The sequence below is a fragment of the Camelus bactrianus genome, chromosome 2 (genome assembly GCF_048773025.1).
Source record: "Camelus bactrianus isolate YW-2024 breed Bactrian camel chromosome 2, ASM4877302v1, whole genome shotgun sequence".
Classification (NCBI taxonomy): Eukaryota; Metazoa; Chordata; class Mammalia; order Artiodactyla; family Camelidae; genus Camelus; species Camelus bactrianus.
The window spans coordinates 530,992-675,170 of NC_133540.1; the positions used below are offsets into that span (position 1 = coordinate 530,992).

The window sequence follows — 144,179 nt, forward strand, 5'->3', positions numbered from 1 at the left end:
TTTATATTCCTCTAAATGCCTGTCAGAAATTTTCAACTGGATGTTTTATAGGCACCTCTTCATGTAAATCGTTACTCTCCCCTGGGGCTCTTAGTGTGACCTACAAACTGTTTGCAGGCACATTGGTGTATTTCTCTCCTGTCGCCTTACTGTCCTACGTAGTTCTCTCCCACCCATTCTGGGATGGTTTCCTAGCTTTTGAGTGTCTCCTTCCTTCAACTTGGCCTGGCTAGTCAGACATCAGCTTTCAGAGCCTGATCTCTGGGAAATGTTTTTGAACTCCTCTTTGACCTCCTTAAGACTGGGTCAAGTGCTTCAATGTACCCTCTGATACCTTTTTCCACCATAGCATTTGTCACTTCATATAGTATTATTGTCGCCTGTTTACTAGACATAAACTTCTTATGTACAACTTCCTAACACCTAGTTTGGGGCCTGGCACTTAGTAGGGACGTAATAAAAATTGGTTGGATAAGTGAGCAGTATTATGAAATGTCCCCAGTCTAATTAGCTGTAATTAGTCTTCTACAAAATTATTTTTAATATCTTTGATGGTATTGGCATTTAATAGCATAAAGGTTCACCCAGTGTTTGGGCATTTTCCTTTCTTTTTTTCTTTTGAGTACAGCACGAATGGGTTTTCATAGTTCAGTGTTCAGAAGAAGCCCCCCCTTTACTTTCTCATGGGAGACTCAGCTGAGCTTAACATGCCTGGGTGGTGCACCTGATTAGGATAACAGAACCAGAGCTATTACCCAGCTCTGCTGTGTCTGGCTTTATTGCCCTATTCAGCTGCTTATATGGCTCTTATGAGAACTTCATAGAGGCTTCTGATTATTTTTTAACTTACCTACCCTCAGACTCAATGGAGGTTAATTTAACAGTCTCATCCTCTCCCTAAACGGTGCTGTTAGCTAATAATATGTTTGAAAAGAATTCTCTAACCTAACAACCTCCCCATATCTGTTTAAATTTTGTTGTTGAGACATTTGTGGAGCTGGCTCTTATTTATGATTTCCTCTTAGTATTTTGCTATTACCATGGTAAGGAATTGGCCCTTGTGTACAGAATGAGGTACTTTTCTTTTGGTGGTTTCTGACCGGCTGGCAGTATGTGGCCCATAAAAAGCGGCCCTTACCCCCACTCCACACTTCTCTAGCCATTCCTTTCTTGGTTCTCTTGTTTCCTGAATATGTATCTCCCAGGTGCTCTTTTGGGCCTTGTCTTCTCTTCATCTTCATCTTAAAACAATTGCAAAAATTACTGACAAATTTTACTTCTTGGTTATCATCTCAGATTGCAGTTGCTTCTTGCATATCCGATAAACCTGAGAGTGAGGCTTAGATAACTCAGGTACCTTATACGTCAACTGATTAAGCGGGGCTCTTCCCCCTTCCTTCACTGAAGTTCTGAGTTGCTCCTGTATTTGTAGTTTTTGAAGACTGTGACTATCACTGCTGTCATCTGGGCTCTGAACCCGGCCAGATCATGCCAGTTTTATTTCCCATAACATCTCCTGAATACCTCTATGAGGCACACCCTACCACCGTCAGTTCAGGAATGAATTGTCTCTGACCTGCTCACCACTCTTCCATCTGGCCTCATCCTCCAATGCCTTGTGAAGGTGCACATTCACAGGGACCCTCGGGGGCTTGACTTTCCTAGCTCTGCAATGCTAACCACCTGTTGCAAATTGCATAGCCCTTAACATTCCTACCAGTTCTGCCCCTCTTTATCAGGGCCTGGCAGTGCCTTTTCATGTAAATTCTCTGATTGTAAAACTTAAACACCAGATGAAGATCTTTTGTAACTTTCTTTCAAAATTGTTCCAAGTTTAAATAGACCCTTGGCTTTTAGCTATTATCTGCTGTTAAAAAACAGTGCAGTGTTTTTTGACTGGAGACCGTGGGCTCTTAAATACTGGTGCACCTCTAGAAAGATCCAAGAATCATTTGGAATTGTCGTGACCTTGTCGACAGTCTTAAGTGAGTAAGCCATGGGACCGAGGTCAAAGTTCACAATAACTTGCATGTGTGTGAGGTGGGAAGTAAATGTATGCATGTGCCAATAGCATGAGAAAGTATTATGAACAATACGCATGCGCGGGCATATTAAAAAGACAAGCGCATATGCCCGAGGACGTGCTTCACCCGCTTGTACTGCAATACTGCTGTTCTGCTCCATGTGAGCTCCTCACGCATCATGTCAGCTCCTTGTGCATTTTTTCCAGTTGGGCAGCTCACCTCCTCGCATCCCTCTCCAGCCTCCCGCGGCTGACAGACCTAACCCAGTATTTCTCAAATTATTTCTAAGGCTGTAGTTTTGCTAATGCTACTTCCCGGTACCCCAAAACTATTTGGATTCCCGCTGCTTTCAGAATGTTTACATAAGTTCCAGATAGCCTGGCATTCTGAGTGTATTACATATTGGCTTAGAACTATGTTTCCAACCTCATAACCTGCCATTTTACACCATATTCCTGGTATACCTCCTGTCACAGCCAGATAGGTGTATCTGAGGCCCGCTGGTCTGGGGTGCCCTGTTCATTCCCTCTCCCACACCCTTCATCCTCTACGTCATAAACTCTTCAGTTCCAGCTCCATCATAAGCCTTCTCTGGCATGCCCAGATGAAAATAATACCACACTTATCACCTCTAACACCTAAAACTTTGTAAATTGGATGATAGTTTTTTCTATGCACTGCTCCTACTCACTGGATGTTCTCACAGCAGGACTTTATATCCCTACAGCACCCAGCACATAATAGGCACTTGCTATTTTTTTGATGAAGAAATTGTCACTTAATCAGTTTCCACCTGTGATCCACCTGTTTGTAAGTTGAGAGTACTGTGGATTCATTAGTTTAGCTCCACACTATGAAAGTCTTCTTTGTGGAAAAACTTGTTCATAAAGGTTTAATTTCCCTTAGCTCACCATGATTCTGTTCCACTAAACTTCTAACTCATTTTGAAGTTTACAGATAGGGCATGTGAGTCAAAGTGAGCCTGTGGGCATATATATTTTTGCTTGATAAGTTGTAGAAATTTACCGGTATATTGAGAAAAGATGATCAGACTAGGACTCAGAATACAGACCTAAATTTGAGTTCTACATTTCCACCTAAACTTAGATAAGTCATTTAAAATCTCTTGGTCTTAGTTTCCTCTATAAGGGAAAAGTTGCATAAGATAGTTTCAACTGTCAGTTTGGAACGAAAAAGCCTATATAAATGCAACTTTTTTCTTTAAAAGACCAGATAGTATTTTAGGCTTTGCTAGCAATGGAGTGTTTCATCTTCTCGACTCTGCTATTAGTAGCTTGAAAGTGGCCATAAACAATATGTAAACTAGCATTTCAGTATTTTATTTATGAGAACATTACTATATAGTTTCATTTTTATGAAATTATAAAACAAGCAATACTTATCTGTGCTTGAAAAAAAGCTCAAAATTATGTCTGCCTCTAGGATGGTGGGTGTGGGGATTGACTGGATAGGGACATGAGAGAGATTTATAGGTGATGGTAATGTTCTCTATCTTGATAGTGGCTTGGATCATATAGGCTGAACTCAAGTAATGGTACATTGGAGGTTTGTGTATTTCACTGAATATAATTTGCTTTCTCAATTTTAGTTAATATGCATGGAGTGTTTAGGGGTAAATTGTATGGACATCTGCAACATGAAATGCATTAAAAACAGATGGTGAATAGATATAAAATAAATATAATAGATACTGTACAATCTAGGTGGGTTTATGGATGTTCACTTACATTTCTCCTAACCTTTCTATGTATTTGCAAATATTTCTAATTAAATGTTGCAGAGAAAATAATAAACAAATACATTGATATTTTCCTTGACTGCCTTCTACCAGTCACGGATTATTTCCTGCAGGTAATGATTGCTTGTCAGTTTTCCTACCAGTGATTTTCCAACACATTTATGTACGTCTGTCTGTATGTCTGTATGTGTGTGTGTATAGATGGGTCTATGTGGAATATGTAGGAATCTTTTTCTTTTCCACTTTTACATGAGTAATAGGAAGAATGTATGTTCTTGAACTTATTTTTCCCCAATTAATGTCTTGATTGTGTTTCCTTGTCTTTCTCTATATATATTATGCATGTATATCTCCTTTGAATCATTGCAAAATATTCCACAGTGGAGGGATATATATCCAAGACTATATATATATTTGTTGGTGATATATATTTAGATTTTTCAATTTTTCTCTTACAAATTGCTGCAGTGCAATTTGTAAAAGAACAAATTATTTCTCTAGGGTAGACACTGAGAAATGGAATCACCAGTTTGTAGTATTTTATTTTTATATTAATAGATTGTCCTCCTGTAAAGCTGTACCAGTAGTCCCTCCAGCAGAGATTAAATTACCTGTTTCTTTTCAACTTTCTGAGCATTGATTATCACTTTATTTATTTATTTATTTATTTATTTACTTACTTACTTACTAATTTGATAGGATGCTGGTATCTGGTTGGGTTAATTTGCAGTGTCTCTGGTGACTGCAACTGAGCATATTTTTATGCTTGCACCATTTCCATTTCTTTACAGTCTTGTGCTCATCTTCTTGCTCTCTTTTGTCTTGTAATTCCTTTATTTTAGAAATCGTACTTGTTTTAAATTAATATTTTCATTTTTATGGGCTATTCCTAATCATTTATCTCAAAATATATTGCATAATCTGCCATTCCTCACTATTTCAATTGCCAATTGTGTTGCATGCAAAACTCCATTTTATATGGATCCTTTCCTAGACACTGTTCTGTTTTGTTAATTTCTACCTCTGTTCTGTGCCATTATCACACTGTAGTATGTAAGCTCTATGTAAGTGTTTGTAAAATAAAAGTAATGTGTGAAGTTTGTGTGAGTACCGTCTCTCCAATTTTGGCATCTGTGTAGTATTAGCTTTATAAAAATCATTTAAGTAAACTTGCAGAAAAGGAAAATATGTGTAGAAAAATAATGTATTTCTTGAAAATTGGGAGAACCAACTAAAGACATATGGACATTAGAGATAGAGCTCTATTTATTTTTTTCTAAGAACTACTGATTTGAAAATGTTAACCAGCTCTTACATAGATGGTACCAGTAGGTCTCACTGCTTTCTCTTCTCACCGTTGCTTTATATAGTATCTTGTCTCAGATTTTTTAAAAGAAAACATTAAAAAATGAAAAATATACAATTACATTAAATTTCTGGAATTTAGTCTATGAGATTTGTCCTTTTTCTCATGTTAGACAGATAATATATAAGAAAGTTTTCTCCCCCAACCAAAAAAAAAAAATATATATATATATATGCCTCTAGAGGGCAGCATTCCTCATACATCAGATATGACAAATAAAAAAAGAATTCCACTGTCCAAGAAGTTTAAGAAACAAAACATAAACAAGCTTTTACAAGTTTCTTTCTTGTAAAATGTCTCAGAATCTTTAACATACTATTGTGCATTATGACTCATCAATAGGCCACTATTATGGTACTCAGTGTTTCTTCAAACTTAATCACAGAAAACTTTCTTCAAGGACCATATCTAGTGACTACTCCTACAGAATGCATTTGGAAACAATCTGGTAGAGAAATTCTCTAGTTGACAGTTTCAATTCCTTTTTTTATTCATAGACTTGCTCATATGATTTTTAAAACAGGTCTTTAGACATCCCCCTCTATTCACAGATCATGACTGAGAATGGAATTACTATTTACATTTATTTTGGGGAAATCAGAAACATGGAGAACTTACTGCTTGACTTGCTCAAAGGACAACAACGAAAGAAAGAAAAGAAGATAAAAGAAAAAACAGGAAAGAAAGAGAGAGAGAGAGAAAGGCTGGTGCTATAACTAGTTGAGAGACCCCTAGCTTTAAAAACCACAAAGCAGTTGAGGTATGCATAATAAAACATGTTCATACATACCCAAACTCAGAATATTAAATACTTGAACTCCATTAACCTCTTTCCACAGTCCATGTCAACTGAAATTAAATTTCCTAATTTAAAGATATGTTGTAAGCCTGATTAGACCTCTATAGACTTCTATAGATGAAATGTTCTTAAATTTTAACTTGTGAGAGAGTGCTTAAACAAAATTACTCCCCTCTTTTGTTGTCATTTGGTCTTTCACTGAAATGATGAAAGCAGGTTTAAAATATAGACATGCCCCCACTCCCCAAGTACTCCTGCAGAATACTTGGAGAATAATGGGGGATGAGCCATGACTTCAAATATAATACATGTGTCCAAATGTTTGATTACTAAATAGTATTTATCCATAAACAATGTTTGAAATGTTTTTTCTCTTTTTAATTTTGCATGACTATGAGGTACGCCACAAAGAAAATGCAAGTACAGGCATACCTTGGAAACACTACAGGCTAAATTCCAGACTATTGCTATGAAGCCAATGTCACAACAAAGCAAGTCACAGGAGTTTTGGGGTTTCCTAGTACATATAAATTTATAGTTGCAATTTACTATAGCCTGATAAGTACACAATAGCATTATGTCTAAAAAATATACATACCTTAATCAAAAAATACTTTATTGTTAAAAAATGCTAATCATCCACTGAGCTGACAGTGAGCTGTAATCTTTCTGCTGGTGGAGGGTCTTGCCTCCATGTTGGTGGCTGCTGACTGACCAGGGCGGTGGTTGCTGGAAGCTGGGGTGGCTGTGGTAATTTCTAAAAATTAAGCAGTGAAGTTTGCTGCATCAATTGGCTCTTGCGTTTACAAGTGATTTCCCTCTAATGTGTAATGCTGTTTGATAGCACTCTATCCACAGTAAAACTGCTTTCAAATCTGGACTCAATTCTCTCAAACCCTACTGTCACTTTATCAAGTTTGTGTAATATTCTAAATGCTTTTTGGTCATTTCAACAATCTTCATAACATCTTCACCAGGAGTAGATTTCATCTCAATAATCACCTTCTTTGTTCATCCATAAGGAGCAACTCTTCACCCATTCACATTTTATTCTGAGATTGCAGCTAATTCAGTCACATCTCCTTGCTCCACTTCTGATTCTCATTCTCTTGCTATTTCCACCACATCTGTAATTCATTCCTCCACTGAAGGTTTGAACTCCTCAAAAAGTCATCCAGGAGGATTGGAATCAATGTCTTTCAAACTCTTGTTAATGTTGATACTTTGACCTCTTCCCACAAGTCACAAATTTTCTTAATGGCATCTAGAATGGGGAACCCTGTCCAGAAGGTTTTCACTGTACTTGGCACAGATTCATCAGAGGAATCTCTACCTATGGCAGCTGTAGCCTTGCAAAATATATCTTAAATAATAAGACTTGAGAGTTGTAGTCACTCTGTCCATGGGCTGCAGAACATGTTTTGTTAGCAGGCACATAACATTAATCTCCATCAGAGCTCTTGGGTGATCAGTTACCTTGCCAATGAGCAAAAATATTTTGAAAGGAATCTTTTTTTTTTTCTGAGGTCTCAAATGTGAGCTTAAAATATTCAATAAACCATGTTGTCAATACATGTGCTCTCATCTAGGCTTTGTTGTTCCATTCATAGAGCACAGGAGAGCAGACTGAACATAATTCTTCAGGGCCTGATGGTTTTCAGAATGCTGGATAAGTACTCGCTTCAACTTAAAGTCACCAGCAATGTTAGACCCGAATGAAAGACCTAGATGGCATCTTCCAATATAATGCTGTTCCATCTACACTGAAAATATGTCATTTAGTATAGACACCGAAATGAATTCTCTTATTGAGATATTGAGGCTGACTTGCTGCACTTTCTCCATCAGCCTTTATTGTTTCCCCTTGTACTTTTGTGTTATGGAGATTGTGTCTTTCCTTAAACCTCATCAGCCAACCTCTGATAACTTCAGCCTTCTCTTCTGCAGTTTCCTCACCTCTCTCAGCCTTCAGAGAATTAAAGAGAATTAGGGCCTTTCTCTAGATTAGGTTTTGGATTAAGGGAATGCTGTGGCTGATTAGATTTTTATCTAGAACAATAAAGCTTTCTCCGTATCAGCAATTAGCCTGTTTCACTTTCTTATTATTTGTGTATTCACTGGAGTAGCACTGTTAATTTCCTTCAAGAGCTTTCCTTTGCTCACAATTTGGCTCATTTGCACAAGAGGCCTAGTTTTCAGCCTATCTCAGCTTTAGTATGTCTTCCTTACTGCACTTGTTTCTAGTTTTTGATTTAAAGTGAGAGACATGCAACTCTTACTTTCACTTGAACACTGGGACCACTGTAGGGATATTAATCACCCTGATTACAATATTTTTGTGTATTAAGTAATAGGCAGGCCTGAAGAGAGGGAGAGAGATGAGGGAATGACCAGTTGGTGGAGCAGCCAGAACACACAACCTTTACCGATTGTGTTCGCCATCTTAAATGGGTGTGGTTTTTGGCACCCCGAAACAATTGCCATAGTAACATCAAGGATTACTGATCACAGATTACCACACCAAGTATAATAATAATGAAAAATTATGAAATATTGCAAGAATTACTAAAATGTAACACAAAGACATGAAGTGAGCAGATGCTGTGATAGCACTGCCACCGGCACAGTGAAGTGAGACTGGAAGAAAACAATGCACCAATTTTAACATGAATAGTAATCACAAGTATCTCTGGTAAAGCAAAATTTAAAAGCTATTACTTATATAAAAATATTTTAAACAAAAAAGTAGACAATATTAAGAGACATTTTCAGGAAACACATAGTAAATTTTCATAAGAATTTTCCTAAGTCAAAAGAGAAGCAAAAAACTTATTCACCTGAGATCAGAAGTAAATGTCCAAAAAACATTTTTAAAAGATTTTTAAAGAATCTGGGCTTATTACTCTAGTAAGCTATAAAATGACATGGATTCTTGCAAAAAGAAAGGGAGGGAGGGAGAGAGAGATGTAAGAAAGAAAGGAAGGATGGTAGGAAGGAAGGATGGAAGGAAGGAAAGAGGGAAGAAACCACATTTAAGTAGAGAGATGGTAAATAAATTATTTCAATTATAGATATCTTATTAGAAAATTATGAGGAATACTAAAACAGATATTATAGAAAAAGTAGAAGGCCTTCAATTAAGCCACCAAACAACTGTCCATCATATGGAAGACCTGTATCAAAAATCAGTAGATTCAAAATATGAGAAATTAGTTTTCTTTTAGCTTTAGATAAGCCATGTGATACAAGAGACACTACCAAAGTACAACTTTAGACACATTTTGTTTGAAAGAACTTCCAAACTTAAGAAGAAATGTCAATATGTACCTTAAAAAAATCAAAATTTTAGCATGGATTATTTTTCATCTTTTACACAGCCAAAGAATTTCAGCTATATATTAAAATATTAGTCTCTGTCTCAATAGACAGCTCCAGCCATGTTAGGTTAAAAAGCTACACTTATTGGATTTTTAAAAGAAGAAACTGATACTCCTTTTATTGCTCTGCTCCATTATATGACATACATAGAGTAGATTTGTGAGGGGCGAGTATAGCTCAGCGATAGAGTGTGTGCCTAGCATGCACAAGGTCCTGGGTTCAATCCCCAGTGCCATCATCAAAAATAAACATACAACTAAACCTAATTACCTCCCTCTCAAAAAATAGAATAAGAAAATGTTTGTGCTCAGCATTCTAAAGCTATGAAACGTAGCATGTATTAAATTGTTAAAACTGATAAGTATGTGCTTGAAAATAATAAGAATCCTAGACAGCTTGCAAAACTTTTGAAAAAATAGAAAACAATACATTTAAGAATCTTGTGTTCCTTGCTCAATGGTTGAGTAGAGGAAGAATTTCACAAAGATTTACTGTATTATTGACGCTGATTAAGAAAGTATTTTTTTCAATATTCAATAATCAAAGACAAAAATGGCAGTGCTCATGTTTTCTCAATGGTATCTCAGTACAGGTAAACAACCATGGCCTGAAGTACCAAAGAAAGAGAAATTGTACCTATGACCTAGTTACACAGGTACAGACATTTATGTTGAAATTGAAAGTTCTTATAATTGTGGGAGCCCATGATTGGGTTAACAAATTGTAACAGATCCCAGCCGCTTATCTCCTTAAAGAAGACTTGCTTAGTAACTGCCTTGAAGTTTTAGCAATGACCCAGGTCCATGGCTATAAAAGCTGGGCGTGCCTGCTGTTAGTCTTCTATCCCCAAAACAGCCTTGGGCTGGAATGGTAAAAATCTGCAGAATCTGAGGTGAGAAGGCTGGGTAGCCAATGACAAGTAAGATCCCCTGAGGGGGGCAACCTAAGACAGGCACAGCCGACTGAGTCCAAGTTGTTAAGCAGCTGATTCTCATACGTTCCGCCCTGATGAGCTGAAAGTCTCAACACCCACAAACATGATTCACCAAAATGGGTCTTCTGACCTTGAGCCAAACACCAACAATAAACAAAGCCTTTGTACTCATTGTGATCCCACCCTATCCTTCCCTAAATCCCTGCATTCCTCCTTTGACTGTACTCAATAAATGTGGGAGATTGGAGAGGCTCGAGGCTCCCAACTCCCTCTCGCTCTCTTGAATATTCCAGAGTCTTGAATAGTTATTCCATCTCGGTGGGACTTCTGCTGGCCAGAACCCACAACTGGTGATGAATCTACAATAATATGATTTGATAATAAAGATTTTACACTTTTCCCTAACATGAATCAATGTACAGAATATTTTATTTACAATACAGAATGTTGTAAAAATTGGCTGCAAAAATAATCAGAAATAGTTGAACACTTTGTTGTTTTGATCGAGTTTAAACTTGTTGTTCAACTTATGCAATATCCTTAGGAAATGATGTTAATAACACTAAGTTGACACAAGAATTAGTGAATTTGCTTAATTAGCACAGATTTGAAACTGTTAAACTTTTGCTTCAAATTCAAAAAAAGCATGAACAAGTTTTATCATTATAAATAAAATTAGTAAAAGAAAAATTTTTGGCACTTAATTCAGATATTGAAAAGTATAAGTTTCTTTGGAACAACTTAGTCATGTGAATCTACATTTTCAACCATAAATTGTTTGAAGTCTCAACTAAGATCAAATATTTTTGATGAAAATTTGGTGATCCAATCAATATGTAAAAGACCTACTAGGTTTCAAGGGATTGGTTTAAAAAAGTAAAATAGATAAAGAAGTTTATACTGTATAGCACAGGGAAATACACTCAATTACTTATAGTAGCTCATGGTAAAAAAGAATAAGAAAATGAATATATATATATATATATATTCATGTATGACTGAAGAATTGTGCCGTACACCAGAGATCGACATAACATTGTAAACTGACTATACCTCAATTTAAAAAAAAATTACAAAATTTATTTAATAAATATAAAGTGAACACATAGTTCCAAAAACTTGAAAAAGTTTTTAAAAAAAGTAAAATATCTCAATCTTGTCATATTATTTAAATGTTAGAATGATAATATCCTGGATATGTCAGATTAATTAAAATACATTAAAATTATATCTAGCCCTTTTTAACTCTTTTAAATGAGGGTACTAGAAATATTTAAATAACATATGTGGCTCAAATTATATTTCTATCACACAGTGCTATTCTAGGCAAGAGTAACTAAAGATAAACATAATTAAGTTCTTGCAAGAGGAACGCATGCTTGAGAACATTGCTATCAACTACTAGAAATTTACCCTGGAAGTTCACATTACAATAGCCCATCTCACTATCTGCACAAAACACAGTGAACAAGTCTCAGAACCAGAATATAAATTTGCCCAAGACAGATTCCGTGTTTGCAGATGGATGGGTAAAAACATACAGAAGGAGGCAAACTTCAGTAGTATATTGGCTTAAAGTGTCTTTCATAAAAAACTAAAACATGAAAGACCCATACTCTAGGAAACTAGTTGCAGAATATAACAGAAATGAATTATAAAAACATAACAAGAGTAATAAAATTAGGTGCTTAACGTAAAGATACAAACTATACAACAGCAAAAAAAAAAAAACTATATCTAAATTTTGCATCTTTGCTGCAACAGGGATAAGCATCTCTTATACTATACTAACGACATCATAAGGGTGGACTCACATGAAAACATAGAATGGCAAAGCAAAAGTATAGTACTTTTAAAGTAAATGAATGGAGTTGCAAGTTGTTAGAGAACAGAAACAAGTCTTGTGCATTTTCATGCTTCCCTCAGAAGCCCAGGAGTGTACATATCAAATAATACTAAAGTTACTTCTTTATAATTTACTAAGTGCAATATTTTAAATGTTTAAAGTTATTCATAATTTTACTCTTATCAAGAACAGAAAGTTAAAATAACACTTAAAGTGCCTAAAGAAGTTTTTTAAAAGTATATAAAACAGCATGAGAAATGTATCTTCAAAACAACATAGTACATAAGAATAGACATATACACCAATGAAACAGTACTGAAAGTCCAGACTTTAAGCCATAAATCTATTTTCAAGTGATTTTGATTAGGGTGCCAAGTTCATTCAATGGAGAAAGAAAGGTCTCCTCAACCAATTGTGCTGGAGCAACTGGATTTCCACACATAAAACAATGAAGATGACCCCTGTGTCACACCATATACAAAAGTTAACTCAACATGGATCAACAATCTACATATAAAAGCTAAAATCACAAAACTGTTATGCAAAAACACAGGGGTAAATCTTCATGATCGTGGATTGCCATTATCACGGCAGTAGCTCTTAGATATGACACCAAAGTACAAGCAACAAAAGAAAAAATAGATAAATTGGACTTCATCAAATGTAAAACTTTAAAATAAATAAATAAATAAAACTTTTGTACATCAAGATATTATCAATAAATAAAAAGATAACCTACCTAATGGGTGAAAATATTTGTAAGCCATATATCTGATAAGGGTTTAATATCTAAAATATATAAAGAATTTCTATAACACAACAACAAAAAGACAAACAAATTAATTTTAAAATGGGCAAAGGTCTGGAATAGACATTTCTTCAAAGGAGATATATAAATGACCAGAAAGCACATGAAAAAATGCTTAACATCATCAGCCATTAGAGAAATGCAAATGAAAATCACACTGAAACACCATTTTGCACCTACTGGGATAGCCATAATTATTTTAAAAATTTAATACTTTTTTTAAAACAAAATATAAGCACTGGCAAGGATATGAAGAAACTGTAGATTGTTGGTGGTAATAAAAACAATACATACACTGTGGAAAATAGTTTGGTATTTTCTAAAAAAGTTAAAAACAGAATTACCATATGACCCTCAAATTCCATTCCTAGATATATACACAAGATTTGAAAAAAATCTCTAAAAAATATTTATACACCAACATTCATTGCAAGCCTTATTCACAATAGCCAAAAAGTGAAAATAACCTGTGTTCATTAACAAATGAATCGATAAACAAAATATGATATATACATGCAATGGACTGTTATTCAACTATGAAAAGGAATGAAATTCTGACACACATTCTACAACATGGATGGACCTGGAAAACTTTATGTTAAGTGAAATAAACAAGGCAAAAGGGACAAATATTGTATGAGTCTCCACTTGTATGAAATACCTAAAATGAACAAATTCATAGAGACAGAAAGTAAATTTGAGGCTACCAGATTCAAGGGGAGGAGAGAACAGAGAGTTAATCTTCAAAATAACTCACTACCCCTACAAGCTAAGTAAAACAGATAATATAAAACAGCAAACGGATAAACTGGCACTCTGTACCTCCACCAGTAATTGGAAACAATTTACAGGAAATGGACACAGCAATGTTTCTCCTGCATCAGGATCACCTGAGGGCTTGATAACCCACACTACCTCCTCTGGGTGTTACCCGAGAAGGCTACACTTCTAACTAGTTCCCACAGGAGGCTGGCACTACTAGTGGTAGGGGACCACACTTTGAGAACCACTAGTAAAGTTAATTTACAGATGTATACAAGATAAATTAATGAAGAGTATGAATGAAATCTGTGGTGCCAAAACAACTCATTCTAAGAACATGGGGTACTAATGCCTCCCTTAGTTTTAAGTTCAAGTGTCTAGGAATGAATGGCTTGTAAATAATAAATCTTCAATCATGTTTCCATGAAATAACATATTTGACACAGTGGAACCTGTGCAGAAATCCTCCCACTTTAATAAGTGCAAGATGAATCTGCTGGGAACTATACAGAATCTATTACAAAGGGAATTACTGGATACAAACTAACTTCTCTACAGCAGAGTTACATACCCATAACCTCCAAAGTAGTTTTATATTGGAAAGATTTTTAAAAGATGCTGAGATACAATTATCAGGGAAAGAGTATGGAAGAATTCCAATCTTCAATAAAGACAGCTAATCTTCCTTGGTGAAATTGTTAATTCCAGGGCTAGAGCAGAGAATGCACAAGATGAGCCTGGGACATCCTGTGGTACTAGAAAGACAGTCAATCCTCAAAAAATGATGAGCCAGAAGCCTTCTTGAAGGGGTTCCCTAGAGCCAAAACTAGAGTAATTACAGCACAAAAAGTAATGATGCTAATAGATTGAATCCATAGACTAAGAATCTGTTAGTATATTTGATATAAGTAAAATAAAAATCCTCAAGGCTATTCTGATATAGATTTAATAATTGAACACATAACTAAGAAAGGAAAGCTTTTCTTTTTTTTCCTTTTTTTTCTTTTTTTGATTGAAAGTAGATTTATCCAGAGAGATACATTGAAAGGCAAGAGAAAGGCCACGAGGTGTGGGGGTTGGGTGCTCAGATTAAAAGTAGGTACATACTCCATGGACAGAATTCGGGCTGTCTCCAAAAGGGGGGGTGGCCTCAAAGGCCCCGTGTTGCTGGTTTTTATGGGCTTGGTGGTGAAAGCTTTTCTTTGTAGGAGATCCAACCAATAAATGCAGAAGGAATGATGGAAACAGAAAATCACCATTTGGCAAACACCACAGTAATAATATCATTTCAGGTAAGAATCACCAATGAAAATAAAAATTAGAGAGTATGATGAAAAATAAGATAATTACCTGGTCACAAAGTGTTTGCCTACAGAACACTTATTAATTACAAAGGAAAAGCACAACTACAGCAGACAACCCCAATTGTATCACCTAAACCAAGTGAACAAATTAGCATCACTGGTAATTGTACAAGTCAGTAGCACGTGCCTCCTAGTAAGCTTAATAACGTCACTTGTAGAGTTCTCTTAACCAAAAATGTTTAACATTCATTGAATCATGGGGAAACCACACAAATCCAAATTGTTGGGCATTCTACAAAATTACTGACCAGTACTCTTCAAAGTATAAGAGTCTTGAAAGACAAAGAAAGATTTTGGAATTGTTTCAGATTACAGAAAACTAAGAGGGGACATGACAATTAAAATGCAATTGCATCAGATCCTGGACAGAGGGAGGACATTACTGAGACAACCGGTGAAAACTGAATACAGGCTGGAGACTAGGTAACAGTACTATATCAGTGTAAGTTTCCTGATTTTGATAACTACACTGTCACTGTGTAAGTTGTTAACATTTGGGGAACCTCAATGAAGACTACATGGGAAATCTTTGCAATATTTTGGTAGTTTTTCCTGAGTTTGACAAAAAAAAAAGTAAAACCACCAAAGAAAAAACAAAGCTAATAAATCAGAATAAAGTCTTGCTTTTATATCATATCAAGTTATTTCTGTACCTGTGAAGAAACTGTTACTGTTGACCCAGACGTTCATGGGGATAATAAAAAAATGACATGTGCTAGGGCAGATATTCAAGTTAAGTAACTTAAACTACCATTGCTTCTTGCTAAAGGAATGAGAAGATAAAGAGAAGCCAAGAAAATCAGAAAAAAATCTTATATAATTTCTGCCAACATTTTAATAATAGTTTTCAACTGGCTGCAGTATTACCCCCTTAATGACAGTTGAAGAGGCTTTGTGAGTCAGTAACTAAACACGACTGTAGCACAATGGCATCACAGTGGGGTAGGGGACCAGAAAAGCACGGGGCTCTCTCATCAATGGGTTGTCTTGTCCAAAACAATTACTAATGGCACCCTGACTGACACACACCCCTAGAGGAAGGTGGAGAAGTTGATCGCGGGCAACAGTGAAGAGTGATTTGTTACCACTGTCCCAGGTCAGTCTGAGAGGCCCAGATCTGCAGAAACTCCTGCTCAGGAAGGGCCAAGGGCTTGTCATCAGTCACACACCCCTGCAGGCAATCAGCTGTGACTTTAAACTGAGCTCTCCTGTGCTCCTTGAAGTACGAGGAGGGAAAATGTAAAGCAGAAGACTTTCCTAGCTACAGCAGGTAAGACACTTTTTCAGCACTCATGGGTGTGTAGCATGTACACCAAGATACTCACTGCAGCATTTTTTATACTAAAAAGCACTGGGAACAAGTTAAACATCCAGTAAGTAGGCTATAACATACCTCACCACTGTGCCAGGAGAGCTGGGGTAGGTTTAGCAGCTCTCTTGTTAGTAAACACTAAGTCACAGGCTGCAGATGTGCTGAATTTCTATCAGAACAAAGAATTTTCATCTCTAAAGGACTCACCTTTCAGATAAGGTTGTATGAGCATATCTGTAGCGCTCAGCTCCTGGAGGTACAGCTCCTGAGTCACAGGGCATCGGCACCTTATTTCAACAGATAATCCAAAAAAGGCTGCATAAATGTACAACTCCCAGCAATGGGGAGAGGGGAGTGAAGGAGCACAGAGAAAGACAGGTCCCTCCTGTCACTGGTCACGCCCAATAAGGGACGAGAGCACAACTACAGCTTTTGTAACTAAAACACATCAGGAAAGCTGTGAGCCTGCCCCAAGTTGGTGTTAAGGAGCAATTACAGAAAATACAAAACTGTGGGAGCACAAACTTGGGTTAACAAACTTTGATATTGTAATGATTGTTTAACGAAATCATATTCTCACCTTTATGTAAACACATAAGAAATGTATAATCAAAACCCATGCTTTCTGTGTTTGTCATTATACTGCTCCTTCAAAGCAAAATGTCCAAAAGCACAAAAGACTGAACTCTCAGTGCCAGTCACCGCCTTAACTGAGGGATTTCGCTCAGCTGCCTTGAAGCTGCTGTGCTAGCAGGGACCCGCTAACTGTCTCCTCGCCGTGAAAAGCAGAGACATGCTTTGCTCACTTTGCTTAGTTCAAGGTCACAGACTCAGGGCTGCTTCTGCTTATGGAAAACCATAGCTCATCCCTCGCCCTAACCGGCAGGACGTGCTTGGCTTACCAGGCGCAGGTGGATAGTGTAGGTCACTCCTGCTCACAGAAAACTGACCTAGCCCTCAGCTGGGGGCAGCTGGGCTGCTTCGCGTGCTTAGATGATTTCTGTTCATAGTATGGAGACTCTGTGGTGGCCTGGGGTTTCATTATCAATTATTCAGAAAACTGCAGCCTTGCTCATGATTGTTTGAGGCTTAAAATAACCATTTGTATTATCAATATTGTAACCTTCTAAGTATAAATTAAGATTATAATGTTTTTGTTTTTCATGAACTGAAACTGCTGACCGGCATCCCTGCACATACACCATACCCCTTACACATTCCTATGATGTATTTCACTGTGATTTATTTTTTGACTATTCTCAATAAATATGAGTTTTGGAACAGCTTGGGAGTTGGTCTCTGGCTCCCTCTCACTCTCTTTACCTGATAAAGTCTTGAGAAAATTCACTCTTCTACAGTGGGACTTTTGCTGGAGAAAACCCATGACAAACAGAACTCACACAAAAATATAGTGATCAAGAAAAAAATGAAATTTTCATGGCTGTACTCACTCAGTTCAGTCTAGTAAGAAATCTAACCTCACAAAGTCCTTTTATATTATCTTTTGTTTAATTTGTAAATTATTTTTATGTAAAGACTGAAGCAATGAACAGGTGTTGTTGTTGTTGTTTTGACAAATTAGAAATTTGTTGCAACGTAAGTCACCAAATCACTGGGGAGGGTACAGCTCAAGTAGTAGAGTGCAACCCCCAGTGCCGCCTCTAAAAATGAGGAAACCTAGTTACCTCTTCCCACCAAAATAAAAAATACTTCTGTAAACCAATAATAAATAAATAAATTTTTAAAAAATCATCATATCATCCATCTTCTCCCTCACCAATCTGAAATGCTGCCTGCGATAAATACCTATGTATATTGGGGTCTCTTTTTCAGCACTTTACTCAATTCATCCTAAAGTGTTGTTGTTGTTGTTGTTGTTGTTGTTGTTGTTGTTGTTGTTGTTTTGACAGGAAAGTAGGATTTATTGGTCGTTGTGTGGAAGGAGGGGACAGCACCAAGTCTCTCATGAGTGCAGGGCCTGCCATTTGTCCAGGGGGCCACGATTTGGGATGTAGTTGACCCCGCAGCCATCCGGGATGAGCCACTTTTCTGCCACCATGTTTTCAAATTCATTTGTGTTAAACTTGGTAAATCCCTACTTCTTTGAGATGTGGATCTTCTGGTGACCAGGGAACTTGAACTTGGCCCTGTGCACGGCCTCAATCACATGCTCCTTGTTCTGCAGCTTGGTGCCAATGGACATGATGACTTGGCCAATGTGGACCCTGGCCACCATGCCCTGGGGCTTTCCAAAGTCACCCCGCATACCTGTCTGGAGCATTCAGAGGAAAGCTGTTCATATTCATCTGACACCATTTGGCCACAGAGTGGAGCTCATCCACTTTTGCCTTCTTCCGCCCCAGGTCAAAGATGCGGATCTTAGCATCAGGGACACCTCGGCAGAAGCATGGCTTTGGGTGTGGCTTGTTCTTACAGCACTGGTAACACCAGGCGGGGTGGCGGCCCATGGTGACACCAGGATCTTCAGTGGCGCACAGAAGGGAAAGAGCTAAAGTGTTTTATTTACTATCATTTCATGATACTTTTTTATATCAGAAATAGTCCTTTTGAAGATTGAAAAGCACACCTAGAGGCTTCAGAATGCAAAGCTTCTTAAAGGGCTAATCCAGAAAATAAAGTCTGGAATTCTATTATTTCTGTTGAAAAAGAAGTTGGCATGATTTCTCTCTCCTTTTTTACATCAAATGCAACATGGATACAGCAGGGAGGCCAGGAGCTTGGAAACACCTAGATTAGCATCAGGACCCTGCTCTGGTTGCATGATCCTGGGCAATTACTTAAATTTTCTTATCTTCCATTGTTTTCACCTATAAACAAAGTCCAAACATCTGCACATTGTTTCCTTTTTCCCATTTATATCCCCTTCTCTCTTTTTCTAAGTATAGGTAATCACATTTCAAGTGGATACACATCTTAGAGAAATTATCCTGCAGGAAAAAAAAATGAGAATGTTCTCAATGTACTATTATGAAAAGATTTCTAAGATATACTGTAATTTTTTAAGTCTATATACTGTGTTCTATTTTTTCATATAATGGGAGAAAAATGCCACTGTACATTTATATCTGTGTGTGTGTATGCAAAAAATAGTCGGGAAATAATTTTTAAGTTTATATAAAAATATTTCCTTTTTAACAATTTCAGACATGTCAAAAGGGGAAAAAGATTGACTCTATCTGGATTTAAAAAAAAAACAAACAGAAAAACTGTGGCCCCAGAAAAAAATAACCGTGCTAACCAGAAAATGAATGGTTTGAATGAGTTCCACATATCAAAGGCTGACTCAAATGAGGTGCTTTTTCACATTATATGAAAATGAATGTCTCTGTTTGACATTATGGTCAAATCCAGAAAAGTTTTTTCTTTGTTTTTCTATAATGTTTCACTTTATTCTTTTCTAATTCTACAGACTAAATATCTACCTTCAATCTACTCTTTGGTTTGTAAATAAAGTCTTTATTCTTAAAATTTTAGATCATTTAAAAATGAATTAAATTGATGAAATTATATATATCATTTACATAATCTATATTCATATGTAGCACATATTTTAGAAATAACAAACTACAACACAATGGAAAAGAAGGGTGGAAAGGAAAGTAGCAAAGACTTTTAATGCGAACTAGGCATCTTCTATTTTGTTGTACAAGCAATAGGGAGCCCCTGAAAGTTTTGACAAGAATGGGACATAATATGAAGAAAGAAATGTTTTTGAAGAATGAATGTAATCACAAAAACTAGATTATTCATAATAGCCAAAAATTGGAGAAAATAAAAATGACCATCAACTGAAGAATGAATAAACAAAATGTGGTATCAGCATACAATGGAATATTACTCAGACCTAAAAGAATGAAGTACTGATACACAATACAACATAGAAGAATCTTGAACATTATGCTAAGTGAAAAAGGCCAAATATAAAAGGCCATATATTGTATGATTCCACTTATATGAAACGTCCAAAATAGGCAAATTCATAGAAATAGGAAGTAGATTTGTGGTTGCCATGGAACTGGGAAGAGGGGCGATGGGAAGGGACTGTTAATGGGCTTGGGGTTTCTTCCTGAGGTGATGAGAATGATAAAGCATTCAATAGTAGTGATGGGTGCAAAACTTCATGGATAAACTAAACCCCACTAAAATGTATACTCTGAAAGGGTAAATTTTCTGGCATGTGAATTATATCTCAACAACACAAAAAAGGTGTGTGCGTGTGTGTGTGTGTGTAAAATACTACAGGTAAGAAAAATAGAAAGCAACCATATTGGTTTAGCAATGAATACGTAAAGGCCATCAGGGCTTCTATTGTTAAGCCCATCTAGGGAGCACCATTCAGATAACCAGACTCCACAGAGGACCTCTCACAGGGTCCCCATGGTGGAATATAGCCTGGGACTCTGAATAAGTGTAAGCAAAGGGGCAAGAGGACTGTCAATAACAATAAATATATGAATATGAGGAGCAAGGAAATAAGACAAAATAAATCTCTTTTCTCTTTAATTGAAAATGAAACATTCACAAAGAGGAAATTCAACAGAATTCAATACTTGCCATCTTTGGATTAAGAAATAAAGGCAATCTGTAATCTCTTACCCAGACTTTTTCAAATTTTCAACACTAAGCTTACCTGTATAAGGAGGAAAATGTATAAAAATGAATTTGTCTTTATTAACAAAGTATTTTATATCTCAACCATAGAAACCATTCTGAAATACGCAAGACCTAACCTATTAGAGAGTCAAGCATTGTTAAAGCCAATTTCTTGTGGAATCCATACACTACTGTCTTAATGGGAAAGGTAAAGTTCATAACCTACATCTTCACTGTCCAATATACCAGCCAAAAGCTAGTAAGCACTTGACATGTGGCTAAGTCTACACTGAGACGTGGTGTAAGTATAAAATATACTCCAGATCTCGCAGTTAGTACTAGAAAAAGAATCTAAAATATCTCCTTAATAAGTTTTCATAGTTTCATATTGATTACATGTTGAAATAATAATATTGTGATATATTAAATAAAATATATTAAAAATTAATGTCACCTGTTTCTCTTTAGTTTTTTTCATATGGCTACTAGATATCCGGCTTGTATTATACTTCTATTGGACAATGTTGTGTTAAGTGGCAGCTAAAAGAGCTTTCTGAGAGCTTCATGAGTCCTCCCTTGGTTCCCTTTTTCTTGTGCTCCAGGAAGTAAGACTTTTCCCAGAGTGTTTCCTGCACTGGAAACCGCTGCACACAGCAAGCAACATGAAACAAGCAATAACCCTAAGATGTGACTAGGAGGGAAATCTCTTACAGTTCCTAAGATTCACACTGTACTATGAATCTGAACAAGAAAAATGGAGATTCTCTTGGGGGGTAAGACTGTCTTAAGTAACAGTAGAACAGCCTCAGACAGCAATGATGTGAAATGTTTTAGGAGCTTGAAACTCCCAGCTGAAAGCCGCCACCGTTGCTGGGCCTCACACAGACAGCAAACAGAGCAGTGGGCCAGGGAGCCACGCACGCACATGTGTGGGGCAGGACAGCCAACTCCGAGAGGTGGTGAACAATGCCCAGGCAAAGTAGAAGCCAGCGGTAACCCACGGTAGTGGCCAGAAAGCTTCACGGAGAATCATTTTACCCCCACGCTGAAGGAATAAGCCTAAGACCTAAAAAGGAAATTATTTCTCTAAGAATGAGGAGGTCTGGAGAAAACCCCAAAATTAAGAATACTGTCCCCATAACCATTTATTCTCACTTAAATACCAGAAAATGCTAACTAATCTACAATGACAACAACAACAACAACAACAACATCTATAATTGCCCGGGGTGAAGGAACTGACTCTTTTGAGGCTGATGGAAATGTCTTCATTGTGGTAGCGTTTCCATGAATACAGTTGTCAAAACTTATCAAATGAAACCCTACATGGGTGCAGTTTACTGTATATATTATATCTCAATAAAGCTGATTGCAAATAAGTAGGAAACAAACAAAAGCAATCACCATTTGCCCTGTGGTGGTCACAATGTAGCTGTCATTCCCTGGGCATGTGCAAATTTGGTCACTGACAGTTTATATCATTGTAAGCTTTGCTGAATTATGTGTACTTTGTGTACACACATGTCACATTTATGACCCAATTTTTAATATCCTCTAAAAGATTACACTATGATTCAGCATTAAAAAAAAATTGATGCTTGCAAAAAAGCACAGAAAGGCAGCGGTGGGGACTAAGTTTGATATTCATGAAGCAAATATTTGTGATTAGATGAATGACCACAATTCTATTTTTGTTTTTTTTTTTTATTTTTGGGGGGTTTTTTTGGACAAAGCAATATCCAGTACTTATAATGCACTCTATCATACTTTAAGCCAGCATTTTTCTTCCTTACTGACAAATAAAATAACAATTTGTCTTATAATTGATCATGTGGTGGGCAGAATTCTAAGATGGCTCCCAAGATTTTAACACCCTGTTTTACACACCTTCTCAAAGTTATTCAACCAAATAGTAATCTAAATTCTGCTGTGAAAGGATTCTATCAATGTAATTAAAATCTCTAATAAGCTGACTTTAAATTACTGAGATTACTGTAGGTTGGCCTGACCTGAAAAAATCAGTTCTTATGAGAACACTGTCCTTAAATAGCAAACAGCCATGCTGTGAACTGTGCATACAGAAGGCCATGTGGGAACCTAAGCGTGGCCTCCAGGAGCCTCTAGGGGAGTGTCTGTTACTCCCAGCCAGCAAGCAAACAGGAATGCCATTCCTACAAAGGCAAAGAATTGAATTCTGTGAACTACCAAGTGAGCCTGGGAGAGGACTGTGAGCCTCAGATTAGCTCGCAGCACTGGCTGACACTTTGATTTCTGTCTGCTAAGACTCAGAGGACAGGACCCTGCTAACCACGCCCAGACTCCTGATGGACAGTGACTGTGAGGTGAGCTGCTAAAGCAGCAATGCAAAACTAACACAGAAGGCTTCTTAGATTTGAGGAAATATGGTTTATATTATTTCTCTTAAAGGCTGCTGATATGCTCCATCATCAGTACAATTTCTCACACTTCACATTATTATGAGTGATGTGATTCAATTTCACAAGGCAGCAGGATGAGGTAATACTACTCTCAAAATTTTACAGGTAAAAAACTTTAGAACACATAATAATTTGTTTCCTCCAGCAACTGGGCATTCGATTTAGCATATTTGCCTCTGTCTTTCTAAACCAGTATCATTCCAAAAATAAATAAATAAGTAAAAATCTTAGTCCTTATCCATTTCAAAAGGAATGAAAATAAAGTTGAATGTGTGGTAAGAAAAGCTAATTTTGAGATCTAGCAAGGCCATATAATTTGAGGCAATCATCTAGTTTCTAAGAACTTCAGGGAACTCAGCTATTAAAAGAAGGACTAGTGGAAATTTAAATCAAGACTGGAGCCTAATTCATAGCAGAAAAATATACAGACATATATACAGACACAAATGGATAATGACATGCTCTGCCAACCTTATAGAGTGTATAATTAAATGCCATTGCAAATGGCCTGCACTTCAATAGCCCTTGTGTGCCAGACACTCATCTATAAATGATATATGAAGTGTACAGACAAGGACTACCATATAGAATAGTGGTGAGGGTTTCCAGCCACAGCCCCAGAATTCCTGGCTGCAGCCCCGGGCCCACCGCTGACTGAAGGCGAGGTCTTTGGCATGTCTAGCACCCCCTGTGCCAAACCTTCAGCTGTAAGACAGGGACATGGACAATATTTATCTCCGAGGGCTATGGTGAGGATTGAATGAGTTAATACATACAAAGCACACAGAAGAGCACATATTAAGCACTCAAATGCTGACATCAATATTGTTTACATAATAGTGCCATATTAATATTCACTTCTAAGAAAGGCAAACTGTGCATCTATGGAGGATACTAACGGACTGTCCCCCTGGGATGGCTTTTAATTTTATTGTATGAATTTGCCAGGGCACTGTTAAAATTTGTTACTGTGTTTTTTACCTTAGTGAAATGTTTATAGGTTCAAGTAATGTATCTATTTCTGTGTTAAAAATCTAATTGAAACATATGTGGAAACATTAGACACTGACATTCTAGGGCTTTGCTATGCAAAATAGAATTTTGAGGACCACCAATTCAGCATCCCCCAGCTGCTTGTTAAAAATGAACAATCCCAGAATACACAGTACATTTGGCCAATATACTTTATGTTTCTTTTCCATGGGAGGGATAGTTTCTCAGGCTTTTCTCTTCTTCTTTTAATACTCAGTACTTCCTTTTCTGTGCCTGTAAGGCTCCTGGATGCTATTCAGTCTATTTATAGAAGGTGCAACACTAGTTTTCAAAATTTTTCAAAAATCAAATAACATTATCTAGGCCATAGAAGCCTTTTACAAATGTACTTTTATGCAAATCAGATACTAGGAGACAATACTCAAATCCAAATAAATGTTGCTTTAAAGCTCATGTTGTTGCTTTATAGCACAAAACAGTGCAAGCCAAGAGGGAGGAGTAGGTAACCAATGCAACATGAAAAACTGATATCTAAGATTGGGTATTGCTAATTAAGGTTACAAGTTCAAAGCCTTAATCTTTATACACAAGTACTTGAATTTCTGAAATAAGTGGTTTGCGTCACCTCATTACTACAGTACATTGGTTCTCAAATTCTCGTCCCCTAATCATCAGTATCACTTGTGAACATGTAAGACTTATACTCCTGGGTTTCTCTCCAGACCTGCTGAATCAAATACCAGGTTTGGGGACCAGCATCTATGGTCCTACAAGCCCCCAGATGATCCTGATGATTGCTAAATTGTGGGAACTACTGGAATAGTGGTTTAGGCACAGTACATTTATGCCGAGTTTTTCATCACTAGTTTGAATTTAATTCTGCCTGGTCAAGTGTGAAAATGTATGAATGTTGGAATAGGACACAAAAATAAGGAAACCCAACATGTATGCCTGCAAATAAGTGCATCTATGACAAATTATAAAGAATTATGTGAATTAAAGCTGATGTAATTCAAAGTCACTGCACATTTACTTGATTGTCTACTATGTATGTTTGCAGAATTATTTATAAATTTTCTATAACCTTAAACTTTTTACAAAAATATAAGTATGCAAGCTTACAAGGTAGAAATAAAACCTGATTCGTTGACGGGGGTGGGGGGGAGAAAATAAAGATAGATAATGTGAAAAAACAGTAAGTTCCCAAAGACAGGATCCTTAGGTCTTGACAGGATTATCTGTCTCCCTCTACACCAACCATAAATTCCTATTTACCACAATTTATTTCATTCAGGCATTTTCTTCTTTTTTTTTTTTTAATTGAGTTATAGTTAGTTTACAATGTTGTGTCAATTTCCAATGTAGAGCACAATTTTTCAGTTATACATGAACATACATATATTCATTGTTGCATTCTTTTTCATTGTGAGTTATTCAAGTACTTTTAATCTTTAATAGACCATCATTCAGCACACTGCTTTTAGTGTCTGCATGTAACTTTTGATAAAATTTTACAAAGGCTTTGAATTATAATTCTGGAAGGAGCAAAGTTCAAGTGTATATAACTACAGTTAGAAATACAGTATTTAAAACACAACCAAGAAGAAAGAGAAAATCTTCTATAAGACATTTTTAAAGACCAATATCCAGGTTTAGCTCTTTTTAAGGTAACAAAATAAAATTCAAAACTATTTAAATCTCCTAATGAACAAATAAAAATAACAGGGCACAGACGTCAAAACTATGTTCTCACTATATTTATTAAATGTGAAACAACTATAAATAAACTAATTAAGGAATAGTCCCATACAAAGTATGGGGAAGAAGGAAAAATGAATTTTATTCTAATGACAAACACTATCTCAGCAAACAAAAATAGTTTAAAAAACCACATAATAAAAACACTCTGCTTGTACCCACTGACTTACTGTATATCTTAGAGACTAACAAGTGCTCCTTCCCAAATTTTCTGCTACCCCTTCCCAGCATGACAAACCGTACATTTCCAAATCTAAATAATATATTTCTGAGGCTTGTCCCGTAAATAAGAATCTCTTTCAAAAGATTTACCTCTAATGACAAAACACATTTTACACATAGAAAATAATTATTTATAAACATCACTTTGCTCCCTAAGCCTTTAGATTTGACCTAGACAGGCTTCTTCTACTGCTAAAGATGTATCTGGGATGCCTGTCCTGTTGATGATACCAAGGGCAAGACTGAATTTAATTTAACAAATGCAAATTACTGCAAGTTGGTTAAATTACAGGTTTAATTTCATAATTATTTCGTATAAGAAAATAAACGTGGAAAATGCTTTTCAAGAGTCTGTTTATCTTCTAATATCTGTATAGGATTAAATCTGATTATTTTCCCCTCCTATTTCCGTACTGCAATTTTCAATATAAAACTTTTCACTGAACGGGGAGGGCATAGCTCAGTGATAGAGTGTGTGCCTAGCATGCACATGTTCCTGGGTTCAATCCCCAGTACCTCCTTAAATAAATGAATAAATGAATAAATAAATAAATTTAATTATCTCCCCCAAAATAAATAAATACAAACACAAATTAAAAAAAAAACCCTCCTCCACTGAAACAAGAGGCAGCAGCACGGTGACTAAAAGCATAAACCACAGTCAGATGATCTGGATTTGAATCCTAGTTCTGTGAATTCAAATTCCTAGCTATACATTCTTAGAAAATTCTCTGAATCAGCTCTTCTCCCATAAAAAAGGCTTGTTAGTATCTATTTCATAGGGACTGCTGTGAGAAATAAATAACGTATGTATATATCCTTAGCAGAGGGTCTGATATATTGCAAACATTCAATAAGTGGTAACAATGATAATCAAAACAAATAAGGATCAAATTATTAATTTATCAAATGATCAAATCTACACTTTTATCCTGTAGATTCTCAGCCCTCTCCTAGTTAATTCTTTATAAATAACTAGGGGCAGCTCTGAGGTATAAAATCAATCATCAAAAGAAAGAGACGTAGCAGGCACCTTCCTCACCCTTGTTCTCTCCCATGTTTCAACAGCCTTAGTCATTATCCAAACTTGAGAATAAAGACCTGCTCACACTGGGCAGAGGAGATCAGAGGCCATATTTAACACCTGTACTTAATGATAGCTCACCCACGGTGTAAGGCTGATACCATATACTCATTTTTCCAACACATTCAACATGAGAATGGGGACTTAGGTGGAAAAGAAATCAACCAAAAGCATCTTTCAGGAAGTACCTGTTGGATCAAAAGTCTCATTGCTGAGTCAAGAAGAAGGTCACCTTAATGCATCACATGTACCAAAAGAATAGGCTGTTTTATACTTTCTAGAAATGAAGGGAAACGTTCACATGAAATCTCTATCAACTTTTGTGACTGTCTTCTAATTCATTTAATAAATATTTTTTGAACACCTTTGGACTGACACTACACTAAGCACTTGGATACAAAAGTGACAAGGTAATAATATTCTCCTCTTGCAGAGCCTATTAGAAAATCGTTCCCTTTTTTTTTCTCTCTCATTCATTGATTGACTTACTATATGCCACTATGTGGCAGCAAATGTTAGGCATTTAGGGGAGGAGAGATTCACTAAAAAGATAAATAAGATAGAACCACTGTCGTCAAAGAACTGACAGGCTAGTAGAAGAGAAAAATACAAATACCTATGTTAAGTGCTATGAAGCCACATAGATACTGTGCATAATCAGGAGGAAAAACAACTAACTCTACTCACATTAACCAGGAAAGTCTTTCTAAAGAAGATGGTATTTAAATAGAGTCTTAAGGGATAAATGTTTCACAGAAGAAAGGAAAACAGTACTCCAGACAGAGGAAATAGCCAGGTGCAGATACATACATGAAACTATATACATGCACACACACATACACACACACAAACTGCATTAAATATATACATGTTACATACAAATGGAGATACAGTCAGTTTTTAGATGGAAGCAGTCATTTGAATTACAACACAGAAAATGATGCAATTGCCTACTTTTCCAATTCTCCCAAAGATGGTACACAGCTAATAATATATATATAAGGGAAAAGTTAGTTCCTTCCAATTCCAGCCTTAGAGCATTAGCACTTAATTCTCTCCCTGAAATAAAGGGAGGTTTGAATGCTAGGTTAAATCTGGACTAGAAAAGGCTCTCCCTTAAGCAAAGCATCAATTCAGGTTGGAAAATAAAGGAAAATAGCAAGGGTATCAAATTAGAAGCTCCTTAAATGGACAGGGTTCAATTTTAAACAGTAGGAAAAAAATTAATTCCTCAGAGAGTAATAAAATTTGAAGGAAGAAAGGGAAATCAGACATGATGCAAGGTTTCTCCCAATGATCATTCTATTAACATTGATACTTGCTTTTTCCATTAGTGTGTACTTGACTTTACACATATTTACATATCATGGTACTCACATTCTGTAAGCCCCCTAACTCTTGCTATACATTCACGTGAATAGTTTGCCATTTAAAAAAATTAAATTCAGGCAGATGGGGTGAATAAATTTTTTTTAATTGTATAAAAATTAGTAAAATCTTCCTGGAAACCCTTCCTAGCTTCTGAATATTAAGTATAAATACTTTTACTTTTTGAGTAATTGCCTTATCATCTTAAAAAAAAATCATGAAATCTGTTAATTTTCCTTTATGTCTATGTTTTAAAATGTGGGTTAGAGGCTTATCCATGTCTATGCTTTATCTTTATCAATAATCAGTATTTACACACAATATAACTGGTAAAGTACCTTATACTACAAAGGAAGTAATCAAATGAGAAACGGAGAATTTAATGATGGAGCAAGGTTTCCCAAACTTGGTATATTTGACCTTTTGGACCAGATCATCCTTCATCATGGGGTGCTGTCCTGTACAAGTTTTACACCTGGCCCCTACCAACTAGACACCAGCAGCACCCTCACACACAACTCTCCCCTACTTGCGACCATCAGAAACATCTGCAGATGTTGCCAAATTCCCCCCTGCGGCCACTGCTGCATGCGGGCAGCGTGCTGCGCTTCTCAGTGGTTATCTCACTTCACCTAACATAGTGTCCATGAAATAGTTGTTATTTCCCCAGCTTAACAAATAAAGAAACTAAAGCCAAGAAAATTAAACAACTTGCCAAGAGTCACGTAACCAACAAGTGTGGCAGCCCGTACCGAACCCACACAACGGGGCTTCAGTCCCTGCTCTAGTCACCGTTCTGTTGTCTCTTAATACCTCAGCATTTTTCATGTGACACTTGAAAAATAATATTTTGAATCTTATCTGAAAATAAAAAAGTAAAATTATCCACACAAGAGGAATTTAAATTAAAAGACTCCCAACCTAAATTCAGGATAAACTAACAAGTATTTTTTAAGCACTGACTGTATGTATGCCCAGTACCAACTTTAGGAACTAGAGTGATTCAAAGAAAAAAAAACTACATTTATTAAGGATTTGGCTCAAGACCTTTTCCACACATTACCTCTCTGAAGTCTCACAACATCTCTGTGAGGTTGGTATTAATATCGTCGGTGGATGTAGACAGTGTACCAGGTTCTTGTCCCATCCCAGAAAGAATTCTGAGATAAGATGTAGTGTTTAAAAAAGGTAAAGTGAGAACTTATTAAGGGATGGATTGTATACTCTCAAGGGGAGAGCTAGCAGGCTCAGATGAGCAGCTGCCTTGTGTTTCTCTGGCAAGTTAGTTACATAGGTTGTAAAAGTGAATGGGTGGGTTATTCATTAGGGAAGGAAGGGTTTGGGGTCAGATTCCCTGATTGTCATCCCAAATCCACATTCCAAAAGAGAAAAGAGATTTTTGTCCTTATTTAGTCTGGATCAGAAGTGTCATGGCATCAGTGCATGATGGATACTTCTAATCTGCAAGGCTAATATTAATGAAATGAAGGCATAATGAGAAAAAGTTTCATTCAGACACTGGAAGTTCCTGCCTTTTCTCGCCTTTCTTTATTGGTCTCCAGGCCACTGATCACCCCTAAATGTGTGACCACTTATGAGCTTAAAGATTCCTGCTTTTCTTTCTCTGCCCATGGACCCCTGGTTCTTACATGATATGTGGTTTCCTGCATTTGGCCTGTGCCCCTCATTTCTGCCCAATTGCTGCCATTTGGTCTGTGTTCCCCTTTCTCTGCTTATATCTAGCTATCTGCCTGCTCTAACATTACTTTTTTCAAATGAGGAAGCTAAGGCTCAGAATAGAAAGGTAGTCCCTGACCTAAGAAGGCTTACAATTCAATTGAAGAGACACAAACACACAAAAAAATGTTTTTTTAAAGACAGAGAATAAGTTAAGTATCTCAGTTAACAACACAGAGGGTGAGAAATAAAAATGAGCTGAAGGAAAGTATGAAGGAGGATTAATAAAATGGCTCACTTAGGCTAACAGATTACTTATTCTTATGCTCACCCTTAAAATGGTCAACTGACCTGACTGACCGGTTGCTACTCATGGTTACAGGCCCATTGTTGAAACTGAAGCTGTTGATCTTACTGTTTCTAACTTATTCCAGTCATTGAAAGTCATCATCATGCTGGGTCTCTGAGTCCTTCTCCAAGAAGAAGGTCCAGTCACAGGACTGTCACCTTATAAAATACCCTGAATTACCAAGAAGACCACACCTTGAGATAAAGCAATCTAACCACTACCCTCCATAGAACTGATCACCTGAAGGCATCATAACACCATTCTGAGTTTTCTGATGAGAAAATGATTGTGTTGATGGTTGTCAATGCTTTATTGTTTGAGCTATGGCTCTAGAACCACCCTACCCACTCCATCCCCAAGGTGGGTACACAGTTTGGAAGGCACTAGCCTGCTGTGAATCCCCTTTGCCTGACAAAGCTATAAAGCTGCCTCTTTTATTCTAAGCTCCAAGACCCAGTCTCTGAATTCTTTGGCTTGTCAGGGAGCGGGGGCCAATATTTTGGCAACAAGCATACAGTTAGATTAGTCAGGGAATACTTCTTAAAAAGGGTTTCTAGTATCCTCTCTTAAGAAAGGAAATGCATGAGCAAAGTGTAAGAAACTGAGGAGGAGAAACACATCTGAAAACAACAAGAAACAGAAGCGTGGGGACTGAAATGTAAGCTTTGTGATAGCCAATGCAAGCAGCAACTCAGGGAAATGATGAGGAGTGATACGTGCCTTAAAATTCAGATGGAGCAGTAGCTGGAGATGAGACTAGCTCTGTGCTTTTAGGGCGCTCCTGCCACAAACACTCTAAGGCATAACTACAGGAATGAACAAAAAAGGGCTGAAGGTGAAGACTAATGGTTGGTAGTGGAAGCTTAGACATATGGAGTCAAACACCAAAATTCATAAGATGGGTGATGGGTCATCTACTTTGCTTTATGCATTTTGTCTCCCCAAGCAGAATGTAAGTTTCCAGAGGGCAGGGGGCTTTATGTCCTGTTCACTTAGATCAATGTCTGTCATAGTAGGCGCTCAGTAAATGTCTGCTGCTGAATAAAGGCAGTTTTCAAAACAGTTCACCTATTCAGAAACTAAGGCCACAAATGTATTCAGCGTTCAAAAAACAAAAAACAAACAAACAACAACAACAAAAAACCCAGCAAGCACACACACAGAAATAAGAAGACTATTGTCCTATTCAACTTTATTGCAACAACTAACATTTACTGGGCACTAACTCTGAGAAGACACTGTGATCCATTATCTCAATCCTCTTAGCTGCCCTGTGACAGAAGTAGGTAGTATTATTATGATCCCAGGTTTACAGGTTCACACAGAGAATAAATAACCTGGCCAAGGTCACAAAGCAGTGCAGCTGGAGGAAGCTGGGTCTGTCAACTCCAAGGCTTGCCTCTCAACTACTACATCACATACACAGAACTACAAGTATTCTTCTTAGGCAAAGCTATGGAAAAGTGGCCAATGAGGAATGAAAACAGCAAAACAAAACAAAACAAAATAGAAACTCCAATGTAGTCAAAAACCGTTGGTCCGCCCCTCTCCTATAGCGGCTACTGTGGAATCTCCCCACCTGGGTACCCTGACTACGCCATGCCCAGCACAACTTCAGTGGTTTAAACAATCCAGATACTGAAAAGCAGGAACTAGAGTCAAGCATCTAATCAACATTTCAAAGAGCGGTAGATAACAAGTGGTAATGCCCCAGGGCCACAGACCAAAGAAATGACGGCTGTGACCTCAGACTAAGGCTGACCTCAGACCTTCCCAAGCCCTTCTCCCCATGTCTGCCTCTTCCCTCCCTCCTATGCCCTGCGTGTCTCTCCCCACCTCTGCACCTCCTCTCTCCCACTATATGGCCTTCACAAACACTCTGAAAATTTTTGTTTCCTGCTCTAAATTTCTCATCTAGTAAGTTAAATTTGTAATATTTCTCTAATGAAAAGAAGTCTACCTGTAGACAGGTAGAAAAATGTTCTCTGCATGTTGCAGCATCAGTCCAAAGGGCACATTATCAAATTCACACAGTAGTCACTAAAGAGACCACCAATCAAACAAATTAAAACTGACATCCCACATATTTATTTATGTAGCCTTCTGGTGTTACCCAAATAGTAACTACACAGGAGGACATTAAACCCACTAGACAGACTCTGCTCTTCTCCCATCAGTCCAGTAACACATCCATGACTGCAAAGTTCTGAAAATCTCTAAAATGGAAAGAAGTGTAACTCCAGAAGCATGATTGCAATCGTTACCAACAAACAAAAATATTTAAAATATTGAATTTCCTTAAAAAACTAGAATATTCATTAAATTAACTACTTAGAGATGCACTAAAACATAAGCTAATTTAACTTCTGCACTTACACCAAAATCTAAAGCAAATGTGCCTTAAAAGCAGACAGACAGTAAGCCAGAAAGAGAAAGAAAAATACCATATGTGCTCTCTCATATGTGGAATCTTAAAAAACAAACAAAGTATAAATACAGAACAGAAATAGACTCATAGACATAGAATACAAACTTGTGGTTGTCAAAGGCGTGGGGGGTGGGAAGGGATAGATGGGATTTCAAAATTGTAGAATAGATAAACAAGACTATACTGTGTAACACAGGGAAATATATACAAGATCTTATGGTAGCTCACAGAGAAAAAATGTGACAATGAACGTATGTATGTTCAGGTCTAACTGAAAAAGTGTGCCCTACACTGGAATTTGACACAACATTGTAAAATTATTATAAATCAATAAAAAATGAAAAATGTTAAAAAAAAAAAAGCAGTCAGAGAATGAGGACAAGAGTTGGCAAGATAAACAATACTAAGAAACATATCTCAGTCTTTTCTTTCTGCCTTTGGATATTTTTCATACACTTATCTTAAATATAGAACCCTATTAAATAAACAGACTATGAAAGCAAAGTCATATTGCTCTCAAAATAGAAATACTTCCCAAATACAAAAAAAAAAAAAAAAAATCAAGAAGCATTTATTTCTTGAATTGGTCAGCTGAAAACTGATTATGCCAAACCTAAGGAAGGAAAGGAAAGTTATTTCTGAAAACGGATCCTGTATTTAATAAATATTAAGCATGAAAAGGGAATGTCCATGTCACCTTCACATCATTTTAGGAAAAGGAGAAAAATCAAAATTCAGTTACAACAAAATCACCTGAATAAAATTTCATCAATCATAGTTTGAGATGTAATGATACAAAATAAACTTATTAAACTTCATTTTTTGAAAGCTTTTCATTTCCAAGCATTAAACCAAAGGATGTTAAAAAACTTGATAACCCAATTACAGCCTGATATTTCCAAACGGACAATTTAAATCAAAGTCACTTTCAGAGCTAATCAATGAATTCATCAAAAAGCCTCCTTTCTGATCTAAGCATACTGAGGTCTTTGGAGATGAATTCAAACTCTAGTTATGTTCAAATCAGTCTTTCTTTTCTGTAAATAATAAGCACAGTAGTTCTGTCATTTCTCCACTTTTTAAGATTTTTAAATAATATGTTAATGAATCACACACTAGCACAGATGCTTTTGAAAACACTGCAGAATTACTTCAGTTTAATTTATCAAGCTCCAGGGCTGAGTTTAAGTGTTGGGCAACATAAAGCCTGACTTTAGCCTTCTGTCTGCGTCGCACTGTAAAAGACTTTTAACTCACATTAATAGTGCGGGGCCACGCTGTCCTATGCGCGGCGCTGGGAGAGCTCTGCATGTGCTTTATATTATCTCATTTAGTCCTAACAACCCTGGGAAGGACATGGTTTTTACATCCACATGTGATGAGGCCCATAGTGAAAAAGGGTAAGTAACTCATTTCAGGCCACATGGCTAAAAATGACACTGCCTTACTAATGAATCTTCTGCCTCCACAGTGTGAATATATTTTATGAGGGAAATGAGAAGTGAACTAGCAACACGGTGCTGGCTCCAGGTACGCATAGTGCTTCCAACCACGAGATTGTTGCAAATTACCCACTACTACTAGTGAGGCAAGTCCTTCTCAGGCATACAGGATGTCATGCAAAGGTCTATTATTAGACCCTTAACTGACCTAAAAAGCATGACATTTTAAAAGTCTCATAAGATAGATATATTCTTCCAAAAATAAACCAGCAATGTGTCTTGATACTTCACATTTGGCCCAAAATATTGATGCATTCAATGTATTATCATAGGGTGATCTGCTCAGAGGAAAGGCTAAGTGACAGGAAAATATTCTGCATCATTAATATTCCCTAATTTCATAGCCGTCATGCAGAAAGGAGCATTCAGCATGACTCAGGCTCCAACAGACACAAGCTCAGAACGTGCTGCCTCCTGCCAGAAGCCACCCAGGTCTCCAGTAGCCAAACTTCAGCTGGAAAAAAAGGCGGCAGAGGCCACACAGCAAAGCAACAGACACTTCATGCTATCTGACTGATCTGGCAGCTGTCCCTTAGGTGATAGGGGAAAAGCAAAATATAAGATACTCAAGCAGTAAGGACTCTTGTGCATTTGTATTATTTTTCAAAAGCCTGCATTGCAGGATAGCACAACACAAACATAGGATCTTGTATTTACTTGTATCAACTTACAATTTTAGAGAAATCAATTGTTACTCAAAACTTTTTAAGGGAATATTTTAGAAAAACTGTCATACATTGGTTTGTCTCTCAGGATCCAGATCAAGGACAGATGTTCCCTCATGATAATTCATAAATTCTGAAGGTAATGTAGGAGGAAATTTTAAATATATTTGTGGGTAAAAGTATAATTATTAGAAAATATATATCCCATAGTGTTCAGGAAATGTCATGTTGATTTAGGAAATACACTCTGAACACATGTGAAAGGGAGCATGAGAAAGTGCCCAGGAGGGGTCAGGACAAAGCAGGGAAAACCTACAACTACATGAAGGCATAAGACGGGCTGGGTTTCTACTTAGTGGGAAAAAGTCTCAATGGTGAAAGGTTTAGCAGCAAGAGTTCATTATTTGAAAACAACTTTACTCATCTGTTTGTAATGAAAATTCATCTACACTAAAAAGAAAAAATAAACCAATGTTCCACTCTTCCCTGGTCCACTGAAAGTGTCAACAATATGGAACATTTCTATTTGGGATATTTGCAGATATGAGAGAAACACCTTGTGTCTTTTAAATTGCCACCCATCCTTAAGCCTGAGAATGACAAATTACCTAAAAAGGCAAAAAAAAAAAAAAAGAAAGAAAGCTTTTCAAAAAGAGCAAGGAAAGAATCATCTCCTAATGAATAGGAAAGTAACTTTACAGTGACCTTCTTTCTAAAAGGTATACTAAAAGTGTCAGTTTATATAAAACTGTCAGGCACCTTTCTTAAAGGAAGAAGAATTGAAGTATCTATTACATGTGTAGAAATACTATGTAAAGTAAAAGCAGGCTTGACAATAACTAACAAGTGTCACTATTGGAAGAGTAATCCTTTCCCCTGACGGAAACTTGGGAACCCAAAGATAAATAAGATTTATGAAACCAGGCAAAAATATACCATCATCCAACGTAGCTATTCGTTGACATATGAAAAAAGTGTTGTGGTGCTAGCTATGATGTAAAATTGACCAAAGTGAATTATCCTTTCTAAACAACACTTGTGAGATACAGTCACTTAGGAAATAAAGGCCCCGCGCTGCCGTCACCACAGGCTGTGGCAGGGCTCTAACGCGCACGCGCACACGCCGTGCGGGGTCGCCTAGGAAACAGCAGCCGCCGGTAGCAGGACGGCGGAGCGGGACTCCGCACGCCGCGCCGGGCGCTGCAGGAGGTCAAGGCTCTAAGACGCATAAGTATCAAACCTCAGTGTTCTTACAGTTTGATGAATAATCCCATCTGGTTCAAACAGACCATAAGCACTTCTAATTTCACATCTAAAGTAAGTGCTTTTTTACAACTTATTTTCAGAATCTTTCAAAATTATACCCAGAAGTTTCTTCAGATACTCCAAAGACACTTCTGGCCATGATGCACAGCCATTATATCACTATGTGGTACCTTTTATATTATGGTATCTTTGAACAAGCAATGCAAGTGTCCCTACTTTTTGGCTGCATCCCTTCATAGATGGCATTGCCCATGTTCCTCAGTCCATGGTTTTCATTACAACGGAGGCAAAAGTAACTTGAACAGTAGACTCTGTGCAGAATCATTTTAAGACAGCCCCCAAGGAACATATCTCACTTAGAAAACAGGCCACCTGAAATAGCCAATCTCAGCTTTGCAGTAGAGGGATGCTCAGACTGCATGCAGGTGGACTTGGCACTTGTCTACATCAGGGGTCCATAAACTATGAGCCAAACCCATACTACCTCCAGTTTTTATGCATAAGGTTTTATTAGAACACAGTCACCTTCATTCACCTACAGATTGTCTGTGGCTGCATTTGCACTACAAGAGCAGAAATGAATCATTGTGACAGGACCATGTGGTCCACAAAATCTAAAATATTTACTAACTGGTCCTTCACCAAAACAAAAAACAAAACAAAAAAAAAAACAGTTTGCCAACCCCTCCTCTACACAACGAGATGTCAGCGGCAGCACAAAACTTCTCCAAGTACCATCTCCAATCTACAAGCATTGGACTGATGCTAGCCTAGGCATGGGCTGCTAGCTCATCTGGTGTCAAACACACAAACAAAAATGCACACTTTTAAGTCTTTTTAATCATCTCATATCAATCCCAAAGTTGCCTGGGCAAAGCACATGACGTTACCATTTCGAACTACCAGAGTCCCACCATTCCCACTGCCTTTACTAGTAAACTATGTTAACCCAAAAAGACTGCCCTTTAAAGTTCATCAAACCATGATTTCACTTGCATAAAAATGTTGTGGAAGATAGCGGATGAGGAAGGAAGTTGCCCATATGGCATCTGTTCCAGAAACCACCTTAGATCTAACTCCCCATCTAAATTGATCTACCCTGGATGTTTTCCCATTGGAACAGTCACTCCTAAGAAGAGGCCAAAGAAGCTACAAAGGAATTGGTGAATTCAAACTAAGGAACACAAGACAGTGTGGCTATATAGAGTCCCTAAATCACAATCCTCAATCCTTGTTGGCATCAACAGTAAATTCCACACTTCACAACGAAAATTTTTAAATTGTTTTAAATTTTTAAAAAATCAGTCTTCCAGCATCTTATGCTTCAAAAATGTCAGGGTTTTTTGTGTCAAGTTGGTTATATTTGTTAGTTTTTTAATAAAAAGATTTTGTAAAGGCATTTTCAGCAATGCTGTGCCAGCAAAGTGCTGTCCCGTCCACTGTGTGGGACACAAAAACACACATCACCTACCAGCAGGAGAAGCAGCCTTCTTTGCCAAATATTTTAGCCCCACTTCATCATGTTGGGGACTAAACTCAGTATGATAATGAAAGGCACATTTTAAAAACATGAATTTGGTAAAACAGATCTGTCCTTTATGTATAAGTTCCTTAACAGTGAAATCCTACATATTCTTCTGAACTTAACCTCAAGAGACATACCCTACAAAAAGCTTGCCAGTAGTTTCAAAAATAATCATGTGTCCTGAGACTGGCTGTTCCTCCCTTTTCCACTTCAAGTTGTACTCACTTTAAGAACATCTATTTTAGGGAGAGTCTCATCCATCTCTGTTCTTACTATACCTTTGCTAACTTCAACAGATTCTCCTCTCCCAAGTAAAAATACCCATTTGTCAGCTCTTTGCTCTCCATCAGCACTCTTGAGAAACTTTAATACTTTGATAATGACTCCCAATTCTACATTTTCAGCATATTGCTCATAATTTTACTGTCTTGAGATTTCATCAGTATCCAACTTCAATTCGAAAATGTAATGTCCAAAACAAAGTCCACTGCCCCATTTCTGAATTACTTTGTATCAGAAACCACTAGCACCATGCTAATATATTGGGAGCACTTTTTCACTCCTCCATCTCTATCGCTTTTCAGTGACCATGGTATAAAAATGTTGGTTCCCTAGAAAAACAAAATCCGAATCCAGGTATAATGCCTTGGTTTAAAATACAATTTCTCCTCTATGGTTTAAAACTACCATCTCAGGAATATTGTTCTCAACTGATTCTTTGAGCTGTAAACACATACCCACACAAGCACAAACAGACCCTAAGCTACTCAACAACTTCCCTGTGATTTCCCATCAACCAACTTCCTAATTACTTTTGTTTCCCACATCCTCCAGTTCCAAAAGTCTTAACACTTCATCTCCACCTGCTCTTTTCTTCCACTGGCTCAGACACTCCAGTATGTTCTGTGTAGTCCAATATCAACATTTCCCCAATGAAAAATGTACACACTTACATCTATAATGTACCAATCACTTTCTGTCATATAGAGGTCACAGATTAAAAACTGGTCCATTTCCCTTTCCCTACAGTTTTGTGCAGTCTGTGTATCATTGTCTCTGCCATTCATAAGTAAAAGCATCTCAAAGGCAGGGACCCCCAATTACTTTGTTGTTTCTTTGCTCCTAAATAAATACGCAATAAAACACTGACATGAATTTTAGCCAATCTATAGTAAAAGCAATAAAAGTCTTAAATTTAGTAAGCAACTCTGATGGAGTAGAATTTACACTCAAACTATTTTGTTGGTTTGTCCTCCCTTCCTCCCTCCCAAAAGCAGCCTATGCAGGACTAGATTTCTCTTCCTATCTTTGTGAAACATGGGATACATGACTTCCTCATGGTCACAAAATAACAGATAAAGCAACAGGTGTCTTCGATCTCACATCTAATATTACAACCATTACACAATAATTTAATGTCAGTGTCTATTTAAAATAGACAGAATTTAAGGTTCATAACAAAGGCATAACAAGAACAAGGCATATAAATAAGGATAAAACAGCTGCAGAAGTTCCAGAGGAGGGCAAAGTGATTGTAAAACAGACAAAAAGAGTCAGGAAATATGATGGTAAAGAGGAACAGTGAAAATCTATAAAACCAGGAAAAGATGAACTCCAGCTCGTTCTAGCATTTCTCAAAACACACGCTCAGGATCTGTCCTGGAACTTTAAATAGACAGGTTTGGGATAAATAAATGAATTCCTAATAAAAATGAGGGCTAATAAACTTGTAGAATTTGTCACTTCAGAAGAAAAAAGTACAGGCTAAAAAGTGTTTGAGAAAGTTTTAAATAAGTTTGATCAAGGTCCTGAATGGAAAATTTAACACAGATGACCCAGGCTTACATTCACTCCACAGAGCCTCTCTCAGCAGTGGCTTCAGGACTAAGCCCACACAGCTGTCCAGGGGCCTGTGATCCTCAGTATGGTACTGTCTGCATTGTTATGTAAAATTCCACCTATGCCTAACCCTTAAAGTCTGCGTAAATATACAAAATATTCATTATCTTCCTGCACCTTAATTTGCCACTCTGAGAGGATACTTAAAATACAAATCAAAGATTCTATAGACTTCTCCTTTAAAGTAACAAAGGGGGATAAAAAATCATCCTCATTTGATAGAGAAGACAACTGAAATAAGTCACAAGTCATTCCACCAATTAAAAAATGCTGTCAATTAGGACATATGTTACCCAGGGGAAAAAAAAATTGGCTAAGGAAAAATGAAATACCTTTTTAATAAACTGGTTAAAGTACTAAATGCTCTCCCCCAAATCAGTCATGATTCCTAAGAACCCCAAGTTTCCTGAGTAACTGATCTCTGTTACCACGTCCTGCTGATACGCAGGAACTGCACCCAGGAAATGAGAAGGTAAAAAGTTCCTGTGCCGAAATGAAAACTCTCAAGGAAGAATGCAGAAAAGAAAATAAATTTTAATTTCAGGGCCTCACAGAGTCAGAGGCTTCCATTTGGGAACCCAAATAAGAGTTGCCCAGAAACAAAACCTAGAGCGCTGTTTCCCACCCGATGTACCAGGAAAAGCTACATACACAGAGATGTCCTCTGTGCGCACATATGCTCTGGCTTCCTCAGTTTCCTTTTACCAATTAATGGCCAGAAACATGCAAGTGTCCACTCTGCAGAAAGACAGAACTCCACAAAAAGAAACCTGCAGGCTTGCGTATCACACACACAGAGAACTAAAATGTTACAAAACACGGGACTGCCTGATACCTTCTGCCCACAGTGAGGACTCAGGTACCCCGCTCATCTATATGCTCCCAACACTCCAGGAAAACATCTGCAAAACACCGCAGGATGCACAGGCACCCTCGCCCTCCCCATCCCTCAACTCCCCTTCCTAGAGCCACTCACACTTTACAGAAGAGCCAGAGCTCTGTAGGTGGGCTGGTTCCCTTCCTCCTCGGGATGGAGGCGGCAGCTGCGGCAGGGCCCGCGCCTTACTGAGGAAGAAGCGGGGCAGCCACCCAGGTCTTTTCAACACCAACAGAGCAGAGGAGGCAGCGGCCCCACTTCCCTCCTCTTCTCTTTCTGGGCCTCTTCAGGCTGGGTCTTCTGCCGGGCCTGGTCCACTTGTACCTGGACAGTCAGGTTTGGGATGCTCTGTATTTTGATTTTAATAAAGTTCCCTCTGGGCGAAGGCTGCAGTCGGCCCTCCAGGTCCCCCCAAACCCGCCGCCCTCGGGGCTGGGGGGGGGTGGGGCCCTAAGACGTCCTCCCGGAGTCCTGCCGAGGAGCCAGGGTCCAGTGACTGGTTGAGGGAGAAGACCCCCAAGGGGGCAGAAGGGAGGGCGAGAGAAGGAAAGGATGGCGGCGCCGGTCCTGCTGATCCCGCTGCCCGGGCCACTACTTCATATTGAGGTCCCCGCCCACACCCCTGGCTGGGGGGTGGTGGCCGAACTTGGGGTCCCGGCTCATATACTCAGGGTGGAGATGCTATAGACGCAGAAGGGTGGCGGAGATGGCACTGAGGTGGGGGATCCAGCCAGCTCCGCTCGGCGCCACCCTGGCTTCCGGCTCCCACAGGTGTCGCTGAGGCTGGGACCCCCTCCCTCCACCATGGGGGTCCCTTGCCCCAGGCCCCAGGATGAGACAGAAGCTCCAGCCGCATCTCAGCGCCCTCTCACCGCGGAGCCGCTGACGAGCCCCGCCCGAGGTAGCCGCCTCCCGGCCCCCCCGGCCGCCGGCTCGGGCTCCGGCGTGTGCAGCTGCCGCTGCCGGCGGGGAGGGGAGTGGGGAGACGGGAGGCCGTGGCTCCCGCTGGCCCCAGGTTGGGCGCAGGTCTCGGCTGGGCCAGCGCACAGGGGCTGGGTCCCTCGGGTGCTCCCTCGCTCTCATGCTGGCGGTGGTGGCAGCAGCTCCAGAATCTCAGCTCGCAGTATTGCTCGCTCAGTGCCTGGGTCTGGCCTCACTCCAGAGAGAGGGGAGGAGGGAAAGCGGTGCAGACTGATGACAATTATAAGGACACTAATCCCATTCGGGAGGGCTCCACCTTCACGACCTCGTCTAATCCTAATCACCTTCCGAAGGCCTCACCTCTTAGTACATCTGAGCATCTCATAGGGATGAAAAGGAAGGGGGGTGGAGGGGCAGAATAGAATTTCAACGTGTGAACATTCAGTCCATAACGCCCTTAAAGATGTTTTTCTTAAGAAGCCGGTCTACCCCAGAGATGAATTGCCAGTGTTATAAACCATAGACATTTCTACCATAGTTTTTGTTTTAAATAGCAATTTAAAACAAATTTGGTATGCAAATATTGGTAACATGTAGAGTTTTCTTTTTGGCTTCTTAAAGTTTAAAACTTCTAGCTATGTAATTCCAGGATCATTTTTAATAAATTAATTTGTGATCTCTAGATGACTGGATTTTAATTTCTTACATTATCATTGCAAAACACATCATATTAGTGACATTTTAAGCTCTTTTTTTAGACCCATGTGTAAGAATGATGATTAATTTCCCTTTTACAACCACAAATTATTTTTATTTAGTTTAAAACAATCTGAAACTTACAGAAAACTGCAACTAGAATATAAAGAACTATTTTTTAATCTTGAACGCCCATTTGGGATTGAGTTAGCAACCTGACTATAGTTCCCTGAGGCAGCTCCAACACTAGCTCCCTTTCTCAGAGGTGGGAGGTGTGGAGACGTGGACTATACCTCGCCCGATCTGCACAATAACTCCTCACCCACCCCACAACCCCCATCATTTGCATTTCTGTTGTTCTGGGTGGGGGCAGTTAAGGTCTTGGCCCCAAATTCTGGGCCAAAGGCAGAACTCATGCAAACTGTCCCCTGCCCCAGAAAGTGCAGTTTCTCAATTCGGAGGGAGGAAAAAGGCACACCCACAGCAGAGCAGGGGCAGCAGACGGGAGTGACCCCAAATTTAAAGCCCTGAGGAGCGGGTCTGAGAACAGTCTTGGCCCTGCTGTCCCGAGCAAGAAGCGAGCATCCAGGCCTCACCTACATTTGCCTCTGAATTTCGTGCTTTCCCAGAAGGTCTAAGGGGTGGACTTCAGCCCCCAGGCTGTCACATGACCCACTATGGTCACATGATTCACGGACACCGGGGACAGTGGTTAGTGTCTTTTCACCTCTCTGAGCACAGGTTGGAGTGGCCGTGGTTTCCCAGGGCAACCTGGCGGGTAGGAGCAGTCGCCGCTGCCCTGGTGGAGGCTCTGTGGCCTTCTCCTCTGTGCTCCTGGGAGTAGTGCAGTGACAACAAGGTCACCAGAGCCAAAGCAGGAGTGACAGGTGTGGTGGGCCCACCCATGGCTTCCTGGGAAGTGCAGGTTAGCTCCCCTAAACCTTGTATTTCCTCACTTCTCATCTCTCCCTAACCTTCTCCTCTAATGTCCTTTCAGCTTTCTGCCTTACAAGGGGAAGCCTGGGGAAAAAAAGTAACTTATTGGATGATTTCCAATTTGCACTTTCCACGTGTAAAGCCCAGTGTGGGCTTTGTGAGAGAAACGCAAACCTGTGAGAAAGAACTCTGTTGTTAGGATAAGGGACTGTGATCCACCATCTAGTGGACAAGAAATTGAAAATACACAAGCAGGTTTTCCTTTTCCCTTGTCTAGAAAAACAAGTGTCCCAGAAGCGCACAGCCTAGGCCTAGGCTCCAGCCTTCGGCAGTGAGTAACCAAAAGCTATGACTGGAGCCCAGACTAGGTCTTTACCTCCTGGATGTGCTTCCTGGTCCTTCTGCTGCAGCTCGCTAAGGGTTCATAATACTCCCAGTCGTGGGTTTCCGTGAAGAATTCTTGGGAGAGGATCTTCCATCCGCAGGTGTCCAGGTCGTGGCCCAAGTAGACCTGAAGTCGACGATGTTAGGTAGTTAGATAGAAATGAGCACTGGGCAGGGGGAGAGGAAGGGGGAAGGAACAATCCAGTAAATAACAGTATGTATGCATTCAGGATAAGGGACTCCGAAATTTTCGCTTTCTCTAAATGAGGGCCAGCAAAAGAAGCCACTTAAAATCAAAATGCTGCAGCTGCATATAAGAGAAGGACCCGGTGTAACTTGAATCAATGCTCATTGTAACGTAATTAACATTACAGTCTGAGCCCCCTCCCATTGGTTTGTCTATGTGCTTCATGGGTAAAAACCTGCCCAAAAGGGGATGGGCATGCCAGAGCACAAGGAACCTGAGCTGCCAATCAACCAGAGCAAAAGGAACTTGAGTCGTCAATCAGCTTGTTAACTCAAAGAACCTGAGCCATTAATCAATCACACACACACACACACACACACACACACACACACACACACACACACACACACACACACACACACACACACACACACACACACACACACACACACACACACACACACACACACACACACACACACACACACACACACACACACACACACACACACACACACACACACACACACACACACACACACACACACACCCCTAAGACAGGATATAAGACAGAAAAACAAAGGAGCAGCGCCATTTTTCCTCTCTTGGATTGGCCAGCTCCCAATTCTTGGGAAAGTACTATTTTTTACTACCTTTTCATTTTACTAATAAAAATCTGACATATCACACTTTCTTTCTCTCGTTAAAAATTCTTTCTTTGAGGGATGACTAAGAAACGAGGTAATTCTTATTTCCCTTTTCCCAGTAACAGTAACAGTGGCGATCTCCTGCTCAGTCACCTCCGGGACGCCCCCAAACAGCACTGTCCACATGCCCAAGATCTCCTCGGGGAATATCAGCAAGCACGGCTCCAGCTGCGAGTTCACAGGGCTTGGCTGCTGGTGCACTGAGCGCAGATCCTGGAAGAAGCGCCCGGACCAGCTTCACGCCCTGGCGGAGACTCCAGCTCCACAGCGGGCGTCCGCTGCTCCGTGACTGTGAGTCCCGGGTATGCCGGATCCGCCTCATCCTCCCTCAACATTTCTAGCACCTCAATCTAGGTGACCACTCTGCAGGCGCTCACTATCCACACTGAGGACACCTGGGCCTCCATAGGCGCCAAGGGGGCTGCCACAGAGGCACATCTCTACCTGCAGATGTGCTCAGGATCGGGCTGGACTTGGCCCACACTGGGATCCAGAGAGGGCTTCCCACCTCTTTTCCAGACAAACTTCAGGGCAGCAGGTCCCCTCGAAGGCTGCACATGCTCCATGGAAAGCCACCCTCGGTCCAGGACGGGAGCTTCTGGGGCCCAGGGCTTCTGCCCTGGGTCACTGAGGCAGTGGCCCCAGGCCAACCCCTGCCTGCTGGGCTGCACAGCCTGCAGGTCCTGTTGGACATGGGTGTGCCAGGCTTGGCGCCCCATCCCGCACCCACCTGACCGCTGGTGCCGCTCCTCTGCCTCTGGGCCATCCGGTTTTAGCAGGTTATGGCAAACTTGCCCTCAATCTCATTCCAGGAGATGATGAAGATGAACTTGTGCTTCTTCCGCTTGTAGAACACATGCAGCCTCCAGGCCACCCAGTCCAACTGGAGTCTCTCCTTGAGCGCCAAAAACATGGTGGCTCCAGGGCCAGGCCCCGGGGAAAGGGTCACCAGCCCTGCCCGCCAACGGGCTCAGCCGCTGGCTGTGCCGTGCCCAACAGCACCCCCGCCCCCCACCGCTTACCCTCGCCAGGCGCCTTCGGCCATCCTAAAACGCTGAGGGGCTCTCCCTGCTTGCTCGCCCGCCTCTCTGCCTTCCGACCGCCCCGCTTCTTTGTGGCGCAGCTCGCGGGAAAGAGAACACGCCCCCAGGAGCATGTAGTTCACACGGTCACGTGCAAGGGGTATCTGTTTACAAGCCCCGAGCTGCCGCAGCGCCTGGCGCCAGCCCTAGCCACCCCCTGGGGCGAGGCCGCGGTGCTGCACCTGCGGGGCTCCGGAGGTGAGGCGCGGTTCCGTGGGGCCAGGCATGTGGTCGGGAACCGTGTGTGTGTCTCCACCGCTAGTACCAAGGCCGAACTCCCCGCCCCCCCCCCTCTTCCCGGCAGCCAGGAGCTGGCTTGACGGAGGGTCGCGTCTCCTAAACTTTGTGCCTCAGTATTGTCACAATGTCGCCAGTCGGCTGCTGACATAGGCTCCACTTGGACGTAAACACGGACACGTGCCGCACTCCGGTGCCGCGGTAGCGGCGGCAGCGCGCACAGCCGCCCGCGCCCGTTGGCCCCGCCCCCAGCACCCCCGCCCCGCCCCGCCCACTGGCAGCTGAGAGCCCCTCCCTTCTTCCTTCCGCGGAGCCGCCTGCGGGCTGGAGCCGCCGGTTGGCCGGCGGTGAGAGTGGCAGGTGCGCCCTGCGGTAGAGGTGGCCTCCGAACCCAGGAAAAGAGGAACAAAGACGGAGGGACTGAGAAGTTTTGAACTCCATTTATTCAAAGGGACCCTCAAGTGTAAGTTTTCCTCCATTCACCCGGGGGGATAATTTCTAAATTCAGAAAGTACTCCGTATCATATGAACTATGTGCTTTATTTTATTGAGACCCCCTAGGCTGTTGAATTCTCTCCTAACATCCTTATGATACAATTTTTAAGATATGAAAGGAAGGTGTCTGAAGACAACTCAGTAGAACTCCGAAACAAAATAAAATTAAGTGAAAGTTAAAAAAAAAAGAAACAAACAAACAAATAGTGGAAGGAAGGGAGGAAGGAAGAAAGGAAGAAAGAAAATACAGACACCCCAAGCCCTACTACCTCACAGCACCTCTATGGTTTCCCACTACCTCTCCTTTTCCTCCATTCTACAGTGGCATCTTACAATTATTTTCTTGGATTTTTATTTTATTTTTGCCATTGCTTCCTCTAAAAAAATAAGAACTTAATACACACTGGAGTTTCAGAGGACAGCATTTAGGATACTGAAAGGAAAATTGACAGCAGTTGAAATCAGTGTTGGCAGACGTAGTTAAGGACCTTATCATGTCTGTCCTGAACTTTTCATTCAGCAAGTGTTTACTGAGATACAAATATGTACATGCCAGGAACTGTGCCGTATGATAAAGATGTGAAAAATAATGGAGCTTTTTTAAACCTACTATTTACTGAACACTTAAATTGCGAGGAGCTGTACACACATTACTTCACTTAACCCTTACAATCTACAAGAGAGTTCAATGAAATTTATAAACTTTTTCCAATATGTGCTAAATGGGCTAGGACAGTCATAATCCCTGCCCCAGTAAAGTGTTTGGTCTTAGTGGAGCAGATAGATAAGTGATCTGACAATTGCAATTCTGTATGACAACAGCTACTGTAGGAGAGGTACATGTGGCTGAAAGACATTGGAGGCCACCTCAACCCCTGGGAGGACGGAGAAAGCTTCCTAGAGGAAACAAAGGCTAAATTTGACCTAAAGCACCTAAAGGATGAGGCAGCAAAGGTTGATGAAGAGAAACCGGCCACTTTCAGTGAGAAAAACCCAAAGTTGCACAATGTCTCTGTTATCCCCCCATATTACAGACAGATAAAGTGAAGCACAGAAATTAAGTAACTTGCTCAAAGACATGGTGGCTGAACCAGAATTCAAAGTTTGTTTTCACTTCCTTGCTTATCCAACTTCCATTCTCTCATCCTCCCAGTGGTCTTTTGTCAATACTCTGAACTCTTGAACAACAGGGGTTGAACTGTGAAGGTCTATATATACACAGATTTTTCCCCAGTAAATACATGGTGAGCAGATTCCTAACATCAACTGTCACAATGCAAAACCCAGGGTCTGCACCCAATTTCTGGATGTATTTAATTTGAACAGACCCAGATAACATTGGCTAAAATGGAGGGTGAGTGCCCGTGAGAAAGGACTCTTTAATGACATAAGAATAATTATAAACATTCTACCTACCCTTCTACAAAGGGCCTTATGAGAAAAGTGTACCAAACACTTATTGGACTTAAATGATGCCCAGATAAATAAAAAGGTCTTCAGGAGGCCAAGGCTGTTGTGCAAGTTTCCTGGAATCTCAGGCCATGTGAACCAGCAGATCTGATGGTAGCTAGAAATAGCTGTGCTGATTAAAGAGAAAAAAAAAAATATTGGCCTGGTTCACATGTGGGTTAAGTGGCAAACTGATGGCAGCCATAAGTGAACAGTTGTCACACTACAGCTGCACTCAGAGCTCGCCCTAAAGGAACGCATCCCTAAAGGGACATCCTCCCAGTGGGAAGAGCTCCAAACAGAACAATTCATACATTACATTATATGGAGGCAGAAGTGGCCTGAGCTATGGATATGCATAGACTACTGGGAAGTAGCAAATGACTTTTTGTCAGGGGCTTTGGTAAAGCAAGAAAAAAAAAAAAAAAGAAAACAGAGACAAGGAAATCTGGGGAAAGAGGCAAGTGGATGGATCTCTGGGGGCAGATATATAGCATGCAGACCATTGTCTCGTGTTAGTGCCCACCAAAGAGCACTCTCTGAATAGAAGACTCTCAGCAATCAACTGGACAGCTTAGTTTGCTCTGTGAGTGTGAACTATACTCCATCCTTAACCTTTAGCGGTCCCCTGTTTGGACGATTGGTGCATGAACAGATATGACACCATGGCTGGGAAGAGCCGTGGGTACAGCAGACTGGGATCCCTCTCCCTAATGCAGATCTAGACCCTGCTCCTTTCTGAGTGCCCAGCTTGTCAACAGTAGAGCCTGGTCCTGAGTCTGTGATATATTATCCTTCAAGGAGACCAGCCAGCCATTTGCTGTCAGATTAACTTTATTGGATCCCTTCCACTCTAGAGATGGCAACAGTTCATCCCTGCTAGAATTTAAACCTACAATGGTAATGCATTTTAATTCTCTGCCAGCAAAGCCTCCACCAGCACCATGAATTTGGGGCTTACAAAATGCCTTATTTATTGGCACAACATCCTCTACAACACTGTGTTTGAGGGATTAATTTATGACAAAAGTTGTGAAACCAGGGGTGCATGAGCACAGATTCCACTGGGATTACCATCTGTCTCATCACCTAGAAGGAGTTGATCTGATATAGTGGTTGGATGAGCTGTTGATGGCTCAGCTCAAGTTTCAGGTTGGGGAAAGTGTGTGCTATGTGTGCTGTATCGATGGCTGACATATGGTGCTGTCCTGTCAGGAACCAAGAGGTGAGAGTACAAATGGCCCCATTTACCATTACTCCTAGTGACTCAATTTCAAAGTTTATGCTTCCTGTGTCTGAAGCTTTAGGCTCTACTGGATTGGAGATCTTGGTTTCCAAGAAGGAAAACACTTCCACCAGAGGACAACATAAGCATTCCACAGGAACTGACTATCATCTAGCCACTTTGGGCTCCTGATTCCAGTGATTGGCCTTCTCATTCCTGGATCATCAGACAAAAGAGAATTAATATGTTAATATATTTTCAAGATTAACTTGCCCTTAGTAACGTGAAGAACCTGGGTCACTGCTGTATAGTGGAGGCAGGAAGGAATAGTCACAAACTTCACTGATGCATCACCTGGTGTTTTGTGACAAGTGATAATGGTATCTTGGCATTTACAGCAACAATGTCCTCATGGAGGTAAAGCAAATCAAACCTAGATGAAGAAGGTCTGGCTCACTCTACCAGGCAGGCAACCTTAGATCAGCTGAGACACTGGTCAAAGATGAGAGAAATTTAGAATTAGTGGTGGGGAGGAGAGATGCTGACTCTCAGCAAGGCTTTGGGAGCAGCTGTAGCCACCAGGATATTCCACAAACCCTCTTATAGAGATTGCAGCTGGCCAGCACCTGGAAGGAGACTCAGGGGCAGATTAGAGTTAAGGGAGAGAAAAGGTGGGTCTGAGGAGTCCTAAGGCTCTAGTGCACCAGCACCCACTCTGAGCATCACTTAGCACCCTCCTGGCCCCGTGTCCTACTGCAGGCACCTGTCCTACTACCAGTTCTTGGAGACTTTGACCAGCTTCCTGCAGGTGCAACTGGGGAGTCCCTTACTCTGGCTAAGGCGTGAGCCTCTCCTTTCCTTTCCTGGAAGCTTTCTGACAAGAAATGCAGGATGCGGAATGTGCAGCCTACAAGTGCTTATGTGATAGTCAAAGTCCAAGGGCCACTAAATCCATGGCAGGTGGAAGCCTGTGGGAAAAGCCTTCTCTTCATTTCCTGGCTTTCATGAGGCCTCCCAGAAAGCCTGTGGACTCCAGCACAGGTCGACCATGGTCATTGTGATAACATATCCATACTTCAGCATTTCCTTCTTCCCTGTTTTCACCGCCTTGTTCATTATTCCTACTCTATGGGTCACATTCCCAGATAAATTCCCTTTGAGGAGGCCTTTTTGGGAGGAATTCATGTCAAGACAGTAGTCTTATTAACTAAGTTGAAGTAATGAATTCAAATAATTCAGATCTTAATATACAATTTTGCTGCCTTATTCATATGTACAGGATTTAGGAAAAATGATGGTTTTGTAAATTAAAATAATTGTTTCAACTTAGCCAAACTTTATTCAATTTCCATTTGAAAGTTAGTAGTTGCAGGAGTAAGTTGTTATATCAATAAAATGTTCATTTTACTGTATGTAATGTGCACACATACACTTTGAGATTTATACACTGTGAATAAGAGGGAATTCTTATGCTTCGAAGTAGTATGAAATTGTCCAACACTCTTTCTATATTGTTGAATAATTAATACCGTTACATTCTCAAGGTAAATAAATATGAAAAGAAGGGAAATGATCTTCAGTAACAAGGTAAATGGAATTTGTGGCATTATTTCTGTTGATATTTGTAATGTCAATTTACATTTCCACCATCAGAGGTCATGAAAGAAAAATGGTGAAAAGAAAATTTGAGCTTTGTTGAAAAAGCTGAAGTTTGAAATCTGAACTGTAACATTCTTAGTTTTTTTTTGGTTTTTTTGTTTGTTTGTTTGTTTGTTTTTTACAAAGGAAGAGCCACAGTCTACTTAATTTTATATGTAAAGGAAGAAAAATAATTTTTAATAATAAACTTAACTGATAGATTACAAAAACATGAGGTTCTTATTTGACTTTGGTTCTTTCAAATTTTAGTTTAAGAATAAAATTGTAAATGCAAAATGGTGACTGATTGTCTTGGGAATATATAATATTTATTTCAGCTGGGTTTGTGGGTCTGTAATTGATGGAAATTATCCCACTTATTAAAAAAGAAAGGAAATAAATACAATTAATACTTAGAAATATTTAGGAATACACTTCTTTGTGAAAATAATATCCACTTCATAAAGCATAATAAAGTGTGTCTCAAAGTTTTCATTTGAGAAACTGACAATGCAAAGTGTATCAAATATCTTATTGATAATAAATTTTAATATAAGTGTCTAGTATTGATATATATTTTGTTATTGGTACCATGTGTTGATTTAAAACCTTTCTTGCTCTAAGTAAATGATTAGAAATTAAAAAATAACAGTGAGTTAAAATCATTATTTGAGTTTAAAAAAAGCACAGAAGTCATCACTTGTCATGACACTTTTTGGGAGATAGTAATAATTTTAAAAACCTTCTTATAAAATGAAAATAATATGTTTGCATTATCATAGTTTCATATGTTTTCAAAAACTCTGTGACACATTAAATAAGGAAGTCACAAGAAGACAACTGCTGTGTGAATTTACTTGTATGAGGTATCTGGAGTAGACAGAGTCATAGAGACAGAAAGGAAAATGGTGGGTCTGTGCATTATTTACTGGGTATTGGATTTCAGTTTTGCAAGGTTTGAAAAGAGTTCTGAAGATTCTACAACAATGTACTTGTTCTTAACATTGCTAATCTGTACACCTAAAATGGTTAAGATAGTGAATTTTATGTTATGAGTATTTTACCACTATTTTTTTAAATGGGAGATAAAAAATACTGTGCATATAAATTGACATCAGACAATCAAAATCCTGGTAGGGGGAAATTGTATTTGACTTACACAAGAAATTTAGATTAAAATGTGACACCATCTACCCAAGATTCCTCATTGATCCAACAAGTGTAACAAAAGAATCCACACCATATTGTCATGAGGAATAAATGAATTAAAACATTTAAAACTGCTCATCGGTGACTGTACATCACAATGCTCAGTGCCCGTTAGCTCTCGTGTTGTTGTTGTGAAACACTTCCTCGTATGCTGCGCCTAGTACCCAGATTTAATACCTATTATTATCATCATTATTAGTTGTTCTATTTTCCAATCTAGTGTATAAAAAGACACTTTTCGTATGTATCTTGGAAGCCCAGGGACGTCACAACCATCAAAAAGCCTTAAAAGTAATAAAAACAGAAGTCTTTATCTCAAAGAAGAATTCATTTTTGTGGGCTATTTGTTTAAACAGCCAAAACTTAGTCTTCACTAATGTCCGTACAGGTGTCCCTCCCCTTGCTTGTCCTCTTTTATTGAATCAGTTCTATCTTATTGGGTTTAAATAAAGTTCTGGCAGCACCCATACTGCTTACATGTGCAGCCTGCTTCTGTCTGAAGTTGTTCTCCGTGTTACAGGCAATGACCGTGGGGGTGCAGTGGATGAGGAGGCCGATTAGCATCTGGGACTTCAGAAATTTTCACCACAGATTTCACTTTAATTCATGCTCCTTTCTTGATAAGAGTCACTATTCTAAAGTCATTCTTTGTTGTTGTTGTTGTTGTTGTTTTAATTTTACTTTTAGATTTTTTTGTTTCTCTCACTTGTTTATTTCTTTAGTAAATTTAAGGTCCATCAATTTTAACATAAAAACAGATTCTGCTACTTCTGTGAATACTGATGTGTTCTGTTAGTTGAGAAATATTTTATCTTGGTTTGTTTTAGGTTATAAAATCAATTTCAAGAGGAAAAATATAAATTAATATTTGATATGAATTGGGAGAAAACTTTATTTTCTTGAAGTCCTTCTTTGAAGACTCCATTATCCAGAAAGTCAAAGCACACATGGCATTTTCTACTCTCCACATAAATCTCACTGATGGGAAACAAGATTTCTTTGAAAGAAGAAGACAGTATAAAGAGACTGTTTCTACAATTCCACCAAAACTTTCACCAATGCTTCCCAAAAACTTCCAAAAGTAATTTCAGCTCCCTCCCCTCCCTTGTTTGCCCTCTGCAGGATGTTTTAATGAGCAGTGAGCTGGTTCTCATGGTGAAAGACAAAGGAAGAAAAATCCTGAATAGCCTGCCATCTGCATTGTTCCACATTCGATAATTAGGGACATTAAGAGTAGCGTTAGTACTGTAACACCACTGCCTTATGGAAGGAATCCATTTACATTTGGGAAAACTACAGAAGGGACAAAAGAACATCCAATTCAACTTTATTTCATGCTCATATCCCCAAGCCTTCAGTGCCTTCTTATGCTGTAAGTTGGAAATGCCAGCTCTTCTTTGTTTCTTTTTCTAGTAGAGAATTCATTTTTTCAGTATTTATGTATTTACTTACATGCTTACTTACTTGTTGAATACCTGCTCTTTCTCTTTCTCCTACTAGATCATAAATTCTTTCAGGGTGGGTGTTGTGTTATCAGTTTTCTGTGTAAGACCCATGTTTTGCACTAGTCAGTGTTACATAGCTAGTTGTTGAAACCATTGGCTTTAATGTTTCAGTTACACTTTATTATCTCATGGTTTAAGTTATAAGTTAAAACATTTCTTAAATGATTGTTCTATGCATGGGGTAATGGTGTCCCACTCCCCCACTAACCTACCACTATGTATTGGGGAGAGAGTCCTTTGGCCTGAGCCTGGGAAGCCACATTATTTCTAGGTGGGAAGAATCACAATCACAATCTAAATGCGGTGATGATCCATTATGACTTTCTCTAACTTCAGAGAGAGCCATGAAAACCAAATGTCTAGGGGGAGCACAGTGAGACATGTGGGAACTGTAGCATCATTTCCATCAGCTCAGCAGCTACTCAGAGTCAACCCACATTTCTCCGCCATCCCAGGGTCTAGTAAATGGATGGATGAGTATCTTCTCATTATGGATAAATATCGCACCAAAGGGAAATTGTTCTCATTTTATGTCTTAATTCTCAAAGGTTCAGAATAAATTAATAATATTGACTAATTGCTTACTATTTCACAATAGGGTTCCTTCTCTAGAATCAGAAAGACCATTGGTGATGACCTATGTGATAAGGTACCTGTCCCAATATCTTTGAGAAGTCTGAAGAAGATTTGCAATTTTCACCACATTTTTTTTTATAAATTAAATTAACAAGGTAAAGAAACTGTCTTCAGGAGTTTAATTTCCTACTTCTTATAAAAAATAAACACATTTAGGCTGTTCACCCACTCTGAAAAGCTATTTTTTAAACATAAGTAAACATTCAGGATTAATGCTCCCCTCCCCGTGTCCCCACTGGGAAGAAAGGAGATAATGATTTATTTTGCTTAAAAAAAGAGAATAAAACCCATGAGATTATGACCGCCATATTTCAAGGTTGTTTCCGATCTCTTGATACTATTATAAAAGAGATATATTTGAGTTAATTTTAATTGAAATTGAGTCTTTTATCTAAAAATATGTAACATGGAGACTGCAAGAAATAAAGAAGTAAAGTCATATATTAACAAAAATGTACATTTAGTGTAAATCTAAGAAGAAACCTTAGGCTTATAAGGGGGACTTTCATGGCAGACCCAGCTATGACTTTAAGCGTGGCGGTAGACCCTATATAGAGCTTGGAAACGCCACCATCACAAATATACTTTGAACCCAAACATCAAGGAATATGGCAATTGAATGGCCAGAGATGTCTGTCATCCTGGAGGAGAAATTTGGATGGTCTGAGAACTCCCAGTCCTGTGCAGCAGAGCCACAGGTAAGTGAATCACAAGACTGGGGAGGCAGAGCTGGCAGGGTCAGCAGGCAATTGAATGGAAAGCAACTTGGGGGAAGGCTACTGAAAAGGTAGCATCTGACATTAAAAGAGAATTATATATTTTTGGCTCAGATCAGCAGTCTTTTTTTTTTTTTTTTTTTTTGGTAGAATCTTTTTTTATTCAGGAAAAATACACAAAAAAAACAAAAAAGTTATCCAACCACACAAAGGAAGGGTATGAGAAGAGGGAGGTGTCCATCCAGCCCTGGCCTCTGACCATGTGGTTTGGGCAGCAAAAAGGGGTGTGGGGTAATGGTCCCAAAAATAAAAATGGTGTATGTGGGGGGGAAGGAGAGGGGTGCAAAATCAGTGGGGAGCAGTAGGGGAAGGGACAGATGAAGTCAGTACTGGGAACACCACAGGAGGGAGCCATTTTATAACATTTCTCGTTGATCATACCACCGTGGGCACCTTCTTTGCCCATCAGCAGGACTAGCGTCTTGGCAGTCACGGTGACCATGATGTTGAAGGTGAGTGCGCCACCTGTGATCTTGGTACAAAGATCCATGGGAAATTCCCCATCCTGCAGCAGTGAGTCCCGGATCACAGAACATTTCTGGCCCCCAAGCCTTAGCCCACTCATGAAAAATCTTGACCAGTCTTTGCCAATCAGGACACCAACCTCAGCTGGTGTGATGCTAGCAAAGGTTTTCCTGGGGTGGCGGCCCAGTTGTGGGGCGAGTCCTTAGAGCCCACCATGGCCGCATCCTGACAGGTCCCGTCCACGAGCAGGTTGTGGATGTAGGTGTTCCCCGGCGCTGCTGCTGGGGCCGCAGGCGGGGCTCGGGAGGCCTCGGGCTGGCGGGCGGGGGGAGGCGGATAGCTCGGGGCACGGGCTGCCCACTGGACGGCGGCTCTGCGAACTGTCCCAACGGTCTTCTAAGGTCTGGATCATATAACCAGAATATACTGCAAAACTGGAGTTTACATTTTGAGTTCTGGCAACTCTTCAAGAACAAAAGGCTATTTTATTTTTGGTTTCTTTTCTATTTTGAAAAGCTCTCTAGTCTTTAAAGATTGAAACCTCTGGGTTATATATATATATACATATAATCCCCAAAAAACAGTCTGCAGTCTCAGGTGCACACTTTGGTCAGCGGTGGACACAGGAGGGGGTTGGGGGTTTCTCAAGGCCTGGAGGGCATCTGCATGGACTTTACTGGGGTCAGGTGGACCAGAAACACTAGGGAGTAGCTGGATAAGAGCTGGGCAGGTTCCAGGAGGTCATTTCTGGGAGAAAGAATGGGCGCCCTTCGTGGTCTTTTGATGGCCCAGCCCTGCCACCGGTCCTCTCTGGTCCATGGAAGGACAAGAAAGGAGGGGGAGAGGCTGATGTTTGGTAAGTGAGAAAGTTCCTGAAGACCGAGGCAGGTTTTGTCAGCTCAGGCCTCGGCTGCCCCATCCGGTGGTGACTGTGTCACTGGAGGGGCAGCCCAGAGCCACAAAACTGTCTTCCCCGCAGAGCCCTGAGGAGGGCTGATGTTCCCCTGCCTTCGGTGAGGGCCTAGTGGCTGGGCTTGATTACAAAGTTGCTGCAGATTGGATAATCTCTGGTTCCTTTGTGTGAATGTGCCCGACCCTCCTAATCGGGAAAAGCACGGTGCACTTCAAAAGATACTGACGGTGTTCACACCAGTATAAGAAATCTGTTGCTATTAAATGGAACCAAAAGGAACAGGCAAACTGTAGCAGAAGAAGCCTTTCCAAATACAGTTATTAGAAAGGAAGAAGGAAAGGAGGAGGGGAAGGAGGGCGGGACGAGGGCTTCTTCCTGACCTGAGCAGAAGCCCCGCTGCTGGCTCACCCACATCTCCCGGGTCCGGGTCTCCGCCTCAGGCTCTACTTCTGTGAGGCCGTGCAGTCATTGTCCTGCTGAGTTTCTTCTTAAAAGTTTTCCCACTTGACACCTTAAAATAAATGACAAATTTAATGATGAGATGGAATTTACTGTGAGTCAGTGAAGCCTTGTGGCTGCCACTGGTCAGCCCGCTGGGCTCCCCGCATGGCCCCAGGGAAGAGGGAGACACGGGCTTGTGCCCTATGTGTGTGTGATGTGTGTCTGCATGTTCATGTTTGTGTGTGGGGTGTATGTGGTGTGTGTGTGTATGTGGTGTGTGTGTTTATGTAGGGTGTGTATGTGGTGTGTGCCATGTGTGTGTTTGTGTAGCACCCAGGGGCCTGAGTCTGCAGGGTGACCCTTGCAGAAGTGAAGGGCCAAGTCCCTGCTTCCTCTGGAGGAGCACAGGCCAAACACATGCCCCCACATGTGGAGACCCCAGGGACAGCGCCTTGGACCCCCATGGGTCAGGTGGCCTTTGGCCTGTGTTACTTGAGGATTGGGCACAGACAGACCCGGGGTGGCACCTGATGTTTGGATCCCAGCTTTGGTACCCAGGACACCTCCCTATGAGGGAGCTCCCATCATTTCCAGGCTCCTGGGAAGAAGGGGCCACCCCCAAGTGAAGGCCTGTGGGACAGTCATGAGGATCCTCAGAGAGGCTGAGCCAAAGATTCCAGCCCAGTTCATGTGGATTGGGGTAAAGGGGGTCTGCCTGGGTTGTCCTGGAGGGAAAGGAGGCCATAGGGCCGCCCCCTGCAGCTTCATCTGCTCTGCCCCATCAGTCCTGCCCCTCAGTGCATCACCCCCCTTTCCTGGGCATCCTGGCCAGCCTCTAGTCCCAACCCCGTGGGCTCCAGCTCACGGAGCGCCCGCCCAGCACCAGGCCGTGCCCCAGGAGGGAGGCGGCTCCTCACTCCCGCCCTGCAGTCGGGAGACCACTGGGAGAGGTGACCCTATTTACCCAGAGTCACAGAGCTGGCAGCTGGTGGAGGCTGCATTCCCAACATCAGGGTTTTAACTCTTCTATTTCCTCTGTGATCACAGAGTCTAGTATTTACATGTACATGTGTTTGTGAGTTTCAGTTTCCACATTTTTACATCTAAAATAATTATTAAATACTGTGTAAACCCAACATGATTATAATTTTAAAAGGGGATATACAAATTATTGTATATAAAATAGATAAGCAACCAGGATTTACTGTGCATCATGGGGAATTAAACCCGATATCTTGTAATAAAGTATAATGGAGTATAATCTGCAAAAACACCAATTCATTATGCTGTACACCTGAAACTAACACAATATTGTAAATAGCTATACTTCAATAAAAATAGAATACAAAGAATACATATTACCTTGTTAATTAAGATATTAGGAAAGTTTCAAATGGGACAGCAGAAGCTAAAGTGCTTTAAAACAAAGGTGCTGTGGCAGTGGAGAGGTGGGGGCTGTATTCATTGCTCCTCTTAGTATTTTATTGTATTTACATGATTCTTTCATTGGAGGAAATGGGATTAATGAAAAGCCACAGGTCTTTGGTCTGGTGACACAGAGGGTGGCTGGTGACTGGAGACTGAGGTAACCTCCAGCCCTAGGAAAGTGAGCACCTTGGGTGGAGATGTCTGAGGGGGGCCCTCCTGGAAGGGGAGGCTGGGTGGCAAATGGGATGGTTTCCATTTTTCTGTGTCCATCATTTCAGAACGTGGGGGCAATGAAGACAGTGCCCTGATCCATGGACAGCCACAGTGCCCCTAGGGAAAGTTATTTGACAGGTGCTAAAAATGGAACACTGTATTCAGGAGGAACTCTCCAAGGGGTGACATGGCTGGGGGAACCAGGCCCAAGTCCAACTTCGGCCTAGGCCAGTGGGGGTTACAGCCCAGGAACAGGGTAGGGTCATGGATGAAGACTCACTGAGAGGAAACATCCATGGTCTGGGCTCTGGCTGGCCCTTAAGGGGTTCCTGCTGCAGGCAGGCCAGATGGTCAGATTTCTTTGGGTGGTCATATCCCAGCCCTGGCTAAGCTGACTCAGCAGGGGACTTTCCTGGGTGACATGGGCCCAGCAGGATGATTCTGAAGGTCAGATGATGGAGGTCGAGTCTGGAGGAGCCACGGTTTGGTCAGGGAAGGGTCGTGTGCCTCGTGGAGGATTTGTTTGTCCAGGGGGAAGTGCTCTCAGACTCAGACCCTGGAAGCAGGTGCTTCACACACTGCATGTATCCAGAGATGTCCAGAGGCTGTGAGTTAGAGTCTGCACTGGTGGGGGCTTTGTAAGTGGATAAGAAATCAAACTAAGTTTAGAGGCCTGGAAATTCAAGGCTCAGAGAGGGCAAGTAACTCTTCCAAGGCTTCACAGTGAATGTGTATTGCTTCTTTATACTGAAGACAAGTCTCCCATCCTCATCTCCCCTGTGAGGCGTTCCCACTACTGCTGCCCCGAAAGTCCTAGCCCAACACACTCAAAGGACTCCCCACGGTCAGCAGGTCAAAGAGCAGAACTCTTTATGTTTGCCAAGGACCTTGTTAATTTGAACAATACAGAAAACTACAAAAACGGAAAACAAGTTTCCCATAAATAGGCATGTCACTATTAGTAATATTTGTGTTGTTCCTTATGTTTAACTGCCGGAACGTGAGCTTGTATATATTCGCCATCATTATGCGTACATTATGATATGCTCACTGAGGTCATTGTAGGGTTTTAACATGAAAAATAAGATAAATAATTTAGAAGAAATCAATCATTTAATTTAAATGTAAATTACATCACATTGTGAAATTGTTGCAAATTCCCTCTCTGTTGCAATGTGTAAATTGTTTATATTTTATAGAGTAGCAAATTTCTTAAAAGTTCAAAACAGCAAATACTTTTTGAACACCTGCATACACACTAGGTATATGCTATGTATGATTTATACATAATAGAATGTCTATGTGTCAATATTCATGTATATAACTGCATAGACTTAAGTGTAGATTTCTCACACTGTTCCTTGGGCTTACTTCCTACATGTAACCAGTGTTGAAGTTTGGTGCAAATCCTATTCGGTTTGTTTTGTTGTTGTTGTTGTTTTTAAGTAGAGCTGAAATTATAATCCTGGTCAATGTGCTCCAAATTCCGTGTTCTTTCTATGAAATGAGATAATGCACATAAAATAGAAGGAATGCCTGGTATGTAGCAAGACTCAGCATTAGCTGTCATCCTGTTTCATTTCTATCAATATTGTTAAATGGAATTAGCTGCTTAGTCAGTGAATACTTGGTGCACACGTTGTTCTCAGCACCACAGTAAGTACAGAAGGTATCTGAGAGGGTTTCAGTGACAAAGGCTATGCAATGTCATTTTCATTTTAATATATGCCTACAGTTAAGCATAGCATAGAGGCCATTGTAATATATCAGGTTATAAATTAGATCCCAAAGGCCACATTGATCTTAAAGTTTACAGATTGCCTTCATTCTCCAAATATTACCATTGCCCCTCCCTTGATATTGATAAAGACAGGTTGTAGGAGTGTGGCAATTTCTGTGTGGGTCTTTGCTGCAGTGTGTGTAACCAGCAGCACACAGATACACCTGGCTTTGTGGCCCACCTTTCCAGAAATATATGATTTCAAATCTGGCTGCTCTCCTGTTCAGATCAACCTCTATACCAGCCCACTTGGGATGAGGAACTGTCTCCTGAGGTGGCTCAGATAGCTCTGATTGCTAGAAAGTTCCATGTGGTGGCCTTTAAATTTAATTTGGCCCGAGTAAAATCTCACTAATTTGAGCCTTCAGACAGAGATGGCACACTTGATCTTTGTTTACACAGACCTGACGCCAGCAAATTTTCAGGATTCTCATCCAATAAAGGTCATTCAGGTTAATGTTACTAGCTTCCTCCACAGAGGGCTCAGTACACGGAAGTTTCTTTAATCATGTGCTTCTAGATGCAGAGATGGGCTCTTAGGTGTAAGGGTTGTAATTCTGTGACACTGTGTTGTGAAAGGTGCACTTCTTATGAACTTTAATAAAAGCATGAGTTAATTTAATTAATAAAACTCATAAATGAGTGAATGACTAAGGTCACATTCCTAGAACTCCTGAAAACTGCTCAGAATTTCCGAATGCCTGAAGCTCTGGGACAGTCACCTGCCCCCACCCCTTGCATCAGGAACTGTGCTTTGTGTGGGTGGCCTTCCCTGCTGTGTTCTGGAAATAATGCGAAATGTTGTTTAAGTATTCTGGAATTTAGCTTTTTGATTTAGACAGCCTGGCCTTGTTCCAGATAAGATGGCCTGGATATGCAAGGGGTTACAGTTTAATTTACAAAGGAGATGTTCAAAGCACAGGAATGCGGACATGCAGACCTAAAAGATGCCAGTGATCTGGGCACAGGTCCCTGTGCTGTGTTTGGGAGAATCAAGGGATCCACATTATTTGTTGAAGTGTTCTGAGTTGGTTTCCCATGTTTTGTTTGTAGTGACATTGAGGGGGCTGTGTTTGGATCCTGGCTTTGTTTTGTAACCTCAACTTTATGGTTTTTGACTCATCAATGTTTGTTCTTGCAGTGGATTTATTTTGACAGTAGCCCTGTGCCCGGGGTACAGGCTCATCCTGTGTTGGCAGTACCTGCCCCAGCCATTGCCATGTGTACACTCAGGGTTTCCATTCCTGAACTCTCCCCAGCCCAAGCATATTTGACCTGCTTTGAAAAGGTGTGCATATATACATTTTTAACATTCTTCAGTATCCCGATTAAGAAGGAGGACTTTAATTTCTACTAGGTAGAATGTTCTTTTTTCTTCATATTTTTTTCTTTTGCAGTGGTCCTGCGTGCCTGCACAACGTGAGTGTGTCCTGCCACGCTGCTTCACGCAACCCCACGCCCCACTGTACCACCGGTAGAGTGCTCCTTAGTTCGTGCTCTGTGATTTTACATCTGTTTTTAATATTGATGTCAGGTGGATCCAGAGGTCCTGGTGATTGTCTGTGTTTATCTCATGACCTTATTGTTGCAGAAAGAATGGCCCCTGTCCCTGACAAGCCAAATAACACAGAGACAAGGTCTTAGAGTTTAGAAGAAAAGAGGAAGCTTTATTAATTTGCCAGGCAAAGCAGACCCACAGCAGGCTAGTGCCTTCAAAACTAAGAAGCCATCTTGGGGATGGAGCAGGGTGAATAGCCATAGCTTAAACAATGAAGCATTTATAACAACCAATAGGATCATTTTTTCATCAGAAGACTTAGAATGGCATCATAATGCCTTCAGGTGACCAATTCTATAGAAGCTAGTGGTTACATCTCTTTATCTTGTAAACACTTAAGATGTGTTCTTGGTTATTTGGGCTACTTTGTAAGGTTACAGTCCCGTGACTTTCTCCCTGGAGAAGGACTCGGAGACCAAGCATGATTATGACTTTAGATTACTGGAATAAAATAGAAACAGTAAGATCAATGGCTGTAGTTTTAACACTGGGCCTGGAACTGTGGGTAGCAACTGGTCGGTCATGTTCATTAACCATTCTAAGGGCAAGCATCAGAATAAGCAGTCTTTTTACCTAAGTGCGACCATTTGATTATTCCTCTTTCATCATGACTCATTGAGAATGGAAAGTGGGGACTTCTGGGCTTCTTGCCACACTCTTGCTTTCCACCCGACATTTAAAATTTAGCTTATCCCACCCATCTCCTTGGCTCCTCCCAGGCCCTAACCCTAACCCTGCAGCCACTGAGTCTGTCCTTGGGGCCCTTGCAGGCCTCTCCCAAAGACAAACTCAGAGTCTCTACATTTTCAAGTTTTGCTGCTAATCACTTCTGAAAAAAAAAAAAAAGAAAGTACATTTAATTTTTTTCCAGGGTAGTAAAGTTATAAAGCTCAAGAAAATATTTATAGAAGCCTAAATTTCAGAATTCTTTTTATAAAATGTATTTTTAAATTCCTCAGGTAATACATATTTTGTGTGAAAACATAAGCAATACTGAAATATATGGAGTAAAAGTTTCTCTGTAGACCTTAGTTTGCTGGTTGGAGGGTTTGCACATTAAAAATTTGATAGATAATAACAAATGGATGCTTTCCAAAGGTGTCATACCATTTAAAGCCCACCACCACCGGCAGCCTTTGAAGGCTTCCCAGCAGGTTTCCCAACACTGGGAAAGTCTTTGCAAGTGTTTACCAGTTTGATAGGTTGGAAAACAGCATTTCACGTTTGATTATATTTCTCTGATTATAATAGAGTTGAGTATCTTTTACTATGTAATTGTTTGGCTCTTTTCTGAGACAGGAAATAAAAGTACTGGGAAGGTGTGAGGTGCTGTTACTGAGTCTAAACATGTTCTGCTCACCATATGACAGACCAATAAATGGGGAGACGAGGTGTTGGAGCAAGGAATAGCGACTTTATTTGGAAAGCCGGCCAATTGACAAGATAGCAGACTAATATCCTGGAAAACCATATTCCCCAGTCAGAATTCAGGCTCCTTTTATACTAGAAAGTGTGGGTTCTATCCAGCAGTAGTCCCAATGAGATGGAATGTATTACTCAGGACTCTGTGGAAAGTCAAGAGAGTGAGAAGGAATCAGGGACGAACTCAATTGAGCCTCTCAAATGCTCTCACTTTTATTGTGTAGCATGAAAGAAAAAATCGCCGACAACTGTGTGAAGGATGCAGGAACTTTGCTCTTGAGCCTTGGGCTCCTAAGAAGGACATGTTCAAAGCTCCCGTCCCCCTTCCCTCTGCCCCCAGATGAATGAACACAGTCCCTGAACCCACCTGGGCTGAGCCCAGGCCATGCACACAGCCAACCGCCTGCTGTCCATCCCCAGGCTTGGCCGCATCCTCCCCTTGACAGGTCCATGTACCCATCACCTTGCCCTTGGGGTCTGGTTCACCATCCACACCATCAGCCTGGGACCACCCTGGCGCACAGCCAGGGACACCCTGAGCCTCTGGCTCAGAGGAGGTACAGGGCACAGGGGGAAGGGCCCCTGGGCAGGAATTTGACCTGCCTCCAACCTTGCCTGCCGAGCCCCAGAGCCTGGACACAGGGCTGTTTGTCCACACACTGCACCAGATCTCTGACTGGTGGCTGTCACCATGGTGACTGGAGAGTGGACCGCCCCAGCACACATGGGGTGAAGGGTGAGGGGGTCAGCTTGGGGTAGGGGAGAGACAGGATGGAAAGGGGCAGGCGCAGCCATTCAAGGAATGCTACAGCAATTAACATTAAGATGGTGAGTCAACCCCCAGTAGGCCTTGAGGCTCAGGATAATGAGGGATTAAACTTCAAGTAGATCTTGACCTTCATTATACTCTCGGTGTAATAAACTAACATGGTAAATAACACGCCCACAGGCACCATGGAAGTCCAAAGGCCAGCCACAAAAGGTCAAAGAGTGGGAAATGGCCAAATTCCCAGGAATCCCAGCCCCGTCCCCTGGCTACTTAGACCGGTCCTTCCACTTATCAGTATATGAAACCACCAAGCCCATAAAAAACAGCAACAGGGCATCTCACGACCGCCTCTCTCTCTCTCTTTGGAGACAGCCCACATTCTGTCTATGGAATGTGTCCCTACTTTTAATCTGAGCACCCAACCCCCACACCTCGTGACCTTTCTCTGGCCTTTCTCTTGCCTTTAAATGTATCTTTCTGAATAAACTACCTTCACTCAACTGTGGCTTTCTCTTGAATGCTTTCCTGCATGTAGCCAAGGACCCACACTTGGCGGGGCACATTCCAGGGACTCAACTGAGACCAGGGACATTGCCCTCCTCACGCCCCACATCTGTTTTCCTGCATCAGGGGTGCACTCAGAGTGAGGGGATATCCTGCAGTGGGGGAAACATGCTGAGGGTTGGGCCCCTCAGAGTGGAAGTGACCCGGCTGAGGGTTAAGTCTGCAATCCCGGGGTGAGGGGACAATCTTGGAATGGGGGGCCTGGGGTGAGGTATGACGTGTCAGCTTGGGGTGCAGGGGTCTTAGATTAGGACATAGTGGGGCAGAATGTGGCGGCGGGGACCTCAGTATAATAAGGTGTTTCACCTTGGGGGTCCTGTCAGGGACCAGGCCTGGCCTGGGGTGGGGGTTCAGTGACAGGGGTTTTGACAAGCAGGAGTGTGGTTGGGGGTGTGGCCTGGCTCAGGGCTGGTTTTGGTGGTTCTGCTTGGGCTCCAGGACCTGGTCTGTGGCAGGGTGGGGCTTTGGGAACGGGCCTCGCCCAGCCCAGCTCGCCTCGTGCTGTGCTGCAGGAGACGCTGCCCGCCCAGAGCTCGCGGAAGTTGTGCAGGAGCTGGGCTCTCCTGGACCAGCCCGCCCCCCGAGGAGGAACACGGCCTTGGATCTGGGCAGCCGCCTGCCGTCCCCTTCGCTGGCGCCTCTGGGTAGGTGAAGGGATGCTGGTGGGGGCACGCAGGTTGGGGAGCCGGCGGGGGAGGCGCACAGGTGGGAATGCAGAGGTGAGGCTGGGGCCGCGTGGCTCGTTAGGACCCCGAGGCCGGTCTGGGGCCACCGCCATGGTTCATTGTGCCCCCCCAAATTAGTAGCCACTGAACCCCGCACCTTCACCGCCACTCATAAGCGGGTTTGGGAAAGCGGTCGCAGCCCCAGGAGGTGGGAGGGCGCCGGCCGTGCCCGGAGCACCTCCGACTGACACTCAGGCCAGGGTCCCCTGGCGCAGGTGGGCCTGTCTGATGAGTGGTGGCTGCCCCCGACCCTTCAAGGTGCAGGCGACCTGGGGCGGAATAATGGGCGAGGCCCAGGTCTTTGGGAGCTTGTCAGCCTGCCTGAGATCAAAAGCCTTTGACAAGTCTACTTTTAGTCTTTTGAGGAATCTCCATACTGTTTTCCACAATGGCTGCACCAAACCACTTTCCCACCGGCAGTGTAGGAGGGTTCCTTTTCTCCACAGCCACTCCAGCATTTGTCATTTGTGGACTTTTGCATGATGGCCATTCTGACTGGTGTGAGGTGAGACCTCATTGTAGTTTTGATTTGCATTTCTTTGATAATTAATGATATTGAGCATTTTTTCATATGCCTATTGTGCATTTGCATGAATTCATTAGAGAATTGCTTGTTTAGTTCTACCCACTTTTGGATTGGATTGATTTTTTGTTATTCAGTTGTATGAGCTGTTTATATATTCTGGAAATTAAGCCCTTTTCAGTTTCATCTTTTGCAAATATTTTTTCTCATTTCATACATTGTCTTTTTGTTTTGCTTATGGTTTCCTTTGCTGTGCAAAAGCTTATAAGTTCATTTGGGTCCCATTTGTTTATTTTTGCTTTTATTTCTATTGCTTGGGTAGACTGCCCTAGGAGAATATTTATGAGGTATATGTCAAATAACATTTTGTCTATGCTTTCTTCTAAGAGGTTTATAGTGTTTTGTCTTATATTTAAGTCTTTAAGTCATTTTGAATTTATTTTTGTGTATGATGTGAGGAAGAAGTCTAACTTCATTGATTTACATGCAGCTGTCCAGTTTTTGCTACATCATTTGCTGAAGAGACTGTCTTTTCTCCATTGTATGTTCTTGCCTCCTTTGTCAAAGATTAACTGACCAAAAATTTGTGAGTTTATTTCTGAGCTCCCGATTCTGTTCCATTGATCCATATGCCTGTTTTTGTACCAATACCTTGGATGACTCTAGCTCTGTAGTATTGTGTGAAATCTGGGAGGGTTATTCCTCCAGCTTCGTTCTTTTTCTCCAGTAATCCTTTGGTAATTCTGGGTCTTTTTTGATTCCATATAAATTTTAGGATTATTTGTTGTAGTTTTGTGAAAAAAAAAATCCTGGGTGATTTGAGAGGTTTTGCATTAAATCTGTTGATTGCTTTGGGTAGTATGGCCATTTTAACAATATTAATTCTTCCAGTCCAAGAACTTGGGATATCTTTCCATTTCTTTAAGTCCTCTCTAATTTCCTTAGTCAGTGTTTTGTAGTTCTCTACATATAAGTCTTTTGCTTTCTTGGTCAGATATATTCTTAATTATTTTATTTATTGGATGCAATTTTAAAAGGTATTATTAGTTTCATGTAAAGAAATGCCACTGTTTTCTGTATGTTGATGTACCCTGCTACCTTGCTGAATTCTTTTATTAGCTCTAGTAGTTTTTGTGTGGCGTCTTTAGGGTTCTCTATATGTAGTATCATCTCATCTACATATAATGACAATTTTACCTCTTCTCTTCTAATTTGGATCCTATTTATTTCTTTTTGTTGTCTGATTGCTATGGCTAGGAATGCTAATACTATATTGAATAGAAGTGATGAGAGTGGGCATCCTTGTCGTGTTCCAGATTTTAGCAAAAAGGCTTTCAGCTCCTCGTGGCAGAGTATTATAATAATATGTGGGGGCACACTCAGGGGTTAATAGGTTGTAAGGCTGCGATGCAAAAAACTGCTGCTCTGTGTCTTGCTGAAAACAGTGAGACAAACCTTGCTTATATTCGGTGTAGCTTGTTATCAATAAGGCTGCTTCTGCTTCTTGGGAAACCATCGCATCATTCCCTTGCTGAAAACAGCAGGGCATTCTTCTCTTCTCTAGTTAGATCTTGAACTTTATGGGGTCTTTGTGCCTGCCTGGTTTCCGTTATCAGTTGTACACTCCCTGAACCTTGTAAACTTCTCCCTGAAAATGTAGATTAAGACGAGTGTTTCTATTTTTCACAAAACTGCTGACCTGCATTCTTGCACACGCCCTGCCCCTTGCACATCCCTGTGCCGTGCTTTGTCTTAATACTTTGTTTGACTATTCTCAATAAATACGAGAGTTGCAGAGGGGCCCTGGGAGTTGGAGTTGATCTCTGGCTCCCTCTTACTCTCTTGACTTGCTGAAGTGTTGAGTAATTCATTCTTCTGCGGTGGGTCTTTCCCGGACAAAGCCCACAAGCGGTGACCCCGACGTGACAGTCTTGAGCAGCAGAACCAACACGCTGAGGGAGGAGAAAGCATTTTGGGCTGAAAACTGCCTCCCGGTAAGGGACAGCAGCCCCCGCCTGGAGCAGCTGCCACAGTGGCCAGCATTCAGTGCGAGCTGTCTTTCTCTTTTCTCACTTCCTCTTTTAAGATGGACCAGCAAGTGACTAAAGAACAACTTCTTTACCTCAGGATATTACAGCAACTCTTAAAAGCGGCCCAGTGTTCCGTTCCTGAGGAACAACTAGTTAAACTACTGCAAGTCGTATGGGATTTCTGTCCTTGTTTCCTGCCCAGGGAACAATCGATTTAAAATTATGGGAGCAAGTAGGGAAAAACTTAAAAAGAAAATATGAACAAGGAGAAAGTGTGCCCGCATTTGTTCTTGTCACCTGGAGCTCAGTCCGAGCGGCATTGTGCCTTGAGGGAACAAGATGATGCCCCCCTGCCGCGTCTGCCCCCTCGGCCTGCCTTTTACAGACGGTGAGCCTGCCTTTCCGCCGCCGCCTGAGAACTCTCAGAAGTGTGTGGGCCCAGAAAAGCCCTGTCATACAGCAGTGTCTTAGAGAGGGCTTAGCCCTTGGAGAACCACATGCTGTCCCTGTCACCCCTGTGCAAGGGCCACCCCCCAGACACGATGCTCTTCTTTTTCAAGTTTTCAAAGAACTGCAGCACAGTATCGAAGGGAACGGGCTACAGTGCCCTGTACTAAGGGCATCACTGGGTTAATAGGGTGTGAACGAAATTACTGCAATGTGAGTGAAAATACTGCAACCATATCAGTAAACAAAGAATGCTGAAACCAGGTTATCAGTGGCTGCCGCCAACCCCCAATGGGGACGGGCCTGCAGCCCAGCCTCTGCAGCCACTCACAATGGTACCTTCTGAGTGGACTCAGAATAACAAAGGATTGGACACTGGCCCTGGATAGCTAGGTGCTTGTCAAAGGAATGAATTCAGTGAGCCCAAATGTTTGCTTCCTCCCATACATAGAAAAGCACTAAGTTCTTTAACTTGAGATGCCTGGCTTCCTTTAGATAACAAGTAATCTTTTATTGTTCCTACTACCTGGTCTTTCTTGTAAAGCTCCTATATATCCTAGCTCCTTCCCAACCTCTTCGGAGCAGTCCCTCAGAGCGATCTGACAGGCTGTCATCCCGGCTCGAGTCCTCCCGCCAAATAAAACATAACTCTTAACTTTTAGGCTGTGCATTTATTTCAGTCGACAGTTTTGGTGACCACAAAGGGACCCAGAGCAGACTTCTCCTTCCCCTGAGCTCTACAAGGAGCTGGAGCCTTGGTAAAAGCAGTGGCCCTTTGTGCCCACCCGTCTCCTCGGGGAGTCTAGATGAATTTGGGTGAGTCTCTCCTGGTTCTCAGATCTCCCATATTGGTTCATGATCCTGAGTTTTATTTGGTGGTGTATCCAGGTTCCTGGCCCTCCAGTTGAAAGATACTGGGGGGAAATACCTACCCAGTGGAGATGTCCCGGGTGGGGTCCGGTTGAATGATACTGGGGTCTGGACTGAGTGGTTAGGTAAGAGGCTGGTCTAATGCTTTCCTCAATTTGGCTACCTCCGTTGAATTTGTCAGGATAAAAGTAAAATCTTATGAGGAAACTTTCAACTCCAAAAATGGGACCCTCCTCCTTGCTGGCAACAGCTTTCTCAGGTGACTGAGAAACTTGCAGGAGTGGTAGAGGCAAAGACCTCATGCCGTGCAGTTGTCCCTGCGGGAAAACCTACTAGCGATTTTATTCTGACAATCAGACCTTAGAAAGGGAAATAAAACTTTCAAAACAAAAGAAAAAGAAATGACAGATTGTCAGCCTCCAACTAATACCCCAGCCAGGTTTATGTACGTACAAAACTTACAACTTTAATTGAGAATTAAAAAAAAAATCTCACTCTGAAAATAACTAGCCAGGCCTGATAAAAACATTTTTTTTTTTTTAAATTCTGACCTTATAAAAATAAAAGCCCCTTTAGAGGGAACTTGGATTTCTCTTACTGTGTCCTTGAAATGTAAATGTTTCATCTTTCTCTGGGTGTTTTATGTGTATGTATGTATATATATGTGTTTCCTTTTTTTTTTTTTTTAAGGAAAACTTGGACTCTGTCATGCAAAGTTACAAGTATTATGTAAACATGGCGGCCAAGCAAATAAATTGGGATTCTTAACAATCCTTTGATTGTACCAATTCTCAGGCATTTTGCCAACTTAACCTTTGTTGCATCAGCCTGGACCACAAAGGCCTTTACTTTTTGGGGAGTAAAATTTTGAATTTTATTTAGGCAACACCCCCTCTTATGTCGAAAAGCCTCTTCATCTTATTGGTTTAAAATCACTATATATATATATATAATATATATATTAATATATATATATAATATATATTAATATATATATTAATTGATGGCCATATGACGGATCCTTTAATTTAGAAAAACTTCTAACTTGGTGAAAGTTAAGAGAGTTCTCATTATAAACATCTGTTTTATTGGTACCTATTAAAATCAATCAAGTTTAAAGATGGGAAAATATATCTAATGGTTAACCTAAGAATTTAGTTAAAAAAAAAAACAGTTTATAAAGCTACATTTGTGTTTTCCCTTTCCCTTCAATGGGTTTTAGGGATGCTAATAAAAACATTAGAATAATTCATGTTAATTAGGTTGAGTAACTGAAAAAAGGAATGCAAAAATGTCAAAAATTTTTTTCTTAACAAGAAAAAAAAAATAAGGGACTTCTCCCAAATGAATAAATGTTTTTAAATGGTTATTTTGAATGGGATAAATAAAATGGACATTTTTGGATTTAGATACAAGGTTTTGATATTACGCTATGTAAAGTTAATTAAAGGCCAAGGGGATGACCTACTGGTCCCCAACATTAAAGTGCAAACAAGTCCGCTTTATTTACCCCAGTGTAAAATATATATACTTATAGGGGTGGAAAAAATTATATATAGACTGAGATATTAGATTAATGATTGGGGCAACACACCAATTAATCAAATTAAAAATTCATAAGGGCCTAAGTCCTTTGGCTCAAACTTGGGGTTCCCAGAGACTTTTATATAAAATTAGATAAAGTGGACAAGAAATTAAAGAAAAAGGCTTCTGGCACTCCTTCTAAAATTAAAATTATTGATTAAGCCTAATGAATATTAAAATTCAAGTTATAAGAGTTAATAAAATTAAGATAAAATTTGTAAAATTGGTATATTTAAATGGGCTTTATATAAACTTCTTTTGCTTAATTATGTTGTGGAATAGATATGTTTCAATGGAAAAATGCTTCGCCTCTTGGTATTATAAGGCTTGGCACATATCTGTCCCTCAGAAAATATTAATTAAACAAACTAAAGGAAACCAATAGTTAACCTGAGCCATCCAATATAAAGTAAAACTAAAAACTGATATTCAGGGGATAATATAAATAAATAAATGAATGAATGAATGAATGAATGAATGAATAAATGAATAAATGAATGAATGAATGATTAACCCCGGGGTTTAACTTATAACTCAAGGAAAAGAGATATTACTAAGTGCCTTAAGCATTTGCTTTAACATGGAACAATTTGTTTGGAGCAAATTAAGGAGATACAATTGGACCTAGGTGACAGACCAGTTCTTTGGGGAACTGGAAGCAACTGTCTTTGTCTTGCAGATCAGAAATGTAAATATAGCAGACAATGACCTGAGACTGAGCCTAATTAGCTCAATGAGGTAAAATTTAAGGTGAAAGAAATTTTTGGCATTTTAGAACCCAGAACTCTGATGGGTCCTTCAGACTGTCAAGGACAAATAGGAATCTTTAAAGTCTTTTTCATAAATAGTAAGCCTTACTGATTTGAACAAATTCAGCTTATTCCAACTGTTATTTATAAGCAATAAATTTATAAATACCCAACTCATAACTAAGTTTTAAAGTGAAGCTATGAGATATCTAGATTTGTCTGTTCATAAGTCTGTGTACACACTATAGATATGAGATATCTCTACTGCTAAAAAATTTCCAAAATTAAATTTATAAAAGAGCTCTGTTTAATTCCAGCAGTGTAACATAATGTGCTTAAAAATTAAATGTTTCTAAAATAAAAACTGAACAAACTGACTTTCAGGTTTACATGAACTGGAAAATATTCAATATTAAGTTAAAACCTGGTATTAAGTTCAGTTTAAGTTTGTTCTACTTAGTATAGATGTCTTTAGAGTCATCAATATTAAGTATAATATCTTTACTGTACCTAGGTTTAATGAAACTCAAATACGATCTTGTTATATCTGTTGCAGATTTGTCAAAAAAATAAAAAATAAATAAATGTAATTTGGTGTGATAAAATTCTAAGTAAATTAAATGCAAATGAGATAAGCGCTTTCAGGTAAATACTTTTAAATATATTTTTAGACATGTATGCTTAAGATAATCTCTATAAATATTTGGTATCTTAAAATTCTAGAGTTGTGCTAAATTAAGTTAAATAATGGGAGTTTATTAAATGTTATGCCATTTTGATATAAAATAAGATTGAAACATTAATTACTTAACACTCACTTCCTCTTACAGAGAAATTAAATGTGTTTAGATATATTAATAAATTGTTGGTGCAGAATTCTTTTGACCTCCAGCTAAATCTGGGATGCTTCATAGGGCCCCAAAACATCCCAAAGAGAGATTTTCATACTGACATAATTTTATCTGACCAAGTGTTTTGAAATTTAACAAGCTTCCCAAATATCAAATTTTAATCAGAATTCTTTTGATTTCCAACTAAATCTGGAATGATTCAGAGGGCCCCTGAAACATCCCAAAGAGAGATTTTAAACTAGTAAGTTTCATATGGTATGTTAAATAACATGGGAAATATTGCCCAATTAATAATAAATCTTCCTAGGTTATACTGTATGAGCAAACATGATTAATATAGATAATCTAGAAGTTATATGGAATCCCTAAAAATCTGGTATGTCTGAAATGTTATTAGTCATAGTTCTGGTCATTGTGACCCGATCTCTTTATTGATTGCAGAGTAACTAGGTGTTTAACCATGCTATTAAGTATTTTGTTATTTATAGATAGTTATGGTTTTATTCTGATGTTTTTGCAAAATGCTTTCTCTTCAAGGAGATTTACTGGTTTCTAATAAATTAATTTCAAACTATAGCACTGATCTAAACTGGGTAAGAAATTTTAAAGATCTGATGAAAACTCTGATTTCATAAAAATGTTAACAACAAAAAAAAGGATTATTTACATGGGACTAAGTAAACTGTTGAGTACGGTTATAATTTTTGGTTTTGTCTAAAATATTACTGGCTTTTAATCTGTGTTCCCCAGATATAAACAAACCCTTGTCCTTAAGCTAATTATGACTCAGCAATTCGGTAAATTATACCTATGTAAGCAGACTTGGAACAGTTATCTTTCCTCTATCTGATCCCTCCAGAGACTAGAAACTCTTAGGTCCCCAGTGGCTCTATCACATAAATCAGGAAAATCACCTCCTAATAGGTATAGGAATCTCAAGGCATTTTGAGGACCTTAAAGAGAAGAGAATTCACCTAAATCTGTAAGGCAAAAATATATGACAAGACCTTGATGTGGCTTTCCTGGCCTTAGAAAACCTTATTAAAATTCTAGCCTGAAAGTCCTTATTAAAATTTCCAACACAGCCAAATTAAAAGAGCTTACATGATCAAATAATCAGACAACTTATAAACAAATTAATCTTGATTTGGCTATATTTTATAAAATGAGGGAACTTTAGAGGGAAAAAGATTATATTTTAGTGGGTATTAAACTCTAGTTTGTTGATTGAGGTCTATATTTTACTAAGGCTCAATTCCCAGGTCATTCCTTGCTGTTATGTTACATTGCCGCAATGTTTAATTGAATTATTAAAAGGGCACTCTAGGTTTGTTTCCTAAGCTCAGTAATCTATTCTTCGCTGAATATCCGATGTCCCATGACCTGCAACCAGGGGATTACACATACAGGAATAGACATAACTTATAGAACTGTCTCAAACCTGAATGGAAGGACACTTTATCAGGTACTCTTAACTAGACCATGCACAGTGAAAGCTAAAGGAAATTGACTTTTGGATAAATTTTCAATCAGAAAGAGCCATTGCATTGAACTGACCTATAGAGTAGTGCTCACCTCAAATCAATGCTCAAATGGAGAAGAAGCTACCAGGCCAGGATGAGAAGAAGATGACATCTGAGGTAGACAGCTGACCTGAGACCCCATACCAGGCCTGTTTATCAATTACTCTGATAATTGCTCTTACCTTTGATTATGAACTAATCCAATTGTAGGTTTATGGTCAATTACCTATATCTTGTACTTTTGTGTTATCTTGACAGGTTTCCCTACTCCAAGGTTCTAACTAGATAGCCCTCAGAAATGTATTTTAAAAGAGAAATTATAATTCTACTTAGGCCACTATTGACATTACAATTTGGGAGACCTCACCTGGCCAATTAATACCTGCTCTGAGCCTGACCATAAGTATGAATTTTCTTATAAGATCACTGAAGCTCAATCAAGACAACAAGCAAGATTTCCACCAAAGAATATAACCTCCTTTAAATATGAAAAGGACTTATATAGTTAACACCAGGATATGGACATTTAAGTTTAAAGGCTCTCTTATGTTGGAAAAATTAAACTGTACTAAAGATAACCAACCTAATAACACTATGGAATTTGGCTGGGAGACTTATGAACAATGCCTGTATAACATCTTCCTTAAAGATAAGGATTGGTACAGAACAGACTAAGTCAGATGACCTGAGGATATACTGAGCTGCATCTAATGGAAGTTTTTCAATTAAATTCTTATGACTTTAGTAACACTGCTAACTATTTGTATTTTGTCTGTTTTACAAAATTGTTTATGCATTACCAAATGTGTAACTAGGCCTCCAACAAGACTGATGATGGCTAAACATCTTGAATAAATAGATAAAATTTATAACTCTGCATAGAATAATTGTAATAGTGTGATTCTAGGTATGTTTATCAATTACTTTGATAATTGCTCTTACAATGAGGGGTAACAATTTCCTGGATCATAATAGACTAGTAAGACAGATGATCCAGAGAATTTTTGAGTATCAACAGGGCCAGATCCAAAAATTAACACTTGAGTGACATGTCAACACTATCTTCGGCCTGATCTAGGAATGAGTCTTCCTAGCACCATGGGACAAAATTGGTCATGAAATGTCTCCCAAAATATTGGTTAAATTTAGGACCCATGGTGAGCACTGTGAATGAAAAACACTGCAAACCCTATCAGTAAACAAAGAATGCTGAAGCCATGAAGTCATCAGTGGCTGCCACCACCCTCCAGTGAAGAAAAGCCTGCAGCCCAGCCTCTGCAGCCACTCACAATGGTGCACTCTGAGGGGACTAAGAATAATAAAGGACAGGATACTGGCCCTAGATAGCTAGATGCTTGTCAAAGGAATGAATTCAATGAACCCAAATATTTGCTTCCTCCTGTACATAGAAAAGCACTAAATTCTTTAACTTGAGATGCCCGATTCTCTTTAGATAACAAGTAATCTTTTATTGTTCCAAATACCTGATCTTTGTTGTAAACCTCCTATGTATCCTAGCTCCTCCCCTACCTCTTCAGAACAACCCCACAGAGTGTTCTGAGAGGCTGTCATCTGGGCTCCAGTCCTCCCACCAAATAAAACATAACTCAATGTTTAGGCTGCACATTTATTTCAGTCAGCATAGGAAAATTTAATTCCATGAGGAAGGGATTGTATTCCCACAAATTCTCAATTTTGATCATAATGGATAAATTTATGTCTTGCTAAAGGCCTCAGGACTATACATGATTCCATCTGGAACCCAAATAGCACTAACTCAGAAAGTTATTCTAAGGCTGATGCTGACAAAACTTCTTTAAGATGGCACAAGGCTGCCCTTTACTGGACACAAATTTTAAATTCACAAAAACCCTTATTGACTGTTTCCATAAAACAAAAAATTATTCCATGGCCTTGTAGACACAGGAGCAGAAGTTTCTGTAATAGCCCTAAATGAGTGGCCTGAAAAATGGGTAAAAGTGACTAGTCATATGTCTGTGACAGGAGGAGGAGGCACTCACAAGCCGATGCAAAGTAAAAAAAACAAAAACAAACTCTAAAATGTATTGGCCCAGAAGGACAAGCTGGGCATATTCAGCCATTTATTCTCCCTATTCCAGTCTCTCTGTGGGGCGGAGACCTGTTACAACAGTGGAAAGTCACAATTCAATCTTTGGGACCAGGCCACTGTTAACATACCTCCCCTTCCATTAGTCTGGAAATCTTCCACTTCTATTTGGGTCAAACAGTGGGGAAACTTATTAAGCTAAGCATTTAGTCCAGCAAGAGGCTGGACACAGTGAGCCACCTGCTCGTCCCTGGAACACTTCTGTCCTTACTACCCCACAAAGGCCAGGCGAGCGCGTTGCATGACCTCAGGGCTGTAAGTGCTATAATCCCACCCCTGGGAGCCCGGCAGCCAGGCCCCCCAGCCCTGCTGTTACTCCTGCAGATTGGCATGTCGTGGCTGTCGATCTTTAAGATTGCTCTTTCACTAGTCCGCTGGCAAAATCAGAGCGAGAGCGTTTTGCTTTCTCTTTCCCTTCACCTGACAATCGGGCCCCTTTGTCTCACTGTCAGTGGCGAGTTCTGCCTCAGGGAATGACTAACAGCCCTGCTACTTGCGAGCTATGTGTTCATCAGGCCCTGCTGCCTGTGCACTCTGCTTTTCCCTCCTGCCTGGTTTATCATTATGTGGATGATGTTTTACTTGCAGCCCCTACACAATCCCAGCTTCTAACTAACTATCGATTTATGACGGATCCCCTTTCCAAACAAGCACTCCAGATAGCACATGAAAAACTTCAGCTTCAAAGACCGTGGAATTATCAAGGTTACATCTTTTTTAATTGAACTATTCGATCTCAATCAGGAATCTTAGATACTACTCGCCTTCCTACTTTAAATGATTTTCAGAAATTTGGGGGAGATATAAATTATGTTCGACTCATTTTAGGCATTACTATGGGACAACTTTCTAATTTATTCAACATCCTTAGGGGAGATTCACCCTTAGAGCCCCCCTGAAAATGAACTCCAGAAGCTAAACAGGAAATAGCACTCATTAAAAGGGCATCCAAGACAGACAATTAGGTAGGAGACAATTGGACCACCCAATTGATTTGTTCTTACCCCCCAACTTTTGGACCCGGACAGGATTATTGGGACAGCTTATTAGCGAAATTCAATGTATAAAATAGATATTAATTTCTCATTTCTTTAAAACAAACAAAAAATCTTCTCTCCTATGCTCAGCAGCTTATCAATTTGTTATATAAGGGCCGATATCACAGTCAGCAATTGACTGGCTATGATCCAGACATGATTTATCCAAAAATATCCTTACGGTTTCCAACAATTAGTCTCTTGATTTCTAATCTGCCATAGCTGACTTTACGGGGAAATTTGTTTATTCTCTACCCTCTGATAAGTTGTTACAACAGCTAGCCCTTATCAATGTCATTTTGCCTCACAAGATTGTGACCACTCCTATTCACAAAGCTGTCACTATCTTTATTGATGGCTCCGGAAAAACAACTAAGTCTGCATTTCCTGGACAAGGAAGGTCATAGATTGTTTCCTGCAGGGCAACCTCATCACAAAGAGCAGAACTTAAAGCTCCCATTATGGCATTGCAACAGCCTGTTAACTTGCTGATTCACAATACATGGTTTATGTCATACAAAATATAAAACAATCATCAATTAAGAAATGAACAGACTCCTCTCTCCTTTCTCTGTTTCTTACTTTGCAATCTCTAATAGATAAATGTAAACATCCCCTTTTTGTCATACACGTAGGGTCCCATACCAATCTACCTGGTCCCTTGACAGCCAGCAATGTTATGGCAGATCACTTTGTTGGTTTCAGCTTGGCTTTCAAAACAGCACAACAATCGCATAAATTCTTTCATCAAAACTATAAGTCTCTGGTTAAACAGTTTCACCCAACAATCCCTCAAGCAAAACAGATTATTTCAGCTTGTCCTGATTGCCAATTATTGGCTGGAGGACAGAAATCTTGGGGTGCCAATCCTCGGGGCTTAGAACCCAATCAAATATGGTAAACAGATATGACTCACTATCCTTTTGGTCGCTAAAAGTATGTCCACGTTTCCATCGATGCCTTTTCTAACTATATATCTGCTTTCACATACATTGGTGAAAAAACAAAACACGTTGTCACCTTCTTCATGCCTTTGCACACCTGGGCAAGCCACAACAAATAAAAACTGACAATGGACCCAGCTATACCTCTGCTAAATTTAAACTCTTGTCAAAACTGGGAATTACAACAAGTTACAGAAATTCCTCTTAATCCCACTGGACAAGCCATTATAAAAGGTACTCATTCCACATTAAAGTCTATGATTAAAAACCAAAATGGGAGTGGGGATACTCCCAGTAGGATCTTCACAGATAGGTTACACAAAGCAGTATAAACTAAATTTTTTAAACTGTGATGTTCAAGGCCTCACAGCAGCAGTTCACCATTTTGCTAAAACAGCTCTGTAAGAGCAGACGTTCTGGTAAAAAATATTACAGAGGAAAATGATTCATGGGAAGGGACTTTTAAATTAGTCACCCTGGGGTGAGGATCTGCTTGTATTCTTTTACCCACAGGGCTAGTTTGGCTACATGCCCGTCATGTCAAACTTCACCGCAGACTGGAAGAACATACCCTATGACCCCAACTTCCAGGAGGACAATCCTGTCCCTCAGATGGCCAGCCTTTCCCTACTAGACCCCCGACCAGAGACCTGCCCAAACACCCTTAAGGCGCCAGGTGTGACCTTGGGGCAATTTAAGAAACTCGATCAACAGACCAATGAAGTTATGCAATGTGTTGGAGTTCCCCCAATCCAGAAAACTGGTTTTTAGCATGTCTGGTTGTGGTTTCTCAAAACTCAGTGAAGGTAATACCTCTCCTGCTTTTGCTTCTCTTCCTCCCTGTCACACAAGCGCCCCTATACTGGGCTCATATTGTAGATCCCTCTCTTTTCAGACCTATCTCCTGGTGGGGCGCCAATCCTCCTTTCAGCAGTAGTGACACCCCGTGGACTGGAAGAACCTGGCTCCCACCTCAAGGACCTCTACTAGATCAGCGAGACTGGCTCAACTTAAATGAATCCATCTCCTTTGTCTCCCCTTTCCACCAGCCTGTTTTGTTAACATAGCCACACTCGATTGTCTTACTGTCAAGCCTCATGCTTACTTACATTACACTCCTAAAGACGGATTTCATAAGATTAATTTGACTTTCATATTTACTGCAGCCATTGATGCTGGAAGTCTCCCTGATCAGAATTGCCCTCCACCGTTGGAATGCTGTCATATGACAGAAGCCTGGACCCCAGAAAGTCAAAACTGTTTCTGGAAACCATGTCCCTCTCATTAAGCTACCATGAAAACTCTTTGCTAATTTCTCCCTTTTTGTTTGGGGTCCACAAAGTTATTTATCATCTGAACATTTGTCCACTGTCTTTTAATGAAACCAGTAATTCTAGCATCTCCTGGACTTATGAGGCTTTTCTGGCCTTATTCTAAGCATTCCCAGTGCTCACAGACACAGCCCCAGCACAGTAATCTACGCCATGTGGCTCTACACTTTGTGCCTCAACATATCTCATGGGAAGTACACACTCAAAAATGGCATATATAAAGTTAACCTTACTTCTCATGTTTCTGATCACATTCTTTCTTGTACTCCACATCCTTATATTTTTACTATGTCTTAACAAAAAATCAATATTACTCTTCAAAAGAGATTTTACTTACTTCAAGTTCATACCCCTGTCTGGTATACCTCCTTCATTAGAACAATGAATATTACACATTAAGGTCTCTCACATGTGATTGTCCTGAAGGGACAGCCACAGGTCTGTTTCCAGTCAGTCTCACACGTCCCTGGGAAGGGGCTAGCGGCTTTACTAAACTAGCACAAACTATCTCTAAATGGAGACCTAAATGCTTTATTGGATGGCCCATAGCGTTCATCACCTCTGCCGCCGTCACTACCGCTGCAGCTTCTGTAGTGACTGTAAGCTGCTATGGGCGCGCGCCGTCTGTTCCACCCAATAGCCCATTGGGCAAGGTTTTGAATGGATGGTCTAATCATAGATAGCCACCTATGACTAAGAAAAAGATGGTATTTTACTGTAATACTGCTTGAGTAATGTACGCCTTAGGCTCGAGGGAACACTGGCCTGAAAATGGGTTATTAAATTACTACATCATTCTCCAGTTAGAGCTGTTTTGCCAGAGAAAAGGTAAATGGGAAGAAGTACCATATATACAAGCCTTTATGAAAGTCCATAATGAGGAAGGAAGGGAGCCAGGTACTAGATTGCTGGTTCAAAGACAAGTAGAGAAAGAATTTAAAATTGAACAGAGAAAGGTTACCAGACAAGTGAGGGAAGAAAGAAAACATCAACAACAAGCACCTTCCAATGTCATGGTCACCCAAGGTATCATAGACGAGGAAGATAATGACTGACGGGGCCCGGGGCTCTCAGCCATGTTAAAGACCCCCTGTAACAATTGCCACCCAAGAGCCTTGGGTACAGCTGACAGTGGGGTCTCAACTAGTGGGCTTTCTAGCAGATACTGGCAGAAACTTCTGTCCCAGTACCAACGACTCAACTGCTGTTACGACCTGTGGAATGCAAATTTTGAGAAAGGGAGTAAGTAACTTGGAAACAAATAGAAATCTTAAATGTCTTCTATAGAAGTCAGTAAAAATGTTTAGCTATCCAGTCAGGCAGCTTTGATTTGTTCCACCTGCCAAAAACTCAATTTGTATCCAACCTCTTCTAACTGATGAGTCTTACATCGTTGTACCTAATTCATGGCTAAAGGTTTAAAATGGGAATTATGAGGTCTCTGTGTTTGTGTGTTTGTACGTACCTATATGTGTGCTGTATATATGTGGCATGGCCAAAATTAATTCATTAAAGAGCTCTATCCAATTGGCTTAAAGGAAATTAAATGCTTATATAAATACTCAGGAATATAAAAGAAACTGGCCAGAATGAAAATTGGGTTTATGTGATCTAAAAAATATTCCATACTGAATTAATACCTGGTTATTGAAGCTACCTTAAGCTTATTGGTTTGATAAATATAGACATGTCTCAAGATTCATTAATGTTAAGCATAAAACTTTATTGAACTTAGGTTTAATAGAAACACATAAGAACTTGTCATATCTGTTAAAATTTGTCAGCAAGAAAAACAACTCGGTATAATATATTTGTAAGTAACTTAAATACAAATGAGAAAGAGCTTTTCGGTAAACTGTTTAGGAATGAATATTTCAGGAATGTCTATTCAAATTGTTAGAGCAGGCAGATAGCTAAATACGAGCAGAGAAAGGGGGACACAGACCAAATGGCAGGAATTAGGCAGAAAGGAGGGGCACAGGCCAAATGCAGGAAACCACACGTCATGTGAGCAGCAGGGATCCTTGGGAAGAGAAAGAAAAGCTGGAAACTTTGGGCTGATAATGGACCACAGATTTTGGCTTGGAGACCAACAAAGAAAGGTCAGAAAAGGCAGGAATTTCCAGTGCCCCAATGTAACATTTTACTCATTATACCCTCATTTCAATAAAATTAGCCTTGCAGATCAGAAGTACCCATCATACACCGACGCCATGACGCTTCCGATCCAGACTAAATAAGGACAAAAATCCTTCCTCCCTTTGGGAAGCTGGAGTTGGGATGATAATCAGGGAATACGACCCCAAACCCTTCCCTCCCCAATGAATATTCCGTCCATTCATTTTTTCACCCTATGTAACTAACTTGCCAAAGAAACTCAGGGCAGCTGCTCACCTGGGCCTGCCCGCTCTCCCCTGAGGGTGTACTATCCATCCTTTAATAAATCCTCACTGTACCTTTTTAACCTCTAAGTCTTGTCTCTGAATTCTTTCTGGGACGGGACAAGAACCTGGAACACCAGTTGCACCTATCGGCGACAAAATGATCTCCCCATATATTTGGTAACTTTAAATTATATAATGGTGCTAAATTAAGTTAAATGATGGAAGTTTATTAAATAGCCACTTCATTTTCAGATAAAATAAGACATTGAAAGATTTATTGCTGAATATTGACTTCCTCTTACAGAGAAACCATAGATATTTAGCAATAAATATTAATAAATATGTGGTGCCACCCTGAAATATTCTCTACTACTAAGGGAAATATCTCAGTATACTAGGAAAGTAAGATGAATGTTTTCATTAAAAGAAGATATAAGAAATGGAATTATGTTTTGTTAATAAAAAAAGTGACTTTGTCCTAAAGCTACTTGATTCTGAATGGAAAAGAAAATACGGAACAAAGTAATATGGATAGAGAAATTTGTGGAAGGTTTGTGAAAGAGGAAACATGAGAAAATGGTTTTATACATGGTCTGGATTGGCTAAGTTTAAAATGAATTTAGTCCAGAAAATTAATACTAAAAGTAAGTGGGTACAAGGCTAGATTTAGTTCGCTTTCTCTCTGTTGAGAGAACAATGTTATCTTAAAATGTTAATCTGCTTTTAGTAACAGATTTTAAAGTTTCTTTTATCCCTTAAGTGATCTGTTCTGTATTTATCTTTGAAATATTTTATTGTTAATGAATAAGTAATGTTTCAAAGTGACCTATATTTTTATTTGACCAAGCGTTTTGAAACTATAACAAGCTTCCCAAATATCAAATTTTAATCAGACTTCTTTTGACCTCCAGCTAAATCTGGGATGCTTCAGAGGGCCCCTGAAACATCCGAAAGAGAGATTTTAAACTAGTAAGTTTCATGTGGTATGTTAAATAACATGGGAAGTATTGACCAATGAATAATAAGTCTTCCTAGTTTATATTGTATGAGAAAATATTAATATAGGTATTATAAAAATTATATGGAATCCCTAAAAATCTGGTATGTCTGAAATGTTACTAATCATAATTCTGATTATTGTGACCAGGTCTGTTTACCAATTACAGTGTAAATAATTGTTTAACCATGCTATTAAGTGTTCTGTCACTTATAGACAGTTATGGTTTATTCTGATGCTTTTGCAAAATTGCTTTCTCTTCAAGGAGATTTACTGGTTTCTAATAAATTTCAAACTATAATACTGAACTAAACTGGGTAAGAAATTTTAAAATTCTGATGGAAACTCTGATTTCATAAAGCTGTTAACAACAACAAAAAGATTAGTTACATGGGGCTGAGTAAACTGATGAATATGTTTATAATTTTTGGTTTTGTCTAAAATATTACTGGCTCTTTAATCTGTGTTTTCCAGATATAAATAAACCCTTCTCCTTAATTAATTATGACACAGCAATTTGATAACTTATACCTATGTAAGCAGACTTGGAACAGTTATCTTTTCTCTCTATCTGGTCCCTCCAGAGACATGAAACTTTTAAATTCCCAGTGGTTCTATCAGATAAATTAGGAAGATTACCTCCTAACAGGTATAGGAATCTCAAGGCATTTTGAGGACCTTAAAGAGAAAATACTTCACTTAAATCTATAAGGCAAAATCTGTGACAAGCCCTTGACATGACTTTCCTGGCCTTAGGAGACCTTATTAAAATTCCAGCCACAGAATCCTTATTAAAAGTTCTGGCACAGCCAATTTAAAAGAGCCTATATGATTAAATAATCAGAGTTAATTTGTGGGCAAATTTTTCTTGATTTGGCTATATATGATAAAGTTGAGGGTAACTTTAGAGAGAAAATGATTAGATTTTAGTGAATATTAAATTCTAGTTTTGTTAATTGAGGTCTATATTTACTAATACTCACTTCCCAGACCATTCCTTGCTGTTATGTTACATTGCTGCAGAGTTTAATTGAATTATTAAAAGAACACTCTAGGTTTGTTTGTGAGGCTCAGTAATTTATCCTTGGATGAAGATCCAATGCGTCATGACCTGCAAACAGGGGATTATACACACTGGAACAGACATGATTTAAAGAACTATCTTCAGCCTGAATGGAAGGACCCTTTATCAGGTACTCTTAACTAACACAGCAAAAGCTAAAGGAAATTGACTTTTGGATTAATTTCCAGTCCAAAAGAGCCCTTGCACTGGAGTGGCCTATAGAGTAGTGCTAACCTTAAGTCAATGCTCAATTGGAGAAGCTAGCAGACCAGAAAGAGAAGAAGATGTCATCTGAGGTAGACAGCTGACCGAAGACACCGGACCAGGCCTATATACCAATTATTTTGATAATTGCTCTTACCTTTGATTATGAACTAATCCAATTGTTAGGTTTATGGTCAATTACCTATATCTTGTACTTTTGTGTTATCTTGACAGGTTTCCCTACTCCAAGGCTCTAACTAGATAGTCCTTAGAAAATTTAATCTAGGAAAAATAAAAGAAGAAATTATAGTTCTATGTAGGCCACTATTGACATTACAAAGTTGGAGCCCTCTCCTGGCTACTTAATAATACCTGATCTGAGCCTGGCCATACATATGAATTGTCTTATAATATCACTCAAGCTCAATCAAGGCAACAAACAAAATTCAGCCAAAGAATATAACTTTCCTCAATTATGGAAAAGACTTGTATGGTTAATATCAGGATATGTACATGTAAGCTTAAAGGTTCTCTTATGTTTGGAAAAAATTTTAAAAATTGAACTATAGTATGGATAAGCAACCTAATAACACTAGGAAATTTGTCTAGGAGTCTTATGAACAATGCCTGTATAACATCTTCCCTAAAGATATGTATTGGTACAGAACAAATTAAGTCAGTTGACCTGGAGATACACTGAGCTGCACCTAATGAAAGTTCTTGTTTTAAATTCTTACTTATGACCTTACTAATGTTGCTATCTATATTATTTGTATTTTGCCTGTTTTACAAAATTGTTGTTTCTTGCATTACCAAATGTGTCAAAAGTGTGACTGAGCCTCTGATAAAACAATAAGGCAGCTTGAAACAGTAGACCAGATATATGTTTCTGCATGACACCAATGATTGTAATGGTGTGACCCTAGATATGGGAAAAAGCAACAAGAGGGAATATTCTCCTGGACCATAACAGACTAGTAAGACAGGTGGTCCGGATAATTTTTGCTACTGTTAATAAGGCCTAGTCCTGTAATAGCACTATGAGTGGCCTATCAACATAATCCGTGCATGGCATAGGAATAAGCAGTCCAAGCTCCGTGGGATGAAATGGTTGTGCCAAGCCATGGTCAAATGTATGATCATGCGGGCACTTGCCATCAGCCTCTACAAGGATTGGGTCACGTTGGCACTTGCCTTCTAACTCTGCTTGGATTAAATCATGAGCCACTGCAGCTGCTGACCTCCAACACACCCTTAAAGGAGTTCAGGGTTAAGGTCAGGAATGAGGCACTCTGTGCTCTGGGAAAACTGGCTGAACAGACCTTCAAATAGCTAGATTTTTTTCAGGAAAAGATCTTATGGGCCCAAATTCTTGCATCTCCTCATATCCAGAAAAGCACTAAAATCATTAATGGTGACATCTGCTTTGTCCACTAAGAAGAGAAATGCATTTGAAAATCAAAATGAAATAACTATAGTTCAGACATTCAACATAAAACTAGGTAAACATTGTAGATGTGATTTCAGACAAGTTTCTGTATTGCTGAGAACTTGAGTTTTCTGAGCGATGTCAAAATTGGGATGCCACCGCCATTCTCAAAGCAGTGTCTGCTGGCAACTTGTAGCTACAACCTAATGGGCTTAACTTCTCCTCTTGTAATTATTGAGTTCCTAGATCCATACTGAATGTCATGCTTTCACACCAGATGAGTCCAGGAGCATCACAACTGCCCTAGAGGACGTGAAGCAACAAATACATAATGTAGGGGATTCAGATGCATATGTGGGAGAAGTTACATCTCAAGTTAACACCTGATTTTCTGGCCTCTTTTCATGGACTTCAAGGTCTCAAATGCATTCTTTCGGGAATTTTACAGTTTCTGTTTTCACTTCTGTTAACAAAAGTTTATATATATATATATATATATATATATATATATATATATATATATATATATATTTATACTAACAGTTTTCTGATGTCTAATGTGCAGGAAACAAACAGCTAAGGCTCTTTCTGAATCCCCAGCCATATGGCAAGATCAGGCTGGCTTGTTCCATTTCAAGGACCCCCCCCAAAAACACCCCCATTCAGCAGGAAGCAGCCAGATGAACGCGACGTCCATCTCCCTATTTCCATAGAAATGGAATGAGAAACTTACAGTGGGGATTTTGAAGTAGAATTAATAAAATGGCCACACTTAGGCTAACAGATTGCTTCTTCTCATACACACCCTTAAAACGGTCAACTGACCTGATGAACTGGTTGCTACTCACGGTTCCAGGCCTATTGTTAAAACTGAAGCTATTGATTTTACACTTTCTACTTTATTTCGGTAATCAAAATCTATAATAACGCTTGGTCTCCAGGGAGAAGGTCACAGGACTTAACCTTATAAAATAGCCTGAGTTACCAAGAAGACCACAACTTGGGTGCTTCTAATGAAGAAATGGAAAGAGTGACAAATACTGGTGGAAAATGAGCTTTTGTATATTTTCCATCATTATGTTTACATTTTGATATAGTCACTGAGGTCATTGTAGTGTTTTAACATGAAAAATGAGGTAAATAAATTAGAAGAAATCAATCATTTGATTTAAATTTAAATTAAATCACATTGTGAAATTGTTGCAAATTCCTTCTCTATTGCAATGTGTAAATTGTTTATATTTTATAGAGTAGCAAATTTCTTAAAATTTCAAAACAACAAATACTTTTTGAACAACTACATACACACTAGATATAAGATATATATGACTTATACATAATATGACATCTACGTGTGTCAACATTCATATATATAACTGCATAAAACAACGTGGAGTTTTCTCACCCTGTTCCTCAGGTTTATACCCTGCAGGTAACCAGAATTGGTGTATGGTGCAAATCCTTTTGGGTTTTTTTTTTTTTCAAACAGAACTAAAATTGTAATACAGGTCAATGTGCTCCAAATTCTGTTATATCAAGTTATAAAGTAGATTTCCAAGGTCACATTGATCTTAAAGTTTACAGATTGTCCCTGTTCTCCACATGTTACCAAAGTACTTCCTTCGATTTCAATAAAGACAGATTGCAGGAATGTGGCAGTTCTGTGTGAGTCTTTGCTGAAGCGGGTGTAACCAGCAGCACACAGATACTCCTGGTGTCATGGCCCACGTCTCCAGAATAACCTGATATCAAGCCAAGATGCCCTCCCTGTTCAGATCAGCCTCTGTGCCATTCCCCCATGATGAGGAACTGTCTCCTGAGGCAGCTCAGACAGCTCTGATTGCTAGAAAGTTCCATGCGTTGCCCTTTAAATTTAACTTGTCCGGAGTAAAACTCACTAATTTGAGCTTTCAGAAAGGGACAGCTCACTTGATCTTTGTTAACAAAGAACTTACACCAGCAAATTGTCAGGACTCTCAGCCAATAAAGGCCATTCAGGCTAATGTTACTAGCTTCCTTCAAAGAGGGCTCAGTACACGGAAGTTTCTTTAACCATGTGCTTCTAGATGCAGAGATGGGCTCCTAGGTGTAAGGGTTGTAATTCTGTGACACTGTGTTGTGAAAGGTGCACCTCTTATGGACTTTAACAACAGAATGAGTTAATTTTATAAAACTCATAAATGAGTGAATGACTAAGGTCACATTCCTAGAACTCCTGAAAATTGCTGGGAAGTCCAGAATGCCTGAAGCTCTGGGACAGTCATCTGCCCCCACCCATTGCCTCAGGCACTGTGCTTTGGGTGGGTGGCCTTCCCTGCTGTGTTCTAGAAATAATGCAAAATGTTGTTTAAATATTCTGGAATTTAGCTTTTATCCAGATAAGATTGCCTGGATATGCAAGGGGTTACAGTTTAACTTATAGGAGATGTTCAAAGAACAGGAATGTGGACATGCAGACCTAAAAGATGCCAGGGATCAGGGCACAGGACCCCTGTGCTGTGTTTGGGAGAATCAAGGGATCCATATTATTTGTTGAAGTGTTCTGAGTTGGTTTCCCACGTTTTGTTTGTAGTGACATTGAGGGGGCTGTGTTTGGATCCTGGCTTTGTTTTGTAACCTCAACTTTATGGTTTTTGACTCATCAATGTTTGTTCTTGCAGTGGATTTATTTTGACAGTACCTCTGGTCCCTGGGGTACAGGCTCATCCTGTGTTGGCAGTACCTGCCCCAGCCATTGCCATATGGACACGCAGGGTTTCCATTCCTGAAGCCTCCCCAGCCCCGAAGGCCGAGCTTATTTGACCTGCTTTGAAAAGGTGTGCATATATACATTTTTAACATTCTTCAGTATCCCCATGAAGAAGGAGGACTTTAATTTCTACTGGATAGAGTTTTTATTTTCTTTCACGGCGGCCCTGTGCGCCTGTGAAACGTGCACTGTTTCATGCCACGCCCCTTCATGCAACCCCCACGCCCCACCGTACCTCTGGTAGAGTGTTCTTTAGTAGGTGTTCTGTGGTTTTACATCAGTTTTTAATATTGGTGCATGGTGGATCCAGAGGTCCTGGTGATTGCCTGTATGTTTATCTCATGAGCCTCATTGTTGCTGAAAGATCAGCTCCCATCCCTAATGAGCCAAATGACACAGAGACAGGGTCTTGGAGCTTACAAGAAAGGAGGCAGCTTTATTACTCATCCAGGCAAAGGAAACTCACAGCAGGCTAATCCCTTCAAAACTGTGTTCCCACCTTGGCGATGGGGCAGGGTAATTATATAGCCATAGCTTAAACAACAAAGCATTCATAACAACCGACAGAATCATGTTCTCATCAGAAGACTCAGAATGGCGTCATGATGCCTCCAGGCGACCAATTCTATAGAGGATAGTGTTTAGATCACTTTATCTCTTTAGCAGTCATGGTGTGGCCTTCTTGGTAATTCAGGCTATTTTGTAAGTTTACAGTCCTTTGACTTTCTCCCTGGAGAAGGACTCAGAGACCAAGCATGATTATGACTTTCGATTACTGGAATAACATAGAAACAGTAAGATCAATGGCTGTAGTTTTAACACTGGGCCTGGAACTGTGGGTAGCAACTGGTCGGTCATGTTCATTAACCATTCTAAGGGCAAGCATCAGAATAAGCAGTCTGTTAACCTAAGTGCGACCATTTTATTATTCCTCCTTCATCATGATTCATTGAGAATGGAAGGTAGGGACTTCCGGGCTTCTTGACACAGTCTTGTTTTCAAGGTGACATCTAAAATTAGGCTTATCCCACCCATCTCCTTGGCCCCTCCCAGGCCCTAACCTTAACCCTGCAACCACTGAGTCTGTCCTTGGGGCTCTTGCAGAGCTCTCCCAAAGACAAATTCAGAGTCTCTACATTTTCAAGTTTTGCTGCTGATTACTTCTGGGAAAAAACAGAATGTACATTTGATTTTTTTGTTGTTGTTGTTTTCCAGAGTAGTAAATTTACAAAGCATAAGAAAATGTTTACAGAAGCCTAAAGTTCAGGATTCTTTTTATAAAATGTATTTTAAAATTCCTCAGGTAATACATGTTTTCCGTGAAAACATAAGCAATACTGAAATATATGGAGTAAAAAGTTTCTCTGAAGACCTTAATCTGCTGGCTGGAGTGTTTGCACATTAAATTTTGATAGATACTAACAATGGATGCTTTCCAAGGTGTACCCTTTACACACCACCGGCAGCTTTTGAAGTCTTCCCGGCAGTGTTCCCAACACTGGGAACATCTTTGCAAATGTTTACCAGTTTGATAGGTGCGAAAATAGCATTTCACGTTCATTTGCATTTCTCTGAGTATAATAGAGTTGAGTATATTTTACTGTTTTTTTGTTTGGCTCTTTTCTCAGACAGGACACAAAAGTCATCTTGTACTGGGAAGGTGTGAGGTGCTGTTACAGAATCCAACCTCGTTCTGCTCACCACACGACAGACCAATAAATCAGTAGATGAGGTGTTGGAGCAAGGAATAGCTACTTTATTTGGAAAGCCGGCAGACTGAGAAGATGACAGACAAATGTCCTGGAGAAACTTCTTCCCCAATCAGAATTCAGGCTCCTTTTATACTTGAAAGGGGAAGGGGTGTGATTGGTTGTTACAAACTTCTTGGTGTAGGAATTATTAGTTCTTGGAATCCTTTGTTCTTGCAGCTCTCCACATGATTCATGTCATTGTGCCCCTGTAAATCCTGCAACAAAACAAACATGATTTTCTATTCTGCAACTTCTCATCTTTATATGAGTTCAAAAGTGTTAATATCCTTAAAGGTCAGAGTCTTGGGAATAGGCTGTCTTGTATATTTCAGGCTAAAGGCAACATTCTTTAACAAAAGGTTCTGAGCTAGCAAGACTAAGCCTAGAAAACAGGGCACAGGGTTAAAGCCAAAGGAACAGATCTAGCATGGAGTCAGTTTTGTTCTTTTTCTTTTCTATTACAGTGCCTTTGGTGAGAGATAAGAGGATGTTTCTGGGCAGGTCCTCCTCTGCCCCTGGCAGGGATTCAGCAAGAACCCTGCCAGATTCACCATGACTGTGGATAGAACTGCTCTCCAGCAGAGAAAGTAACAATTATTCATGATTAAAATTACTTGTCAAAATATCTTCAATTGCCTGTTAACTATACCGTGTAGGGTGCGGGGAACTTCTCACTTGCCCATCAATGATCAGGCTCCCCAGATACAAGCGACCAGCGTTGCAGAGCGTTCCAAGATGGCCTAGCCAAAACCGCTTCGCACTTTGCTCTTGAGCCCTGGGCTCCTAACAAGTACACTTTGAAAGCTCTGGTTCCTCTTCCCTTTTCTGCCGCACGAATGAACACAGCCCTGAACCCACCTGGGCTGAGCCCAGCTCGTGCAGACAACCACCTGCTGTCCATTCCCAGGCTTGGCTGCATCCTCCCCCTAGCATGTTCATGTGCCCAGCGCCTCTGCCCTAGGGATCTGGATCACCATCTGCGCCATCACCCACCCAAGGAGTGCTGGTGGGTGGTGCACAGCCCAGGACCACCCTGGCATGCAGCCTAGGACCTCCCTGAGCCTCTGGCTTAGAGAAGGCACAGGGCATGGGGGCAGGGTGCCTGGGTGGGAATTGGAACCACCTACATTCTCACCCACTGAACCCCAAAGCCTCAGACACAGGGCTATTTGCCCACAAACTATGCCAGAGCTCTGACTGGTGTCTGTCTCCATGATGACTGGAGCCTGGAATGCCCCACCGCATTGGGTGAAGAATGAGGGGGCCATCTCGGGTTAGGGGTGCGCTCAGAGTGAGGGGAATCATACAGTGTGGGGACAGGCTGAGTGGTGAGGGGCCGCTCAGAGTGGAAGTGACCCAGCTGAGGGTTGAGGCTTCAATTTTGGGGTGAAGGAGCCATCTTGGAATGGGGGACCCGGGGTGAGGTATGAAGGGTCAGTTTGGGGTTAAGGATCCATAGATTAGGATCTGGTGGGGCAGAAAGTGGGGGCGGGGATCTCAGTGTGAGGAGAAGCTTCACCTTGGGGGTCTGGTTGGTGACCTATCTTGGCTGGGAGTAGGTGTCAATGATGAGGGGCGGTGAGCAGGAGAAGTGGGGCTGGGGGTGTGGCCTGGCCCTGTGCCGGTGGTTGTTCTGGATGGATGCGGGGACCCTGTCAGTGGTGGGAGAGGCAGCATTGGGAATGGGGCCCTGCCTTGCCTCACACACCACATCCTGTACTGCAGGAGCTGCAGCCCGAGCATCCACGCTGCGGGCGGGTGGAGAAGGGGCGCGCATGGACGCGCGGACTCAGGAGCCCGCCCAGAGCGCGTGGGGGCTGGGCTGCAGCCGGGTGCTCCAGGGCCAGGACCCAGAGGACGGGGATGGCCTGGGGTCGGGGCCGCCGCCTGCCGTCGCCTCCGCTGCTGCTGCTGCAGGGCAGGTAAGGGGGCGCTGGTGGGCGCGCAGGTCGGGGTGCGGTGGTGAGGCCGGGGCCGCCACCCTGGTGCGTGGTGCGTAGTAACCCCCCACATTAGTAGTCACTGAACCCCGCATCTTCACCGCCGCTCGTACGCGGGTTTGGGAAAGCAGGTGCAGCCCCGGGAGGTGGGAGGGAGCTGGCCGGGCCCGGAGCACCTCCGACTGGGCCTCAGGCCAGAGCCGCCCTGCGCAGGTGGCCCTGCCTGGCGAGTGGTGGCGTCCCGGACTCTCCAGAGCGCAGGCGACCTGGGGAGGAATAATGGGAGAGGCCCAGGTCTTTGGGAGCTTGTCAGCCTGCCCTGAGACCTAAAGCCTTTCACAAGTCTAGTTTTAGTCTTTTGAGGAATCTCCATTCTGTTTTCCACAATGGCTGCAGCAAACTGCGTTCCCACCAGCGGTGTAGGAGAGTTCCTTTTCTCCACAGCCTCTCCAGCATTCATCATTTCTGGACTTTTGAATGATGGCCATTCTGACTGGTGTGAGATGATACCTCATTGTAGTTTTGATTAGCATTTCTCTGATAATTAGCGATATTGAGCATTTTTTTAATGTGCTTATTGTCCATTTGTATGTCTTCATTAAAGAATTGCTTGTTTAGTTCTTCTGCCATTTTTGGATTGGCTAGTTTTTGTTTCTTTGTTTTTGTTTTGTTTTGTTTTAAATTCAGTTGTGTGAGATGTTTATATATTCTGCAAATTAAGCCCTTTTCAGTCTCATCTTTTGCAAACATTTTCTCCCATTCCACAAATTGTCTTTGTTTTGCTTATAGTTTCCTTTGCTGTGCAAAATATTATAAATTTAATTAGGTCCCATTTGTTTATTTTTGCTTTTATTTCTATTCCTTGAGTAGACTGCCCTTGGAGAACATTGCTGAGGTATATGTCAGATAATGTTTTGACTACATTTTCTTCTAAGTGGTCTATAGTGTCTTATCATGTGTTTAACTGTTTAAGCCATTTGAATTTATTTTTATGTAAAGTGTGAGGAAGCATTCTAACTTCATTGATTTACATACAGCTGTCCAATTTTCCCTACACCATTTGCTGAAGAGACCATCTTTATTCCATAGTATGTTCTTACCTACTTTTTAAAGATTAATTGACCAAAAGCTTGTGGGTTTATTTCTGGGCTCGATATACTGTTCCATTGATCCATATGTCTGTTTTTGTACCAGTATCCTGCTGTTTTGATTACTGTAGCTCTGTAGTACTGTCTGAAGTCTGGGAAGGTTATTCCTCCAGGTTTGTTCTTTTTCTTCAGCAATTCTTTGGTAATTCTGGGTCTTTTGCAATTCCCTATAGATTTTAGGATTATTTGCTCTAATTTTGTGAAAAATGTCCTGGGCAATTTCACAGGGATCACATTAACTCTGTAGATTGCTTTGGGTAGTATGATCATTTTAACAATATTAATTCTTCCAATCCAAGAGTATGGGCTATCTTTCCATTTTAAGTCATCTTTAATCAACGTTTTGTTGTTCTCCTTGTATAAGTGTTTCACCTGCTTGGTGAGATTTATTCTTAAGTATTTTGTTGTTTTGGATATTATTTTAAAAGGGACTGTTTCTTTACTTTCTTTTCCTACTGTTTTATTGCTAATGTAAAGAAATGCAGCCAATTTGTGTATCTTAATATGTATCCTGCTACCTTGCCAAATATTTTTAATTTTGGTTCATTTCTGTCTTTTTCTTCTTCTTTCAGAATATTCCCTTATGGTTAGCTGATTTCTGTTATTGTTATATTTGTGTTTCTCTCACCTGTTTTTGCATATCTAATGTAGCTTTTGAATTTATGGTTTTCATAAGTTTCATATACGTTGCTCTTTTACAATATCTGATTGTTTTCAAGTGATTGTCATTTAAGGTCACTTAATGTTTTAGTCCCTTTCCCCCTTTTTCGTTTTGTTTTTGATTTTTTTTTTTTTTACATCTTCCTATAACTCTTATAAGTGTTTATTGTAATTATAGTTGTTTTTATAATTTTTGTTTTTTAATCTTTGTAGTAGCTTATTTAAGTTGTTGATTCACAGCCATTGCTCCATTTTTGCCTTTAAACTGGGATTTCCTACTTCCCAGAAGTTCTTTTTTTCCTTTTTAATTTTCTTGGGAGGTGGGTAGATTTATTTACTTATTTTAATGGGATTAAACCCATTACCTCATGCATTCTAAGCACACTGTCTACAGCTGAGCTCTACGTTCCCCCAACAAGTTCTTATTTTTGTTACAGATTTTTCCTTTTCACATAAAGAGACCTTTTAACACTCCATGTAAGGTTAATTTAGGATTGATGAATTCTCAGTTTTTGCTCATTTGAGAAGCTCTTTAACTCTCTTTCAATTGTGATTAATAACTTTTCTGACTAGAGTAGCCTAGGTTGTAGATTTTTCTCTTTGAGTACTTACTAATGTTGCTAAATGTTTACATTAGCATGTAATCATAGCTTTCCCTTCTGGCCTGCAATGACTGCTGAAAAACAGCTGATAGTTTATGAGGAATTTCCTTTCATGTGATGCTTTCCTTTTCTCTTCCTACCTTTAGAATTCTGTTATTCATTCATTCATTCTAACAAACCAAAACTTTTTTCATTCTTTGCAAAATCTATAACACTTTATCTGTTAGGAAAAAGAACAAAGAAGTGATTCTTTTTTGCTGATTTTTAGAATTCTGTCATTATCTTTAAATTTTGCTTTTTGAATAATGATTTGTCTTGATGTGGGTCTGTTTGAGCTGATCCCATTTGTGACTCTGTGTTTCCTGTGCCTGGATCTGTTTCCTTTTTCAGATTAGGGAAGCTTTCAGCTATAATTTTATCAAATGTTTTCTCACCCTTTTTATTCTCCTTCAGGGACCCCTATAATATGAATGTTAATATGTTTTATGCTGTCTTAGAAGACCTTTAAACTCATTTAATGTATTTTTTCTTCTTGCTCTTCTGATTGGGTGCTTTTCATTATTCTGTCATCCAGATTGCTAATGTATCATCTGTATTGCCTAATTTTCCATGTTACCTACACTTCTGCTCTGACTGGTTCTTTTTGTATATTTTCTAGTTCTTTTTAAAAATTCTCCCTGTGTTCATCTGTTCTTTTTCCCAGTGCAGTTATCATTCTTATTACTATTGCTTTGACCTCTTTGTCAAATAAATTATTTATCTCTCTTCATTATGGTTATTTTTTTATTATTTCACTTAAAACATATCCCTGCCTTCTCACTTTAACTTTCTATATCTCTGTGAAATTACGTGAAACAGTTACCTGTCCCAGAATTAAAGGAGTGTCCTTGTGTGAGAGCACTCCTATGCAGTCTTCTGTGCCCAGCGGATCTGTGGGAAGAATTGCATCTTAACTGATCGTGGGCTGCCATCTTCCCCCAGGATGTGCTGGCAGCCAGAGTAATGGGGGCGGTAGAGCTGGAGTTAAAGGGATTGGAGCCAGTTCCAGGTTCGAGCAGGGGCTTCTCCTCTGCTCCATGACTGTTAACAGCCCTATCAGCGGTGGCACAGGGTCCCGTTGGGCTGGAGCAGGATCTCTGTGGGAGTTGGGTTCTCCTGGGTGTGAGGGCAGTCTCTGTTTGGTTTAGAATGCGGCTGAGGCCTGAGGGCTTGCAGTGGCCCTTCTGTACTGGTTTTACCTTTTCCCCAGTGTGCACACCTTGGCTAGAGGGTGGGTCAGGGCCAGAGAGATTGGGGCCGCACCACTGAGCTGGCCTCAACCCCTCTCAGTTGTGCATGAGAAAGTGAGTTCTCATGATGGCAGCCTCTGCCCTGGTGTTTGTATTGCTCCTGCCAGAGTGTGTGAAGGGACACTAGCTAGCAGTGACAGTCTTTTCAGAGGTAGGGCCACATCCAGGCCAGCACCATTTTCTCACACTGTGTGCACTCTTGTTGGCAATGGAAGCTACCACCTGAGAGGGGAGCAGCACCAGAACATGGAAGGCTGGAGCAGGAGCCTTTATAGTCTGGGGGCCCCAATTTAGGCATCCGTGGAAGCTGCCAGAGCCCCAGGCAGTGTTCAGCCTGCTGTTTCCCTGCTGTGATGGGGAATCAGCAAGCCTCTGCACAGGCTCTTCAAGAGCAGAGACTCAGTTTCTTACAGTGCTACAGTAAAACCACTGGTTTTCAATCCTGCCAAGTGGGCACATCATCCCAGTGCTGAACCCCATGCCTAGGGCGCCTGGTCCATGGTTCAGACCATAGCATAGGCGTGGGGGACTGTTAGGGCTCGAGCACCGCTACAGGCTCATGCTGTCTGGGTGAGAGTGCCTGCAGTTCCGAGCTCTGCGTGGCTGGTGGAGGACCATGTGGTGAACGATTTTAAGTCTGTTTGGCACAGACAGATTGAGCCCGTTATAATTACTCCTTATAGAGATAGTATAAGGACAGGATATGCCATTGAATTTTCTAAGGAATTTAATATTATAATATTATAATACCCCAGCTGCCTGGTGTGAGTAATATAACCGCAGGTACTTGGGATCCCAGAACAAAAACTTGAATTATGCTTTTGGTAATCAAAGGTGTAGGTCCTAAAAGGGTGCATTTACCATAAATGCTCTTATACATGTCAGTCATAGGGAAATTCTACATTAAGAAATGGATGCTAATGATCATCAGGCACATTTATAAACGCTCAATATCACTAATTATCAGAGAAATGCAAATCTAAATTAAAATAAGGTATCACCTCACACCAGTCAGAATGGCCATCATTCAAAAGTCCACAAATGACAAATGCTGGAAGGCTGTGGAGAAAAGGGAACCCTCCTACACTGCTGGTGGCAATGCAGTTTGGTGCACTCACTGTGGAAAACAGTATGGAGATTCCTCAGAAGACTAGGAATAGACTTACCATATGACCCAGGAATCCCTCTCCTGGGCATATATCCAGAAGGAGCCCTACTTCAAAATGACACCTGCAACCCAATGTTCATAGCAGCACTATTTACAATAGACAAGACATGGAAACAACCTAAATGTCCATCAATAGATGACTGGATAAAGAAGAGGTGGTATATTTATACAATGGAATACTATTCAGTCGTAAAAACTGACAACTTAACACCATTTAGAGCAACATGGATGTTCCTGGAGAATGTCATTCTAAGTGAAGTAAGCCAGAAAGAGAAAGAAAAATACCATATGAGATTGTTCATATATGCAATCTAAAAAATAAATAAATAAATACAAAACCAACAAACAACAAAAAAACTCATAGACATAGAATACAAACTTGTGGTTGCCGGGGGGCAGGGGGTGGGAAGGGACAGACTGGGATATCAACACGTAGAATAGATAAACAAGATTGTATTGTGTAACACAGGGAAATATATACAGGATCTTGTGGTGGCTCACAGCAAAAGAGAATGGGACAGTGAATGTATGTATGTTCATGTATAACTGAAAAATTGTGTTCTACACTGGAATTTGAGACAACATTGTAAAATGACTATAACTCAATAAAAAAAAGTTAAAAATAATTGACGCTGTTTGAGTTTAGTATTAAATTATTAGAGAATGTAATGAACCTGTAAGATTCTGGATCAAAATTAGTGAAATGACAAGAGCCAGTGATCCAAGTAGTATATACAATAAGAAATAAAGTCCTGAATAGAATCATTTTGTCTGACTTTCTCAGTGGGTAATAAATGATTAGGGTTTTGACTACTGTTGTTTTGAGTAAACTATAGAATGTAATCAATTGTGAAGTGGTGAAAATTTAAGGATATTTGTAATAAGATTAGCACTGTGATAATATAGTTGGGGGGTTGATCCTTTGGATAGATGAAATTGGCTGGCCCTGTGTATTGGTAGATGAAGACAAGTTGTTGATGCAAGTGGAGGGACTAATAGATAGGAAGGTTAGTGAAAAGTGAAGGCTATTATCATTCAGTTGATTGAGGAAGAATGAGCTGATAAGTCTGGTTAATAGGCCATAAGATGTAGTATTAATTCAGAGGATACAATTTTTGATAATCACGTTAATAGTATTAATATAATGTTTGGAATATGAGTTTTAACATTGAAAAAGGTTAAGATTTTGTACATAATCAGTACCATAAGCATTGGATATCATGGCTATTAATGATAATCCTAGTGCAGCCTCACAGGCGATGAGTACTAAGAATAGGTATTAAGGTAGCTAATGAAAAATAGGTGTTTAGAATGATGGCAGTTGCCATAATGAGTAATGCTGCTATTATGCCATCTAAGCACAGTAATGAGGGTATTACATGTGATTTATATATTATTATCCATATAGGATACTGTAAATGCTAAAATGGTCATAATATTGACTAATACCATTTGATAATTATGAAGTTAATTATAATTTTATGAGTCAAAATAATGTTTTTGTTTAAACTAGTTATCACATACATTCATTCTAATCCTTTTTAATCCATTCATAGGAAAACCTTATGGCTACTAGTAATAAGATTAGAATTTGTGCCATGAAACATTTAGTTTTTGTTATTCTTTTGAGATGCTCAGGGTAGGAGTAAGAGGAGGGCAATTTCTAGGTCAAATAATAGAAAAGTAGTGACTACTAAGAATAAATAAATGGAGAAGGGTGGTTTGCTGGCCCTATAGAATCAAATCCACATTGTTATTAACTTGATTTTTCTGTATACATATTCAGCAGAGGAAGTCAGACTGTGATAAGTACTACTTGTAAGTCTAGTCGTGTATTGGTAAATGATGTCACTATGAGCTTTATTATTCTTTCTCCAGTTACATGAAAAGCAATAGACTGGAAGTCAGTTGTACAATTTAATACTAAAAGAAAAAAATGATCATCAATAGATAGTCACCTACAGGAAAAATCATTTTATCTACAAAAATGCAATATCAGGAAGCTGATTGAAATCCAAACTGATTAGAAGTGAAATTTTAATTGGTGTAGAAATCACAGAGTGAGAAAAGTAGAACCAATAAATTTGTGTAGTCAGTGAAAGCTTTTAGATATGAAAGCTACTGAGCCAAAAACTCCATCTGAAACTGTAAATTTTATATTCTTCTGAGGCTTGCAATAATATAAAATAAATTCCTAGAGGAACTGTAATGAATCAGACTTGCAGTATTGTTAATGATTTCTTCCTATTAGATGATGGTGAGTACAAAGGATGGAAACTTCAGAGGCTCAGAACTGAAATATTAAGAAGTTATTATGGGAACTGTGTGTGTGGTCAGTTTGTTGTTAGGTGGTGTGTGCGCATATTTTTATCATTTTTCTGATCAGAAGGTAGGATCTATGTGTATTTGCCTCTATGTGTGTGTGTTGAGAGTTTGGTGGTGGGGAGAAGCATTGTAAACTTACCGACCCTGTACTGAGAGCTGTAGGACCTCCTTCCCTGATAAAAATGACCCTGCTCTTGTCACCACATTCCCACCCGTGACAATAATTCATTGTAATGAGTGTATGTAATGTCCTGTTTGTCATGGACCAAAGCAATGCATCCATTTATAATTCATAAAGTAATTTATATTTTGAATAAAAAATACTTACATATATGATGGATTTTATGTTTTTACTCTTATTTACCTTGGTGCCTAACAATGATATAAGAAGATCCATTTCCTGAGACCAAGCTGACTTTTAGGAGTCAGGACCACTCATGGACACATCCTCACCCTGTTTGTCCTGACTGGTGTATGACTTAATGTTATTGCAAGAGGAGTTTCCCAAGACAAAGGCAATGGTCTTCCTCAGAACCTCAGGGAGCATGTGACAGAATGGGCTCCAGGTGGAATCTCTTTCCAAGTTAGACTTTGGTTCAAGGTAAAATTAAAGCACTCACCACCCCTGAGACCCTATGGTGATTCACATCCCTTGTCTTCTCATCCACAAAATGGGTTATTGAGAGTGTTGTGTAATCGCAACACTGCACTTTGAATTTGGTCACTTGGCACATTATATTGCCCAGTGTGATACTTCAATACCTTTGACCTGATGTTAATTGTTAATTTATAGGGGGTCCGGACTCCTGAGGGTTGGAAGGAATTTTTGTTGACAGTGGGAGGAGATCCAGTATCCCTGAAGCCTGCTCACTCTGGATGGGACTCAGTTCCCCCAGGCTGGGGATCCTGGGGCCAGCACAGCTCCTGAAGCCCAGCTGTGGATCCAGGAAGGCCCAGCAGTGTGGTTGGAATTGCAGCACCACGGGGTCTGTGAGGAGTCAGGGTCAAATCCCCACAGGGCAGTCTCTGGAGTTTCCTCCCAAAGGGCAGCCAATCCTGAAAGTCAACCCCAACAGGGACAGACATAGAGGCTGGAACCAGCAATCCCAAGGGAAATGGGAGGTACTAATCTTTCCAAGTATGATGACCCCTGGGAGCTCAGCTCCAGGGAGGTCAGAGCCTTAGAGCAGGAGGCACTGTGAGGCCTGGATTCCTGCCTTTTCTGCCCCCTCCACTCTGGGCCCCTTCCCAGAGTCGCACCACCCTGGCCCATTGTCCCCAACCACGGACCCTGGGCTGGCTCTCTCTTTCCTTCTAGCCTCCTCTTGTCTCTGGTTCTCCCTATTCAGTTCCCCTGTCACCTCCTGTCACTTTCTAGGACTTGACCCCCACCTCTCTCAATCACTCACACACTACCTCTGTCCCTGCCGGTCTGTCTGTCTCTCCCCTCAGGCCCTGTCCAGGGCCACAGGGCCCCACCTCTCCCAGCCCTCCCACCCTCACTGCCAAGTTTTGGCTAAGGCCATGCTCACAGTGGGTGGAGTCCGGTTACAGAGGTTGCTCACGGTGGTGTTTACTGCTGCACAGCTGTTCGCACCTCTTCCTGGGCAGCACAGTCACACCTCGACCTGTTGGCGGCCCAGCCTGGACCCCAGAGCTGCTGCAGGGCTGGCCACCTCCCCCACCTGGAAGGAGGCACAGCCCTGCGGGCTCGAGGGGCTACTGGGGATTGGATTGAGGGACCTCTAAGGAGCCAGATATTTCCAGCCAACTCCTCTTTGGCAGCAGGGAGTCCCAAACCACTGACCCCTGCCCTGCCCATTTCTCCCTAAGAACACTATGGGCAGATTGTGGGAGCGCCTGAGACTTAGGAGGGAACTGCTGCCCTCAGTCCCCCTCAGAGTTTGCCTGGAATTGGGGCTCCTGGGGCAGCTGATAGGGCAGGGTGAGGACACAAAGCCTGGATTAGTGCAGGGCCCTCTCACTGGACTCCCGCGGCCACTCCTGGCACCTCATCCATTCCTAACCATCAGCAGTTGGTCACTTCACAGGGACAGATATGAGGGTCTCTCTGACCCTTGTGATGGGCAGGCCCCATGTGCTCAGTATTTATTGATTGAATGAACGCAACCATCCCCATATCTATATAGCAAATCTTCCCACCGCCCCAGAAGGACTTCCCAGGCCCCCGCGCAGTCAACACTACACAAAGCATAACTTTGCTTCTGCCCCACCCGGGTAGTTTCTGCCTCTTTAGTCCTGGGTGTACACATGCACCACCAAGTGAACTGTACAGAGTTGTGACAATTTGGGCCAAAATAATAGGGTTGATTTTTATGCGTGTAGCATATGTACCTAAAATTAATGTCATCTGCAGATGTATTGCAGAGAGGGATAGCCATATGGGTGTGGCGATGTGATTAAGACGGTTTGTCGTTAAGATATTTTCCATCTCGTGGCTGTTCTGTCTGCCTTTTGTATGAAGTGCTGAGTAAGGGGGAGTGAAGACCTCCCACTCCACTTGTGTAGTTGATTTCCCTTGCACTTCTGTCATTCTTTGCCTTACATGTTTTCCAGCCACTGCCCATGAGAAACTCTGAGAATTTGGAAAAGAAGGTGGGAACGCCCAGAATTAGGGGGCAGGGGACCTGGGTGGAGAAGGACCAGAAAGCATAAGGTTGGAAAAGTTTCCAGAGAGGACCCAGGGTTGGATGATGTGTGCTGGAGCATCAGGTAGTGGGGTGTGTTCTAAAAGTGAGGTCACTTCGAATGTCCACTGTGAGGAACCAGGGGCGAAGGTAGGTGATTGGTCGAGAGAGGGTATAAAGCTTCTGCGTTGCTATGGCATCGTCCAAACCATAGAAGGCTCAGAGAAAGGCAGAGCCTCATCCCCTCCCGCTGTTCCTGAGAGTCTGATTGACCTGTTGTTTGTTCTCCTGACCTGCTTACCTGCTGGCCTACTGACCTGTCTGAACCCTCCTTCCTCCCTTCAAGGGCTTGGTTGAGCCTGATCCTTTCTATGACCCACTTCTTCTCCTCCCAAGTACCTAAACCCCCTTCCTGTCATGCTCCCTCCCCAATCCCATCCCCAGTTCCAAATCCAACCCTTCCCCATCCCTCCTGAGCTCTCACCCCTCCTCCTCCCTGGTGACCACAGGGCCCCTGAGGGGACCAGGACATGGAGGTGAGGAGGCTGCTCTTCTGGCTCTGCTTGCTGGGGTCTCCGGATACCAAAACACCAGCGTAAGTAAACATTGGGCATCAGGGGTTTCCTCCTTTATCCTGGGCTCTTTCACACTGTGGTTAAAGAACTGCTTTTTCATGGGATCCTTGATGGGAACTCATCACTTGTGAAGATGGGGGCCCTCAAGACAGGTTTCTTGACCAGCCTGATGCGGTTCTGGCCACCGGCGTCCTCATCAGGGTCTGAGTCCTGTGGAGACTGCTTAGACCAAACACAGCAGGGTTGGCAGGAAGAAACCTGAAATAATAACTTTATTGCATCAAAGAAGGAAGTGTGAATATACAGAAATTCATTGAGTTATTTGCCTGATGTGGGGGAATATGTGAATTGTATCTCACTAAAGCCATTTTAAAAAAGTGAGAAACTATTATTTACTAAAAGCCATAGAGTTAGACTGGCTTCTGGAAAGCTTGTCAAGATCCTGCTTCAAGCTCTACAAGTTTGGGGTCCGTTCCCTGTGCACTGTGCTTTCCTGTAAGTACACTCTTCATATTAGTGAAGTTTGGCAGCCCTGGGAACAGTGGTATCAAAGCATTGGGCTGGTGCTAGTCTGTTAAACAGTGAAATGTCATTTGTGCTCCATGCTTTCTGGTTTGTTGAAGCACAGGCTTTCCTTCTGGGGCTGCAGGCCTGGGAGGCTGATGTCTGAGCAGAGGCACTGGTGCCCAGGGGTGTGTCAGCATGGAGGCCAGACACTGCCAGGAAATATCAGGCAGGATGAGGGCCTCTGGGGTATTCTGTGGGGAGATTGTTAGAAATGCAGCATCTCAGTCCCCACCCCAGATCTCCTGCAGCAGAATCTGAATTTTATTCAGATCTCCAGTTGATTCATGAGATTTGTTCATCTAAAGACTCATCTCTTGGCTCTAAGCTCTCATTCAGGGATGGTGGGACTTAGGTCTTCAGTCAGACTTTCTGGAGTGCAGTGTGGCCATGTGTGTAAAGGAGCCTTAAACCTACTCATACTCTTTGATGGAGCCAATATTTCTATTTCTGAGACTGTGAGCAAAAGCACCAGAAGCAGGGACAGAGAATGTTATGAATGGAGATGTTCATTGCAGTATTTATAATCAGAAACTACTGCATACCCACAAATAGGAAAGGGTGCGATAAAATGTGGCATCTTATACATTGTTATGTTACTGTTTGCAAAACTGTTTTAAAAGACATTTGCAGGCAATAGGCAGGAAATATAGTGAGAAACAAGGCAGACAGTGTCTGCCCTCTTGCAGCTGACATTCTGTTGATGAAGACAGACAATAAGCAAGTGAAACCAATGAGATGTCAGATTGTGACAAGTATACAGAAGGAAGAATGGGTTAATGTGGTAGAGAATCACAGGTGAGTTTGGGTACCATTACTTAGATGGAGAAACAGGGAGAGCCTGTCCCAGGAACTAGCATTTAAAAAGAAATCCAAAAGATGCAGGGATCCAGCTAAATGAACAGCCAGGAAAAGATCTTCGAGGCAAAGGGAACAGGAATTACCAAGACGATGGGGTTGAAGAGCTTGGTTGTGTCAGGGAGGTAATGAAAAATGTGTAGCTGGAGCAGGATAAGCCAGAAAGAAGTTGGAAGCTGAAGGCACTGGAGAAGTGAGTATGGCTAGAACCCTCAGGCCTTGTAGGTAACTTATGAGTGAAATTTAAATTTTATTCTAAGGCCAGAGTGTTACAGTGTGAGAGGGTGAGTGATATCAGTAAGATGGCAGAATAGGAGGTCCCAGCCCTCATTCACCCATAGAAACAATAATCTGGCAAACGTCTACAGACAAAAATACCTTTGTGAGAGCTCTGGAGTCCATTTGAGAGGTTCCAGCCCCCAGTGGATCATAAAATGTAAGGTCAGCCACACTAAAAGGATAGAAAGAGCAGTGCCATTTTACTTGTGTCACATCTCCCCTAGGCTGACAGAATTCAGAGCCAAGAATGATCCTCCAGGCCACGACTTCTGCAGGATAAAGAGAAAGTAAGGATCTGGCTCCCCAGTCTTTTGGGACAATGTCTAAAAGCTATGCTTATCTTGATGCACCCAGAACATTGAAGAAGTCAGTATGGTTGGGTTGTCTGTGAACAGAAAAAAAAAAGAAAAGTGTGGAGGCTCATAGAAAAAGACACACCACCCAAGAGCTGCAGTTTCCCACAGATAGTGCCCCAGAGATGACACACACACCTCGGCAGCCAGTGCCATTCACAGAAGCCAGCTTGACTCTGCAGGATCAGAAGCAGGTGAACAACCCTGAGACTGCGCCTTCAGAAGGGAGGGGCATAAGTGGGGTTGAACCTATTGTCTTGGCCTCTCAGTGTACTGCCATATGGAAAGAGGCAGGTGACTCCTGGGACTCGACATAGCTCTGTAGAATAGGGAAATGGCACACAATTCTAAGACATACCTTCAGAAGGAAGAGAAGAGAGTGCTGCTTGCATCTAATGCCCTGGCCTAGCAGGGCACTGCCCTAGGGAGAAGGAGCAAACAGCTCTCAGAACCTTACACAGTTCTGTAGGATCAGGAGGAGGCACAGAGTTCTAAGATGAGATCCCCAAGGAGGGAGTTGGAGGAGTAGAGTGGGCATATCTATAGAAGAAGTTGATAGATCACCAGAATTTCTAGCTGAGTTTTCTGGTGAAGGCCTTTCCCTTCAAAGCCAGCACATAAAGCCTGGAATCGATGATTACTTCTTCAAGTGTGCAGGCATCAACACAGGTTATAAGGGTCACACAGAATTAGGGAAACATGGTATCACCAAAGAAACAAAACAAAATACCAGTAACTGACTTCCCAAAATGTAGATCTATGAATTGTCTGACAAAGAATTCCAAGTAATCATCTTAAAGAAGCTCATTGAGCTATAAGAGAATGCAGACAGACAGTTAGACAAAATCAGAAAAGTAATAGATGTTCATAATGAGAAGTTCAACAAATCATAAAATAATAATAATTAATAATAATGATAATAATGATGATGATGATGATGATGATAATGATAATAATAATAACCAGAACATAATTTCTGGAGCAAAGAATACAGTGACTGCACTAAAAGGTTTAATAGAGAGCTTCAACAGCAGACTTGACCAAGCAGAAGAATCATTAGACTTGAAGACAGGTTGTTTGAAATGCTCTATTCACAGGAGCAAAAGTGAAAAGGAGTGAAAAAGAGTGAAAAAAGCCTACAGGACTTATAGGACACAGTCAAGAAAAATGATAAGTAATGAGAGTTCCAGAAGAAAAAGAGAAAGGAGAAGAAAGCTTATTTAAAGAAATAATGGCTAAATTTCCCCAAAATTTGGGAAAGGAAAAGGACATCTATATTTATAAAGCCCAAAAGATCCCAAATAGGTTGTAACTAAAAGAATTCTACACTGAGACACCTTAAAATTGTCAAAACTTTAAAATGAGAAATTTGAGAAGAGAAAAAAAAGAAGACTCATCACATACAGTGGAACTCCACTAAGACTACCAGCACAATTTTTAGCAGAATCCTTGAAGGCCAGGAGAGAGTGGGATAATATATTCAAAATTCTGGGGGAAAAAATCTGCCAACCAAGAATACTATGCATAGCAAGTCTTTTCTGTGAGATGAAGGAGAGATAGAATTTCCTGTACAAACAGAAATTGAGAGAGTTTGTTAACACTAGACCTGCTGTACAAGAAATGCTACAGAGGGGTTGTCAAGTTGAAAGGAAAGGACAATAAGCAACAACATTAAAAGGAAGTGTATAATTTACTGGTAAAGGTAAATATATAGACAAATACAGAGCAGTGAAATACTCTAATGATAGTGCACAAATCACTTCTAACCCTCATTGATAACTGAAAAGAAAAAGATACTAAAAATAACTATAACTACAATAATCAGTAAATAATTACTTTAAATTTAAATGGGTTAAACTCACTAATCAAAAGAAAATGAGTGACTGAATGGATACAACAAGAAGCTACAACTGCATGCTATGTACAATTTAGCTTTAAGAACACCCAAAAGTTGAATGTAAAGGGATAGAAAAAGATATTCCATGCAAACGGTAACCAAAAGAGAGCAAGTGTGCCTATACTTACAGGAGACAAAGTAGGCTTTAAACGTTTAAAAATGCTACATGAGATAAAGAAGATAATTATATAAAGATTGAAGGGTTTATTCAAAAGGAAGATATAGCAATTATAAATATATGTTCACCCATTTCATTCTTGGATACATATCTGGAAAAAAAAAAACGGCTAATTTGAAAAGCTACATACATCCCAATATTCACAGTAGTATGATTTATAACTGCCAAGATATGGAAGAAACTTAAATGTCCATCAACAGATGAATGGATAAAGAAGATATGGTAAAGGAATACTACTCATCCATAAAGAATATACTGAAATGTTGCCGTTTGCAGCAACATAGATGGACTTGGAGGGCATTAGGCTAAGTGAAATCAGTCAGACAAAGACAAATGCTGTATGATATCATATATATGGAATCTAAAAAACTAGTGAATATAATGAAAATGTAGACTCACAGAAATAAAGAATAAATGAATGATTACCAGTTGGGGGAGGGGAAACTTTGGGATTGGAAAGTGGGGGGTACAAACTCCTGGTTGTTAGACTCAAGGGGGTACTGTACAACATGGGGCATATAATCAGTAATTGTTAGTAACTGTAAATGGAAAATAACCTTTAAAATTGTTTTAAATGTTCTTAAATATAAAAATATATATATATGCACCCAACACCAGAGATCCTAATTACATAAAGCAGATGTCTGTAGATCTAAAGGGAGAAATAGCCACACAATAATAGTAGGAGACTTCAATACTCCACTTTCAGTAATGGGTGGAACATCCAGACAAAAAATCAATAAGGGAAAAAGAGATGAACACCACTATTACCAATGGACCAAGTTTTAACAAATCTAAGAAAATTGAAGTCATCCCAAATGTCTTTTCTGATCACAATGGAATGATACTACAAATCAATAAAAGGAGGAAAATGGGAAAATTAAAAAATACATGGAAATTAAAGGACATAATCTTTATTAAAAAATTCCTTTAAAAAAAAACTTGGGTGGGGGTGTAATTGTTTATACATTTATTTAAGTTTCAAATGGAGATACTGGAGATTGAACCCAGGGCCTTGAGTAGCTAAGCACATGCCCTACCACTGAGCTATACCCTCCCCATAAACAGCACACCCTTGGATTAGGTATCACCTCACACCAGTCATAACGGTCATCACTCAAAAGACCACAAATGATAAATGCAGGAGAGGCTGTGGAGAAAAGGGACCCCTCCTGCACTGTTGGTGGGAATGCAGTTTGGTGCAGCCATTGTGGAAAACAGTATAGAGGTTCCTCCAAAGATTAGGAATAGACTTACCATATGACCCAGTAAGCCCACTCCTGGACATATATCCAGAAGAAACCCTAATTCAAAAAGACACCAGCTCCCCAATGTTCAAAGCAGCAATATTTACAATAGCCAAGACATGGAAACAACCTAAATGTCCAACAACAGATGACTGGATAAAGATGTTGTGGTATATTTATACAATGGAAGACTATTCAGCTGTAAAAATGACAACATAACACCATTTGCAGCAACATGAATGTCTCTGAGAATGTCATTCTAAGTGAAGGAAGCAAGAAAGAGAAAGAAAAATACCATATTATATCACTCATATGTGGAATCTAAAAAAGAAGGAGGAGGAAGAGAAGGACAAGGACAAGGAGAAGGAGGAGAATGGACATAAATATAAAACAGACTCATAGACATAGAATATAAACTTGTGGTTTCCAGGGGAGAAGGGGGTACGAAGGGACAGACTGGGAGTTTGAAATTTGTAGATACTGACAGGTATATATAGAATAGCTAAACAAGTTTATACTGTATAGTACAGGGAAATATATGCAAGGTCTTGTAATAGCTCATGGTGAAAAAATATAAAAATGAATATATGTATATTCATGTATGACTGAAAAATTTATACACCAGAATTTGGCACAACATTGAAAACTGTAACTCAATAAAATTTAAATAAATAAATACATAAGTAAACAACACATCCTTGGGTGACATTGGATCAAGGTAGAAACTCAAGGAGTAATTAGAAAATAATTCGAGACAAATGGAAATGAAAATACAACATACCAAAACTTATAAGATGTAACAAAAGCAGTACCAAGAAATACCAATAAACACCTACATCAGAAAAGAAAAAGACTAAATTAACCTAAATTTTTACCTCAAAGAAGTAGAAAAAGAACAAACTAAGCCCAAAGTTAAAAGAAGGGAAGAAATAATAAAATTCATAGTACAAATAAATGAAATTAGAAAATAGGAAAACACTAGAAAAATAGACAAAACTGATTTTGTTTTTGAAAAGAGAAAGCAAAATTGACAAGCCCATAGCAAGATTAAGAGAAACAGAGAAGACTCAAATAAATAAATAATAAATGAAAGAGAAGATGTTACAGCAGATGCCACAGAAGTTTCTTTTTTTTTTTAAGTATTGAAACTATTTTGAACACTAAAATACCAATAAAGTGGACAACTTAGAAGTGGATAAGTTCCTAGAAGCATACAAGCTACCAAGATGGAATCAAGAATAAACTGAAAGTTTGAACAGAACAAGAATAAATAAAAAGATTGTATCAGTAACCAAGCATCTTCCAACAAAGAAAAATCTCAGAATCTGTTGTCTTTACAGGCAAATCTACCATTTAAAAAGAAATTATCAATCCTTCTTAAACTCTTCCAAAAAAATGGAAGAAAGAACACTTCTAAACTCATTTGATGAAGCCAGCATTACCCTGACACCAAAATTAGACCAAAAAATTAGAAACAGAGCTACCAATTGATCCAGCAATCCCACTTCTGTGTATGCACACAGGGAATTGAAGTCAGGCCCCCAGAGAGATGCCTGCACTCCCTGCTCACTGCAGCAGTGCTCACAGCAGCCAGAACATGGAAGCTGCCTGAATGTGCATTGACTGATCAATGGGTAAAGAAAAGCTGGTATATACACAAAATGGAATAGTATTCAGCCTTAAAAATAGAAGGGAATCCTCCCATTTGCAACACCATGAATGAACCTGGAAGACATTATGCTCAGTGAAGTAAGCCAGACACAGAAGGACAAATTCTCCATAATACCGCTTATATGAGGAATCTAAAATTGTCGAACCCATAGACAAGAGTAGAAGGGTGGTTGCCAGGGCCTGGGGAGAGGAGGAACGAGAAGGTGATGGTCAAATGTACAAAGTTTCAGTTAGGCAGGATGAATCAGTTCTAGAGTTTTGCAGGGCATGGCACCTGTAGTTAATAATGCCATATTGTGTACTTAAATCTTGGCTAAGAGGGTAGGCCTTCTGTTAAGGGTTCTCATCCCAATACCAAGTGAAGAAGGTGGAGGAGACTTGGACTTGATGGATGTGCTCATGGCACAGACTGTGGTGTTGGCTTCACACACGTACAGTTATCTCCAGAGTCACTGTGTCATATACATTAAACATGTCCAGCTTTTTCTATGTGAATTATAGCTCGATACATTGGTTGAAAGAAGTGAATGAAACCTGTTATAGTCTAGGGACCTGAAGACCTCATGGACAAAGCCATTGGGACACATTTACAATCCACAGTAAGTGACATTAAGTGAGCAGAGCTGGCAGAGGATAATACAAACTCTCCTTTTGACTATATAAAAAATAGGAAACTTGCAAAAATATTACAGTGATTACCTCCAGGTAATGAGGTTACAGATGATTTTAACTTGTTTTTATTAAGGTTTCTGTATGTCTTCCACACAGGAAAAACAATGGAGGTCATTTCAGAGTCTGAATTTGTATCAGTCACAGTGATTTGTTATAGATGGCTGAACCCACTTTTTGTGGTCTGAGCAGAGGTGGACTTATTCCTGTGTGTTAAGACTGAGATTCCAGTACTACCAGGGAACAAGAGTGGATTCTCCATAGCCAGGGACAACCAGCCTGCACAATCAGCTAACCCTACCTGTGACTGTTGCCATGGAAACCCCACTGTATGTGATGCTCAGGCCCAGACACTGCGGCTGCTGCTGTAGGAGAACCAGACCCCTCGTTCCCTGCCAGCCAGGAGCCCCTTCCCTACACCGCCCTGTGTTGTTCGCTCCCACCTTCATATCTTGAGCAGCCATCAGTCATCTGTCCAGAGGAGCCGAGGCCTCCTGCAGAGCCCTAGCTGCCCAGGGACTGGGAAATGTAGCTTTCAGGTTTCCCAGAGACTAACATACACAAGCCATAGAAGGTGGGGGTGGCACACATGTTGAATGAATCAGTCTGCAGCGTCCATCACAGAAGTGAGACAATGGTGACAAACCACCACAAGTAGCCTTGACCTTCTGAAGTCCACATGGTGGCTCAGGTATCCATGGTCTTATGATAAGGATGGCAGGAGGTTCTCTCATTCCAGGGAGTGCTGGCTCTTGGAGACCCTGTCTCTGGCATCCTCTCACATGAACTGGCAGGTGAAGTGTGGAGGCTTACCCTTCCCTGGAAGCTGACTCAGCCAGGACACCAGCCACCTCTCTGCAGCGGCTCCCAGGCTTCCTGATGGACCATTTCCCACTGCCTGCACTGGGGGAGTAGGGGGAACCCCACAGCAGCAGTTCCTGCAGCGGGGGATCCTGCAGTGGGAGGATCCTGCAGGGGGGCTGTACAGTGGAGGCAGGTGTGTTAACAGCCATACTGAGGCACCTTCCCTTCCTCTTCCCACTTCCCTACACCCTTGCCTTCATCTCCCACATAAACTCCTTGTGCCAGAAGCCTCATCTCCAGGTGGGTCTGGGGCAGCTCCGACTAAGGCAACTCTGGCCTCAGCGTGAGCACATGTGAAGCCTCATCCTGGCTCCTGCTGGGGTCAGTCCCCTGGACGTGAGCTAACAGGTGTGAGACTGCTTCCATGACCTCACACATATTCACGTCAGTTTGGAAAGTCATCCTGTTCCTAGTTCTTGTCCTCCCAAGCAGGAAACCAGAGGGCTCTGAACTTCTCCCGCCGCCTGCTGCCCAGTCCATGGTGATGCCACGGACACGTGCACACACAGGCACCTTCTGCCTGAGTCCTGCCCACCCCATCTCTGTGTCCTGCGTTGCTCCTTCTGTCCTAGGACCAGCAAGGATGCACCATGGGGTTCCAGGGTGTCCTCCTAACTTGCCGTCTTTGGCTTATATGTGACCCTGATGTCAGCATGTGAGGTGGGCTCACACAACACACGACTCCTGGAGCCTGCTCGGGGCCAGGCCCTGCGCTGACACCCTGCACTCGGGGCTGCCTCACACACTTGGGAAGGCGCCCTTCCCTCCGTGCACCAAGGTCTGCCTGTGAGCGCCGCCCAGGGAGGGGGCTCACAGCCTCACTGTGCACCTTCAGTCAGGTGATGGGAGAAGCGGCTTTATTGATCAGCCCCTCCAGCCCAGGGGTCCACCTTGTCTCATTCCACATTCTTGGGGCTCAATCTTCCTGTCACCCCCAGTCCACTGAGGAGGAAATCGAGGCTCCTAGAGGTGGAGTGACATTCTGAGGTGGCTTGGCAAGCAGTTAGAGGTGGGGTTGGGCAGGGACCAGGAAGGTATGCTCAGGGTCCATTCTTGTTCCCTGGTGTGTCCTGGCCTTTCACACACGGGGCTTTCCACAGTGATGGGGCCTCTGGCATTGCTGCCTACTGCGCTTCAGTCTCTGAGCCTGGAGGCCCTGTCAGCCTTAGCTCCAGGGACCTGCAGTGCCCCTGACAGACCCCGTGTCCTCACAGAGGAAGACAGAGGCGGTAAACAAATGAAGATAAGTTCACCTCCACAGCCCCGAGGGGTGGAGAGGCAGGGAGGAGGTGTCATGTGTTTCTGGTCCCTCGCTGCATCACAGCTCCTGGCAGCAAATATTTATTGTCTTGGTCCCTGGGGGACAGAAGCAGACAGAGCTGGGTGGTTCTGACTCAGGGTTCCTCATGAGGTTGCAGTCAAGACATCAGCTGGGGCCGCACCATCCAAGGGGCTGGGGAGTCACAGACTGTGTAGGAGGTGTGCGTTTCTCACACATGGGCCCCTCACAGGGCAGCTCACGCGGCAGGACAGGGCAGCTCACAGGACAGGGCAGGTCAGGGCAGCTCATAGGACAGGGCAGCTCACGCGGCAGGACAGGGCAGCTCACAGGACAGGGCAGGGCAGCTCACAGGGCAGGGCAGCTCACGGGGCAGGGCAGCTCACAGGGCAGGGCAGGTCAGGGCAGCTCATAGGACAGGGCAGCTCACGCGGCAGGACAGGGCAGCTCACAGGACAAGGCAGGGCAGGGCAGCTCACAGGACAGGGCAGGGCAGCTCACAGGACAGGGCCACTGGCTTCCTCCAGGGTGCGAGATCAAGATGGAGTTAAGAAATACACAAACACGCACTGCCAACTTTCTTTTCTGTCACATCTGGGATAAAATGGAGAAGGAAAACAAAGAGCAAGAGCCCTCTCTGACTGCTCCAGGCCACCACACTTCCTCACTGGCCTGTGCTGCCTTTTGTTTTGGAGAGTCTGGCTGACTGGTTTGGGCTGACCTGCTCACTGCCCTGGGGCAGGAGGAGCACAGGGTTCTATTGGCCACTCAGGTCCCTGACACCTGCCAGTGTCCAGGTGGTGTGGCTGTGTCGGCGAGCACTGGTGCCCACCTAGAAGTGCTGGGAGGGAGTCCGGGTCCTTCTGGACAAGGGGTTTGCACTCAGACAACTGGGAACCACTGGCTGTTCACTCATTTGCTGCTGGTGAGCCCGAGGGGGTGGCTGGGTGCTGCCAGACATCCAGGCTCATCCAAATGTGGCAATAGACCTGGGTTTTTAAGAAGCAAACTGGGGGTTCTGTCCCCCCTTTTAAAAGTAATAACTTGCCATTTTGTTGAAAAATTGTGGGGGTTTTCATTAAAAATTATTGATGAACTCACAGGAGACATACAAAACTCACCTACATAGGGGAGTGTGTGTGTGTGTGTGTGTGTGTGTGTGTGTGTGTGTGTGTGTGTGTGTGTGTGTTGTTAATAGTTTGAAGATCCACTGTCCTCACTGCTCAAGTCAGTAAAAGAAAATAACCCTCTCCCAGGCAGCCAGAGCCCTGACTTCAGTGACAGTCCTGTGTCTGTTCTGCCTCCTCTTCTGACTCCCCGACAGGCACCTCTCAGCCGCAGCACCGGGCTTTTCTGTTCTACTTCCTTCAGACAGATTGTCACACGTGCCCTCCTTGGGGACTGGCCATCTGGGCAACTCACTCTGATGCCGTGGCTGGTGAGTGTCCCCTTTGTGGATGGGCCACGCTCGTCTGTGCTCCTGATAAGGCATGCTGGACCTGTTCTCGCTCAGGGCCCGGGACTCACCGCCAGGCCGGCTCCCACGTTTCACTGGCATTTACACCGGAAGCAAAACTTCTGGGTCAGAGGGGGCCCTCACCTTCCTGGCTAAGAAAAGCATCTTTCCTAAAAATTGAGCAGGTGTGTGTGCGCCAGGCCCCATACCTACCTGGGAAGACGGGAGCAGCATTGTACGGGGACATCTAAGCCACCACTGCTCCCAGAGCCGTGATGTGGGGAAGAGCAGGTGCTTTGAGAGGGGGGAATAAGGACGGGGGCCTGGCCGATGTCCCTCCTATCCCTCCCCAAGTTAGGAGCACAGTCGCTGAGTGGGAGCTGCACAAAGCATCAGGCAGGAGGGAGTGTGTGCAGAGCTGCCAAGGCTGGAAAAGCCGCCACGACCCAGGGTCACCACCCAGGAGGCCTGGACAGCAGAATTTCATCTTCCTACAGTTCTGGTGGGGGGTGGCCCAGCAAAGTCCAGCGAGGTCGCTTTCTGGTGATGAAAGTCCTCCTGGCCGCCAGCTGACTGCCTCCTCGCTGTGTCCACATGTGGCGGGGAGCCAGCTCTGGGGGCTCTCTCTCATGTAAGGACACCAGACCAACCTGGTGGGGCCACCCTCAGGACCTCACTCAACCTCTGTACCTCCAAACCCTGTCACATGGGGTGATCTCAACCTGTGGCTCTGCAGGGCACAAACCCCAGTCTGTAAAGGTGAGGGGAGACTGAGGACCCGGAGCAGGCGGGGGCGAGGGCGGGGCGGCGTTCAGGAACCTGCTGTCCTGAAACCAACCGCCCCTAAATGCAGCGGGTTAAAGCAATCCTCATTTACCCCACAGGGCTGCACGGGGTGGGCAGGCCCGGGGGGCGGCTCCTCTCCGCCGCCGGGACCTCAGCGGAGGCCTTGCGCACAGGGGCCGCCATCCCGGGCGCAGCGGGGACGGTGGCCGGGCCTCCGCCTCCGTGTGGCTGCCGGGTTTCCTCCCAACCTGCGGGCTGGTTTCCAAGAACAACGAAGCAAAAGCTGCCACCCTTTGCAGGTGGGGTCTGACCCTGGCAGGAGTGTCATTTCTGTCTTGTGGAAGTCAGAGACGTTCCAGATGCTGGATCCTCACATCCCAGACCTCGTCTTTTTTTTTTTTTTATAAGAATTCCATGAATTTAAGGAGTACAAGATGAAGTTTCGGTATGAATATACATAGTGAAAAGATTACTACAGGCAAGCTAATTAACACACCCACCTCCTCACCCATTTCTCACTTTGTGTGGTGCGGGCATCTCAAGGCTACTCTCCTGGTGAGTGTCCCCAACACGATGCAGTGTCATTAACCATGGTCGTCCTGCTGCACCTGTGTTCGCAGATGCACCTAACCTACAGAACTGTCACTTTTGACCCAGGTCCACCTCTCCCCGTTTCTCTGTTACAGCAGCTGGGCCTGCCTCTAAACAGGAGAGCAGTCTAGGAGGGGACACTGCTAGCGGTTCCCCCAGGGCAAGCTGCTCCCAGTACCACAGCTGCCTGAGGTTTCCAGTCCTCCCTTCCGTGGCTGACAGCCAAGACCGGCTCCAGTCCACTCTCCCCTCTGGACACTTCTCTGGAAATCCAACATGTGAAGATGGATGCTCCCAACTAAATGAGTCAGGAGCTGACATCTTCCAGAGCGCAGCCCCACTGTCTCCCAAAGATGCAGTGTGTGTGTAAATACGCTGTACTGACACCTTCCCTGCTGACATCTGTGGATTCTGATTTACTCAGGGAACAGGGAGGCTCACAAATGGTGTAACTTGGTTATTACTGGAAAGATTAGTTTGAAATTGACAACTTCTTTTACACTTCGTAGCTAAGTGTAAAAGCTTAATTTGAAAGCCAGTGAAACTCCACTCACAGTGTGAAGGCAGGACTTGGTCAAGCCTTGGCCTGAGCCCTCAGTTTGGGAAGATAGATATTTAGGACCTCGCAGGTCCTGTTCACATAATGTTTATGTCTCCTCCACCCTCAAGGGGCCTATGATTTTATGGGGGAAAGGAATTCTAATTTATATTAAAATATTAAACTTGTTGACAATGTAAAAAGTTATACTGGTCTTTTGTTCTTCATTTGTTTACTCTAAGTGTCTACAAAGAGTATCACAGGCTGGTTTGAAATAGATTATTTTAGCAGAAAATCTGAGGTTCAGGAAGGCCAAGAGATCAGGAGACAACTTCCATTGGAAAGGCAGTTTCTACTCACCGGACTGGTGGCGGGCCGGCACCCCACGCGGGGCCACACCACGGGGGGAAGCCCGGGGCCAGAAGCGAGGGGCAGGGCGCTGTGGACAGGGGCTGTCACGGGGTTTCTGCAGGAGGGAAAGGCGAGGCAGGTGAGCTGGCTGAGGACTGGCCAGTTGAGTAACTTCATGGGTTCTAGGGTGGAATGGCGACCCCAAGTGACTGGACTTGACTCTGGGTGAGCTGGGCAGGTGGACAGTGGCTCAGTGTGAGTCCAAGTCCAGTGTAAAAGTTGGGGGTTAGACCTTGAAGGACTCCTCCCGGGGTGAGAGGGCCCACAAGGGAGACAGAAGGCCAAGTCCAGGTGACTGAGAACAGGGCGTGTCCCGCCTAGGCCTGCAGGGCAGATGAAGGCATCCAGTCTGCAGAAGGTAGAAACACGGTCCATATAAGGGCTCCCCTCAGATGTCACCTCCTCAGAGGAGCCTCCCCCGCCTGCACAGTCTACAGGGACAGCCTCCTCCACGCACATCTCCCCAGCAGACACCCACTTCATTTCCTGCATAGCATTCAGGACCCAGGCCCCTGCTCCGCACCCAGCCATGGTTCCGCTGCCCAGAGGGAAAGCCCTCACAGAAGCCATCAAGCCCTGCACGACCTGGGCCCCACCTCTCTGTCTCCCCTGCCACCACTGGCCCCCCAACCCAGCCCTCTCCTCCTCCACCCTGCTCTCCTGACTTATCTGAACCCTGTGTGCTCTCCAGAGCATGAGTCCCTCCTCACACACTGTGTGTGCTCACTGTGTGTCTCACCCACTGTGTGCCTTCCACCCAGGTCAGTGCCCAGCACACAGTAGGGCTCAGTCAGTAGTGAATGAACAACTCTTACCATCACTGCTGGGAAGATTCTTGTCTGTGGCCTACAGCGTTCATACACCCAACACACATTCGCTGAGGTCCTACTGTGTGCTGGGCGGGTTCCAGACCCCAGGCACAGCAGGGAGTGAAGCAGGCAGGTCTCCATTCTCATGCAGCAGACAGCCTGGTGGGGCACACAGAGAAAATTAAGTAAAATATACACAATGTCCGGCGGTGATAAGTTCCTTGGAGAAAAATAAGGTCAGGGAGGACATTTGAGCAGATTCCTGGAGGTGTTTAAGAAGCAGAGGAAGAGAGATCCTGGCTGAAAGATCAGCCAGTGCAAAGGCCCTGAGGCCACAGTGGGATGCACGTGGAGGGTCTTAGATGTCCTTGTGGGTTCTTTGTCCCACCTTGAGTATGTATGTTGTTTTTTATTTGTAAACATTAACCTCACCTTTGTAGCTAATTAACCTGCATCATTAATCTGTAAAATTTAGCCAATTCTGCCTCAGGTGTTGTGGGCACAATGGCGAGCTAGTTACTTGGGTTGGTAAAGAATTACCAGGGTCTGAGAAGGGTTTAGGAAAGTTTAACAGGGACACTGCTATAGGCCACATCGGGCCCCACAGACAAGAGGTGCCTTCATGAGCACCAAGGGTTGGTGTGTGGGGTCTGTTATTGGGGGTTCTGTGCACACAAGGAGGAGAGGGCTGCATGATCAATTCATGCACAGGTACCTGGTTGGTTGTGAGATCTGTCAGGGGCTTCCCTGAACAACAGGATTTACCACTTTGATAAGGGCAGGATGTGAGGCCTGTGTTCCTGAGGCAATGAGTTTTCATAGAGTAAATACACATTAAGAGAAGATGTTTTATATCTTGTAGAAATGCAGGTGTGCAAAGGGTCGTGCAGTGGGGAGTGGGAGGTAAGGTGCCACTGGGCTCCAGGCATACAAAGAGCCCAGGGATGGGGCTGTATGCCTCTAGAGAGTGCCAGCTGGCTCCACACCAGGGACTTAATGTGGAAACAGGAGAACCTGGGTTGTCAGCACGTGTCTACTGAGTGACCTCCCTAAGCCCAGCTCTGTTAGGCACCAGGCAGTTGTGAAGTGAACACGAAGATCTCCGTCCTGAGGTCCCAATGAAGGAACATCTTGACATCCTCAAGCCCCTTCTCCTGCACCACCGCCCCACTCATCTGGGTCTCAGGCTCTGACCATTACCTCAGTGGCACCTTTGTCCCCTAACTCCAGATCCTCTGGACATCTCTGTGCTGAGTTGTTCCAGGTCAGCAAACCCCAAACTGAGCTCTGCCATTGCCCCATGACTTCCTCTTCCCTGTGAAGTCCCCTCATGAAAGAGGCCACCACCAGTGGGATCCTTTAGTCCTGAGGCTCAGCCTTCCTCATCCCTCTGATGCCTCCCAGCCCATGATCCCGCTCTGGGGAACCCCCATCATCCTCTCCTCCCCGCTTCAGCCTCGGGCTGCACACAGACGCCCTATTCACAATCCCCCATGAGGCAGGTCCATGTTCACTTGAGGAAAGAGTTTCACAAGTGGGCATTGCTGGGAATGAACAGCAGGACCCTGGAGCAGAGGACAGACGGGGACTCCAAATTAGCCAGAATACAGGTTATAGTGGCGGCAAGGTGTCCATAAATGATGAAGCTGGCATCACACTGCAGCCTGGCCCTCTATTTCCCCAGGGTGCCCTGCGTTTCCTGTCTTGGCCTGGGGGGCTGCCTCCCCCTCACTCTCTGTTAGAAGGATGTTCATTCATTCACTCACACTCTCATTTATCATGTACGTGGGTTCTGGCTAGATGACAGCTCATCCTTGGAGACACAGCTCAGACCTCACCTCCATGAAGCCCTTCCAGATTCCAAGTCCCTCCTGCAGCCGCTCTGGCCTCCCCTGGCACCCCCAGGGCTGGGAGCTCACTCTGATTACCTCTCCAGTCTGTGAGCTCTGTTAGAGCCCTGGGCCAAATATGGAAAGGGACTCAGAAAAATGTGCCAAAGGGCTAAGAAAAATGGTACTAGTTCTGTGTTACAGACAAGGACACTGAGGCACACGGAGGGCAGTGGCCACCCAAGGCCACAGAGCTGGATCTCAGTGAGCCCTTCCATGGCCTGTTACTAGTTCTCCATTACAGATGAGGACACTGAGGCACAAAGAGGGAGCAGGGACCTGCTATAACCTTGGCCCCATGGCCTGTGTCCTTTATGACCAGCTCCATGCTGCCAGCAGGGGTGTAGGCCCAGAATGGATGTTGAAAGCAGCCTGACCCCCAGGGCCCCATCAGATGCAGGGTCACTCTCAGGAAACACTCCTCAACACCTACTCCACACCCCTGGGGTGAGGACCTCATTGCTGTTCCTGGAAGCTGGCTGTGCCTCCCTGTGGATTGTCCTGGGACAGCCCAGGAGAGGCTTGGGGCAGCCACAGGGCCCCTGAGGCTCCCTGTCCCCAGCTGAGCAGCTCTGGTCCCCTTGACTGTCCCTGGCAGAGGCCTGATGACAAGAAGTATCAGCCATGCAGCCAGGTGTGCTTTGAAGATGAGGAAATAAGGCACAATGCAGGTACATGCAGAGGTCCAGGTATTCACTCAATAATCACTGATTCAGGCCTTGCAGTGTGGCTGGCCTGGGCCCAGGCCTGGGTGTCCAGCAGTGAATACAGTCAACCCCTTGAGCCTCCTGGGAAAGCAGTGCTCAGAGAGATGGGCTCCCAGTGCCCCCACCCTGCTCCCCATGAACAATTACACTAAGATGAGGCTGTGGACATGGGTCCCAGTGGAAGGTGAAGGGAGGGGAGGCACCCTCTGGTTCCATGAGCCTGGACACTGGAACCAGATGGCCTGGGCTCTGTAACCTGGGGTGGTCACCTCACTTGTCCTCTCTGTGCATCAGTTACCTCTTCTGCAGAAAGGGGTGATAACGCCAGTCCCTGCCCCACAGATTTCCACAAGGAGTCAGTGAGCTTCTCTTTCTTAGGCGTGTAGGACAGTGCCTGGCTACGGGTCAGGATACCGCTCACCTCACAGTAGTCTGTCCCACTTTAAAGATGAGGAAGCCAAGGCTGAGGGGGTTATCAGACCAGCCCGGGCTCGCCCCCTCCTCATACTCTGCTGACATCCCGTCCACCCAGCTCTCCTGTGTTCATGTCATCCTTTTGTCCCTCATGTTGCTAAGAATCTCTGAGCAAATCTGCATGAATGGAGACACACCCTCTCACCACTTTGGTCTCTCTGGGCCACGGGCAAGATGGGGATATCAGGTTCCCCGAGACAGTCCAGGAGGCCCAGCATGTCCATCAGTGCACTTCCACTCAGCACAGAGTCGGTGTGAGGCCCAGGGCCAGAGGGCGCTGGAATAGCCCAGAATTGGGGAATGCCAGGTGCGTGGTGAAGCACACAGAGGCCCCTGGAAGACAGTGTTCAGGCAGCCAAGGTGCAGGGCCTGAGGGTGCCCAGAAGGGGCATAGGACAGAGTCCAGCCTGGACACCCCTGCTGGGCCCTGAGAGGGGATAAGAATTGGGACAAACCGGGGCCCTGCTGGGACTCCTCCTCATCCAGCAAAGAAAAGACAAGGAGACAAGTGCAGCTGACCCCATGGCTCTCCCTGTGTGTGGGTGCTGCTTCCAGGATCCTGGAGGTTCCTCAAAAACTTGTAAAGTGGCTGCTTGTTCCAGCCCTGTGTGGGCAGAACTGAGGCAGGGAGGACAGTGACTCAGGACAGAGCTAGGATTCAGCCCAGTGTGTGCTGGGCCCCTCACTGAGAGCAGCCTCTGGGCAACATGGACTCAGGAATTACCCCGACACCCCTCTTAAGGCTCCTGGCATGTTAGCAGGGACGGTCCCAAGGCCCATACCCTCTCACGGGATTCCAACATGTGAGATCACCACGATCCTGGGAAAGGAGAGAGTGTGGGCTGGGCGTCAGGTCTGCATTAGACCCCAGTGCTGCCCCTAACACCGTGTGGCCTGGAGGCTTTCCCCTACCTCTTTGTGCCTGGCTTTCCAGCCCTGACTCAGAGGACTGCTGTGCTTGGCCCACAGTAGGCCCCAAATCAGAGGAAAAAGCCAGCACTCCCCCAAGAATCTCTCCTCTTACATGCCCAAAGCTAAGCTATGTGCTACATGTCACCAGAGCTGACCCTTGACAAGCAACGCAAGTACAATCCAGAAGCTCCTCCCTCCTGCCTGAGGCCCTTCCCTCCTCAGTGACAGTGGCTCAGAGCAGACCTCTGCATCCCAGAAGTCTGAACTGAGCCTTGTGACCTGAGGAAGTCCCTGTTCCACACAACTTGGTTTCCAGGTCCTTCCAACAAGGCACACGAGCACCTGCTCAGTGTTTTAGCGGCAAGGTCCTCCCTTTGCAAATTGCCCCATCACAACCGGGCTAGAAGATGTGAGCTCCAGACCACGTGACTATCAGACGCATGACTTCAGGGAAACATCCCTGCCCACACTGCACTCCTCAGAGCCCAATTCCTAGAAGAGGGGATGGTGACCCACAGCTCTGCAGTTTTATCAGAACACAGCCCCCACCCACCCACTATTGGAAACACGTGTGAGAAGTGAAGATTCCCGAGTGCCTGGACCCCCGTCATCCAGAAAGCAGAGGTCGGGGTAACAGACAGATGAGGAGAAAGTACTTTCAGACCATATATCTGATAAGGGGTTAACACCAAAAACATATAAGTAACTCTTACAGTTCAACAGCAAAAACAAGCAATCTGATTTAAAAAGTGGGCAGAGGAACTGAATAGACATTTTTCTAAAGAAAACACACAGATGTCCAACAGGTACATGAAAAGGTGTTCAACATCACTCATCCAAGGAAATGCAAATCAAAACCACCGTGAGATATCCCCTCCCACCTGTCAAGATGGCTGTCATCAAAATACAAGAGATGACAAGTGCTGGCGGGGGTGTGGAGAAAAGGGAAACTCGTGCGCTGTTGGTGGGAATGTAAACTGGTGCCATCACTGTGGAAAACAGTATGGAGTTTCCTCAAAAATAGAACTCCCATATGATCCAGCAATTCCACTCCTGGGAATATAGCCAAAGGAAATGTAATCACTATTTTAAAGAGAGAATAGTGTCTTCATGTTCACTGCAGCATTATTTACAATAACCAAGATATGGAAACACCCTGTGTCCATCGACAGATGAATGGATAAAGAAAATGTGATACATACAGAGGGAGAGGCTTCAATGTTCCAATTTTACACATGAGAAAACTGAAGCTTATTTGCTTTGAATAATTGAGCAAGTGATGTTGGAATCTTTGAGCCCCAGTTTTCTGATTTCGAAGATACACCTCAACCCTGATTTTTAGAAGGTAGGGTTACAGGCTCTGGGGACCCTCCACCTTCCACACTTGTAGTCATGCTCCGGGGCCACCATCCCAGAGGTGGCTGCGTAAACACATTTAATCCGCTTATTCTGCACCTGCTCAGCACTTGGCTGCCACTCTGTTGTCACTGCCTGATACCAGCTGAGGTTTTATAGGTGAATCATCACCAGCTACCCGCCCACCCCCCTGACATGTGGGGCAGGCCCCTCCTAGCCTGGTCATTCTAAATCTTTAGCTCACACATCAGCACAACTGCTTCAAAAGAGCCTCACTTCCTGTGTGGAGGTGTTGACAAGGGGAAGGGAAGGGAGTTTGGGGTGGTCTCATACTCTGAAGGTGACACATGAAAGGGATATGTTTATGTCCATAATGGGACTCAATTTGAAGCTAAGAATGTGGTCCCAGAGAGGAGTAAAAGCTGAGAGGCTACAAAGCTGCTGAGAAAGGGGCTTGACTATTGGATTGCAAATGTGTAATTTAATTTAAATTATCATCCCCCTGGATGACAACAATTTTCCCCCAAGGTGAGAATTGGCCCCCTGACCCCTGGGCACCCCTCACTTCCAGAAAGTAATCATCTGAGCATGGGGGGCTTTAACTTGGGGTGCTGTTCCCTCAGTCATAGGTGCACCTGCTCAAATGTGCGCCCATGGACTGCAGTGCCCACATGTCAAGGCGCCTCTCACACCTGGCCAAGGAGGCCCAGGTCATAAGACAGGAATTAAAGTCTGTGGTGTCACACATGAGTCCCTGCAGGGGTGAGTGTTGTATAGAGAAGAGCCCACACCTCCCCTCCCCTCCCCACCCTCACCTCCAGGTGGAGTGCTGAACGGAGCAGGCTTAGCAAGCATCCTGGCTAAGGGTGGGGAGGCCGCCCACTCTGAAGTCATAGGTCAGATTGTAGGTTGGAGTCCCACCCCCACAGCTCACCAGCGAGCCCCTCTAGTCTGTTTTCTCCTCTGTAAACTGGAACCCAGTCACCCTCACCCTCAGACATGGGTGCAGCCTGTGTAAATTACAACACAAAGCCCTGGGCTGTTCCAAGTGCCCTGGAGTGTCCAGCCCCGAGGCTGGGCAGGTGGGAGAAGAGAGGTGTGGGTTAGCAGGATTGACAGCAGAGCTGAGACCCGGATGAGTGTGTGCGCACTGATATCCAGGAACTGGGAGCTGCCACTAGGCAAATCCATTCACTGAGGCCATGTTTACTCTCCTTTGTCAGTTACAATCCTCTATTTGAACAGAGGCCTCTGGAGTCTATTAGCCACATTATTGCCTGTCACCACACTGTTGCAGTTCCAGGGTCTCCATTTAGCCAACTTGAAAGAATAGTTTTTTTTTTTTTAAACCAGTGACAGAAAACCAAGGTGGCTTAAAGAAGCAAATAGGGCAGGAGAGAATGACTTATTTAACTGAGACGTCCACAGGGAGACAGCTTCAGGCAGGGCTGTACCTGGTGCTCAGTGACATCAGCAGAAGTCATCCTTCACCACCTCTGGGCTCTGGCATTGGTGCCATCTTCACATGGCTCTTCCTTTATGAGAGCAAGACAGCCACCAACTGCCACAGACTGACATCACCACTCCTCAACTCCCAACTGAAATAGAACTTCTCTTCCCCCAGGATTCCAGCACTGAGCCCTGACCTCTGTGGAGCCTGATTGGGCTGGTGCCCAGCCCTGAGCCAATCACAGTGGCTAGGGAGGATGGAAAATGCTGATTGGCCAGATCGAGGCCATGTGACCATCCTCTCCAGGAAACCTGTGAGCTGTTCACCTGTTTCCACAGTGGAAGAGTGTGATGTCTCCCAGAGGATCCTGCTATTAGCCCAATCTGCAGTTGGCATGATGGGCTGGGATGAATCCCTCTGCTTGGTGACAAGTGACAGGTCACTTAGTGTTTCCTTGCTCCAGAGAGGGAGGCATGTCCACTCAGGATTGGTGCTTCAGGTCCAGAATATAGCAGAAAAGCCTCCAGTCTCCCAAAAGTTGGGAAAGTGAGCAGTGACACAGGAAAGGCACTCCTCTCTTTGGCCCTTGGCTTTCTCCTTGTTACAGTGGAGAGTGCATTGCTGCCCCTCACAGCCCACCTCCCTGCTGGGAGGCCTTTGCAACAGGTGGAGAGTGCTTGGAAAAGCCCACTTATTCTGAGGAACTGTTGTTGCTCCTGGTGATACTATTATTTTCATGCCAGTTGTGAGGTGGGCCCTGAGGGGTCCCTGAACTGGGGGGACAGACACCCACAGAAACTGGACCCAGTATTGCTGTTCATTCAACGATGATTTACTGAATACCTACTGTGTGCCAGGTTCCCAGGGTAGAGCAGTGATGCTGACAGCACAAGGTCTTGCCCTCCTGGGGTGGTAGACACCACAGGGGTACAGATGTGAGCAGCATGTGGAATTCTGGGGATCCCCAGGTAGGGGAGGCAGGCCTTGCTGAGAGTCACAATCTCATCTTTTCCGTCTTTGAAACCGTAGTGCTGGGACCTCTGATACCCTGCCAAACACACATTTCTCCCAGCTTGTTCTTAGGACTATTTCATCCAAAGCAAGGCGTGGATATGTTCAGGGAAGAGCTATGAAATGCATCTCCTTGGGGAAATTCTTTGCGGTTACAAGATCAAGTGTATGTACACCCTGCTGTACTATGGGGTCCTGAAAAAGGAACCCTTCCCACTTCTGCAACATTCTTCTATGTCCCCCTTTCCCACTCATATCTCAGCAACAACAATGACAAGTAAGTCAGGGAATGACTCATTGCCGGTCTCAGAGTTCTGTGAAATTTTACTGCCAGTCTCCACCCCCTAGGACTGACTTCTTATTACTGTTTAAAAATTAAACTTGTGGAGCTGGCAAGGGATGTGAGGCAGATACTGAAGGGGATGCACACTAAGCAGGGTCTCCCAGCTCTGGAATACCCTTCACCAAAACCCACCAGGATTTGGGGAACTTTTACTTTCAACCCGGACCTCCACCCAGCTACCAAAATTGAGATGGGAGCAATGGTTGCTTCTTCTTGAGAAATCCCCCCTCAACTACCACCCTGATACCCCCCTGCTACTGCCCAGGGGGATAACATTTTGCTGGGACTCCTTGGATCCTAAACCCGGAGGAAATAGGGGGCACTGAGAACAATGAGAGTCTTGCTCTAAAACCGGGAAGGTCCTCACCTAGCACAGAGATCAGATGAGCCAGGGTGCTCTGCTGGTTTTCCAGTGTTGCAAATCTACAGTCTTTTGCCTTTTTAACATCCCGCTTCTCCTTTAGGTGCCCCCATCACCCCACTTTGGCTTCAGGGTTGCAAAAGCAAGGAGCAATTTTTAAAAAGCACACTCAGACGCACACCAGAGGCAACTAGGGAGCGTCAGAAAGACGCAGGAGGGAAGCAGGAGGCAGGAGGAGGCAACGGGCAGGGAGCCACGGGAGTGGGAAGCAGGCAGGTCCCCTCGCAAATCCCCCTCCTGCCTCACGTCTCATCGCTGGTCTGGCCGGGGACCGAGGAGCCAGGGGGCAGATGGAGGATGGGGCTGGCCCTGGACAGCGGGCTCGGCCGGAGAGTGGAGGAGGTCGGGGGTTGGAAGAGAAACGCAGAGCGAGGGAGGCGGCTGGAGGAGGACGATCCCTCCGCGGGATCGGGAGGCGGTGTAGACGCCCTGGTCGGGCTCTGTGGAGTGCTGCTAGTTTTCAACCCGCTCTCACAGACTCCAGCCCCTCGGGAGCTCCCCAGGTGACTGTGAGCTTGGGCTGGGGACAAAAAGACCTGACAGTTTCAGCACGGCCACCCAGCCAAAGGGAACAAGAAAAGAAAAACATTTCTCCCATTCTGTTTTTCTTTTATTTTTGTGCAGCCCTGCTCGGTGGGAGGGAAGAGGTTAGGCTGAGCATCCCCGGAGGAGAAGGCGGAGGGTCCGGGCGGGAGCCCGAGGACCCTGGGGAGGGTGGTGCGGACGGGGCTCTGAAGGCGCTCGCCGGGCGGGAGGCGCCGCGCGGAGGCTGCGGCAGTGCCGGGGCGGCGCGCGGGGCCGGGGCCGGGGAAGCGCCGTCCGCTGTCGCTGCGCTTCGCCGTCTCGGGCTCGGTCTGCACACCCGCCTCCCCGGGCGCGGCGGCGGCGGCGCGGCGGCGCGGCTCTTGAGCCCGCATACCCCTCGGTGGTGGCCCGCGGCCCCTCTCACACGCTCGGTCAGCGGCCCCCGCGCCGCGGCTTTCGGAGAAGGAGCTGCTGCGAGTGGCTCTGGCGCTGAGCTCAGTGCGCCCGGGGAGGCCGGGGGAGCTGCGCCGTCCGGAGGGGACCGGCTCCCGGAGAGGCCCTTCGGCTGGAGCCCGTGCCCCCTCGCGGCTCCCGGGTTTAAGGAGCACATCAGAGAGAGAGAGATTTATATACATACATACATACATACATACATACATACATACATACATACATATTCATTCATTCATTCATTCATTCATTTTTAACTTGAACCGAGGGCATTTTGTTGGGGTAATTTTTTTTTTAATTTCACACGTGTGCTGTTCAGCCTCAAGGCAACCCGAGGCAGGTGCCCAGGCTGGTGGCTGAGCTCCCGTATATGGGTGGGTGTGGAGGGGGCAGGGGGAGCTGGCGGAAGAGGGACCCAGTGAGGGCTGGTGTGGAAGCCCCCTCAAAAAATTAAACTACATTTCAATTTTCTTTTATCAGAATTATCTCTCATTCTTGTTATTTTTGTATATACGCATAAATATTAAATATATATGTATATACATATACAAATACTTACATATATATACTTAATATTTAAGACATTATTTTTGACAACACAATTTCCAGAATCAAAGTTATCTTCTGATTGATGTATATCTTTGTAATAGTGTTTATTATTTCATTAACTATAGGAATTGACTGAAGGATTACTAGTAATATATTATTGAAGGAAAAAATGTTCCATTTTTATTCAGCATAATGTTCCCTGGTTTTGTCAAGACAAATTCAGCAACAACTCTTACTGTAGGCATATAAGCAAGTATGAATCGATTGCAGTTGATTTATCTTGTTGATTATTACTTGTTTCCAAAATTTCCTTCAGCATTTCCAGGAACACTTTGGAATCCTATATTTACCTTATAATTAAAATAATAGATCATTAGCAAAAGATCAACGCTCAGCGGTGTGCTAAACGATTCTTTGTAGCCTGTCTTCTCAGTATGTTTTCTGACACGGATTCCAGCTGATGGCCTTGTCACACTGACTGAAACATTGCCATCTCTGCAGTGTGAGATGACAAAAGTTGACTGAGGAATGAGTGATCACTGAAGACCCTCTTCCACTTATGACACTGACAATGTTTCCTGCAGTGAGAATCCTCCCATGTCCTGCAAGTGTCACTGTGTGAGGAATAGAAACCCAACGTGTAATTGACTGAATTGATTCTCCATTAAGAATTATTTTGTGCAATCTAAGAGCTTTCGTCTCCAAATAAAATAAAGCTTTTCCTTCTTCTGTGTTTTAGAGATTATTCCTGTTTATCATTTTCTTGTGTGCACCCAGGGCTGGAGCTTGGATGAAGGCTCAGCCAGAGTCATTATAGACCTGTCTGCTCAACAATGAGAATATGTTCTTATGATCAATGAGAGCATTTTTACATTTGTTGTGAACATTAAGTTTCTCTAGCATGTGAGTTCTTTGGTATGAATAAAGATTAGCTCTCTGGCTACTGCTTTTCTTACATTTGTTACATTTATATGGTTTCTCCAGGGAGGGCTTGACTTTCATATTTCAGGGCGGTTATGTTCTGCTCAGTCCCCAGTTGTTTATGGTCTGTTTATTGTCTCTTGAGGGCAGCCCTCATTAAGAAGAATGAAATGCTGTGGGCCTATTTCAAAACAGTTGCTTTCTTTTTCCCCTGTTGGAAGTGAAGCACATTTTCTCCAATTGTCAATGTGAGAACCTGGTAGGAATCCTGAACAAAAGTGGGGGGCCTCCTGGAACTGAGCCCCCTGCAGTTTTTAACTCTCAGACTGGAGCACTGAGCCTCCAGCAGTTTGTCAGCTACGGTTCGGGTTTCCTCACTGGGGTCCATGGAGGTTTCTGCTTGTGCATTTCTACTCTAGTCAGTGAAAGTCTTTGTGTCCGTCTGTCTGTCTCTCCAGTTTGGGGGGTGGCAATGTGCCCTGTAACCTCAGTTCTCTGAGGCTTCTAACAGGATTCATTGATTTTGTTTTTTAGTTAGTTTTTCACTTGTTGTTAGAGTTAAAACTTCTACATTTTTACATCCTGAATGAGAGTGAATTCTGAATTGTCCTTTTTTATTTTATTTCCCTGAAAGTTTTGCTTTTTAAAATTGTTATTAATAAAATAATCATTCTTCATTTCATTCTCAATTCCTAATTATGTTTAAATTTTTATTAATATTTACTTTATTTTAAATGATTCAAACCTAATTCACTTGTGTTTATCTTTCTTTTCTTTTAACTTACAAAGTTGAACGTTTAATTATTGCATTTTTGAACACTTTTACACTCTATTAATTTGTTCAAACCCAAGTTTCATCTGCATAATTGTGTTTCTGTTTTAGGGAACAATGCCCTTGGAATTTTGACAGGCATTACATTGAATATACATATCGCTCTGAGTAATAGAAATATTTCTTAACAATAATAGTTCTTCCAATCAATGAACATGAGATGTCTTTCAATTTACTTGCATATTCTCCAATTTCTTTCATCAGTGTCATACTTTTCTGTCTCTGGTGGTTGGGACTCTGGGACCAGAGTGGAGAATGGAGGAGGGACAACCCAGGCAGCTGCTGAAGCCACTATTGATTTGGGGGCACACCCTTTTCCTCTCACCTGCACTAGCTTAGACTTCCTGCTGCACTGAAGCTATGTGGAGAAGAAGAAAAGCACCATCAGAGAAGTCACGACCCCTCAGCCAGAATTAGCATAAGTCCCTAGGGGTGCACAGCGGGGCTCCTGGCCCATGTCTGGGTAAGACTCTGGAAAAGGGATTCTCAATCTGGTGGAACCCCTTAACTGGAATTCCTGATCTGGAAGGTTCCACCTGGGTAGTGATCACGGGCTTAGTGGGGCTTGGCAGCCATTCTGGATTTCTGTAGTTTAGTTTCAGCTTCTGGTCTTTCTGGTTTCTGAGGCTTCCATCTGCTGACTGAGGTCGGCTTTGTGTCTTGTGCTTAGAGATCAAAATGGGTGACATCATTTCTGTTTCATCACAGTCCCTTGGGAAGAATTTTGATTGCTTGGTTCAACACTAGGTACAGCCCCATGACTAGGGGAGAGGTGGTATTTTACTGTAATACCGCATGCCGTATGTATGCCCTTCAGTGAGTAAGAAAAAGTTGGAAGCATGTTTTCAGTAAATAAATGTGTGAGGAATGGAAATGCTTTTTGTTAAAAGGAAAAAAAAAAAGATGATTTTGGCCTCCAGCTCTTTGTTTCTGAACGGAAAAAAATAAGGAACAAAACAACATGGATACAGAAAGTTGAAGGAGGTTTGTGGAAAAGACACACTGAGAAAAGAATTTTGTACATGGTCAGGATTTTCTAAGAAAATCTAAGGCTTGATTAAATGTAACTAGGTAAACGGATTTTGTTAAGAGTAGACAGATGCAAGATCGCATTTGTTTTTACTCTCTGTTAGTGAAACAAAGATTTCTTTAACTGTTGAGTGGCTTCTGATAACAGATTATGTGAATTTCTTTGTCTTTAGGCAATCCGTTCCCTATCTGCTCTTGAAATATTTTATTGTAATTCTGGTTAAATGAATAAAAATTGTTTTGCAATGATTTATGATCTTATCTGACCAAGTATTTTAAAACTCTGACAAACTTCCCAATTATCAAATATTAATTAAGTTTCTTTGACCTCCATCTAACTTTGGAATGCTTCAAAGAGCCCCTGGAGCATCCCCAAAAGAAATCCCAAACTGATTGCATTCATTTGATATGTTAAATTACATAGGAAGCATTATTGAATGAGTGATGACAAAATATCTTACATTATATTGTACATGTGAATGTTATTAACATAAAGATTCTAGAAGTTATATGGAATTCCTAAAATTTGGTAAGTCCTGATAAAATATTATCAATCATAATTCCAATTATTGTCTTAAAATATATGTCACAGCATTAACCACGTTTCTTTGTCAGCTGCATTGTAATCAGGTCTGTAACCATGCCTTCCTGAGCCTTCTGTCACTCATAGACAGTTATGCTTTTACTCTGATGCCCTTGAAAAATGTCTCCTTTTCAAAAGGTTTATGGAAAGCACTTTTTGATAAGTACAGGTTTCTGATTTTCAGATCATACCACTGAGCTGGGTAAGAAATTAAAGAAATCTAATGGAATTTTTTATTTCATAAAACTGTTAACAAAATATTAGTTACATGAAATGGAGTAAACTGATGAATATAGTTCCAATTTTTGGTTTTGTCTGAAATATTCCTGGCTTTTAATCTTTATTTTCCAGATATGAGGTAATCTTCCCCTGAAGCTAATTATGGCTTACAGGAATTTGGTAAATTACACCTTTGCGAACAGAATTGAAGCATTTATCTTTTCCTTCTACCTGAGACCTCCAGGAAACCCTTAGGTTCCTAGCAGCCTTTCCAAGTGAATGAGGAAGGCCACTTCATGGCAGCTGCAGGAACCTCAAGACATTTTGGAACTCAGGAAGAGAAAACTCCACCTGGGCCTGCAGGCACTGCAGGTGAGGGCTGGAGGCACGGCTTTCCTGGCCTTGGGAGGCCTTTTACAAGTTTAACTTGAGGCCCCTTATAAAAAGTTCCAGCAAGATCAAATTTAAAATAGCCTCTTAAAATATTCTTTTTTACAGAGTGGTGTATCTTCACATAGATATTCTTTGCACTGAACGGTTTGCCAGGAAGACTGGAAAGTAAAATTTAAGTTTTACTGTGACTGTGTGGTGTGCATGGGGTCCAAGGGAAGTGAGGGTCTTGTAGCAAAGGCTTCTGTGGGGCAAGAAACAGTCTGAAAATGTGCTGATTGGTTCACACACTTCCCAATGTGCAACATAGTGGTGTGGTGTTTTGTGACTGTGCCATGTAGTGGGGCATAAGTTGGTTTTCTCAGACACAGGTGGTGTTGTGTAAACAGAGATACAGCACATTGTGTCTGGAAAAAACAGTGGGAGCTTTGCAGCAACCTATGTGAATTTTTAGTGTCACTGAGAATTGTTCACCAGATCGTAACACCCCTGGCACAATTTGGGGCAACCCTAGGCTGAAGGTAACACCATGGTCAGGACAAGAAGAGGGAGATGACACCTGTGGCTAACCAGTGTGCACAGTGGTGAGACTGGTGGCAGGGACACAAGCTGTCCTCACCATCATTGGAACAATGAGAGATGAGACATTTCACATGCACACACAGGTCCCAGTCAGTCACATTCTGGGCCAAGTGCAGGGACTGCTCATCGCAGATCCAACCTGATGGCAGGCCTTGGGTGGGTGCATTCCTCACATTTACACTTGCCAAAGTCCTCACACCCGTAGGTGTGCAGCCCCGATTCTTCCTTGCTCAGTGGCTTAAGCTCACCTGGCCTGAGCTCTGATCTGGGCTGTTCCTGGTTATTCCAAGGAGAAGGATGACCCAGCAGCCTCTTCGCAGAAGGGCTGCTGCTGGGGCTTGTCCTCACGCTGCTCTGGTTTGATTGTCTACTCAACTTCTTTGTCCCAAATATAGGATTGAAGAAGGTGACCCTGCACGTAGAGGCCTTGGCTAACTTCACACAAAAGCCCTGAATGATAGCCAGCAGAGTTTTACACTGTTGAACACGGAGTTTCCCCTATTGTGGAAGACAGCTTCTCAGAGCCAGATGGCATTAGACATACTGACGGCTTCTCAGGGAGAAACCAGTGTGGTTACTCCTGCCAAGCGCTGTGTTCACATCCCTGATGACTCTGGAAATGCCCCTTCCCTTCTTGATGATGTAAAAAGCTGGATTCAGAATGTTGACGGTGCTGACACAAATGCCCTGAAATTCTCTCTGACGCCCCTCATTGGTTTCCAAGTTTGTTTTCAATTCCTAAAAGCTGTGCTCTATGTTTTCAGGAATATTTCAGCTATTGCTTGTGCTCATCAATGTTATTCCAGGGTTTTATATGTTTTTTAGCTTATGATGTGCTGTGTATCCTACCTTTGTCAAACTATGGTAAAATCTCTAATATGACCCCTTACTAAATGGCATGAACACGTAAATTTTTCCATCAGAAAAAACTCAGATGAAACCCCAGTTCATTAGGAAGCAGCTAGGGGAGAATGGTGTCCACTTCCCTCTTTCCATAGATATGGAAGGAATTCACAGTGGGGAATATTGTCATCGGCGACCATCTGGTATTTGTAACTGCTTAAGTGTTCAAGGGTTCAGATGGCGCTTTTCCTGCTCTGGCCCACCAGGGTGGGACCGGAGAGGAGGGGTGGTTGGGTGGTCTGCCCAGCCCCCTGGTGGGGCTGTGTGCTTTTGCCCCCAACACCTCAGAAATGTCAATTGGGTTTCTGTTTTCTGTCTCTTATTGTTCATGACTCACTGCAACTGCACACACAGGCACTTGTTTGTAGCCTCTTGTGGTTTCTTTGTGTTTTGCTGCTTTAGATGTAGGTCCTGGCCTGTGCCGGTGCTGCAACAGGAGGCCCCAGGTCTCAGCCTGCCTAGATATTAGAGACATATATCAGCCTGACTTTAAATAGCACACTTTTTTTTCTAGCACTTTTCCACAGCCTCCCTTCCTGCACACCCTTTGTTCTAAGCACAAGAATATTAGAAGATTCCCAAAGCCAGAGGTCAACAATGTGCCCATAATGACATGCCCAGTGGAAGGAATAGCTGCTTCGGCAAAAGCAAGGACAATTTTGCAACAATTTGTCACCCAGAATGTGATCTCTAAGGAAACCAGTGACTCTCCTTGAATTCAAACCCCCTTCCTTCCCTCCCTGGCAGGCCCACAGTCTTGGAGGCATTAGCCCACTGTGAGCTCTTTTGCCTGGCAAAGAAATAAAGCAGTCTTTTCTGCTTCATCCAAAATTCTGTCCTCAAGCCTCAGCTCAGTCATTGGGATGAGGAGGCCAAGTTCAGGCATCACTTCTAAATGACTTTGGCACTGGAAGCCCTTGCCTATATTGACAGGCAGTGACAGTATTTAAGCATCACGTTGAGGAAGAAGAGACTTTTCCTTATTCCTGCTTCTGGAGAAACTCCTCCCAGGCTAGATGTTGTCCCGAGGCCTTCAGTCACTGTAGCTCCTGAAAGTGTCCGTGGGCGATGGCGCAACTAAAGAGCCGTGGTCCTCAGGCGCTGAGCGTGCCTTCCACTTTCTCTCCGTGGGGGTCGTATCAACTAGGAAGAACCATTGGTTCTGAGCGGTCCAGGCTATGTTCTCATTTTTCAGGGAAGAGGGAAAGTCATCTTTATCAAAGGAAAGTCAAGGTTCAGAAAACTTAATCTGAACAGTGAAATAATTAGTGTTTCATTGCATAAATCAAGACATATCAATGACAAAAAATAATAATTTGTGCCTGACATTAGCCTAAGTTTTTAAATAGCGTCTGAAAAACCCACTTGGGGAAGCTGAGACTGCAAATTCAGTAAGGCCTCTCAAAACTTTATTTTTCTATTCTTTTTTCTTTTCCTTTTTTTTTTTTTTTTAACTAAGGCTGTTCTACAGGTTAGCTGTTATATTTCATTGTATCCACTTTTAAATTTGGTCTTTCCATTAGTGCTAATAAAATAGCTGTCTGTGATGAGAGCTTTCTAAAAAATTAGCAATTTAGAAGTTTTTCCAACTCAAAGGATCCATCATTGGCCATTGAAGAGTAATATCTTAATAGCCTATTTGTAGAAAGTCCCAGCGGGAACTTTCCAGGCTACCATGGGCGCAAGAGGTATCCTTGTTGAGGGCAAACATGATGTAGCCCCCATGATCCAAAAGTTCATTCCCTAGAAAGTCTGAGAAAGTAAAGAACTTTGTTATATCATTAATAAAGCAGCAAAGGTTGAGACAACAGGGACCCCTCATGGACTGGAACACCTTATGGCAAGCTCCCTTGAGAACTGGTGCAGACTGACCAGGAGAAGGCTTGGAGTTCCAGTCTGTTCAGCTGGTCTCCAAATTCACACTGTGCATGCTCCTCCTGAGTGGGACAGAACGGGGAGTTTCCTCACTGGCCAACAGGCCAAGCTCTCAAGACACTGAACAGACAAAAAGAAAGCCTAATGTGACCAGTGGTTGTTCTCCTTATGACAAATGACACAAAAGACAGAGATAAAGAAAAATAGTGACAATGCCTGGTTGGAAAAATTTCCACAAACCAAGAGTAATTTACTGAATTTCAAACCAAGAGTCATTGAGTCCAAGGAGCTAACCCTACAAATATTTTCTCCTGCTAATAGAATTCTAGAAGAGGAAAATGCTTACCTTTCTCATTTCCAAAAGATTCTACAGGCAGAGACCCAGGAGTTTGACCTGGTAAGAATCTCTCCTTCTGCTGGCTTTTGTCAATTGCCCCAGGATCTCCACCTGCAGCATCTGTGAGTGACGTGTACTTAGCCAGGGAAATTGCAGCTCATCCTCACTGTGGACTTTTGGGGAGGAAGAAGTGTTTCTCTATTCTTCTAGGTTCTTCTGGCTAGTATAAGAATTAAATTGACGTGAAAGAGATTAACAGGAGAAAATCAAACAAAAGTTTAATAACATGTACACCTCGGAGAGACTCACGCCCCTGGAAAGCAGACAGCCGAAGCCCAGCAGGAAGAGCTCTGCCATCATTGCCAGCCCCCATGCCCATTGCTTCTCATGCTGCCCTGTGACCAGGCCCCAGGAGGGGTCCAGGCATGCACAGAAATCAGGACTTAGATCCAAACAAAGTCTTGGCACCAAAGAAGGGAAAATATTGGGGCAGAGTCTTAGGGAGCTTGTAGCAAAACCCTCTCTGCTGACACACAGGGAAGCTGAACCCTGGGGCAGGAGGGGACTGTTCCACCACTTATGTGATGGACTTTGCGGGGCCCCACTTCACTCTCACCCTAAGGAAGCCCCTGAGGGAGAGGCTGAGTCCAGCTCCAACGAAAAACCCTGCAGCTCTGTGGTTTGCCAGTTCTGTGGCTCCACCAGCCCAGGGAACTTGGACAACTGTTGTATGTGGAGCCTCCTTTTCCTCACCCCTAAAATGGGCCTGACACCCCAGCTCACAGGACTGGCCATGAGGGTCTCACAAAAGGTCTGCAGAATGCTGACAGCCCAGGCCTTGGTGTGTGGCCTCTCTCTTCCCAGGCCTTGACCCTGGTCCCCCTGTTCAGCCCCCAGACTCACATCCAGATCACCCTCCACACTGGGTCCAGCATCACCAGGGCGGTGATGTTTTTGCTGAGGGAGGGGATGAACCTGGATTCTGATCTCAGGGCCCTACGGACCCTTCCCTGAAAACCCCTCACCTTCAGCTCTGGGCCCACCCCACTGTTTGCAGATGGAGCAGTCTGGGATCCTTACTAGACTCCTCGATCTCCACACCCCTCGCCCTACAAGAACCCTGGCTCCTAGTCAACCCCCAAGACTTGTGACAGCAAATCACATGGTGTTTGAACCTTGGCTACTCCCATCACCAAGTCTACTTGCATCAGCTTTTCCCGGCCCTACTGGCAGTCACTTGGAAGGAGGATCTTAGCTAATGTGGCAGTGGGAGGCGGGGCTGGAGGAGGAAGGCCTCTCCTCCCTTGATTTGGGGGCCTCCAGCTGGGGGTAGCCCCCTCCTCTGACCCTGCAGCCCCTCCCATGCAGGGCACTCACCCCCTCCCGCAGCCTCTCCCGGGCTCTGGAGGCCCCGCCCCAAGGCGCTGGGCTTGGAGGCTGCTCTTGCCGGAGTGGAGGACAGAGCCATTGAGCCTGCCCCCCTCACCCGGTTCCCCAAGCCCCCCGAACTCAGACCCTGACACATGACCCGGGCAATGGTAGCAGTGCTACGTGCCCTCCAGCATGTTCTGATTCCAGAACAATCCCAACGCTGGCACGCACTGGGTGTGTGACTCGGGGCTGTGGCCTAGCCTCCCGGAGCCTGTTTCCTCACCTGGCAAATATTGGACGCCCACTTACCCGCCAGGTTCTCCTGAGGTCTCAGGGCCATGTCACTTTTATCCTCACCTACTGCTGAAGCAGAACAGAAAGCCCCACACCCTCCTTCCTTTCTCCTCATCGCCGCTCTGTGAGGCTGGCCCCACGGGGTCATCCTCCCTCCATTTCCCGGCTGAGGAGGCAGAGGCCTGCAGAAGGGCAGTGGGGTGCTCAGGGGCCCACAGAGGAGAGGCCATATCCCCTTCTCAGCCAGAGGCCCTGGGGCAGCGTCCCTTCCCCAGTCCAGCTCCGCCATTGGTGGGAGTTGTGTCCTCCGGGCTCCCAAGCGGTGGCAGTCCCCCATCTGGGTGGAGCTGTGGATGGAGGGGACATGGGCCTTGGAGGCCAGATTGAGGTCCCTGCCTGCCCCAGGACCCCTGGAGTCTCTGCCACCCATGCTGGAAACAAGGCCATGCTGAAGCCTTGCCCTCCCCGGGAACAGCTCAGAACACCCCCTGCACAGCAGGCTTTCTTCATCCACTCAGGAACGTGACCCCGAGGCCCCGCCTCTGACTCACAAGGTGGGAGGGGACAGGACACTTTGCTTCCTCTTTCATATGAAGCTTCTGAAGTCATTCAGGAAGGATCGACTAAGCTCCCACCATTTCCCAGACGTTTCTCATGAGGCACCCGGGGCCTGTGTCATTGCTGACTGGGGACCAGGGTGACAATCCTGACCGTCACTGACCAGCACTGACGGTGAGTTGGGCACAGTGTGGAGTCACATAATGAACACATGTCTGTCTCTGGCCCAGCCACTCGGACCCAGGACTGGGCGGCCATATGCACACCTAGACCATAGGATCCCTGCAGTGCTCATCATTGGGATGAGAAGGGCGCCCTCCCCTCGGAGGTGCAGTGAAGACAGAATGAGTAGCAAGGACTCCTGAGGACAGATGGGGCTGGTGAGGGAAGAAAGTTACCCCCACCCACCCTGTCCACCCAGGAGACTGGAAGAAGCCACTTGCCAGCAGGAGGGACTAGAATAGGAGCCAGAGACCCGCTAGCGCTGCCATCTGAGTGCCCCCTAATGGAGCAGCACGGAAACACCACATTCCCAGGGCCTTCTGCCCCTCCACCTGCCTGTGAACAGAACACACCCCTCGTCCTGCTGATCCAGAGAAGATGGGGATTTTTCAGACGCTTTAGTGAGAAACTGAAAACCACATCCCACCCCATCTCCTTCCCTCCTTGACCCTCCTCTCTCCAGACCTCAGGCCTCCACGCTACCTCGATGAGCAGACCCCTGCTCCAGGAATCGTCTTTGCTACACAGATCTTTATATTTCCAGAAGCTCTTCCTAAGGGGAAGGGTAAGAAGGAAGGAGAAGTTCAGGGAAAATGTGTTCATGAGGAGTTAAAGGGCAAATCCATTTTACTTGAGAACATGGAGTGTTCAGACTGTCTGGATGAGGGCCTCACTGGGATTCTCTGGGCAGGAAGGTGCTGTGGGGCTGGGGATGGAGCCCTGGGGTTGGTCACCTGGGGCCTCCATTTCCATTTCTACTGAGAAGATCCGTTTCCACCAGTTTGAGTTTCAGCTGGACAGGGCTCTGTTGGTATAAAGAGAACACTAGAAATTCTCCAATTTGACTCCAGCCCCTGGGATGTTTAATAAAATCAATTCCTAAAGCAGTAGGAATGGTGGCCTATTTCCCAAGGGGGCTTAGAGACTTGGCCCCCAACCCAGATCATGCCTGTCAAATTTGTTTCCCCCAGAAGGTGCCAGCTGCCTCGGGGGGGATGGCAGACAAATAAGTGACCCCACACTGAATATGAACTTCCTGTGGAGAGAAACCCACCCACATAGAAACTGACCCATGTCTCCTTCAGAGAGTGATTTGAGGCAGAGCAGAGAGGTCTGCATTCAGGGAGCAAAATTTCCTGAGGACTGGAACCCTTGGTAAGGGGAACATAGGAGGCTTGGAGGTGGGAAGCTGCTGCCCTGCTCGCTCTAGCTTTAGTCCCCTCACTGTCTCAATTTGCCCTGGATGAGACACACCCCCAGGGAGCCCAGGGAGGACCTAGAGGGCATTCAATACATGAGACAGCAGGATGTTGAAAATCCACAGGAATGAAGTTAGCTCAGCCCGCGGAAGAATATAGGTAGGAAGCATCCACCCACTGAGAGCTGGGAGTCAAGGTCAGCATGGCCCCGGCAGGACAGACCTGGGACTGTGCAGGGACCTGGACCGCAGACTTCCATCCAGAAGGCAGGCAAAGGAGAAGAGGCCATTCCCGAGATTCCAGAGACGGGCTTCACTGGATAGTCCATCCCATACCCTGGCCACCTTGACCCAGTGCTCCACCACCCAGGCTTGCTCCTGGGCCACCACGCTCAGTCCTTGTGGTAGGGGTGATGATGCAGGTGGCCACACTGTTGAGCTGAATGATAGTAGCATGGATGGTGGTGCCATGTGCTCATTGCTAGGGCTGTTTTTCTGGGACCAGGTGAATCCCAGACATTGAGAGGGAACCACCTTCTTCAACACCTCCTGGAGCAGAGGGAACATCACATGATCAGCCATAACTCATCTCTGCATCCCAGATGGGGATCACCAATCAGAGTGGGAGTCCAGGAAGTAGAGGACATGGCTGGAGCCTGGGTTTTTCTCTGTGCTGAGGGCACTAGCACCACACTGATTTTGGGACTCAGTGGGTAAAGGAGAGGGGAATTTCTACAAGCCCATCCTCACTAAATCCAGGCTCCAGAGGGCAGCTCCACTCTGCTTAACCCCAGGGGCATCTTCCACCATCCTGATCACATTCTGTTCTGACTCCCTAGATGCATGTTCCCCAGTAGTAGCTACACTCAGGCTGTTTGTTTCTCTCCCTGTGTTTAAGTTCACATCAGATATGTGATAAGTGCTGGGGCAGCTGAACCTCTGGGCATATTTCTGGGTGACCCTTGGACCTGGTTGCACAGGGTGACCTCCCCTCCCGCAACCAATGGGCCAGGCCCCACCCACTCTTCTTTCTGTTCTATCTATTTAATCTACACAGACACTCTGTGCAGGACATCCTGTTATCCTCCATCTCTGCAGGTGGACAGAGAAGGCTTGGGTTTGAGAAAGTTGCCCAGGTCACATGGTTGATAAGCGGTGGAGCTGTGGTCTTGGATTCTGGTCCCAGAAGTCTGGATCCTGGAAAGGATGGGGTGGGACAGCTTATTCAAAGGGAAGCCCTGCCCCAGCACCCTCATGAGAGCCCACCCACAAGCACATCCAGCAGAGTCAGCAGTTCTGCCGCCAGCCTTGTGGGGAGGCTGTGAGTTCAGACTGCTCCTTACTTGTCCCCTTCCTCCTGGTCACGTATCAGGGGCACAGGGGCCCTGGGGCTGGAGCTGGCTCTGTCTCCAGTTTTGAGGCTGGAGATGGAACACTGAGTGGACTGGCCCCTTTGCTCCGCCTCAGAGTGCGCCCCCACTGGGGCAGATGCTGCTTGTGCCACTACTGGAGAAGCTGGTGGCGGTGACGCTGGCTGCGGCGCCAGTGGTGCTGGTAAAAACAGATAGGGGTTGTCTCCAGGCCCTGAGTTGACCCTTCCTCTGGCTCTTCAGCAAATTTTCAGCTGTGGGGTTGGCACAAGTGGAGGGGAAAGAGAAACGTTCACCCACAGAAATGACTTTCCCTGTCTCTTCCCCCAAAAGAAAGCTCTGCTGCCTTCAAAAGGGACACACAGCCTCTGAACCCCAACTCAGACAGCTCCCCCTGCCTGCAGACCTCCTACCTTCTGGCCCTGCCTCAGTGGGTGCTAGAAGGTTCATAGTGACCCGGAAGAGGTGGGGCAGGTGCATCATGTTGGAGGGAATTGTAGCTTGTAGCATGTGGCTTGTGGCGTGTAGGCCAACTGTCCAGGGCTGCCAGGTGAGCTGCAGATACTGATGCCGCCAGGGGCCCAAGGTCCTGGAAAGGGCATGGGAGGTTTCTGCATGAACTAGAGTCAGAGGCCTGGACTTTCATCCATGCTGAGCTCTCACAGTCCCTTCTTTGGCTCTTGGACCCAGGTGGTGGCTTCAGCCCACTGCCTCCCCTGTGATAGTCATCCTTGTAGTGGGAGGACTGGTCATGGAGTAGGCCTGACAGGGATCTGCTGTGAGTGTGGTCTTACTGACACCCTTTTCTCCAAGGCCATGGGAACAGCCTACTCCATCCTCCATGCAAAGGAGCTTCAGGACTGGGCTGGAGACACTTTTGTGAGTGGGTTGCTCCCCTCTCCTCCTGCTCTGGTCCCCAGTTGTGGAGGTCATGGAGGTGCATGTGGAGAGAGCAGGTGAGGGAGATGGGGCTGTTGGGGGATGGGTCTCTCAGCGATCAGCTCAGTCCAACAGTCCTCTGATTCCCAGGGAGGCTGGGACCCCACCCACAGCTCTTTGTGACTCATTTTCTTCTTCAGGGGAATTGATAGATGTGTGAGCTCCAGGTTCTTTCCGTCTTTCCCCAGTACAGCCCCCGACCCTACTTTGTTCTGAGGAGAGAGCAGCCCCTCCTGTGGACCCAAAGACCACCTACAGCTTTAGTTTGTCCTGTGATTCATCTGTGTGGGTGAATATGGGAGGTGCACCACGTCTAGAAGAGGCTGTGAGGTCATCATGGTTAAAGTGCTGTGGCATGTTCTTTTGCAAATGCAGAAAGGCCACAGGCCAGGGAAGGATGAGGCTGAGAGCATTTTCACTGGGGAGAGAGAAGGATAAATGTGAAGACACACAGCACGCCCAGCAGCCCTTTCTGCAGAGCCAGCAGCCAGGTGAGCATGTACCATGACTTCCTCCCATAACCCTGTGAGGTTCATGCCTGTACAACCCTGTCTGTGAGAAGAGCAAAGTGAAGCTCAGAGAGGTGTGGGAACATTCCAAAGATAAACAGATTAAGGTGGGATTGTCACCACCATGCTGTGCTGGGATAGGCACTCAACTGTCACACTGCTCATGCAGGACCTGCTGGGAGCAGTGAAGGCCTGATAGGAGCACAGGAACACTGTGATGGAGGTGACGTTTCTACCTGGGAGAGCTGATACTGGGGACTCTATGTGATTCTTTTTTGTGCTTGCTTTGAGTGTCAGCATGATACTGTCCCATCTGGGAACAGGGCTGTCCCCTTTCCACACCGGCGCACGAGGAGAAACATGTTCACACTGGCATCACCATAAGCCACCAGCAGGATCAGGATCTGGAGCTCAGACCAGATAATCTCAGCACCTCAGCAACTGGTTCAAGAAGAGGACCTGATTGCCCTCCTGAAAAATTTCTAGCTTTAAAAGTATATTTAATTATGGGGAGTGATAAATAATTGATCCCTTCAAAATATTCTGTTATCTGAAGAACAATAGCACCTCTGCATTATAAGAGCAATATTTCAGCTAGCCATAAATAAACATCAATACAGGTATGAGAAAACAGAGTGTTAGAAATTACAAAAGGGTCTCAAGATTATGCAGGTCAGAACTGAGAACTGTCCAAAGCATGGGCTGCATGACATTCCTTCTAAGCTACCTGAGGCTTGGTCTGCTTCTGACATGGAACAGACGGTTCTGAGAAAACCACACTCCTCAGAGGACCCCAGGGTGTTGAGAGATTTGGGTTTGGATTCCAGACCAACCCTGATCATCTCTAAATATGGGATTTGAGACTCTTCTGCATCTGATCCAGGCGTGGTTCCAAGGAGCGAGGCATGATCCAGGCAAGAGAGCAGACATGGCTGGATCAGAGCATCACCAGTGACATTAACAAAGAGACCAGGGCACTAAGATTTCCAGTGATTTAGCATCATGGCTGGGACGGGTCATGTGTTCTCCAGTGAGTTCTGAACATCCAGCATTGCCCTCAAGGACCAGCAGGGGGCGCGCGAAGCCAACATTTCTTAGATGGTGGGGCGCATGCGCATTCCGCGACAGACGTGGTCGGCGTCTTCCCTGGGGGCGACGCTCCTTTTCCTCAGGGCGGAGCGGGCGGCGCCATGGCGGCTTCGGGACCGCGTGGCCCTCGTTCCTGCAGGAGGAGGACCCTCCTCGCTCGCTGTCTGAGGTAATGCCGGTTTCCCCGCACGCTAAGCCAGCTTCACACCGGGGTGTGTGTGGACCTGGCCGAGTTGGGTTTCCAGTCCAGGAGGGAGGGGACTGGTGCGCTGGCGGACCCGCTTCGACTGTTGTCCTCACCTGCTGGGAGGGGGTGAGGGTCCGCGTCCACCGGGGCCACGGGGGTGTTCGCGCCCCTCATTCTCACTGCCTGGGTCCCCCTTTCCCCGTGTGGTCGGAGGTGTTTACACCACAGGTCACGGGCGGGGACTCGGGTGTAACGTGAAAGGGGCTGAGAAATTACTGAAACAGGGAAAGAGGTGTATGAAAACACATTATATTAACTTTTATATTTTGTGTGTCAAAGTCAGAGTTTATTATGCTTTTAATTTCCTGTCTTTAAAGGAATACAATTATTTATTTTGTACTTAAAATATTTTATATTTAAAATGTGCTTCTTAGCTTATCTCATTTTCAAGTCAAAATATTGCCACGATTGAGATTTTCTCATAATGAGAAGGAAAAGCCGGGCTGGACTAACAAGCTAACTCTTAAATCTAAGTGTAATAAGTGTCAGTTTACTGATCTAAGTACTGCTGGGCTAACTCAGAAATCTGAAGTTTAATAAGTGTTGGTTTACTGGGCTAACAAGTTAACTCATAAATCCTAGCTCAACAAGTGCCAGTAACTGGGTTCTGGCCAGCAGAAGTCCCACTGAGACTGAATGAATTACTCAAGACTCTGTGGAAAAAGTCAAGAGAGGGAGAGGGAGTCGGGAGCCAAATCCACGAGCCTCTCAAATGCTCCCACATTTATTGTGTACAATCAAAGGCAAAATCACTAACAGTTGTGTGATGGAATACAGGAATTTAAGGAAAGACAGGGTGGGATTGAGATTGTAGAAATCACTACAAAGTGAGTGCAAAGGCTTTGTTTATCTTTAGGGAAGTCATGGGAAGAGGGGAACAAGATATATCCTTATAGATATGTTAGAAAAGGCCACCAGCCCAGCCAGCTCCTTGTTTTGGGCATAGAAGACTATCTAACAGCAGACACACCCAGTGTTTATAGCTGAGGGCCTGGGTTGTTGCTTTGCAATGAGCAGAGTTCTATCTAAAACCTCAACTATGTAAGCAAGGCATTGTCTCTGCTTTTTACGGCCAGGAGACTGGCATGCGGATGCACAGGTGCCTGTTTGCAAGGCAGTTAACTAAGCACATTTGTTCTTCTTTAAGGAGATGAGTGGCTGGGGTCTGTTACAATTTGTTAACCCAATCATGGGCTCCCAAAAGTAACATGCTCTGTTCCTAATAGATAAATTCCAGTGTACTGATTCCCTGCTTTTGCTGTTAACACCTTATTGGCTAATAGCCCCATGCTTGCAATTAACTCTATAAAGCCTAATGCACAAGTTTTGGAGGTGCTCAGAGCTTCAGAGCAGAAGCCCCTCTGAGCCTGCCAGTGTAATAAATCTGAGTATTCCAACCCTCCGAGTGGTGCTTATTTCTTGGCTGGCCTGTTGTTTCCGTAATATTAATACAGTGACAGTATTAAATATATGTAAGTATAAGCTTATTGAAAAACCTTTTGCAGCATTCCAGGGTGACCAGTTTTGTTAAAAATAATACCTAGGCCACTACCAAATTCTTACAAGAATATAATTTTAAAAATTGTGAATTACTTTTATAAGTTTCAAATACAGTGGCGATTTTTAAAATACCAACCATTGTACATACTGCTTAAGACCATTTGAGATGAAATATATTCAAAGCTAAATCGTCAGAATATTTAAAAGGCAGGACAATGACTGCTTTTCATTGCAAATACATTTTCTCCTAATAAATGCAAAATATGAAGTTATTTAGCTTAGATTTCTATACCTTTGTTCAAAAGGTGAAATAAGAATATAATCTTTTTTCAATTTTAACCCTTTCC

At 42.8% G+C, this 144,179-nt stretch overlaps 1 protein-coding gene, 2 long non-coding RNA genes and 1 pseudogene across 40 annotated transcripts in view; 3 read left to right on the forward strand and 1 right to left on the reverse strand.

The window, feature by feature from the left end:
- Positions 1-16,645: 16,645 nt before the first annotated feature.
- On the reverse strand, positions 16,646-46,009 carry LOC141579443 (large ribosomal subunit protein uL16-like; annotated as a pseudogene).
- A 322-nt stretch (positions 46,010-46,331) lies between these two features.
- LOC141579452 (uncharacterized) lies at positions 46,332-54,754 on the forward strand. Its single transcript, XR_012510912.1, has 3 exons — positions 46,332-46,630; positions 53,011-53,555; positions 54,287-54,754. It is a non-coding gene; the product is annotated as an uncharacterized LOC141579452 (long non-coding RNA).
- Positions 54,755-65,208: 10,454 nt separating this feature from the next.
- On the forward strand, positions 65,209-93,606 carry LOC141579455 (uncharacterized). The gene is made up of 5 exons (XR_012510917.1): positions 65,209-65,297; positions 69,059-69,194; positions 82,691-82,748; positions 88,133-88,288; positions 89,850-93,606. It is a non-coding gene; the product is annotated as an uncharacterized LOC141579455 (long non-coding RNA).
- A 48,477-nt stretch (positions 93,607-142,083) lies between these two features.
- The window catches only part of LOC141579456 (uncharacterized), a 48,008-nt gene continuing 45,912 nt past the window's right edge, over positions 142,084-144,179 (forward strand). For 14 of the 38 annotated variants that reach the window (XR_012510942.1, XR_012510924.1, XR_012510934.1 and 11 more), the window contains exon 1: positions 142,101-142,254. The gene's annotated coding sequence lies outside the window, so the exon portion shown is untranslated. Of the gene's footprint in view, positions 142,255-144,179 lie in introns of all 38 variants that reach the window. The other 24 variants (XR_012510961.1, XR_012510959.1, XR_012510960.1 and 21 more) reach the window with 13 other exon arrangements.